This window comes from Rhineura floridana, chromosome 6 (genome assembly GCF_030035675.1).
Source record: "Rhineura floridana isolate rRhiFlo1 chromosome 6, rRhiFlo1.hap2, whole genome shotgun sequence".
Taxonomy (NCBI): domain Eukaryota; kingdom Metazoa; phylum Chordata; class Lepidosauria; order Squamata; family Rhineuridae; genus Rhineura; species Rhineura floridana.
In genome coordinates, this window is record NC_084485.1 from 125,050,862 (window position 1) to 125,195,040 (window position 144,179).

General features: G+C 41.0%; 1 protein-coding gene across 6 annotated transcripts; it reads right to left on the reverse strand.

Annotated features, from left to right (window-relative positions):
- Positions 1–12,100: 12,100 nt before the first annotated feature.
- On the reverse strand, positions 12,101–101,752 carry PTBP2 (polypyrimidine tract binding protein 2). Of its 6 annotated transcripts, none has more exons than XM_061633720.1 (14): positions 101,558–101,752; positions 98,212–98,242; positions 86,362–86,437; positions 63,789–63,961; positions 58,933–59,076; positions 52,263–52,427; positions 50,146–50,256; positions 29,253–29,448; positions 17,028–17,167; positions 15,562–15,595; positions 15,060–15,152; positions 14,043–14,259; positions 13,872–13,949; positions 12,101–13,746 (listed from the first exon to the last, which is right to left on the reverse strand). In XM_061633720.1, exons 1-14 carry the CDS (start codon positions 101,563–101,565, stop codon positions 13,617–13,619), a joined length of 1,596 nt encoding a protein of 531 aa, XP_061489704.1. In that variant the 5' UTR covers positions 101,566–101,752; the 3' UTR covers positions 12,101–13,616. The 6 variants fall into 6 exon arrangements, with proteins under 6 accessions (XP_061489704.1, XP_061489703.1, XP_061489702.1 ...); XM_061633719.1 differs by having other exon boundaries at positions 12,101–13,749; XM_061633718.1 differs by having other exon boundaries at positions 17,028–17,182.
- Between the last annotated feature and the right edge of the window lie 42,427 nt (positions 101,753–144,179).

Here is a 144,179-nt window from a genome sequence, read left to right on the forward strand (position 1 = left end):
TTGGGGTATCTTCATTGCTTGGGGGGATGTGAGATTCTGTTATGCCATTATGTTAATCTTATGGATAAATTTTTTTATTCTACTACCCCCCGTGTGTGTGTGTTTATTTTTAATATTGTTTTAGGCTTCTTAGATGTGCAGCAGCCAAGGCCAGCACCTTGTAGGAGTTTTTTTTTTAAAGTAACTGAAATGTAATTGTAGTGATTACTTTCGAGAAAAAGTAATCAGTTACTTTCAGAGCAATTGTAATTGTAACGGTAATTACTACTTTTTTGGGCCAAGTAATTGTAACTGTAATTTATTACTTTTTAAAAGTAATCTTCCAAGCTCTGCATAGATCTAATTGGTTCCCCCCCGCACATTTCCAAGCTGAAACTGCCTTAAATAGATGTAAAACTGAGTTTTTCATATAGATATTCTCCTACAACTACATTAAAAATCCTCTTCATAGCTAATTGCCTGGTGAATCAGATATCACCACCACTACGCCAACCCTACGCCAACCACAATGTTTATTCCAACCTTTGCCGGTAATTCCTTTCAAGTTTTCCCACTCTGTTAGAATTACAACTAGCTGCTTTCAAAAGTAAGAAATCAAGATTTATATCCCATCCTATTTCTAATGCTCAGCACACTTAAAACGGGCATTTTTGAATTGATTCCTTTCAGATATTTACTGGGTGGCAACATATTTCACACAGTGAAAGATACAAGCAAATGGGTTCCTTATAGATGTCATGTTAGTTGTTTTTATAAATGGCTTCTGTTTCTCATCACTAATTGCCACCTCAATGCTCCACCTATGGAATAAAGCCTACAACATTTTGCCTGATCAATGAAAAAGTTATTCAGTTGTTATTTGCAAATCCATAGCAAATTCAAACATCAGTCAGGCCTGTGCAATGCTGTTATGAAAGTTGTGGGATTGGATTTAATTTTTATGCTTAAAATAGTCTTTTCTTTCTTTAACATGCCTGATGAACTTGACATTTTCTGATGTCAGCAGCAACTACCTTCTGCATCTTAAGTGCTGCTTCTTACCCTGTAAATGTTTGTTAAAACTGGTGGGGAGGGGGATATTCTCATATTGTGCACCTCCATGGAAAAAAAGGTTGACTTGGGCTAACTATCCATTGGGCAATACCTGCAGGTGGTGTCGGCAGTGGGTAGATGGGGTAGGGACTCATATGATGGACACACATTCCCTGAATACTGAAAAGTAGATGCTAGGAAGAAAGCTATACTAAAACCCTCCTCTCTGGCATCTAGTTTTCTGGATGGAGTATGGAGAACCATTCTATTTGGACAGTTTCTCCAAAGGGCAATGCCAAAGTTCTATTTTACATTAAATAAAACCCATAGAAGAACCAGGAGCATGAGCTACATGCCCTTCTGCTTTGTAGTTTTTTGGAGTGGTCTCACATGTGATGATACCACAAATGGACTTTAAAATAGTAGATGTGTCCGGATCTGGGCTTACCATGTTTTAATACTGGGACCAGTTGTCTATCAGGATTCAGAGAAGCTTAAAACCAGTCAACTGTCCATCATAGGGCTATCTTGAAACATGCAACTGTTCAAGAAAGCAATAGTTCACAGCTCAGGGCTTAACCACATACTTTATGTATAAGGCCTCATATTGAAAACCTCAGCATCTCCAACTAAATGATCAAATGAAACAGAGCTGGGAAACATGAGATCACTGAGAGCTGAAGCCAGTCAGGACTGACAGTATTAGATTATTTGGGCAATGGATTGGATTCAGTATGAGGGTTCCTGGTAGCCACTCATTCAGAAAAACAATACATGGTATGCTTTCTTTCAGATTTTTAACACTATAGAACACAACTGGGGGAAATCACTTTTGAATATATGTCCTGCATACAAAAAACCCTAGCGCTTAGAAGAGAAAGCTAGGCTAGAACCTCTCTCTTTTGACATTTCAACTTTCTATCAACAAGGAATTTTCAGAGCATGCATACACAAAACCCCACCTGTGTATTCTAAAATGGTACAGTCTAGAATGGGAAACCTGTGGCCCTCTTAGGTGTTGTTGGACTCCCATCATCCTTGACTATTGCCCATGCTGGCTGGGGCTGAAGGGAGTTGACGTCCAACACCATCTGAAGGGCTACCAGTTCTCCATCCCTGGTTAAGAAACGCCTGCATCTCATACTTTTTCTTTAAAAACATTGGAATCAGACCTTCAGGCAGGATATTATTTATAGGCAAGTTTGAGCCACATTTTCTACGTTCATATGAGTAGAGTTCAAGCTGTGCTAGACAAGGCCACACTCCCCCCGACGGTGGTTTGTAGCTTGGAGGTTCGCAGCTTGGAGGTTCACCTGGATCCTCTTCTGTCAGCAGCCAGATTGCTGATATGTCTGACCATGTATCACCAGCATTTCCACAACTGCTCTGGCTGTCTACACATTTTCTGGGCCCAACGCATGGTGTTGGTTTTAACCCATATGTTTTTATGTTGTTGTACATCACCCTGATGCTTTGGGAGATGCTTTTTGGAGGGCAATACTTTTATAAATACATACACTTACAAATAATACCTGACTGACCATCTCTCCCAACAAGAATATTCCCAGCCCTTATAAGCGTCATCTGAGGCTCCTTTCCATGTGCACCCTGTGAGAGAGGCTCTGAGGATGGCAAGTGAGAGGGGCCTGTTTGATTGTGCCCCTCCCCACCGGTGGAATGCTCTCTTGAGTGATGCCCAGTTGGCACCAAAACTGACATCTTTTTGGTGACAGATTAAGACATTTCTCTTCAACCAGCCATTTGAAGAGTTCTAAAGCTTGATTGTAAGTTGCCTAAAGACTGCTCTGAGTTAAGATAACTAAGAAATGAAAGTAGGAAAACAAGAGTAGCTCACTTGAATCCTTGCTGAAGTGTATAGCTCTGCCTGTTACCAAGTTCTAGCTTACCCATTTCATGCCTTCTCTTGAAGAAATTCTAGCATCATACTAGTCTCCATTCAGATTGTTTCCCCTCCTATACTTATGCAGACACCCTCTAGCTTCCTTTTCATGCTGCTTGAATCGTGTTTATAGGTACAGAGACGCTAATTGTATTTTGTTCTGGCCCCTGTGCCCTCTCCACAGGTTAATAAGTTCATTGTGCATACCTGCTTGCTGCTTTTGAAAGCTGTGAGCTGTGTGTTTTCCTTCAGGAGTGTTAATTAGCTGCCATGGATGGTGCGTTATTCCCCCCCTTTTTTTTCAGGCTCCATAGTTGCTTTCAGGTGCTATAGTTTATTATTTATGAAATTTATATTTATTTATGATTTATATCCCGCCCTACCTCCCAGCAGGAGCCTAGGGCGGCAAACAAAAGCACTAAAAACACTTTAAAATATCATATAAACAGACCTTAAAATACATTAAAACAATTTTAAAAACATTTTTTTAAAAGTTTTGAAGACATCTTAAAAAAAGGTTAAACATTGGTTTTTTTAAAAAAAAGGTTTAAAAAAAATTAAAAAGCAATTCCAACACAGAAGCAGACAGGGATAAGGTCTCAACTTAAAAGGCTTGTTGAAAGAGGAAGGTCTTCAATAGGCGCCAAAAAGATAACAGAGATGGCTCCTGTCTAATATTTAAGGCTAGGGAGTTCCACTTATAGCCCACCCGTCCTCTCAGTAGGAGCCCAGGGCAGCAAACAAAAACATGATAAAACATCATAAAAACAAATATTAAATATATTAAAACAAAACATCTTTTAAAACATCTTTTTTAAAAAAACTTTTAAAATATCTTTAAAAAGTTCTAACACAGATGCAGACTGGGATAAGGTCTCTACTTAAAAGGCTTGTTGAAAGAGGAAGGTCTTCAGTAGGCGCTAGAAAAGTAACAGAGATGGCGCCTAATATTTAAGGGGAGGGAATTCCAAAGGGTAGGTGCCACTACACTAAAGGTCCGCTTCCTATGTTGTACAGAACGGACCTCCTGATAAGATGGTATCTGCAGGAGGCCCTTGTGATGTCCCTATATATATATAATACTGTAAACATGGTAAGTGCAGGTTTATTAGAGTATATGTGGTAAGTAGACTGAGTGAGAGGGGGAGTACATGGGTTGGAATGTTGAAGAATGTTGTATAATGATTGGCTGAACGTTTGAGTGTCTGAAGGTATAAATGAGAGGATGACAGTTGAGAGGGGGTTCCTTTGTTGGTTGGAGGATTGGTTGGTTTTGGAGTGGGTTGTTGGGTGGATTGGATTAAGCAGGTAGTGAGGCAGGATATTGATGACTAAGAAACAAAGAGTAACACATTTTATGAAACCACACGTTTGTTGACTAAACCTTTAAGTAATCTTGTTATTCCTTGTGTATATAAATAAACATTTCTTGGTTTACCAAAACGCCTGATCTTTGGCTGGGCTTTCACAGACCAGAAGGGTGGGCAGGGCATATACCAAGGTTGGGAAACAGTGTCAATGGTGGCAGCGGTGAAGAGATAGTGTAACATCATCAGGTATCCAGAGTAACCCAGGGCTGTAATCTTTATAGGCACAAAGGTACAGGGGGGTTGAGGCCTGTAAGTGCACCCAGACACAACGTAGCAATAAGCCAGGAAGAGACAAAGGCACTGTCTCAAAGCAATATTGTTTACAGGGAGTGTCTGGTGCTGCCGCCTAGCAGTGGGATCTTGAGAGATCTTTGCTAGAGCTGGTGAGAGAACCATTAAGAGACCAGGACCCTGAGGTGGGACCGTGACAAGGCGGTGACCATGGGAGAGGTCCTGACAGCCCTCACCTGCAGAGCATCATGATCGACTGTGTATAAAGGGTAAGATGATCTTTCAGGTATCCTGGTCCCGAGCTGCATAGGGTTTTGTACACTAAAACTAGAACTTTGAATTTGGCTCGGTAGCTAATGGCCAGCTGGTGCAACTTGGTTGTGTATATAAGGGGTAAGACAATCTTTCAGGTATTCTGGTCCCAAGCTGTATAGGGCTTCATATATCAAAACCAGAACCTTGAACTTAGCCCAGAATCAGTTTATGATGGAATTTTTAAAAAGTACTGGGATGCACTGCAGCTTGAGTTTGCCAGGCCACAACAACCTGCAGAGCTAGCAGCATCCACAGCAGACAGTGTGGGGCCAGGCTTTGCCCCATCCTCACTCCTTGCCCTTGTACCCAATGGCAAAACATATGGTTGGTTGTTGCAGCAGCAGCTTAGGATGAATGGACCTAGGGAAAGTGGTTGTATTGTGTTTCAGTGCTATTGAGGAGAGCAACTTTTCTCCGGGTTGCAACCTGTGCTGCTTGAGAGAGCTTACTAGCCCCTTCAAACACATGCTTTTATGTGGCCCCTGCTGGGGATGGAAAGATCTGGCAATTTCAGTTCTGTTTCTAATCTTAAATTCAGTTTTGCAGTAATATGCAATATAATTTTTTAAAGCCTCTTGAAAATTCTTCAGCTAAACATATTTGTATGCTGTTTTAAATAATGTACCCATTTTTTGCAAGCAACTTCTAATATAATGCATCTTTGTAAGTTATTTTTACTAATATTTGCATTTATGAACAAGTTAAAAAGCACAGATCCCAATACTAATCCTTGGGGGTCTCCACTTCCCACATACCTCCATTGGGAGAATAGTCCCATTTATTTCTTGTCTCTGCTTTGTTTACATAACCTGCTCTCGATCCACAAGAGGACTTCTCCTCATATTCCATGACCGCTCAGGCGTCTTCGGCAATGTGTTTTGTCAAAAGCTTTTTGAAAGTCCAATTATGCTATTTCTTATAATGTTGGGGTGGAATTCTAGAAGGCTCCAGCTGCTCAAAGCATCCAGGTCCAATTCTCACTGGACCTATTGCTGGCGGTGAGCATCTAGTACAAGCCTTCCATCTTCACCTTTTCCTTAACAGGCCAATGCAGCATCAGGTAGTTTGTGATGCTTAACTTACTACGCACAACATAACTGAGATACTGCACACATAGATTGGGGTAGCTCCATATGTTGTTGGACTACAACTCCTATCAGTCCCAGCCAGCATGGCCAATGGTCAGAGATGACAGATGCAGTCCAACAACTTCCAGAGGGCCACGGGTTAGCCACCGTCATAGATAATCTGGGCCTAGTTTTTGAAAATTGAACAGTAAACCTGATTTGGAGGATACCACTTCACTTAGCAGATGGTGACTCACATCATGGACTAATCCTCACAAGGAAATACTCACACATAGAAACCTAATCTCTATAAGCACATATTATTAGGCTGCAATCCAATACATTCTACTCAGAAGTAAGCTCCATTGGGTTCAATGGAACTTACTCCCAGGTAAGTGTGTATTAGATTGCAGCCTTAGGCTCCACCTCAACTTTCTTTTTTATGTACAGGGGTTTTAATTTATTGTGTGAAGCATTTGAGTATGTGAACTCCATTTGTAGTCTGAAGCAGTACCACTCAGAAACCGAGAAACAGATTTATGACCGCATGGTTCTGAGCATTCTGAGATGCTACTGCATGCCGGTTGCTAATAAGAGGGTTACAACACATTATATTGAGGAAAAAGAGACTGAGGGACAGTTCACATTTTGGGTGGCTACTTATGCATCACCAAAAAAGAAGACAATAGATAACCTGGATTTGCACAAAAATTGCATATGCTAATTTATATTTATTGATGCAAATTTATAATTACTCCATCATGGGAAAGACTGACTAGGTAACCTGGGTGCCCGCTCAGTCTGCTTTCCAGGTGCTACCTATTGATGAACAACTTCAGGTCTCCTGCCCTTCCCTTTTTTAAAGTTAGTATTTATAAACCGGGCTGTTCTTCAAATAAAGGACTGTAAAATTGTCATAAGTCTACCCTACTCACACTGGATGCTGCAGGAGGGATGCATCTACTCCTGACCCAGTTAGGAAGCTGTAACATTTCAGAAGCAGGCTTTGAGAAGGGTGTCCACATATCACTAATGGTGCTAGATCACTCTTGAGCTTATGCAGCAAAATACACTTTTGGCTCACTGCCTAGATGCAAGAGTGTGGTCTATGAGAATACAGAAGTTAGCAACTTCTATTTTAAAGGCATCCAATACACACGGCCAATATATTCTGAGGGCTGTTCTTGTGTGGGGATATTCAAAATAAAAATTAAAAATAATTAAATTGTTTTTGTGGCAAGAGTATTTGCTGAACAGGATCAGCTAATTCTTGAATAGTAGAATTTGCTATCTTTGAAGAAGGTTGCCAGGTTTGTTTTGCTTTTCATTTCTTTCTCTCTCCCAAAAGGGTTTTGCACTTTTAACAGCCATGTAACAGGCATAAATAATCTTATGCCTTTTTTTGCATGGTGTCCAGCTGGTGACACCTGCTAGAGTTTTATCAGGTCAGCTTACCTTCTCTTGCAAAAACCAACACAGCTAAAATACACTTGCTGCTTTGAGAATATCCAAATTTGTAGCCCCAAGATGAAAGAACTTGCTATCCTGGGGGTAAAAGCACTTAAAAATAACACATTTTTAATGAAAAGTGGAAGTGCAAAAGAATGAACTGCCCTGTTAATTGAGTGTGTCATTTAAAACACACACAAAAAAACACCTTTGTATAATGCACCAGTCCTTTTGGTTTCTTTCAGCGCCAATTACTCAATTCTTCACTTTTTGAGTTATGGAAACTAATCACTCTGCTGGAGGAGGGAGACCTCTAAATGCTCAACCTGCTAACATAAAACATCCAATAGAGATTTCTTCTTTTTTTACTTAAAAAAATAGTTTACTCAGTTGTTTCTAGCATATTCATCATGAATTCAGATCCTAGTGGCGTGTTATTCATAAGGTATTCCTTCATAGTACCATATCTTGGGGCACTAGCATATTGTGTGGTCACCTCAATTCTCATTTACAGTGTGAACAAGTCTGTGTGTGCATTGGAAAACTTTTTGCAATGCTGTGAATCATGTATTTCTTGACCGTGGAGAACCAGCTCAGGTGTTTTATTCCAATAAGAGAAGGACGCTTTTTTCCAGCCACTAGGGCTGCACACACTTACGAGGAAGTAAATTCCAGTGAATTCGACAGACTTACTTCACAGTAGATATGAATGCATAGGATAGAATTGGATTGGTTACTAGCACAATCTGAAACTCTATCAAACCGCATAATGAAATGGGTATGGCGTACTCATAAGGGTGTTATGGATATAGAGCACATGTGCTTATGGAAGGGATCATAGCTCAGTGGTAAAAACACAGGTCACCCCTCCCTTAGGGATTTTGTTTTGTATTTTTGCAAGGCTTAGGGCTGGAGCTCCCCCCTCTCCTGCCGATACATTCCTCTCTTGCAAGGGTGGTGCCATTTTTACTACAGAAGGAATGGATCTCATGTCTGAACACTGGAAAAAGAAGGAATGATAATCTGTCTTCAGATCCAAGTGCAACAGTTTATTTTAAATCCCCAAAGAAGACAGTATGTTCTCAGCATTGTTTTCGCTCTTAAAAACTACGCACCAAGGTGTAAAGTATGCATCTTTATATCACAAAATGTGCGTAGTACAACTTAGCAGAATTATGCAGGCAGTAGTTGGATTTTCTTGGCAACACAAACAAAAACAGATGCAAAATATCCAGGTCAAAAGCAGACAGCTGTTAAGTCTTGTTGTTAAAATATACAAGTATCTTGGGTATTTATTCTTTGTTCCCCACTTAATGATAAAAACATATACTTTAAACCAGACATTTCCCTGAGGCTGAATATCTGCTACTACTAAGACTCATGCCTGAACTTCTATCTAATTTACGGTGAATGGAATAAAGTTGCTTACCTTATTATTTTCTCACTATATGAAAGCTGCAAGATTTTGTTGAAGTAATAAGGTGACACTAGACTGTTTCACCCAAGGCACAAGAAATAAATTGAATATAGGCCAGATACTAAGATACTTCATCCTGGGTGATTATTCCCTTTGTCTACTGCTTCCAATAATTGCAAAACTTCCAACTGGCTGTAAAATTTTGGAGGATCTAGATGATGCTCTGGTACTTCACTGAAAAGCTATATAGACAAACAAACAGTTGCTTACCTTTGCAATTCTCCTGCCAGAGGGAGATTCTTCAACAATCCTCCCATCGGATTGCACATCAAGCAATGGGACATTTAGAATCTTGGTTGTGCAAATTATGAGCATTGAAAGTTTCAACTTTTCCCCTTAAACCAGGGATGAGGAACCTTTTTCAGACTGTGGCCCCCATTCGCTTCTGGGCAACCTTCTGGGGACCACATGCCATGTGGGGTGGGGCCTGAGGCAAAAGTGAGCACAGTAACAAATGTGAAATTTATCTTTATATAGTAGGCAAGTTTCTTTATGCTCACACACCCCTCTCTATCCTCCATTCAGGCATGCAAGAAGCATTATCAGAATTCAAGGACACATTCCAGCTAGCCAAAAGCACTCAGGGAAGGTGCATAGCACAGCTGGAGAGAGGTGTGGTTCAGGAATATGTGAGGCCTGGGGAGAATCCTGAGGGTCAGACAGAGAGACCTGGAGGCTACATTTGGCCCTTAAACCTAAGGTTCCCTATCCCTGGCTTAAACCTTATCTTTAAAAGAGTGTACCAGAGGGATACCACAAAAAATGGCAAGTCTGTCTTGAGTGTTCCCCTATCTCTACATCAAACTCCCCATGATCTGATGTCATTATAATATACATTTCCATACACTCATCAGCCAGTAATGCAGAGCACTGATACAGAACTGCACATCTTAATGACATCTGACAAGGGAAAAGTTGAACTAGATCTTATGGACAGATGGGACTCAACACGGGTATCTTTTCAGCAGTAGCCCAGTGTTCTTTGAAATGTTTATTTTGGCCCAGAGAGACTTAGATAGGGATCCAAAGGTGTGCATCCAATATCCTTTCCTACGCACTGTAACTTTCCACTTAGGATGCTGACTAGATAAGGTGGCTAATTTGCAATATTGAGATCTCTTGAACAATAACCTGACGGAGGCATTGTGTTTTTGTCAATCCAGTGCAACAGTCACTCAGTGACTGAGTTGCTTGGTGTATACATGAGGAATTCAGTGTGAGCAGAGTTGGGCTTTCCCACTGATGTCAAAATCAAGAGAATGACCTAAACTCTGAACATTGCCCAATGCTTAATTCACTGTGGAATAACTTGTTGTGCGGACTTGTGTGCATGAATCTCAATCCAGGTTTGCAATTCTAAACAGAAAAAGATCCAATAACGAATTCTAGTAGATGCCAGAGATAGGACTAATAATGTTCAAGTGCTTATTAGAAATTTGATAGATGTTCAGAAATGTTGCTGTTGCACAGAAAAACACTCTCCGAATAATGTGCAACTCAAAAATGAAAAATTTGATGCAATTACTAATCAGGAAAAATGATTCTAATAAATCATTCAACGTTACATTTGCTCTTCATCAACTAAAGCCATGGTATCTGAAGTTATTTACATTTTTAAAAGGCTCACCTGGCTTTGTAAATGATATTCACATCATTTGCATATCACCTGACAAAGACAACATACCAATTGCTTATTAATTTTGTGAACTTTTAACAGTCCCATAATGAACAAAATGAAGGGATGAGTCACTCAATGTTAACAACTAAAATGTTAAAGAAAACAGTGTCAACTTGTAACTCCTATTTTAAAGCAGGGATAAGCAAGTTATAGCCATTGACATATTTTTGTCTGGGCTTACTAAAATTCTGAAAATCCTAATTTCCTAAAACACAAAAATATACTATCCTAGCAAACCTCATTCTTAAATATCAAAGAAGCTAAAAATAAAATTTGAACTGAAGAGTTGTAGGGAAAAAGTTCTAACGTAAGACATTTTATATCTGAAGGATGAGGAATAAAAAAAAATAGACATGTTGAAAGTAGCCCATATCCTCTGCTTTTCAATGTTCAAGTTCATCCTTCTAGATTTGGCAAGGTATGTTTCAGGTTTCACAGTTTAGAGTAGTACTTGTGTGACAAAAATATTGCAGAATAAATGTGAAGGGTTCACCTATGCAGACAGTTCATGAAACATGACTCATTAAGAAAGTACATGGATTTAAGACATTACTGTCCAAGTTATGTGGACTCTTAAACAGATTATCAGTATATTGTGATCAATGTATGGGTAATGGCTGCAATTCAGTATAGTATTCTGCATTAGATACCACTGAAATCAATAAGCCTCAATCACAAATAACTGTGTGTTAAGATTGAAACACCAGCAAGGTTAGTCTAATGAACAAACATCATGTTCAAAGTAATTTGGCAATACAATATGTTCAGCTGAAATGAAACACAGGAAATGTGTAGTAGCAATTATAGTTTAAACCTATAGGAAATAAAACTTTGATATTTTTCCTAAATTTATGTTCTCTGAAAAATGTTAGACTAATGTTTTCAGCATCTTTTACTGCATTAAAGAGTTGACGACATCTGTCCCCCACGTTTTCTCCCTTCCCTCTCCTCCACCTCCCGCCACCGCCCCTGTATTTTGAACACAGCCATTACTCAATTTCTGTTTGAGTAAGTTGGCAATTTCATTTTGAATCCATGAAGGTATCTCATGATTAGTGGAAAATTTTTAGCAGACACAGAAGATGGAAGATGAAACTGCAGCAAAAGCATGGCAAACCTGAAAGGTCAATTAGTGCATAAATCTATTTAAAAAACAGAAAAGATAGAACTTACAAGCTACAGTAGAAGTTATGTCTTTAAAGCTGTAGATTATATAACAGGGTGGGAAATGTTTAATATCGATTTCTATCTGTGCTTCAACAAAGCAGTTACAATCTTAATGTATGAAGTACGACACTTTAAGAGCTGCTATATTTTCCACAGCATTTGTTTTTCTTATTTTATAAAAGCAGAGAATTATAAAATCAGATTATTATGCTTTTCCCACCCTGACAGAGAATAAACATGAATTCAAAAGCACAGTGGAAGTGGAAAACAAAGAAGAAAAGAGAGAAAAGGCAGCAGAGAAAGACAGAAGAGGTGAATACAGAGCTACAGAAGTGTTTATTGAGCATGCTACAGAGGCAAGCAGCGTACACATAAGAAGAAATTAAACAACCATCAAACCTCCCAACTTTGTTAGAAAATTAATTTTTAATTGTGCCGCTTTCAAACTATACTGAAATATTACATTTCTAAAGATGTAAAAACTCAACTAATAGAAAATATACATGACCTTTTTCTACATAGATAACAGAATCTATGACTCTTGGAACTAAGTACATCAATTGCAAAAAGTATTGGTCATTTGAATAGAATCAAGACAACAGTCCAGACTGACAGAGGAACTGTTTTCAAATTAATTTCCTGTAGATTCTGAGTCATGTTTATAGTAAAGTCAGATCCATTTCTAGATACAAAATATTTTGAAGAGATTTATTAAAACTGAATATTACAATGCAAGGTAAATTAAGACTAAAGGCACATAAACTTTGGTCCCACCTGGTTGTCAGTTTTGTTTTGTTTTTTAATAAAGAAAACTGCCACAAAATTAATAATCTTTCTGCAAAAGTTTGCAATACACTTTCTTCATCCTTGAAATACATGCACCAACTCCTGAACTAGCTAGACCGGTCTGCACATGCTCAGAAATCCACAACCATATTTCAAATTGTAATTACTAACTAAAAATGGCAATATATATTTAAATGCACATAAGTCATGTCAACTTCAAAAAACATCTACAAAAAATATTCAGCCACAAACAAGACATTACTTAGTGCCAACATTTATATGATACGCCCCCAGAGTGTGTGTACAAAAAGGTTAAGACTTAACAATGTTTTCCCCACAAGGCTCAAAGCCATAGGGACAAACAAACAAACCCAAAACAAAATAATCACCTGTCCTTGAAAGCAAATTAATTTTCTGCATCTTGTTAACTCTGACTAAAGCCTATATTCTTGACCAAACCTAAATCTGGAATACACAAGGCCATTTTTACTTAGTTGAAAGGGAGGGAGGGAGGTAGGGAGGGAGGGAGGGAGCAGGAGCACAAGTCAAATGTGCTGCACCTTTCTTAAAGTAATGCAACATATTCCATTAAAAAAAAAATTCATGAAAGCTAATAAATTCCAAGCAGGAGAAACAAAGCTTAACCCTTTTTACACACTCTTGCCTAATACACATTTGGCATAATCCTGCAAAAGTTAGGTGCAGCGAAGTCCCTCTGAAATCGATGTTTTAAAATCAATAGATTTCAATGGGATGTAGGCAAACCTAATGTTCACTGGATTGCACCCATTAATTCCCATGTAACAATGTGCCCCAGACAACCAAATTTTTTAACTAGTAAATGCAACTCTAGCAACTCTAGGTTTTCCTTTTTTAAGGCACGTATGTTAACTAAGTTGAAAAACTATGGGATTTCCCCAGAACCCCCTTTAAACAAAATCATTTCATAAACATATGCAAAACCAGCAGATAATATCACTGCTTCTTCCTTGTAAATCCTTTTTGTTTTCATTTATACATAAACAATCAAGGAATGGTAACAGCATGAAAAACAGATGTCCATCTCTGGTCCCCGCTTTTCCGAACAGTCATAGATGACAACACTAAACAATGTGATACAACCTTATTATTTTGATCTCTCACTTCAAATGGTTGATTTGGAAAAAGAAACTCTCAGATGATGATTTTCTCCAAGATTGTAATTATGCAGATCAATCAAAGCCTGGATAGCTTCTTCTACAGTTGACATCTGAAGAAGAGCCATCTTGTGATCTCTTCTGGAACAAAGTGATAAAATTAGATATCAAAACAGCACTAGAAAGTTATATTGTAAATCCTGTTCTTACCAAAGATGGCTGTTCTCTAATTTTAAATGAAGTTTCAAAGAAAATGTGCTTACTGAAAAAATTTAAATGCTTTCACAGTGCCCCCAGTATTAGCAAACAGCATGCGTAGGTCATCTTCAGATACTGATGGTCTAAACAAAAAAAGGAGAAAAGAGTGATACAAAAGGACAGAAGCTAACATTTGGATCTTATGTGAATGCTTCAGATTTGCTTCCAATACTTACGGGATATTAGATAAATGTAGAGTTGCAGATGGAGGAAAAATATTCTGAAAGTTTTTTGAGCCAGGCTTCTTGAAACGATGAAGCGGTGAATTGCCAAAGTCTTTTGTCAGTCCTTGGTCATCAAGACCTTCTCGAGGTAGTTGAACTGTCTGGTGTTTGGAAAGAGTAACACGAATAATCTTTCCATACATTTTCTGTCCATTCAGATGGCTCATGGCTGGAAAACAAAACAAATGATTCATTTCAGTGTTCTATTAAATTCAGTATTTAAAAACCCTGTTCGATGGCAATTTCTTCTGATAAATTAACACATTTAGCTAATAATGCTAGCTGGAAATCTTTCCAGTCTAAATTTTACTGACAATTAATCTAAAAGCTCTGTTCATATTGCAAATGTGTCCAGCAAGAAACAAATGACTTATTGAATACACAGGAAAGATGTTGCCAAACTGTAGTTAAATCATTATTATGGTCACTGTGATAACATAATACAAATTATGTTTTCAATAGGACTTTATTTTATTCAGACAAATGTTATGGGCCAGTATCCAAAAGGCCATACACATGGTATTCCACATGCATCAGGTTTTTCAGGACTCCCTGAGCCCCCTTCCAAATAGCTATTCCTTAAGATGCAATATTTGTTGCAACCGGGGAGAGCTGCAAGAAGGAGGGGAGAAAGCTTCAACACTCCTCTTGTGCAAGCAGGAAAGCATTTTATGTGAACACAGTGCTCTCTGGATCCCAGCCCTAGTATTCACAAAATGAACTGATGTTAAAAAGGAACTCTCTGCCCAACAAGCCACTCAAAAGCAAGGGGAACTTCAGGATCAGGTTTCTAAAATGGTACTAGGAGTTGTGATCTGAAAAAACAACAACACACCATGAATCCTACACACACTCAGATTTTAAAAAGATTAGAAGCAAACACTGAAATGTGAACATGGCTTGTCCAAATGAGTTTAAGCACACTGAAAACTAACATTTAACATGGAGAAATAAACCCACAAATCTCACCGAGCTGCGATTGGTTTCCATCAGCCATCTGTATAAGTGCACTGTCTTTCTTATTGTACAATATCTTCACACGCTGCACATCCCCATAAACACCTTTTTAGAAGCAGAGAAGTAAATCCAAAAGAAATAACATTTTAAGGATAGCTAAACAGCACACTTGATATATCAATGAAACATTCGGACATGTCTCTCACTTCTCCCAACATTCATACAAATGAATAAAGAAGAACAAGATTTTGAATAGGTGAATTTTGAAAAAAGGAAGACATTTTTTATAAACCCTCAAAGCTATGTGAATGATAATAAATTAAAGATCATGCAAAATAAAAAAGCATGCATTAAAAGAAAAATTTGCATCTATGGAGAGCTTTAAAAACAGCAAAATAAAAATAGCAAAAGATTTACTACTCAACTTTAAGCCAAAGTGCTAGCTACAAATAAGAATTAAGGTGAAACAAATAATTAAATCAATAATAAAAGTATAGTGCTAACGATAACATACCGAAGAGGGTAAACAGACTTTGGGGCGTAACCATCTTTAGAAGGAGAGAAGAGCAAGCAGCATAAGACAAGAAGAGAGAAGAGTCGAGGAAGAGCGGAGATGAACAGATCATCCATAACGAAGGGTGGTTCCCGCAGAATGGTGAGGTGGTCATGGATCATGGTTCAAGGCGGTTAATTGGGGCAAGTTGGTCCGAGGAACATTTTGTTCAAGCACAGAAGCATGAACATAGGGGAATGGAGACAGGGGATGTAGACAAGGAATGCAAAGGAAAAGACAGGGAAGGGTGTGGGAATTTGGGAAGAGATAGGGAGAGGGTAGGTGAGAACAAAGGGAGAAGGATGAAATAGGGAAGGGAAACAGCAATGCAGAAGAAAAATAAGGAAGTGGGGAACAAAAAAAAAATAAAATATAGGTCAGTACATAGGAAATGCAGGAATTTGGTCAGAAAATGGTTGGTATATGTATTGTACAAGAAAACTGAGTAAAATGTAGTCACCCAAGACAAAATATGGGTAAAGTACATCCATACCAAACAGTAAATTACATTTCATCTGAATGTGAAAAGAAAAGAAAAACCCATGCAACAGAAACTAAACAAAAAACTCTAAACTTTAACTGCATAAGCATGGCTGGTTATGAAATGCAGGCAAAGGTTTTTCAAAATGGCACTCTGATCCAAGAATTGTAACATGCAAGACTATAAATGACAAAAATGATAAAAGCAAAATGGCTCATATTACAACAGAGGCCAGTAAAAATGGAACACATATTCAGAGTGGACAAACTGATACAAACTATCCCACATTTCATACCAGCTTTCACAGCAAGTCAAAGTAAAGGTACAGGACAATAAAATGCAAAACTAAACCTCTTAGATTTCAGAGTTAAGGAAGTATTGAAGTAAAGTTTGTTTTTTAAGGAGAAAAAGTGAATTAAAAGCTGCAAAGAAAAACAAAATTACTAAGAGACTGAAGAGCGTTGCATCAAGATCTTTGGGAGAACCTTCAAAGAAAAATGTGTTAAAGTTGTTCACAGATTAATTCTACAAAAATGCAAGGACATGTAAGCATGAAATAAACAAGCAAATAATTAGCTCAGACAAAAACAGAACAGCAGATTTCCTAAAAACTAATCTACAAAATGGAGCACATAGGTACCAGTAAAAATAAACTAAAAAACATCCAGAACATGCAATATCTACCATGTTTTTCTTAGGGAAAAAAGGTAGCTGAATAGCAAAGGATATTTTAAAAGATGTTGGCTACCTAGGGAAACAGAAGTATTTAACTATAATAGAAATGATTTATTAGAATAGAGTTGTAAAACAATCTTGAGTAGCATAAAAAAACACGGATCTTAAAAAGGAAGAAGCAGCAAGCTCAAAATAAAGAACCACTTAAGGAGTTCACAAAATGAAGCATGGTAAAGGAAAACAAGAAGGATGAACAAGTAGGTTCACTGACCTCTTCATTTAAATTGCTAACCAGGAGGACAGTGTTGCCACCAGCCGAAACTCCAGGCATACCCACACGGCCAGCAGCAGCTGCCGCTGCAGCAGCAGCAGCATTTGGAATACCCAATGGACTCAGCGCTCCAGGAACAGCTGCAACAGGAAGCCCTAATTTTAAAATAAAGCATATTTTACGAAACACACACAAGTCGTTCCAATATAACCTAATTTAGAAGTGCTGTGTTGATTTTGCTCCTTTGTTCATGTTTATCCATTTGTTTGCTAAGCTTCCAAATGGACAATTTTGCCAACAACAAGATTTACTAACCTTGTTTCTTGATGATAAACTAATGTTCAAAAAATCTGAGAGCTAAAAGATTTGCCTTGCTACTAGTTCACTAGTATGTTACACAGAACCTTGTATTTCCTCTATATTAGTCTTTATTTTAATATTTCAGTTAACACAAATACTATTCTATAAAAAATATTTCCCGTACAGTGTTCACACAATGCAAGCTTTAGATTTCTTACGGATAAATTCTAAACGGTAAAATATTTAACAAGAGCCACACTAACAAATGGGCTATAAAGAAATGTAACAAGCATGTTTATCTGTAGGAACACTAAGACAAGGAAAATGCCTCTGACTGCAAATGTCTTCAGATAGTGAGAGAAGGCCCATAGCCACACCAAGCACCAAATCTTGTGTCTAAATTCTGTGAAGACAATTACTCCTCCTATCACTGAAAATTATGACTTCTTAAATCAAATACCTTCTAAAAGAAAATACCATACATAAGGGGGCAACAACACCATGACACTCCTTTCCCAGAATCCTTCATTCACAAATTACCTGTGCTGGATGTAGAAACCACCTGTACTCTTAGAATATCTGACTGACCAATACAGAGACTAAATAAATTACATTGCAGAGATTAACTGAAAAATGTGCATGCACTCTCTGCTGAATCCTTTGGGGACTAATGGAAGAACAGCTTGCAGTAGCACTGTAGCCATGGAAGAGCCACCAGGTGCACAATGCCATCTGGAGCACTGGTTTGCTCCACCAAAGAATGTTCAAACACAAACAAAACAAACTTTTACAAAATAGCATCTACATAAAGAATCTGAGCTTGTATCAGAACAGAAAATTTCTAGCTAAAAAAACAACAAAAACAAACACTTGCAGCTGTATCCCTCCACTCTGTCCCCTCCCAAGAAAGTGGCAATGCAACATACTTTACCCAATGACTCTCCCAACTCTCCCTTGCCCAGATGTCTCCTGACTCAAGGAGGATTTTGGAAGATCACCACCTCCTTTACAGTGGTTAGGTAATATCCTACAAATATCTTCCTTTAGTTACTGTGACTTGTGCGGGTGTTTAAAGGGGGTAATTTAAAGGATGGCTTTTTTTTTGAAGACCACTCTGTTTAAATTACTCTTAATCCTCCTTTAAGCGCTCTGTCAATCTGCAGTGAGTGAGTGACTACAAAGTGGATTTTTTTCAAACTCACTCAAAGGTGATAATGATCTTAGCCTTTATCACTATCACCCTTTTCATGTTTTTTTAAAAATCCCTTTTTAACCACTATGATTGTATGACAGGGTGCTAAAAAGGTCTAACATGTTCTTGAAAAAATATCTTCCTTTTAAAAGTTACTCCTTTTCAACACTCTGCCATACTCACAGTTAAAAGGGGGATTTTAAGAAGCACAGATATATACAAACATTACACAAGATATGGGTACAGCCTCAAACACCTCCTGCTTTAACACAAAGTATTTAATTAAAGAAAGTATATGTGGATACAATCTTCTGAAGTAACATTTCTAGGGTTATTAATTCATAGATTTTAAAGTTTAAAACATAAGAGCCCTGCTAGATCAGACCAAAGGCCCATCTAGGCCAGCATCTTGTGCCCACAGTGGCCAATCAAACACCTATGGGAAGCCCGTAAGCAGGACTTGAGTGCAACAGCACTCTCCTCCCTTGTATCCAGGAACTGGTATACAGAGGCATACCACTGTCAATAGTGGAGCAAGCACACAGCTGTTGTAACTGGTATCACAACATCTCCCCAGCGAGGTCTGCCTGATGTCAACACTGACATCTTTTTGACACCATGTTAAGACTTTCCTCTTCTCCCAGGCATTTGATGGAATATGATCCAGCTGTGTCAGGCCTTTATGGTCATTAATAAAATAGTGTCACTATGGCTTGCAAATAAAAGCATTGTTGCTATTGTTTTCTGTGGATGCTGTTGTTTTTTAAGGCCATTTGCTTTTAAAAAAAAAGATCATTAAGTTGACTAGAAGGTGCCCTAAATAAATAATATTGCCACTACAGATGTTTATGCTTGCAATGTGGAAATCACTCCTTTTTTTTTTTAGCCCTAACTGAAAATGAAGGATGGCTATAGTCCTACCTTGCAGTGATAGGCATTCAGCAATTTGCACATCTCCTACCAGCACCTACTCCTTACCTAGCTAGCTATTGCTCACTTGGGCATGCTTCCTTTCCCTTGATTCTGCAGACAAAAAGATACTGCAATCTGAATATTTTTATGCTATAAAAAAGGTAATTCCTATTGCAGAATTCTCATCCTCACCTGCCCAACTTCTGGATATTGCCACCCTCATTTTATTTATTTATAAAAATATTTCTATACCACCAACTCATATAAAACATCAAGGCGGCGTAAAGCAATACATACAATAAAACAAATAAAAACCATCAAAACAATACAAAATAATCATGAAAATGAATCAACAAAATGTAAATAGCTGCATAGGCCTTTCGGCATAAAAATCTCTTCAAGGGATGCCTGAAAGTCAATAGCAAGAATGTCTGTCGAATCTCTGCTGCAACAGTAAGAGACCAGCAACAATAAATGCCCTACTTCTAATTGAGGCTGGTTGGGCATCTGTAACATGGGGGACAATTAGCAGTGCTTCTCCAGACGATCTCAGTGACTGAGCTGGCATATAAGGGCTCCAACAGTAATTAAGGTATCCTGGACCCCAGTTGTTCATCAAACCAATACTCCCTGTATTATAGAGGTGTGGACACCAGTCCTCATCAACCTTGCAGAAATAAGCAGACCCATCCAGCATGGGAGAGACAACATGTCCCCCTAACCTCTAAAGAAAGGAACAGGGAGTCCAATGTGCCATTTTCCTTTGTGGGAAAATATTGTGACTAGAGGTGCAAGAAATAAGTGCCTCCTGTGCTGAGCAGGTCTGTCTGTGTTGTTGAACAGGATCACACAATTCATAGGAGGATCCATGCCTAAGGCTATGTACAGCAGAGGTACAGCTACACAACCAGCACTACCAGATACAGGTCAAAATGGAGATCCGCACTACATATTTACATCAGTCCTCCAATGATGCAGAGTGCCAAAGGCCACTGAGGAGGTACAGCCTTTTAGAGGGGGTAAGGATACCCTTCAGCCCTATGAAATATACAGAGGCTCAAACAAAGAGAAGTCCTTAGTTAATTGTTTCCAATATGGGTTGAGCAAGATTCTGCTGCCCTACTCTCTGGCCTCATAGGGAGTTGTTGCCTGGCAACTGCCAGCAAGGGAAGACTGCTTCCATCACAGACCGAAAGAGATCCAGCTGATCAATCCCACTCCCTTGCCTCAGAAGATTTGGGTAGGAAGTGCTGCTTAGTATATGACACCAAGAAAGAACAAGGCACAGAAATGTTGCCTGAATAGTTATGGTTCCATGTAGACACGTCATTTCTGCTCCTGCACTATATTTGAATGCAATTTTATTTTGAAAAACTTTTGTAAGTTGCTGTGAAAACCTCTCAGGGCTATAAAGTGCAATGTAAGTATTTTAAATAAATGCGTATCATGGGGAACACAATCTTGAAGGTCATGGACTTCAAATACATAGAGATCAAATGGTGTGAGGAAAGATGGTCCATGTGAATTTTTCATGATATTGATCAAACAAGAGCTGTTCCCTTAAAGAACTGTTTCTGTGGAGGGTGGCAAGACCATTGATGAGTGTTATAGTGCTGGATATACTGGATAGTAGCTTGCATCTTCATGGTAAGGTGAAAAGATAATTGATGTAAACCTTAGTGGAGCAAGCTAATACTTACTGTTGGGAAGCTGTGAACCCTTGGTCTTAGATTTAAATAGTGGAAGAGTGTAGTGAAGCCAGAAAATTGGTGCTCACTTTCTATAAACATCCTGAGCAAAGGGACGAGTATTTCTCAAAAGCAGGCTTCTACCTTCTTGTTAGCAGGGCAAATGTGTTGAACAACCAGCCCTCCATGGCATTCCCTGTAGGAAGGGGTGTGGGCTTCCACTGACTGTTAAGTGGGGAGCGAGATCTACACAAAGTCCCTGGTTTATCCCCCTTATAAACACACACTTAACACCTAGTCTTCCACAGTTCAGTGCTCTATGAGGACCATCTACTAAAGGGCTCTGGTATGTATCATCCTCTCTCTGGTGACACCAAAATTCCCAGTTGAGCTCCCGCTCTTGATGAGGAGTTAGGTGTTGTGTGTTGTGAGATTCAGCCTCTCTGCTCCTGTAAAGAGGGGAGGTAAGGCAAGTGATGGTAACTTTTTTATTTTGCTCCTGGCACACCCCATTATGGCATCTCTGTGAGCAGGCTGTATGCATTCGACACAAGTTGTCCCTCCATCTTCAGTCTTCTTTACAGTGGAAGATGCATGACAGATCCCTGTATCTGAACTAACTTTTATGGGGAAGGGAGTCTGGAAAACCGAGGCAAATAAGAGGTGCCAAGAGATGAACTTCTAGATGTTATTGAGAAATTAAAAATTGACAAATTACCAGGTCTGGATGGCATCTACCAAATGTGAAATTGATGACCTTCCTGTCCCTAAGATTAGCCTCCACACCCGTGGACTGGAGAGTGGCCAATGTAACATTATTTTTGAAAAAATTATCCAAGGGAGATCCAGGAAATTACAGGTGAGTTAGGTTAACTAGTGTTGTCACACTGGTTTGTGACAACTACCACCCGCCTGCAAATACCCCCCTTTCTAGGGAAGATGATTGAGAGGGTTGTGGCACACAAAAACAAAACAAAAAATCTGGAGCTGGAAAGGGTTCACGAAAAGGGCAACCAAAATCAAGAGGCTGAAGCAATTCCACCAGGAGGAAAAGTTATAACATTTGGGGCTCTTCAGTTTACAAAAAAAAGGTGAGTAAGGGGGGGATATGATAGAAGTGTATACGATTATGTTATGTTGTTGAAAAGGTGGATAAGGAGATGTTTTTCTTCTTTTCTCATAACACTAGAAACCAGGGCCATGTAATGAACCTGAATGAATGTTGGAAGATTCAGGACAGACAAAAGTACTTCTTCACACAGTGGATAATTAAACCATTGAATTCACTATTATAAAATGGAGTCATGCTCATCAACTGGCTTTAAGAGGATTAAATGGAGGATTAGGCTATCAATGGCTACTAGCTATGATGGCTATGCACCAACTTCTCTGTCAGAGGCAGTATATGCCTCTGAACACCAGTTGCTGGAGATCACAAGAGGGAGAGAGTATTGTTGCACACAGGTCCTGCTTGCAGGCTTCCCATAAGCATCTGGTAGGCCATTATGAGCACATGATGCTGGACTAGATGGGACTCTATAAACCCAATCTCCAGAGTTATCCTCATCAGGATGTCCCCCTCCTCCAAGATGATCTCAGGAAACAGAAAGGTAAGTGAACTGAGACCATTCACAACTGAACCATAGGGAAAAGAAAAGCTATAGAGAGGCCATGCAGAATCAAGAGAAATCTCAACCACCACCATAAGCAATCTGTGTTAAATGGAGAGAACGTGATCAAAGTGACTAGCAAAGTGCATTAACCAAACTCAATTGTCGTTGTCACTTGCTTAAAGATTGTTTACTTTACTGGCCGTATCTGTCATACAATCCCTATGCGCCCAACTCCATCCTTGCCAGCAAATAAAAGCAAAGGGCAATTACTAAATGACTTTTAGTATTTTCTTTAGGATGTAAATTTGATAATGCATCTTCCCTCTCTATTTTTCTATTACTGAACTATGTGGAAAATTGTGAGATCAATTATGGTGGTGGTCATGAGGGATAAGGCCTTACCAGCACAGTGGAACTCCATTCAAACTAAGCTACGTATGGCCCCATCACTATTGGCCTTTAAGATGACTTGCCCATTTCCTTCTCAAAAGGTGCTGGTGGTTTGATTTGGTATTGAAATAGTTTTAACTATTTCATTTCTGTTATACTGGGCTGAATGTTACTGTTATTGATACTGCTGGTTTTAAGGCTTACTTATGCCTTATGGTGCTTTAGGGTCATTTTGTATGTTTGTATTTTATATGCTGGAAGCCACCTTGTGTGGGCTTGACTCTAAAAGGCAGCCTAAAAATCTGTGTGCACGTTTTTCAAGATACTGCAAGGGCTGCAATCCAATACATGTCTATTCAGAAATAAGCTCCATCGGGTTCAATGGGACTTACACCCAAGTAAGTGTGCATTGGATTGCAGCCTAGGGCACTAATTTTTTCTTATAACTAGAGGTTATCTATTCACTAATAGGCAAAGAACCTTGCAGTTTAAAAATGTACCTATAGCCCACAGATATTTCTATCAAACTTTAAAAAGAAAAAAGTATCTGGGTTTCTTCTCTCTCTCTTTAGACTTTGAAATCTCGATTCTTTCTGACTGTTTTCTTTATCGCCATGAAAATTGAGAGGGTTGTTAAGCAAGTGTTTCTGAGTTCAGGACTGTAAGTTTTGTAAGGTTTTGTTCTGAAATGAGCTTATGGGAAGCATCAGAATGGCATGGGGGTATTTTCAATTTAACACTGTGGAATGTGAAAAATCCATGCTGACTATAGTATTCAGCCACTCTTGTGGCTGTATAATATAAGAATTCACACAGCAGATTGACAGGTATCAGCTTATTCGTGTAAAAACAGATGGGAATTTTTGTGATCAAGGTATCTAAATGCATACAGAAATGACTTAGATTTACTTTTAGCCTTGCATTTGCAAACGTTTAACCCCTCACCCCCGGTTAAATTGTGTCACCATCATCATGTTATTGGTCAAGATACAGGAACAGAGACAGTAAGCTTCCAGAGAGTTTCTTCTCATGCAATTTTCTTCCATATAGTATAAAATGTATGTCATTAAAAGGAATCAAGCACTTCTCCTGACAATAGATCTGAAAGCATGCTTCTCTGTTTGTTAACGACTTTCTCTTCTACAAAAAAAATAAGTGCTCATTAAAAAGGACGGCCAATTTACAATCTGAACAACTGACTGCTTTAAATGAAAGAGAGATCATAACGTAAGTGTATCTGGGCCAATATTATCTGTTACAATTTGATGTTAACCCAGAAAGACATAGAAATAGCACCAGGCTGTATGTACCTCAGATGCATTAAAGAAGCTGAAACTTCTGTATGGATCTATATGGATAGTGAGGCACTTGTTCTGAATCTTATTTTACATTAGGCGATGGCAGACATGGACAGTACAGCCCCAAAGTAATTTCTTTTTTTTAAAAAAAACCCTCTGGAATTATACATGTCTAAACTTCACACAGTCAGGAACATCACTGTACTGGTCTCATGTGCACCTACATATTCCTCAAAAGAACATTCTTGCTCCTCTATCTGATGGAGTCTGGCAGATAAATGAAATAAATATAATTAACGTGCATGCATAATCACCTATAGCCATACTCACAGTTCAGTGTATTTTCCCTTGAAGCAATATTCATCAGCATAAAGCAAAAAGTAAATTTAATTGTCTCTTGACAATACAATTTGTTGCCCCAATGAAAGCAAAAGCCATTATTTCAGCAACAAGATTGACCCCCCCATGGCTTACCATGGACAGGTAAGCAAAAGGAAAATTAGAAATAATTCTCAGCTCTGAAGCAGGAACATATATAAAAAAGCAAACAGAAAAAAAGTTTTCAAGAATTACTTTTTCAAAAATGTCTTGAAATACCACATTGTGTTTCACTGTACTCCCTATATAGTTAACTGCAAATCTTACAGTACATGTAGTTGACAGGAGAGGGGCTATACCTCAATGGTAGAGCAAATGGTGTTACACAAAGAAGGTGCAAAGTTCAGTCCACCAAAAGAAGTCTGATGGAGTGAATTGCCATCAGTTCTCTACTGGAATGCAACTCTACTTCTTTAGTCAGTTTCAGGTGAATGAGGCTTTGGGGTGAGTAATGGATTGGATGAGGACCAAACTGAAGCTTAGTCCAGATTGAAGTATTGTTGGTAGGTGGTTCATCTCAGTAGGGAGGTGATATTCAAACTGTTCTAGATGTAGCTGCATTCCCCCTGAAGAACCAGATTCTCAGTATGGGGGCAATATCATTGCAGCTCCACACAAGTGCTGAGGCTGATACACCTACAATCATCCCTCTTGGATAGCACCTGAACATGCCCTTGGATCCTCTAGAATGGATTATTGCAATATGTTGTATGTGGGGCTGCCTTTGAAGACTACTGAAAACTTTAGTTAGAATGAACCGTTGGTTCTCACCTGAAAGGTGATTTTACAGGATTTAGTAAAACTCATGCAGGGAGTAGGACTAAGACATCTGCCTTGGACCAGGACAGGAAATGAACTGGGGCCCGCAAGCCAGCAATGCCTTACTACTTCCTCAAGCTGTAAGCTTCAGTGCATTTCCTGTCCTTGAACTCCAGATGGCAGACTATTACCCACATGATGGACTGGCATCCAGGGAAAATACAGTAAAACACAGCGGTTAGGTTACTAACTAAGATCCTCCGTGGCGCAGAGTGGTAAGCGGCGGTAATGCAGCCGAAAGCTCTGCTCACGGCCGGAGTTTGATTCCAACGGGAGGAGGAAGTCAAATCTCTGGTAAAAGGGGTCGAGGTCCACTCAGCCTTCCATCCATCTGTGGTCGGTAAAATGAGTACCCGGCATATGCTGGGGGGTAAAGAAAGGCCGGGGAACTGGCAATCCCACTCCATATATATGGTCTGCCTAGTAAAACGTTTCAAGATGTCACCCTAAGAGTCGGAAACGACTCATACTACAAGTGCGGGGACACCTTTACTTTTAGGTTACTAACTGGAACTGGCTTTACTGACTGGAATCACATCTCACCAGTTCTTAAACTGCTACTGATTCTGGGCCACAATTCAAAGTGTTGGTTGCTACCCACAACGCCTTATAAAATTTGGTGCCTGAATGACCTCTTTTTATCATGTAAGCCAGACCTTCTTGATTATGATGAAAGGTTACATCTGAAATTCCTTCCCTAGAGCAGCTTGCCTGGTGTCCACTTTGAAGTCTTTTAGTGTTAGGTCATGACATTTGCCCAGGAATTTCATCATGCTGAATGGCTGATTTTGGATGAATGGTGCTGTTCCCATTTTTCATGTAATTTTACTGTTGAATTTTATGGCTCTATTTTATTCTTTTAACTATATGCTGCCCTGGACTCTTATGGTGAAAGGCAGCTCATAAAATTTCCCAAATCCCTGGCATATCTAGTAAGAAGGATCTTAGATAGTAACACTCAGAAATATATCTGGCTGAGATCTTGGAGACAAAACAAGGTAACTTGTAAGTTTATATGAGCAAACAAAATGCTTCCCACAGATCAGGGGAGGGGAACATCCAGCCCATTGGACCTAAGTATGTCTGCCAGGCCACCTCATTTGGCCAGTGGGACCCTTTCAGCCAAGCCATGCCCACCTGGCCCACTCCTGATGTCAGACCTGGCTTAGCTAAAGGGGCTCTGCAGATACCTCTGATCAGCTGATTGGTCACACCTGCAAAGCCCCACACAAAGGGCTTTACAAGACCTGACAACTGTGTCAGGTATTGTGCACCACTTTGAATGAGCTTTGTGGGCTGCGTATTTGCCTAAACAGTTGGATTTCTAACTGTGTGGGTCAACTGGCATAATTGTGACTTGAAGTGATTGACAGATGGGTGGTCCCATCCACCTATCAAACTTGGCATGCAAGGAGCTGGAAGAAATAACAATCTGGCCCACTGGGTAGATCCAGTTCCCTACTCCTGCAATAGGTGAAGGTGGCTGATTCAAGGTTTGATACAATCCTCAAGTCCTGGAGATTTAAAATGTGTTTAAAAAATTGTACTTCCAAAGGGAAAAAATTCTCCCCATGTTAGGATTTGTTAGCACTGAGGTGACATCAGTACCCAATGAGTATGCCCACCATTCCACCAATGGAAAATCATCTGTCTGAATAAATTTGAGATTTCAAGGATCTGCTGACCTAGTGTTTAGTGGGAAAGAATGAGCATCCTGCTAAGAGTCAGAGTGGTGGGTTAGGAACAGGGCCGTATGAGTGAATGAGAAATGTTCCTGCGTGTATGGAAAAGGAAACAGGTACAGAGTTAGGTAGGGGAAAGCCATCTTCCATGGGTCTTTGTTTATATGATCTAAGGCAACAAAAGTCCAAGAGGCTATTTTGACCCCGTATGTGAAACCATAGGCACCACACTATAGTAAAACTGTTATATTTTAAAATTGTATTTATTAATTACATTTCTATCCCACTGCTTCAGTACATATTTGTTCTCAGGGCTATACACACCATATGTTCAGGGAGAGAGTACTAAATATACCATCTGTGGTGTGGGTCAAACCATTCTGAGGGCATACAGAGAAATTTTTGTGGCTTGATCATCGTTACACAATTTCTTCTTGTCTAAACAAAATATATTTTTAATTGGTGTTATTTATATATGTGCAAACAGACAAAAAAAGACAGGAAAAAGCACACATTCTTAAAATTTTAAAATAAAAAGGAATTTATAAATACTGCCACCAGCCACTTAAATTGTGGTTCTTGGGTTTATACAATAAATATAGTCTTTAGATTGAATAATCTTATTTACAAAGCTTGTAACTATATCATATCTGTGTAAAATAATATGTCTGAAGTGCACCATGACCATTTTGTTTGTACTGGCTTTTAATCGGTGAGTTTTTCCAAAATAGAAAAAGAATCCCAGAAACTGTTCCTGCACTTTATTTTTTGATGGAGAATTTTCTGCTTCATAAGTTCATTAGTAACAATGAACTGATGCCAGTTTCAAACGCAGTATTAGGTAACTTTGGCAGCTACAAAGTTTTTAGCTTTGTTTAATGGAAGTAAAACAAACATGTTAAATTAAATCACTCTCTAGGGCATCAGAACATTTTCCAAATCAAACTGATTTTTTCTGATGCAAATTACCTTAAGTTGCATAGGAAAATATTCCAACTGATTTTTTTCCAGAAAAGCCACCCCACTGCTTTCAATAGGTATGGTTAAACTGATAAGCAGAGCTTTAAGTCAATATTTTAATTATTTTACTTTAGTTTATATTAGACTAATTGTATCATTGCTGATAAAAAACATTTGCTTACTTTGAATGGGAAGGGCAATTGAGGCTAAGATTGCATTTGTACATCAATATATTTCTAGAAGAAACAAATACGTTGAACTATGAACTGATGCCAGTGAACAAAGAAGACTTCAATGTAGGCAGCGTTGATTCTGATGTACTCTTTGCAAACAAACCACAGTGTAAAATAGATTGCACAAATGTTTCAAACCAAAATGGATGAAAAAGCAGCTTCAACAGGATATTATAAAAACAAATCACCTGGGTATGGCACAAACATTTGATGACTACCTTGCCTCAGTTTTCATAAAAGAAGAACTGTTGGGATAGAAGAGGTAATGCATCTGAGATTGAGGCAAAGCCGGATGCTCTTGCTCTTAACTGTGCGGGGCCAGATAATCCCCATCCAAGAACATTAAAAGAGAGATTACATGAAATAGCACATGCATTAGCATTCATTTTATAGATTCTAGAGAGGCACCCAATGAATATAAAACATCTATATTAAAGAGATGGAATAAAAGTAGCCCAAATAACAGCAAACCTATTAGCTTCAACAGCAGGTACTCAAACAGAAAAAGGATGATAGCAATTAAAGTAAAATGAGTGAGGAATAAGTTAACATAGGCAGAGTGGTTAAAAAAGAAAAGAAAGATTTACTGAAAGTAATAGTCAAACGTATGTTTTAGGTTTTGGGGCCTACTTTATTCAGTATTCTCATTTATGATTTTGTGGATAAAAACAACGTCAATACCATCCGCAGATGACACTATCTTAGGAAACATTGTAAAAATGAGAAAAGCTGACAGAAAAAAAGTGGAACAAAATCATACCTAGAAGGGAGGTCTCCTTTGCAAAGGCAGCAGCAATAGCTGGGTCCAAAGCTGGTTGGCCATCACCAGAGGGAAGGTCAGGGCGAGTATAATCCCTACTTTTATCATTATTATACTTTACATTCAAGTTGACCAATTTGGAAAAATCAATCCGTAAGGTACAACAGGCGTTATAAATATTCTGACCATCTAATGCCTGGAAAAATAGGAAAATATTGATGAACATTATACAACAGAAATTACAGTTGAAGATTTAGTATACACCCATCGTAGTCTAAAATTAATCTGAAAATGTTTAAAAGTAGTACTCTACCTGAACCTTGACACTGGCTCTCATAAGACAGAGGCTAAAGCTTCTGCCTATATTGCTACATTCTTCCAGAATACTTTAAGCAGACCCTCATTCCAGTTGCATTATAAGACATGGTGCTACTAGGGTTTGGCCTCAATGCACTTTCCTCTTCATGTAATTCTCTCAACTTTTTTCAGATGTTGAAAGAAGGCCTTCCTCAATAACTTTGCTATCTAAGACATATTCTTAATAAGATAGCTAGATTTTTTTCACTGACATACATTTATGCTTTGTAAAGTTGAGCACTAACTAAGAATCATGGAATCTAGTGTGTCAAATTCACCTCTACACCCTATATGGAACTGGATACTTTCAAATATTATATTCAATAGTAATTGAACAATATCAGCTAGATAGTGCTGGTATTAAGCTTATGACATTTTTGACCAGTATATTATTATTATTTAAATTTATATCCCGCCCTTCCTCCCAACAGGAGCCCAGGGCGGCAAACAAAAACACTAAAAACACTCTAAAACATCATAAAAACAGAGTTTAAAATATATTAAAACAAAACATTATTAAAAACATATTAAAACAAAACATCATTAAAAGCATCTTTACAGATTATACAGCACAACTGGACAATCCAATTTTGGGCCATCACACATCAAAATCCATTTTATATAGATACGACATCTTTCTCCTCTAAATTGTTAATTTCATTTATAAAGCTCTTCAACTTATATTGATTCAATTTAACCTGAGTGACTTTCAAGCGAGTCTTCTGTGACTATAAGCTTCTTTCTGTCTCTTTTTTACACACATACACAAACACAAGACTCTTTAACGAAAATTTTCTACAAGATAAATTGGAAGGTGTATATTTAGGGACAGTTTGCCAGAGAACTCAGCTCTGTAACCATGATAAAGTATTGAGATGAAAGGCAGTAAGGCATCTGGTGACTTAAGCACCTGGGCACATTTGGCAGCAGGAAGGGAGTTTAGGACACTAAAGTCTCTCTTTCATACATGCTATAAGTTTGAAAACAAACATCACAACTCTTAAAAAAATTAAAAATAAAATAAAACTTTTTTAAAAAGAAAAGCCTTAAAGACAAAAGTTACATAGCTAGAGAAACAAAAAAAATGGGATGCTATCCAGTATTTTGCACATCCACCTACTGGGCAGGAGTTGTGTAAAAAGCTTCTAACCTTTAAAGGAAAGTTAGTTCCCTTGAGGCCAAGATGGATGACTGAAGAAGCAGAGAGGTATGTAGGAAAGAATGTCAGGCATAAGGCAGGGGACCCTGCTACCATTTGATAGCTTGTCTGCTGCCACAGAGAATGAGGTTCTAGGTGCAGAAGGATATCCTACTGAGGAACAGGGAAATAGATATTCACTAATAAGCAAAAAAAACCCTTGCGGTTTAAGAATGTACCTATAGCCCACAGATATTTCTATCAAACTTTAAAAAGCAGGGAAATCGGGCAGCTATAGTGAATGCACCAGGGGAGCAGGAGACCTGACCTCCTCTCTGAGATATTGTACTGCCCTACAAATTGGTCAAAATACAAACACAATTTGGGTTGGTTTTTCACAGTCCAATCCACTTCCTGTGTAGCTTGGAAGAATTTGGCAACATGTGCCTCTGAGCATATGGTGAGAGGTGGCAACACCTGCCATCTTCAAAGAGGAATCATATTTCTGTATGTTTGTTTCTGTTCTTCTTACTTTGCTTCTTTCCTGTGTTATTACTGTTTCTACAGAGAATCTAACCTAAAAAATTATATTTCTCTCATTATTCATCCTAGAAATCTGTGTCAAATTTATTTTTATTAATTTCAAAGCCTTTTTATTGGTCAATGTCATATGATGGTGAAGACAGCCTTTTGTGTTTCAAACTGGAGGTTATGTTCTGTTTCTATTTTGGATGCATTAACAGTTGAAACTGAAAGTGCAGTTTGATCTAAAATCAGACTGATTACAATATGTTGCTACTTAAAGCAATGAATCTAGCTATTGGAAAAAAACAAATTTGGCTTGCCCAAGATGCAGGTGTTCAGCCTGCTATGCTTAAACCACTCCACTTAAGGAAAGGTGGGCATGGTCAATTAAAAACATAGAGCACACCTAGAACTTTTCTAGAATATATTTCACCTCACACTGTTTTATCTTTTGCAAACTGAGACACTCCTCATGTCCGTTGAAAAATATTCTGCAGAATAGTCAGTGGCATTATTCCACAAATGTTTTTGGAGCTTTTTTTTTTTAGTGTTGCAAAGTGTTGCTGTACTTCACATATTCACAGAAACAGAAGCAAAAGAAAATTATTTACTTTAGGAAAATTCACTAAAATTGCAAAGTAGATCAAATATATTTAAAGTGACTATCTGAACTATATCAACTGTCTTAATATTGTTGCTTCCTCCCTGCTACAACAAGATCAGCATCGCACGTCTTGTTTCTATTTCAGCTGATTGCAGGTGTTGCCACCACTCACCATATGCTCAGAAGCACGTTACCAAATTCTACACAGGAAGTGGATTAGACTGTGAAAGACCAACCCATATTGTGTCTGCATTTTTATAAATTTGTAGGAAGTACAGTATCTTAGAGATATTTTAATGCTTTTTAATCCAAGAGGTAAGAAATGGGATCCTATGCAAGTTTGCTGAGAATGGATCAATCATTTGCATGCTTATTGAGTACAGTGGGATTTACTTCTCTGCAATCATGCTTAGGACAGGTGAAACTGACCATGAGAGATGGGGGGGAGGAAGAGGAGGAAGGGCAGAGGGGAGCAGGGAGGAAGAGGGCAGGTTTGATCATTTGCATGATTATTGTGCTCAGTGGTATTTACTCCCATGCAATCATGCTTAGGATAGGTAAAACTGACCATGGTGGGGGGAGAAGAGGGAAGGAGGGCTGGAGTGGGTAGGGGAGAAGGAAGAGGGAAGGGAGAGAAGGGAAGGAAGGGAAAGGCAGGTCTGATCATTTGCATGCTTATTGAGTTCAATGGGATTTACTCCTGTGCAATCATGGTTAGGATAGGTAAAACTGACCATGGGGGAGTAGGGGGAGGGAGGGGAGAGAAGGAAGGAGGAAGGAATGGAGAGGGGAGCGGAAGAAGGGAGAGGGGGAAGGAGGGGTGAAGGAAGGGGCAAAACAGAGGTGATAGAATGGAGAAGAAAGGCAGGTCTGATAATTTGCATGCTTATTGAGTTCAATGGGATTTAATCCTGTGCAGTCATGGTTAGGATAGGTAAAACTGACCATAGGGGAGGGAGAGGGGAGAGGAAAGGAGGGAGGGGAGACGAGAGGGCAGGTTTGATCACTGGCATTCTGATTGAGTTCACTAGGATTTACACCCTGAAATGATAGTTAAGATAGGTAAAACTGAGCATGGGGGAGGATGAGCAGGGGGGAAGGAGGGGAAGAGGCAAAGGAAGGGGAAGGGGAGGGGCAAGAGGAAGGTGATAGAAGGGAGAAGGAGGGTAGGTTTGATCATTTGCATGCTTTTTTGAGTTCAATGGGATTTACTCCTGTGCAATCATGCTTAGGGGGGGCATGGAGGGGAAGAGGAGGACAGGAAGGAGAGAGGGAAGGAGGAAGGGAGGGGAAGAGATTGGGTGGGTGGGCACTGGGGAGAGGGGAAGCCCCTTTCTTTTCCAAAAGGAAAACATTGTGAACAGTATTGTTTTTCAGTGTTTCCCCCACCTTTTTATTCTACAGGAGACACATCTAGCCTCCAACCGAAATTTAAACCAAAGTTGTCCCAGGCCATATCCACACCGGGCCTTTATTTCACTTTGGAGAGTCATGGCTTCTCTCAAAGAATCCCGGGAAGTGTAGTTAGTGAAGGGTGCTGCTAGCAGATGCCCTGTTCCCCTCACAGATCTTCAATCAGACTGGCTGACTGTTAAACCAGTCTGGCCACTGGAGCTGTCAGGGGAATGGGAGTCTCCTCTCAGCACGCTTCACAAACTACACTTCCCAGGATTCTTTGGGGAAAGCCATGACGGTGTTAAGTGAAATAAAGGTCTGGGGTGGGTGTAGCCCCCTGATTAGCCCAGCCAAGCCAAGCCCAGCAGCTGTGAGTCTGGCTTTTAGAACACTGACAGTTGGGTCTTACTGAGCATGCCCCATCTTATCATTGACTTTGTTAAATTTCTTAAATTAATTAAAAATTGGCTACCCATTTTTTTCAACTTTTAGACTGCAGACAATGAAGGTCAGAGTATGGGGCAAGGTCAGTAACAGGATTACAGGTACTCAATGTGGCTGATTTTTAATTAATTTCAACAAATTATGAAAACACAGAAAAAAGTCCAACAGGGGGCTGGTTTTCCCCCTCTCTTTTTCCACTTTGAACTCTTGATTCTCTCTGACCGTTTTGTGTATCACCATGGATATTTAGAGGATTGTTAAGCAACTGTTTCTGAGTTCAGGACTATATGTTTTGTACAGTTTTGTTTTGAAATGAGTTTATGGGAAGCATCAGAATAGCATGGTATTTTCACTTTAACATTGCGGAATGCAAAAAATCCATGATAACTATAGCATACAGGCACTCTTGTGGCTGTATAATCTAGAAGCCACTAGCTTCAAATAGGATTCATCCAAGAGTTCATAACTGATTCCTACATGAAAGGTTTGCTCTTCTAACAAAAATATGTTACTTGTTTCTAAAGTTAGCCTCTGTGAAGGAGAATTTGAAACCAACATTAACACTGATTTTAAAAATAGAAAGACAGCCTAGAAGCTGCAGACCAGTAAGCCTAATTAGTCCATATAAATGAGAAAATTATTAAAACTAGAATTAGGAAACATGAAGAAAATCAGGCCTTGCTGAGCAAGGAGTAAGTGGGCAATTTTCACAATGGAATAGACAAGCACAATACTGGGACTAGGAATTGGGAGGGAACAGTAACATAGCTACGTTTGTAGCATGTATCATATTATTGATAACAGTGAAAGTCTAATTGCTTATGTCCGATGGTGAGTGAGTGTGTGAGTTTGTATATATAAGTTATATTATGTGTCTGGGGAAGAGCCTTTGGCAACAAACAGGAGGACTTGAGGGGCCCCCAATTAATGTAGTGACGGGCAGAGGGAGGTATGGCGCTGTGAGAAGGATGTGCCAGGTAAGGGGAACGCGGCCCAGTCAAGTAGTGCCTGTGCCTTGTTCCGGTCCTTCTCACATCTGCAGGGTTGTTGGTTGTCCTCTCAGCCAACTCTCGGATCTCCAGTTGCTGCTTTTAAATGCCAGATCGATACACAATAAAATCTCCCTCGTCCATGATTTGATTGTGGATGAGGCAGCCGATCTGGCATGCATTACCGAGACCTGGGTGGGTGAGCAGGGAGGGGCTAGTCTTTCCCAGCTCTGCCCACCGGGTTATTCGGTTCAGCATCATGGTAGATCTGAGGGTCGGGGAGGTGGGGTTGCTGTGGTCTATCAGAGTTCCATCTCTCTCATCAAGCACCATGTCCATGTAGCAACCGGTCTGGAGTGTCTGTACCTTGTGGTGGGTCAAAGGGACAGACTGGGAATATTGCCGGTGTACTGCCCACCTTGCTGCCCAATGACTTCCCTAACTGAGCTGACGAAAGTGGTCTCGGAGGCATTGCTGAGATCCCCCAGACTATTGGTACTGGGGGATGTCAACATCCATGCCTAGGCTACTTTATCTGGGGCGGCTCAGGACTTCATGGCCTCCATGACAACTATGGGGCTGTCCCAATATGTTAGTGGCCCAACACATGTGTCGGGACATACTCTAGATCTTATTTTTGCTACTGGACATGGGGATGGTGATCTGGATGTGGGGAGTTTTACATCTCTCCCTTTGTCATGGACAAATCACCGCTTGTTGAAGTTTAGACTTACAGCAGCTTTTCCCCTCTACAAGGGTGGGGGACCTATTAAATTGGTCCGCCCCCGGAGACTAATGAATCCTGAAGGTTTTCAAAGGGCTCTGGGGGAGTTTCTGGCTGATAAGACTGGTGCTCCTGTCGAAGCCCTGGTTGAACTGTGGAATACGGAGATGACCCGGGCTGTTGACACAATTGCTCCTGCGCGCCCTCTCCTGTGTAGAGCTCATACAGCTCCATGGTACACTCCGGAGCTGAGAGCGATGAAACAGGATAGGAGGCGGCTTGAGCGGAGGTGGAGGCGAACTCCTGACGGATGTAATTATGCATTGGTGAGTGCCTCTACTAACCTGTATTTAGGAGCGGTGAGGGTGGCGAAAAAACAATCCTTTGCTGCCACTATTAAGTCATCTCTTTGCCGCCCAGCGGAGCTTTTTAGAGCAGTCCGAGGGCTACTTCATTCTGGCCCTGAGGACATGATAGTGTAATCGGTAGCCCGCTGTAATGAATTTGCTGGGCACTTCCAGAACAAGATCTTATGGATCCGCCGGGACTTGGACTCCCAGTTTACAGCAGTTGATCCTAATGAGGTGTCCGGAGCACAGTCTTGTCATGTTTTATTGGATGAGTTTCAGTTGGCTCAGCTCGAGGACGTGGACAAGGTACTTGGACAGGTGCGTGCAACCACTTCTGTACTAGATCCTTGCCCCTCCTGGCTAATAAAAACTAGCAGGGATGGAACAGCTGGCTGGGCCAGGGAAGTGATAAACGCCTCTTTACGAGAGGGAGTGGTCCCTAGCTGTCTGAAAGAGGCAGTAGTGAGGCCACTTCTGAAAAAACCTTCCTTGGACCCAGAAGACCTTAATAGCTACAGACCAGTAGTGAATGTTCCATTCCTGGGCAAGATCTTGGAACGAGTGGTTGCTGGCCAGCTCCAGGCGCTATTGGATGAAACCAATTATCTAATCCATTTCAATCGGGTTTTAGGCCCGGTTTTAGCACCGAGACAGCCTTGGTCGCCCTGTACGATGACTTATGTCGGGAGAGGGACGGAGGGAGTGTAACTCTGTTGATTCTCCTTGATCTCTCAGCGGCTTTTGATACCATCGACCATGGTAACCTTCTGGAGAGGCTCGTGGAGTTGGGGGCAATGCTTGGCAGTGGTTCCGCTCCTACCTGGCGGGTCGTCTCCAGAAGGCAGTGCTTGGGGAACATTGCTCAACATCGTGGGCTCTCCAATGTGGAGTCCCGCAGGGGTCAGTTCTGTCCCCCACGCTTTTTAACATCTACATGAAGCCGCTGAGTGCGGTCATCAGGAGTTTTGGAGTGCGTTGCCACCAGTACGCTGATGACACGCAGCTCTATTTCTCCTTTTCATCTTCTTCAGGTGAGGCTGTCAATGTGCTGAACCGTTGCCTGGCTGCGATAATGGACTGGATGAGAGCTAATAAACTGAGGCTGAATCCAGACAAGACTGAGATGCTGTTGGTGGGTGATTTCTCTGATCAGATGGTGGATATGCACCCTGTTCTGGACGGGGTTACACTCCCCCTGAAGGAGCGGGTTCGTAGTCTGGGAGTACTCTTAGATCCTTCCCTGTCACTCGAGGCTCAAGTAGCCTCGGTGGCACGGAATGCGTTCTACCAACTTCGGTTGGTGGCCCAGCTACGTCCCTATCTGGACAGGGAGGACCTCACCTCAGTTGTCCATGCTCTGGTAACCTCTCAATTGGATTACTGCAATGCGCTCCACGTAGGGCTGCCTTTGAAGACGGTCCGGAAAGTACAGCTAGTGCAAAATGCGGCGGCCAGGCTGATAACGAGGACCAGGCGGTCCAAACATATAACACCTGTTCTGGCCCGCTTGCACTGGCTACCTATATGTTTCCGGGTCAGATTCAAAGTGTTGGTTTTAACCTATAAAGTCTTATACGGTGCGGGACCACAATACCTCCTGGATATCTCCCGATATGAACCTGCCCGTACACTACGTTCAACATCGAAGGCCCTCCTCCGAGTTCCGACTTATAGAGAGGCTCGGAGGATGGTTACCAGAACCAGGGCCTTCTCAGTGGTGGCCCCTGAATTGTGGAATAGACTTCCCGTTGAGGTGCGCTTGGCGCCGACATTGCTATCTTTTCGGCGCCAAGTTAAAGCCTTTCTCTTTGCTCAGGCATTTTAGTTTAATATGTTCAATTTGGTTTTAGATTTGTGAATTTTTATATATATGTTTTTGTACCAATTTATGTGATTTTATTGTATATACTTTCTGTTGCACACCGCCCAGAGAGCTATGCTAGTGGGGCGGTATAAAAATTTAACAAATAAAATAAATAAATAATTGACTGCAAACAACTTCAAAAGGATCTCTCCAATCTAAAGAAAATGGGAATAAATGGTAAATGAGATTCAGCGCATGTATATGTAAAGCACTGCACTGTAAGGCAATAAGTAAATAAAATCCTAAAGTACATATACACTTGCAGAGTTTCAACTGTTGCTAACTAACAAGGAAAAAATATTGTAGCTACGGTTGAAAGCTCTATGAAAACATGAAGTCAGTGGCATCATTTGCATGTTATGGTAAATATCAGTGATCATGAACATGCCAATTTCACCCATTTTGCTCCTCCCTGCTAGCACACAGGAAAATCAAAACTTGATCCCTGGTTTAGCATTATGTCTGAATCAGGGATCGTTGTTTGTTACATTCCAAACGAAGCACATCTGCAACAAAGGTTTGTTCTTGGCTTGTTGACTGTGGTTTGTTTGGAGCAAACCAAACCACAACCCTCAGTTCAGATACAGCACTAAGCCAGGGATTTTGATAAGGTAAAGCTAGAAGAGATACATAGAAGACCAGCCAAAATGATTAAGAGATTGGACCAATTCTCTACAAGGAAAGGCTAAAAAGTGTTTAATGCTTTGTAGTTTAGGGGGAGAAAAAGATGACTAGGGGTGACATGACAGAAATTTGTTCCCCATCTCTCAACAGCAGAACTTGGAGGCACCCAATGAAACTGAGTGGCAGTAGTTTCAAGACAAATAAAAACCCTAAATATTTACTCACACAAGTCATAATACTTTCTGGAATTCCCTGCCATAAGATGTGGTGACGACCTTAGATGGCTCTAGAAATGGGTTAGATAAATTCATGGAGAAAATCTATCGTTGGCCATCACCCTAGTTAAACAGAGCCTTAGGCTTATTGTGTGACTCCCAGAAGCATCTGTCTAGCAACTGCTGGCAAATGGCTGCTGGACTATATTGACCTTTGGTCTAATCCAGCAAGGCTGTTGTGTTTCAAACACAGAGTAATTTCCTGTAGTTTACTTGATTAATCCTAACTGAATTCAGCATGTTTACTTGGAACTGTTAATTGCATAGCTGCAATCCTGCACAAAGGCTGTTTATAAATGGACCACTGGCCTCACCTGAAGGGTGATATTCACAGGTAGACTGCCATCAAGCGGGTATCATAGCTCCACCTAGCGTCTGAAGGCAAGAATGTTCTGAAGTCAAGACTAGGGGCCTCAGGACCCTCCCACTCTCCAGTTCATTCGTGACGAGTCCAGAGAGAGAGATTCAAACATGTAGGAAAAAAGGTCAATGGACAAGGAAATAACGAAATTGCGATTCCATAATAATACAATACTAACATTTCAATATAACAGATTCAGAAGGTCTTGACTTCATACACAGAACCTAAACCTTATGAAGTAAACAGAAACATATAGAAACAGATGGAAAATCCCCAGATATACTCCAACAGGGAGGGTCATGATGGCAGTCTACCTGTGAAAATCACCCTTCAGGTGAGACCAATGGTCCATTTTCCACAGGTAGCCTGCCATCAAGCGGGATGTACCAAAGCAGCCCATAACAGGGAGGGACCACCCACATCCTAAATATCATTGGGAATCTGTTGCAACACCCACCTACCAAAGGAGGCATCAGCAGAGGCATAATGGTCAATTTTGTAATGCCTTATAAACGAATCTGGGATAGACCAAACAGCCGCTCTGCAAATGTCTGCAAGGGGAGCGTTGGTTGCAAAAGCAGCCGTAATGGCTGCTGACCTAGTAGAGTGTGCTGTTATTCTAGAAGGAATAGGAAGCTTAAGAGACTCATAAGCTAAGGTAATACATGCGTGCAACCAGCGAGACAAGGTAGAATTAGCTACTTTCTTCCCCATAGATCACGGATGAAAGGATACAAACAAGGACTCAGTCAGTCCTATGTCCAGGGTACGAGACAAGTAGGTCTTGAGGGCCCTCCGGACATCTAACGAATGCCAAGCCTTCTCCAGGGGATGGCTGGGATTCGGGCAAAAGGAAGGAAGAACGATGTCCTGGTTGCAATGAAAGGCCGAGTTGATCTTGGGACGGAAGGAGGGATCTGTCCGCACTACAACAGAGTCCTTATGAAAAACACAAAGATGTTGGGCGGAAGACAATGTGCCCAATTCCGAGACTCTTCTCGCAGAGGTGATCGCTATCAGGAACAAGACTTTGAACAACAACAGACGTAATGGCACAGTCCTAAGGGGTTCAAATGGAGGGCGTTGGAGAGCCTGCAGAGCCTTTGACAAACTCCATGAAGGAAAATGATGGGATACAGCCGGCGAACATAGGGCGGCCCCCCTCAGAAAACGTTTGATAAGAGGATGTGAGGCAATAGGAGTATCAGTGGATGAAACCGAGAGAATGGACAATAAAGTGGACGCATGTCGACGTAAGGTGTTGGGCTTAAGCCCCATCATTAGGCCTTTATGAAGGAATTGCAACACCTGTTGTATTGTGGCTTGAGAAGGGTGGAATTTCTGGTAATCACACCACTTGGAGAATGCCACCCAAGTATTCTGATATATACGAGTGGTAGATGGATGTCTAGAGGCCAGTATAATGTCAATAACCTCTTTAGATAGGCCTGCGCGCCTCAAATGTCCCCGTTCAAAATCCAAGCTGTTAGGTTGAGCCAATTGGGGTCCTGATGTCACATTGGACCCTGTGATAAGAGGTCTGGCCTGACTGGGAGCATCCAGGGGTCCGTCACTGACATGGCAAGTAGGTCCAAAAACCACGGTCGGCAGGGCCAATACGGGGCTATTAGAACCAGCTTGGCCCTCTCACGTCGAACCTTCCTCTGAGTTCTGGCCAGAAGTGGTATTGGAGGAAATGCGTACAGCAGGCCGTCCGGTCATGGTATCGATAGCGCATCCACTGCTTCCACTGTTGAGTCCAGGTACCGTGCGAAATACCTGGGTAGCTGGCAATTGAGACTGGAGGCAAACAGATCCACTGAGAGAATGTCAAATTGGCGCTGAAGAAGATGGAACGTCGTCGGAGGAAGCTTCCATTCTCCCAGAAAGACCTGTTGTCTGCTGAGTCAGTTGGCTGTCACATTCCAAATTCCTCTGAGATGTTCCACTTTTAAGGATTCCAGACGTGTTTCTGCCCACTTGAATATTTGATAGGCTAGGTTCTGTAGAGAATGAGACCTGGTTCCCCCTTGTCTGTTTAAATGTGATTTCGCACATGTTGTCCGTTCGAATGAGAACATGGTCCAAGGAGAATAGAGACTGAAAATGAAGAAGAGCTAAGAGGATAGCTCCGAGTTCCAGCCAATTAATGCTCTGATTCCGCTTGACATCGGACCAAACCCCTTGAACAATCTGGGAGTTGCAGTGGGCTCCCCAGCCAGTAAGACTGGCGTCTGTGGTTACAACAGTCCTGTGGGGTTCTCTGATTGGAGTGCCCTGTTGAGATTTTTGACTATCGTCCACCAGCGGAAGGAAAGATGCAGAGCATGATCCAATACGATTGTTCGGTGGTTGGATCTGGCAATGTCCTGCTGGAACGGTAATAAGGCCCACTGAAGTTGGCTAGTATGAGCTCGAGCCCATGGCACAATGTGGATGGTGGACACTAACATTCCCAGAGCCTTTGCTAGAAGCATCACATCTGGGCTTGACCGATGCATCAAAAGGTGTGCCATATCTATGATGGACGTGATGCAGTCTGAAGACAAAAAGACCATAGCCTGTAAGGTGTCTAGCATTGCTCCTAGATGTTGTAGTTGTTGGGTTGGCTGGAGATGACTCTTGTCGAGATTGACTAGCCAACCATGGGTCCGCAAAACATGGAGGGTGAGGTTCAGATGGAGATGAGCCAGCTCCATGGAACTTGCCCATATCAACAGATCGTCCAAGTAGGGGTAGATATGCACCCCTTGTAGGCGGAGGTAAGCCGCCAAGATGAGTAGCACCTTGGTGAAAACTCTTGGTGCGGACGAGAGACCGAATGGCATTGCTCGATATTGGAAATGCTGGGGGCCGAAGGCAAGCCGAAGGAACTTTCTGTGATCTATGCAAATAGGCACGTGGAGGTACACTTCCATTAGGTCGACAGAAGCCAGGAAATCTCCTTCGTGAAGGCTTTCTGTAATGGAGTGGAGGGATTCCATTTTGAATTTGTGATACTTTACGAAACGGTTGATGAACTTGAGGTCCAACACCGCCCTCCATGACAGATCTCGTTTGGGTACTGCAAACAAGAGGGAGTACACCCCTTTCGACCTCTCTGCTGTGGGGACTGGTTCTATTGCTGCTATGTCCAAGAGGTGATATATGGCTTTCTGCATGATGCAGTGTCTGGATGGAGCCTTGGAACAAGGGGAAGGACGAAATCTGTCTGGAGGAGTTGCCCAAAACTCTAGCGCATAGCCATGATGAAATAGATCCCTGATCCAAGCGACCTGTGTCAGACGGAGCCAGTGGTTTGCAAACAGAAGTAATCTGCCCCCGACTGGGATCGCATCAGTATTGTCTGCGCTGGCGACCCCCTCCACGATATGAAGATGTTGAGGTACTTCTATGTCCCTGGTACTGACCTCTGCCCAGGTAACGTTGTCTGTGCCAAACTCCCCTGGAGGAACGGAAGTTGGTGGCTCAAAAATCACGGCCTTGTCCCCCTGACCGCGCTCCTCAAAAGGGCTGGAACGTACGGTATGGGGTGAAACGTCTGAACTGCCTGCGATCATCATATCGGGCAGTGGCCAAGACAGGCTTCCGAGCATCCTTGGAGTCTACTAATACTGTTTAGGGCTTCCTCCCCGAAGAGTAATGATCCAGCAAAAGGTGCCCTTGACAAGTTGACCCTGGCTATAGAGTCCGCCTCCCAGTGACGGAGCCAGAGAGTTCGCTGAGCCACCACCTGAGCAGCCATGGCTCTTGCTCCCAGGTGAGTTGAATCCAAGGTGGCATTGGCTACAAACACTGCTGTCTTGCGTAGTTTCACCAGGGTCCATCTTAGAGAGACCGGATCGGGATTGGGGTCATCTAAGAGGTCATCTAGCCACATCATTGACGCCCTTGAGAAGATGGAAGCTGAAGCAGAAGCCTGCATGGCAAAGGCGGTAGCCTCATGGTTTTACGTAAGGCAAAATCCAGTCTCCGCTCAGAGGCATCCTTCAACTGGGAATCCCCTTCTCTCAGCAGGAGGGATCGAGAAACTAAACTAGAAATCGGCTTGTCTATACTGGAGACAGCCAGTCGATTTGTAAATTCCGGAGCCAAAGTGTAAAACTTGTCAGCAAGGGGCATAAAGCGGGGTGTCTGCAGCGGGTGAGACCATTCTTCCTTGGCCAGTTGTCGACAGGATCTGGCACAGGGAGGTAGTGTTCCATTGATTTGGGGGATTTCAAGACTCTGGCCCCTTTAACAGAGGGTGTGGCAGCTGCAGGTTGCGGAGGTTGGAGGTCTAAGGTGTTCAAAACTCTACGAGCAAGAGGATGAAAATCGGCTGCATCAAACAGGCGACAGGATGCATCCTCCTGCTCAGACTGATCACTCCACTCGTCTCCTTCTGCTTGCATAGAATACGATGGATCCTCCAAACCAGTAATCTCATCGCCCGACCTGCCCCTGGCAATGTTGAAGGGGTTTGGTGAACAGGGTGGCACTGCCTCATTGGCTCTGTAGTGTCCCCAAGTGCCAGACTGAGTGTGCTAATGAGGGGCAGTGACATGTGATTGTGACTGTGCTTGAGAAAAGAATGATAGCATGTCCTGTAACTGAGAGAGAAACTCAGAGGAGACTACTGCAGGCCCGGTGGTGGATGGTCTGAGTGGTCTGATTGCACTTGTTGAGACAAATTAACAGGGAGGTCATCATGCTGAAGAGATGAATGAGCCCTAGAAGGCAATATAGGTGGAGGGGGCAACTGACCTCTGGCTGGGCAGGAAACCTCTCAAATTCATCCTCAGACAACCCAGCCGGGGAATGAAAAAGGGCTGTTAAGTGTTCTTGGCCCACATTATCCGAAGCTGGAGCAGACACATAATGTGCTCGCTTGGAAGCGCTGTGGCTTGACAGATGTTTAGTTTTAGCAACAGCCTTGGTGTGTAATCTGGGTTGCTTATGCTTAACCGACTTGTGCAAGGTGGTTTTGCCTGATTGTTTAGTGCTGGTTGCCTGAGCTGCCACTGGCTGTTGATCCGCCATCAGAAATCTCTGAGAGGGGTTCAGTACACGCCCATGGATGGGGGAGAATGCACAGTTCAAACAGCCTTAGTGCACCTGGCTCTTCAGGCAGACTTTTGGGGTGGGTTAGGTTTCTTACTGTTATGGTTTTAAATTTTAATGTTTTAATGTATTGTTTTATCTTGTACGTCGCCCAGAGTGGCTGGACAACTAGCCAGATGGGCGACTAATAAATTAAATAAATAAATAAAATAGTGCACGCCCACGGATGGGGGAGAATGCACAGTTCCAAAACTCTTCAGTAACCAGCCACAGTATACATCCAAGCCACTGTAGTGGAAACCTTGTGCAGGATTCCCTGTACTCTCTAAGAGAGATCTCAAACAGAAAGAGTGGGAAAGAAAGGGCAAAAAAGGCGTCCGTTAAAAAGGGTGGGAAAATTTGCAAAAAACAAAATGGTGGTCAGGACGAAGCAGCAGCAATGGCGGTCGGAGAACACCAGAAACTCCAAAATGGGCCCACCAGAAAAACCGCTGCCGTGAGGAAGCAGAAAGGCCTCAGTGTGCTCCTTATAGCCTCAGGAGAGTCAAGGAGTACAGTCGCGGCTTCTTAAAATGGCTGCAGAGCAAGCCGGGGCGAGTGCGCAGCAGCCCAACGAAAAATTAAACACCGCCGCTGAGGCTAGATAAAAAAGGAGCCGCAGCTCCAGGCACCTGGCCGGGAAATTAAGACGGGCTGCCACCGAAAACAGGCAGCAAGGAAAAACGGAGTGTTGGCGCTGAGCAAGGAAACTGCAGCCACAGGCTCCTGACAGAAACGCTGCCGCCTGAGGAAGGGAGAGCCGCAGCCGCGGTCTCCCAGCTAAGAGAAGGATAGCGGCTGGCGCTGTCTCCCACAAAGGGATTCAGGGGGAAAGAACAAACCGTGAAAAAAAACCCAGTCCAAAAATCCCAGTTAAAAATAACGATGAAGGGAGGGAACAAACAATCACTCCCACACACTTCAAGTTAAAGACAGAGGAAAGGGAACAATAGGAAACGACTTCACTCAGACACACACACTCTGTCAGACAAAATACACACACAGAAAACTGAGCTATATTGCTATTCTAGATATCCAACTGCCTCAGATGAAGGCAAGAATGAACTGGAGAGTGGGAGGGGCCTGAGGCCCCTAGTCTTGACTTCAGAACATTCTTGCCTTCAGACGCTAAGTGGAGCTATGATACCCACTTGATGGCAGGCTACCTGTGGAAAATTGATCTATTAGACACCACATTACTGTATGGCAACTGCTTCAACACTTGCCACACAATAGCTCTAATCATGCAGGGAGCTGATCTGCATACAGAAATCTGGAGAATTGGGAGTGTGTACTAACAGGCAGGCTCTCCTTGCACTGAACTTTAAAGTGACTACCATGCAGTTAACCCAACAGACAGAATTTCTTGTATCTTCACGGTTCTCCATTTTAAAGATGTCTTCAGTCAGCCACCAACTAACAGTGTATATTAGCAAAATTCTTTTCAAGTAGGAACACAGGTCATAGGAAGCTGCCTTATACAGATTCAGATCCACTGGTCCATCTGGCTAAGTACTGACCTGCAACAGCTCTCCAGGATTTCAAGCAAGGAGTCTCTCTCAGTCTTAGTTGAAGATATTGGGGAATGAACCTGGGGCCTTCTGCATGCAAAGCAGACTGCCTACCACTGAGCTATGACCCTTCCCCCTAAATACACAGAGTATGGTGATAGATGTTAATAATCACCATATCAAAAACAGTTCCACCCTAGAGTACAAACAGACAGAAATGCATTAATTTTTCCAGTTATATTGTCATCTTTCCTATTTAAATGTAGGAAATGAATGTGGAAGATATTTTTCAACTTCAAAAATAGGGGGAAAAACTGGAGCCCACAAGTAGCTCTGAATGAGCATCCATGAAAACATCTCACAGCATGCATGTACATAATTAGCATCTCTTAGATGATGCAAACATTTGCCATCTGTTTTCAGACTTCAAGGACACCAGTCCAACCTATAGAACACAGCCTCTACTGACACTATGAATAGTTCTGGTAATAATGCTTCTCCCTGTCTGACACCTCCTTTCAAATTTCTCTCTCATCTCTTCCCTATTTTCAACAGTATCTTATCACTATTTGAACCAAGGAACATCAAGTGATGTCACAGTATATGGACAGAAGGTGTATTAAAAAGATAAAAAGCCACTGACCTCCAGGCGCATTAAAATAGAGAACACAGGAATGTGTCCATTTAAAAACAAAGCAACCCAACAATGTTGAAATAGTTGTCAAGTTTGACAATATTCCTGTGAAGACAGCTAATCAATGTTTCCTTTAGAATTAATTGGCAATAAGCAGGGCTGCAAAATATAGCTGATTAATCAAACTATTTGATCAGTTAAAAGCTTTCTGATTAAGGAAGTGTTTCTAATTAACTGAGCAGCAGATTAAAAGTAAAAGTACTAAAAAACCCTACAGGCAACGGGGAATATTAGAACAGGCATTCTCTGCTCTCTCTCTCATATAGAAGGAAAAATCTTCCAGGGCAGTATCACCTGCAGGTTCTGTAGTGCAGAATCAGATGACAGCAGACCCCTCATTTTGTTGTCATCTCTAACGGACCAACTCTAGAGTTTTCTAGGGCCTACACAGAGATCTGAAGTACCACCACCTCAACTTATCATTCCTTCCCAGCTGAGGTTTTCCCTATTCCTCAGCCATGAGATTTCTTCTCCCATGCTCCCAATAGTGGGCAGATGCACCTTTTAAAGAAAGTCATCTGATTTCTGTGATGAGCACTAGATTAGGACCTATGAAAATAGGGTGTTTTTCAGAATTACTGTTTTTATGCATAAGGAAGTACATCCAAATTTAATAGAACTGTCTAAAAATTCTTCAATTGTGAGACAATCCTAGCAATAAAAGCTTTTGCTACACTGTCCATTCTGACTGTAGCACTGCAGGATGACTAAACATGGATAAGTAAGAACTCACAGTAAAAAAATCGTGGAATCACTGCTTCTCCCCCAGTCTTCCTGCTGTCATGCCACACAAAACTAAGCCATGGTTTGGCTTAGCACTATATCCAAGCCTGGGTTCATGGTTTCTCTTCCCCAGACAAACCACAAGCTGTAATCCAAGAACAAACCTTGTTACAGCAGACAGTTTGTCTGGAGCAAGACAAACCACAAGCAAAGGTTCACACATAATTCTAAGCTGAATCATGGCTAAGATCCAAATAGTATGACAGCAGGAAGACCAGTAAGGGTGGGATTAGGGGAAGCACAAAGCAGCTGTAATTTTTATTGTAAGTATCCACATACTCGCATATTCTCATTTAGCCATGGTTTGGCTTAATGTTACATGCAAAACTGGTAAGAGTCTATATTTAACTGATGAAACTGGCTTTCAAACTTTTTTTACCATGTATGCAAGCACCAAATGGTCAAATCCTTAAGGTAAAAAGATGACCATTCAGGTAAAAGCCTCAGAAACAGAGATCTTAATTCAAGTTTGGTATTTAGATTGAATCAATAAGTTCAGTTTTATAATTAATTATTTCCTGAACAAAGCACACTGGTTTGCAACTAAAGAGGGGGGGGACCTACTACCTGCAAACGTGAAATCCCCATGTCCTTTGCAATATATAGTCCATATTGGTTTAGAAAAAGGGGAAACAATTCTGAAAGTAAGGATTTCTATTTCACTCTCTTAGCACTCACGCAGGTATACTCTTTAAATGATCATACTAGCTAGAAGCAAGGGCAGGTACCTACTGGGTAGAACAATGTTTTTCCATGACAAATAAATTGTACAAGCTGTTTTGTCACTCTAATATTCAGTGTACCTTCATCTTGCATACAGAATCCTTGCTCCATTTCTTGGTTCCTTCTAATTATAGTTTGCCATGAATAGGGTAAATTCTAATTAGCACTAACCTCCAAATCATGAATTGGAGGTTAGGACTAACCATAGTTTACCCAATTCAAAAATCATGAAAAACTATAGCTGGAGGAACATGAAATGGAGAAGGAAGTATAGAAGCCAAGCACATTTTTGATTCTGCAAGCCATGTTTTGGAAAATCAACAGAATTTAGTCAATGCGCTAGACCAGCCTTTCCCAACTAGTGGGCCACCAGATGTTGTTGGACCACAACTCCCATCAGCCTCAGACAGCATTGCCAATGGTCAGGAAAAATAGTAATTGTGGTCCAACAACATCTAGTGGCCCACTAGTTGGGAAACGCTGCACTAGACAGTCATGGATTCAGTTAAGGAACAAGAGTAAACTAGCATATATGTTTCTATTGAATCCAGATGTTATTTTATTCCTGGTTATTTTTGAAGGAGATCTGATATATCTATATCTATACATATCTCTATATATACATATGCTTATATATATATATATCACACACTCTTTTTTTAAAAAAAATCTGATTTTAAAACTTAACATTTCTCCCCTCTGATGGTATGGACAGAAGAGCTTGTTTGTTTTGATTAACTAGGAGTGTTACCTTGTTTTGCAAGATCAGGAATTTTAACGATAACTTAAGATACATCTGTAACAATAATTTGATAGGGAGATAGCCCAACATGAGCAAAATGTAGAATAAAGGGAATCATTAGATACCAGAATCCTCTTTTTCAACCTGAAAAGCAAGTCCGAAAATCATAGGCACTTCATAGCCAACAGTGATGTTGACGACAAGGCTATTTTCATCAGACTCTTTAAGAAATGCTCCCTCTTCTAGGTGCTTGATTTTCTTAAATTGCTCTTTAAACTTTCTTATTGAGCTTTCAATTCCTCTGAAGGCCACATTCCCATTTCCTATGAAGAGTACTATTTGTAAAGTAATTTTATGATTAACCTTTACAATAAGAAATGGCGATAAAATTCATTTAGCTTCTCTTCTGCAATACTAGTTTTTTAAACCAACCCTTTAGATTGCTGGGTATTTTATATTCCAGAGGCACATCATGAACCATTTTAAAACAATATTTTAACAGTGTATTTAGATATCTAAATTATTTCTTCCCAATTCTCCTTTGTAGCTTTCCTTATCAATTCAACTAATGTTTATACTGTTTAATGTTTAGAATGTTAAACATTAAAATAGTAAATGAAATGTTTCAAACTGTGGAATTTAAACTAGAATGCTGGGCACATGGTCTCCCTCAATGTTTTTCAGGTTTGGTGGAAACCGACTTTTCAGTTTTAATAATGGCTTTTTGTACAGCTTCAATTTTACTTTGAACATCAATCATTACCATATGTCTTGAGTTTAAAATCTTGTCTTACAATAGTTGTTTTTACACTGCTGCATACCTAGAAAGATCATATTCAACTACACTGTCAAGTAAACATATGCAGAGGCCATTGTTACCAAAGGAAATCATATAAAACATCTCCCATATTAAAGGCAGAGCCCTACAGATTGATGAATCACTTTGCTAATCAAATCTGCAATAATTCTATTGTGATCTGAAATTAGTACCAGTGTTAATAGACAAAGAACAAACAGTCTTCCAATTCTTTAATCCAGCTTTGGCAATACAGTAAGTACAATATTCCAGAATTATCTCTGCTGTAGTGAAATAATTTAAAATTAAGTGGATTCTATTCAACTTCCACTGCCACCTTCTCATCAGTATATTCAGAGTCTATATAATCTGGAGCCACATGATCCTCTCCTGAAATTTGTATTAAATCAAAAGTTTAGTACTCATTAGATTTTCTAAATGTAGAACATAAATAACATTCAGGTGCTCAACCTAAATCAATGTGCGTCCTCCAGACAATTTAGCATTAGTCAGAAATATGAGATATTACATTCTCTCCAACACAATTTTCTTAAAAAGAACCTCTTTCAATAGTTTCTTATTTCTCAAAGCCTTAGAAGAGATATCAGTTAACAGAAACATAGCCATTTGCATGAAGATCAGAATCAGAAACCTATATTCAATGAAGCGACTTTGGAAACTCTAAGTTATCCATTTTGGTTATTTGGTTATTTTTGGATGAAATGGTCGTCATACTACTAATTTAGGGGAAAAAATGTTTACCCACAGGCAGTAAGATGCTATGTTCATTTATAATCTCTAAAGTTACTTATTTTGTACAAGCATATCAAAATGTGGCAAAACAAGTACTGCCATCTATACATATAAGCCTATACTTACTAGTGCAATCTAAACAGAATTTTATATACTTACTAGTTTTGCTTGTTGGGCGTTTACTGGATCACCATACTGTAATAGTGCTTGAAATTGGTTATTTTTTGTGAATGTGATTATTTTCAAAACTGCACCAAATTTGGAGAATATCTGTTGAAAAGAATAAAAAGTACATGAGCATTCAACTCTACAAGTCAGAAAAAAAAAACACCCACACAAACCACTAAGATGTCCTCATCAACTAATCTGGTAAAAGTTTTAGAGGGGTAGCTGTGTTAGTCTGTTGCAGCAAAAGCAAAGAGAGTCTTGTGGCACTTTAAAGAAACAAATAACCTTCACAGACTAGAGCCCACTTCATCAAATGCAGGAAGCGCTATCCTTTGTTGGCAGGTATACACATGCACACATGGGTGTAGAGCAGAGGTGGGCAACCTTTTTTACATTCACTTGGGGTAATTTGTTGGGGCACATTATTACTCATTTGTTCATTCTATTTATGACACACTAATAAGATATATTATCGAGACATTGCATAAATAAAATGAGAATTACAAGTAATAATAAAACCACAACAAAGGGACAACTAGCATAAAAACTGAAATACAAAACTCCAATAAAATACAGCACTAGGATGACACCAGCTGCAGCCTACACCATGGGAGGGAAGCCAGCCAGCCAAACCAACACTTATTATTTATTTATTTATTATTTGTTTATATCCTGCCCTTCCTCCCAGCAGGAGCCCAGGGTGGCACTTCCTTCATGTTAATGTTGCTTCTGCCATCAAGTAAATGGTAGGGGCACAATATAAAAAAAATTCACAAATTAGATTTTAACACAAAGAAACTCTACTCAATGGAAATGATTTCTTATTATCAAGGCTACAAATTTTAACTCACCAAAATCAGCAACAAAAACAACACTGTCAGAAGAGTTTTATTACAGAAAAGATCATGTCAGAGCTCTTCAATGGGCAGCCATCTAGCACTAAAAGTCAGATTCTTTCCAGCTTGCTTATTCTAGCAAACAGGCAAATGCCAGACACTACAAGTGTAGCTACACTGAATACTGAATTTTCACTCTCAAACATTTTTGAGCCCCCCACCTTCCACGTTTTTCAAAAGAGACAAGTTTAACAGGACTTCTCTCTTCTTTATTATATGCTAGCAACTAATCGGGGATCACACAACAAACACATATTTATATGAGGCTCCCATTTCTTTCCCATCTAAAAGACTGATCAGGTCCACCTCTGCCTAAAAGTAGCAATGCTGGAGGATCAGATAGCTCCAGACCATTCATGTAATTACCATGTTAAATGTCCATACAGCCAACCAGTTTCTGGCAACATGTAGCTGTCACAAGGTAAGTCTGCAGCCCCGTTTCTAGTTATAACAGAATACTCATGCAAGTACACAACTGACTAAGAGTGGTATGGTGTCAATAAACAGTATCTGTACTGAGTGAGAAATGCACCCAACTCAGCACGTCATATTATGCCATGCTGTGCAGTGGCAGTTTCATTTCAACAGTATGACAAATTAAGGAATTCTCAGGAGTATGAAATGAATGGAAATTGGCAATTCTAAGGTCTACAAAAATGTTCACAAATCTTAGACCGTACGGTTGTGCTCAATTCTAACTGGAAGTCTCTATCTCCTCCCACATCTAGATGATAAAAAAATCATTCTAGATCCTGAAAAAGTATTCCCTGGCCATACTCTGCAGACTGAATCCAGTTAAGACACTGCATAGGCTGAATGTCTTCTCTCGTGCAATGGAACTTCCTTCCCACCCCAAGCCTCCTGGACCTTCTCAAATCGTCTCCAGGGGGTTGAGGAAACCCAAAGAGCAGATTTGGGGGAATGCAGGAGAGCACACAGGAAGAGGAGAGGCTGCAGAAGTTCTGATGTGCAAGCAGAAGTCGTTCTGCTCACACAATGACTTTGTTGGATACCATCCTGAATCTTATGAAGCATATGAAGGGAAAAGGGAAGCATAGGATATCAGGACATCACAACATGAAGCAAGTTCTATAAGACTTTGGAAGAAGGAGAACTAGTCACACAGTTGCCTTTTTTGGCAGGGGCTTCATGTTTACTGTCACATTTGCTCAGCTCTCTATTCAAAAATCCCCATAAAAGGAAAAGACTTACTTGGTGGAGAACATCAAGAGTTACAGGATAATACATGTTGTCAATAATTATTCTAAGGACAGGACTCTGAGCTGGAGTTACTGCGCTCTCACTAACTGTGGTTCCACTTATGGAAGTATTTGTTGTTTGTACTGCAGTCACTGCCTGTAGAACAGCTTGAGCTCGCTACAATAAAAGAAGGGGAAAAGCACTGAAAACTAACATACATAACTAGATTTGGAAACTAGTATATTCAGTAGTTGCCTCAAACCACATTTATTTAAAAAACTGTCCATATAACAGTATGAATATTACATGCACCAGATTTTGACACTCTTTATTTACATTTAACTGGATGTAGATATTGTATCAAACTGTAATGGTTTAGACTAAATTTCTGAATGTATATCAGGTGTATTTTTTTCTTTTAGATTAAATCAAGATGAAAGAAGAGAAATGTAGGTCTTATCTTTCCCTTCTCAGCATCAGAAGCAGCAGTACCCACATCAACTGAAGAGAAGCTAGAGATGGAATAAGCACTTCAGCTAGCTTCTCAGCAACAAAATATTGTACATTTTGTTGAAAGAAGGTACGGCAGTTGGCCACAAGCAAGCTGTAGAAGACTGGGACATATTCTAGATCTATAGGAATCTAAACCTAGCCTGTTTTTGCTGCTGGGCATGAGACCCATTATTTCCCACCTTCTCTCTTCAGTTCAACCAGCTCCAACGATTAGAAGGAAGCCCTCAGCAAGGTGTGCCCTGCTGTTTGCAGTTGAACAGGAAGGTGACTGCCCGAGAACATGCATGCATGAAGAAGTACTGCTTTTATATTCTGGGTAATCTATTTTCTCATATGAGAACACTTCTGGATAATGTGTCTCTCAGTTTTAACAAAAATGCTTTTCTCCCTCATTTGCAATTAGCATTTTAGATAACATGACAATTTTTCTATCAGCATATTTGCTTTGTATTATGAACTCTAACTTGAGCCAGTAAAATATAAAGGGAAGCTTAACCAACCTAACACAAACAAGGTTCAAAGATAAAACTAGGTTTTGTAAAAAACATATGATCCCACAATATATTAATAGCAGAGAGATGCACATCTACATAATTATAACTGTATGGTCAAACTAGTTTAAGTGGCGCTCTCTCTCTCTCTCGCTCTCTCACTCACTCATTCTCACCCACACCTAAGTTAGAATATAATAACAGTGATAATTCCTGTTTGCTTTCTTAAGCAATTCAATATATGTTACAAAATGTATGCCAGGTAAAAATCATAATTATCGCTACTATATATTCTACCTTTTTTATCCGAGGTATTGTACAAGTTGAAGATACCATAATATACTTGTAATGAATTATACAAGGAGAAAAAGACTCAGTGAACACCACTTGGAGGAAGAGGGAAAACTGTTAATTATTAAATGCTATTTTGACAATACTTCCAAACCCAGAAGTGTTGATTTCCTATTAAAATTATACAAATCCTAGCCCCAATTCAGCTCTAGCCATGCAAAACTAGTCCTATGCAATAATTAATAGCCCTGGATGGTCATGAGAATCTACTCTGTATCAAAACAAATGTGCCAGCCAGCCCAGTGATGTTTGGATGAGCATCACAATGCATGTAATGAATCACTCAGGTGTAATCCACTGTGATAGCTTGATACTTTTTATATATTATCTCTAGGTGTAAGAACCCACCTTTATCTCAAATAAAAGTAAAGATCCCAGATAGGATCCTCACCACTTGCAGCTTATATACTGAAGATATCTATTTTTTATTCCTTAAATCTCTAGTTTTAAATATTCACCTATGAGCACACAATAGCTGTGTTTAAGCTATGTGATGAATAGAGCAAGACTTAAATTTTAAAAAGTCAAATATATTATTTATAACAATATTATTATATAGGAGTTTTTGCAAGTTAGATTGTAAATGATATTTTGTTTTATATTTATTTTAAAATGTTACAGTTACTTTAAAGAAGTTTCTATTTCCTTGCACTAGTTTTTCTCTCCTATTCCAAACTAATAGTCCTATATTTTCCTTCCAATTAATACCCAGGACAGAGGACTTAATGTAAAGTTCTCCCTCTGGTCAGAGACTCACTACTTCCTGTGGACAACTTCTCAGCTTCAGCCTGTTGTGCTTGCAGCTCAGGAATCGTGACTTCTTCCTGCTAACACGAGGACCTTTCAGCTGTTAGCTCTGGTTCAGCTTCTTCAACTCCCAACACACTCTTAAAGTGCTGTGTCTGCACTTTTATTCTCTCCAATGAGAACCCTTTAACAGTTTTAACTAATCAAAAGTTATGTTCTGACAATTTGACATCTCCTTGATTTTTAAGCCAATGAGCTTGTAATGCCCACTATGACCTATCAAAGCCTGATCTTGTTGATTCCATTGTTACATAAAACAACTGACAAAAAGCTCAAAGGCACATAGTCAACTTTTTAGGATCTATATCAATCTAGCTATTTCTTGGCAGATTGCCAACTAAAGACAACCTAAACACTGTATCTCAGGCCTCAGTGAAAATCACACTGCCATTCCTTTGCCTTTATTCAGTTTGCTATTGACCAACTGAATAGATTTTACAAATACATTTATACCACACCTATGCAACTTTTACTATTTCTCCACATCCACCTTACACTGAAGACAGTGGCAGAACTCCCATTGACCTTAATGGCGTGAATTTATATTTTTTAACTGCAGTTTGTTTTTTTACAGTCGTCTGAAGCAAGAGTTGATAAACCTGCATCAAAGGGCTGTACCCAATGTAGCACTAAATTAAAGTCATTTAGAGGTATACTGGTGAAATGTTTTGAGCCAGAGTAACGTTGCTGAGCATGAGAATGCATAAGTATGTTGCTAGAAACTTTGCCCAATCTGTGGCATAACTAGTTTCTGCTAGCGCAGCTGTTGCACTGGATTCCTCTATTGCACCATCTTAAAACTCACATGACTGCTAGCGCAAGAGCCCTTGTGCTAGTGGACAGAAAATGTTGGATGCAAGTCCAGAATATCCAGAGAATTATGTATTCAGTAACCATGCTGGCTCCAAATGTTTACTCATTCAAACAGGGAGCTCACACACACATAAAATCAGAAATGTGTGTAAAGTACATTTTCAGGTTATGAATCTGAAGGGTTAATGGGCAAATTAACAAGTTAAGATCCAAACGAAACTTCTGCCTATGCATACAGCCCCTTCACAGCAGCAGTAGACAAGTCAGGAAATCTTTCATTAACTCTAGTTTCCCATTTTGGACAAACCAGGAAACTGTGGTTAACACCAGCAGAACCAGAATCTCACAGGCCAACTTAAAACCATGTATTTTTAATTTATTACTACACTATCCCACACTTCTCTCCATTTTATCCTCAAAACAACCTGGGAGGTAGGTTAGGCTGAGAGATAGTGACTGGTCCAAGGTCACCCAGTGGGCTTTATGTGCCTGAGTGGGCATTTGAACCCTGGTCTCCAGGGTCCAACACTCTATCCACTCTGTCTTCATAACCTGGTTTGTTCCACTGCTGTTTACCAGAATTTGTCTGGCCAGAATAGACAACTATAGTTAATGAAAGACTTCCTAGTTTGCTCAGTCACACGTGCAAAGGGGCTGCATGCACTGCCAAAAGCTTGTTCATATCTCAACTTATTATATAGTCACTATTTCTAAAATTGTTAATACTCTTGGTAGAACCATACTTTTTATTAGATAAAGCATAAATCCATTATGTCTGAATGGATAAAGCATCGTAAAGAAATATACAGTAGTATTCTTAATCCACATGCGTATTTACACAAACCAACATAATCTTAAATTAAAACTTGTTTAACCCTGGACAGGAATATCACTCATTTCATTTCTGAACCACTTCTCATAAAACATCCTGAAGCAATTTAACAATAAAAACATTAACAATAAAACATACATATTTAAAGTCTAGTGAGCAGAATCTAGAGAAAATGTCTTGTTGCCTTCCACTTAAATCAATAGAACATAACCTTTTTGTTTTATGTCTTAAAAATGTTGTTTTATGAATAATGTCTTACTAATACTTACACAAAACCTCTGTGGTAACAAAATGGATTTATGTTTAAGAAGTCAGTAGGAAAGTTCCCTCTGCCCCATTTTTGATAATATGAAGCCATATTGAAAAAGTTGTGCTTATTATCCAACATTTAATTGAAAGCAGGGTAGATGGAAATAACACCTATTAATATCCAAGTAAATGTGCTTCGGACTAAAAAAATCTCCTGGAACTTTCCCTTTAGCATTGTCTTTCCCTTTCTTGTTTTTTTTAAAAAAATTACATTTTACGTGCTTACCCTCTTTAAAGCTTACATGATAAAGTCAAGTTTAATACAGCAGCAGTAAAACTGGGCTGTTTGATTTAATGAGGGATCACCCTTTTGCGGCATGGTACAGGGAAGGTGGTGAGGGCCAGCAGCGTGTGTCATTTTGCACAGCAGCAGGGTCATTTTGTGGGTGGCATAGCCAATGCTGGTACAGGGTACAGAGTTTCGCCTGGTAGCCAACCAGAAAGTGATTGGCTTCCAGGGGAGGTGTGGCCCATGAATGGGCCAGAAGGAAGACTGGCCTTCTTCTGGGCCATTTGCTGGATACTTAAGGAAGCCTGCACCCTCATCTTCACAGTAGTCATCATGGGACTTCCTCACCCTATGTTCAGTATTTGGCTTTTGGTTATTGTTGTTTGTAATGCTTTGTGCTTTACTTGCTTGGCCACCTTCTTATAGACAATGGTCAGTCACTGTTGTTAGGGCTAGCAAGGAATATTGCCCAAAGGCTAATTGGCCAGGTCCTGTGGGATTACTGCTTTCTTTACAGCCAATTGGCTTATTAGTTTATTTCTCCTGTCACAACTTCATTTACTGGAATAAGCATTAAGTAGGATCCACACTCAGGGGACAAGGCAGGGGATCAGCTCCCTGTTTTGCCTCCAGCTGGGGATCTCCTGAAGGGATCAGAGTATGTCTCTTCACCCAGGGCCCTCGCTCAGGAAACCTAAGAGATGGACATGCTCCCCAGTTGGCCTGAAGGTTCACCAGGATCAGTCCCTGCCAGGATGGGCCTAACCTATCATGCCAACTCCTATGGTTGCCCCAGAACTCAAGACTGGGGCACAGCTTATCCATCAGACAGCAGGCAGTCTGCTTGATGACTGCATTCTTGCCCTATGCCAAGCACAGCTTCTGTAACCAATAAAGCTGTGGCCTTATTTTTTCCAGATTGTCTCTGACATATTCTGTTCTCAACTTCAATCATTGCTTCCACATCTGCCTGGGTCTGTAATAATTCACTTTCACATCTACTAACAGGCAAACATTTCCTTAGTTCAAGACTATAGAGCTGTATCAAATACTACAACAGTCACTGCTGAATAACAAATAGGAATCCTTGGTGAGGAAGGCACAAATATATACTAAACTGTGCAGTTTCTTAAGTTCAACTGTTTTTAAAAATACCTGAAGTGCAAGGAAAGGAGAGCTGACAACACCATAACACTTTAGGATGACCAGTGGCATCTATATTAGTTCATAGTACCAGGCCATAAGGGCAATGTCCAATGAGTGCTGGGCAGGATGCAGTATTTCTAAAAATCTCTTTAGACTTCTATCTTGAGATAATTAAGCTCTTCAAATGGCAGCCTATTTTCTGGCTGTCACAGTTAAAATGTCATTCAACCAGATCTTATGGGAACAGAATTTAGCAACCATCAAGAAGTCAGGTTTTTCTTTTCCTATATAAATTTAATTTGTAATTCTGTAACAGCTCTGGAAAGCTTGCTGCTAACAGCTCTGTACACAAAATATACACTTTCCAAGTATTACCACCACAGGTCATTCCTCAGTAAAAAGATAACAATCATGTTTTTGACACATGTAGAACACTGTCCAAAAAAGATGACTGGAAAATTAAATTACAAATGAGACATCACTAGTCTCTAGGCGAGGCTTAACGAAGAGAGGGCCAGAACAGAAAAGAGTCCTAAAACGTGTTGCTTGTTACAGCACTGTTAGTATGATCAAGGGAAAAAAACCACAGGAAATGAACATGAAGATATTACCATTTGACATAGCATGGGTCAGTGCTGCTTTAACATTCTTCATAGGAAATGAGAACATCAAATGCTTTAAAAGATCTTTAAAGTTAGCACCTGTAGGAACAGTAGTTTCCCTGTTCGAGTAAGAATACAGTCTTGATCTGAAAGAAAAGGTTTTAAATGTCTTCCAGATCAAATGATTATATTCTCAGTGATTTCCCAGAGTGAATATGAATATATTTTGCAGTGACTGCATTATGGGAAGAGTAGATCAAATAAGGTGAGGTTACCGGTGCTATGAAATGTAAATGGATTAAACATACTGGAAATAAGACTCTGCATTAACAAGAAAAAGGTACAAGTTCCTTTTACAGGTGACTCGAGCTTTTGAGCCAACTTAAATGTCTAAGTTGACTTGAAAAAAATGTTTAAAAAGTTTAACAGTTGAACACTATTAGGAATTTGCAGAATACAGCCTTTACCATGTAATAACACAACAAAACCCAAATCACCTATGTTAAACAAAACAACCCAGATGCACTGGTTCTTGCACACAAGGAATCAATGGACCATTAACAACTATAATCTTAAGAATATATGTTACCTGATTCAGTGTATTGTCAGTCTTTAATTCTTTATGGTTTGAGTACTGGATATAAATGGGTTGATTACGAAGGTGAGGTGTCACAGCAGAATAATAATTGACCATAGTGATTGCAGCTTCTTCTGTTGCCAATTCCAAAAAAGCCTATAAAATATTAAAAAGAGTTTTGTAGTATTTGCAATATATACCTACATTGTTTCGAAACTTGCAAACTCTATTGTAATGATGCATTAAAAACACTTACCAAAGTCATACAGAATTCAGACCTTAAAATGTGAAACTTTATACGTTATACATCTTTATAAGCAAGCACTGGGTCAGAATGTGAACCAACTGTCCACAAAATGTTAGAAATTCACCTGAGGGCAAAAATGGCCACAGCTCTGATGTCTATTTATAGAAATGAGCATGTACATTTTTCAACATGTCCACTTGAAACACATTTGGAGAGTTTTAGAATCTGACAGTTAAGGCTGTCAGTTTGCTCTTACTCATGGATTGTTGACAATCAAAATATAAGAAACAGCCAAAAGGGGGTAAAGAGCAATTTTCAGGAACAAAAGTACTCTTACATGGGTTCTCATCACCAGAAAACAAATGACAGGAGAAACAGGAAGAGGTGGTACTAGTATGGCACAAGCCTGTCTGGTTAATAGGTGCCATGAATGACAGCCGTCAGTTCTAGCCTGGCTAAAGGGAGAGACACAGAGACCTGAACAAGCAGCAGCAATCCAAACAAATGACAAGTCACGCCCATCAGCAGATCGTTGTGTCGATCTGAAGTTTGCCAAACCTGAATCTAAACAAATGGGTATACTGCTCTGCTATCCCCATTTCTGAAGAGAAATATGTAGGCCCTGACAATATGTCAAAAGACATGGCAGCCAATGAACCCTCTTCATTTCCCCACAGGTTTTAACTTGGGCAATAACAATTAAAAGTCCTTCATATAAAAACCACCCATCAGGTTTTTGTTTTGCTTTGTTGCCAGGCACTGGAGGGAAGTGGGTAAGATGGCATTTAGCGTTATTTTCAACAGATTGCGTGCAATGCTTTAAGAGAGTGGATCTGGATTTATATACCTCTACCACAGGATATTAAAGGCCTGTGATCTCCTGTTTTGGCTATTAGAACTGCTGACCAAAAAGCCAAAAGTTTCTAATGTGCTAGTCAGAAAAGGGTTATAGTTGGGGTGGCTAACTCCTGGCCTGGAAACCTGATCCAGCCCCCTAAAAAAGTTTTGTGAGCCTCCCCAGACCTTGCTGATTTTGGCTGCAGCAGCAAAAAGAAAGAAAAAATTAACGTAGACTCATTGCTGGGGTAGGCAGAGAGGTTTAAACCTGGTCATCAGCTCAGTCTATCTGTTTATCTGAAGGAGCGCTGCCAGCATCACCAATTATGCCGCCTGACGAGATCAGCCACACAAGACCTCCTCTCGGTCCCTCCAATCAAAACAGCCAGGTTGGTACGGACCAGAGAGAAGGCATTTTCGATTGTGGCCCCTACCCTCTGGAATTCCCTTCCTTTTGACCCTCGACATGCCCCCTCCCTGATGGGCTTCCGCCGGGCCTTGAAGACCTGGCTATTCAGGCAGGCCTACAAGATTTCTGGGGTGGATTAGTTTTTATGATGTTATTGATTGGAAAATTGGTTTTAGATTATTGATTATTGTTTTGATCTATATATTGTATCCTATTGTGTCACTGTATGTCGGCTAGAGTGGCCGTTAATTCGGCCAGATAGGCGACTCACAAATAAAATTTTATTATTTATTAGTCATTTGATGAGTAGAGAGGGAATGATAATCGCCTTCCTCAGCTAATGCCCACAAATCACATGCTTAAGTGTGAGGTGGCCACATCCACTGCTGATATGTGACCCTCCCCCCAAAAAGGAATGGTCAAAGGCCCTTGAGCCAAAAAGGCTAGCCTCCTGCGACTTATAGGATACCGACCCTAGAATTTGGGTCAGCACAAGAAAGTATTGTCCATAAAATCAAAGCTTGCTTTCGCTAAAGATACCCTTTGCTAAAAGAAAGATTATTTTAGCTATTATGGTGAAGAAATCAAAAGCTTTCCTTGGATCATTTACTAATATTGGGTACATTTGTGAAAAGAATATGAAATGGAATTATTCTCCTAAAACTAGTCTTTCAGTTGGTTAAAGAGTTAAGTGCTCTTTCACTGCATTCTCCAATAAATATGTAAAAACACTAGTCAGCAGAAAGCGTTCTTCAGGCCTCTTGCTCAAGAACATCCTCAAGAACCTTGCACCACAAGACACATCACATTTCCTAGTTGTCTTGCAAAAGTAATCAGACCCCTGAGCAATGCTCTCATATTACTGAATTACAAATGGTACATTTGTAGAATGGGCCAAAATCCCTCCAACACTGTGTACAAAGCTGGTACATACCTACCCCAAAAGACTTAAAGCTGTTATTGCAGTGAAAGGTGGCTCTACCAAACATCAATGTCTGGGGGTTGAATATTTATGCAAGAAACATGTTTCAGTTTTTTTATGTTTCTTACAAACATTTCCACCATAAAACCAATGTCACCTTACAATAACTGATTTTGAGTTTCAGTGTTTCAAAATAAAGTATCATTCAGAACAAAATCACAATGTACCATTTGTAATTCAGTAATATGAGAGTATTGGTCAGGAGTCTGATTACTTTTGCAAGGCACTAAGTCTGTATGAAAAAAAGCTAACACTTGTCTCATCTTCATTCTCCAAGAATGAAGCTCTTTGAACAAATCAATCACATTTAGCTCTTTGAACAAATCAATCACATTTATCAATTTCATCTGAAGTCTCTGTAGGTCTGTCTGTCTGTGTCACTCATAAGAAGTAATCCCTGCGACTGTAGCTCAAAGATCCAAACCTTATCTGGGCAGCGGTATGGCCTGACAGACCCACCACTGTATCCACAGCCCGGTTGGTCACTCTGGCTGGGGTGGAAGGTGGGCAGGCAAATTATTGCACCCAGCCTGGAGCTTACATAGTGACTGAGGCCAATTGAGACTGATGCTGTCAAGGGACAGCAGCGGGGCCAGCTTGAGATCCAGCAGATCTTATGTCAACTCAGCTCCTCACTGCCCCAGTGCAACCTATTTTGGGACTTTCTGCCTGCAGTACTTCCACCCACATGTGTGGTGGGTGGAACAGGAAAGCCCATGATGGTGGGGTGACATTCATGCCACTCTGCAGACAGAAGCTAGTAGAGCTAGGCTGCAGGACACCTCTGTCCAATCCAGCTCCCACCCGCCAGCCCAGCACAAAGGAGGTTTGTATTGCAGCCTAAGTGTGACTTTTTTCTGAGTAAGCATACTTAGTGTGGGGTATTATGTGCGATTCCATTTTAAGGTGACAAGAGAAACTCCTCAAAAGTCTTCATGTTCTTTTTACCAACATAGCAGAACTATAATCTTACTTTGTTACACTAGATTTGGCAAAGTACTATTGGATTTTAAGGTAAGAAAAAATTCAGTTTATTCAAATTTAATGTTTTCAGATACAAAATTAGTTTTCAGAAAGCAAAACATACGCTTTTCATAAAACACCTTGAAAGACACACGTTTAAAAACACAAAATAGAAATATCAGATGTAAACTGAGAGGACAGTGCATTAACCAGGATTACAAAGAAAAACAATCATCAAGCCAAATTTAAGAACCTGATATCATATGGTAAGGCAAAAGAACAGCTTGGCTCTGGCTGCTGAGAATTCTAGGGGTTACTCTCCCTCTTACTCTATAGGCACAGAAAATGGAGACAGGGCAAGGAAGAGCTGATCTCTGCTTGTCTCTCTCCTTAATAATTACTTTCCCTGAGAGTCAGGAGCAGCAGGAAAAATAAGCTACTAAGGAGAGAGTTATACAGAGATAAAACAGAAAAACCACTGACTTCTCCTTCTCGAAGTGTTGGCTCATGGTATCTCCTAATGTGTAACATCAGGCAGGCTCTTCACAGTGGGAGAGTTTCATAGGGCTCAACCAAATAAGGGCTTGATTTTGTTTGGGCCACAGCCCAGGCCATTGCTCTTGTCCCTGTCCACATTTTTGCTCATGAGGTGGTGACAGTAGAAGAGGACTTAAACCTAAGGCTTGTACATTATTGTAAGCATCTGCAGAAACATCTACTCATGCCACAAAACACAGGGAAGGTAGCTCCTAGTACCAGAAGGCCATTGTGCTGGTAGAACATCTCTCTAACAAAGGTAAGCTTGGGACAAGTGAGAATGGTAAGGGGGCATAATCATACAGAATCAAGACCTTCTTGATCAGACCTAAATGGTTCTGTGCTCAATGCAGGAAGGTTTTTTTGTTGGGGAGGGAAGGGAGACACCTTTGCGTTCACCATTTCAAAGTTTAGCACTATCACTAATTCCAATGGGAGAATTAGAATGTCCACAATTCTTTCCCACTAAAATCAACATGTGAACTACATGTGGTTAACTTTGACTAGATTGTGCGCAGAAACCTATTTCTGCTACACAACAGCAAGAGATAGGATTAAGTAAGTGCTGGAAAAACAAAAAGAGATGTTAAATCATTGTATACTGATGTTTCAGATCTGACTTTTTATCTCACCCCTACAGAAGGCTGTTATTTTTATATATTCTCTCTCTCTCTCTCTCTCTCTCTCACTCACTCACACTCTCTCTCTCACACACACACACACCCCTCTCTCTGAAATATTTTCCAAGGCCTTGCTAGTACAGTATAGGAATATATCTCTTTCCACGGCTCCAATGCTGGGATACGACCCCACCCAAGTTAGATGGGATATTTCGGCTGTTTGGTAGGTAGATGTTTTCTATACTAAGATAGTAAGACAAAATTAGAAAGTACCTGGTTCTTTCCTTTCAGCATGAGAATGTTGGTTACCTTACCAAAAGGTAAGCCTAAAGCAATAACTTCTGTTTCTGTCACTTCCCCTGGTAATTTCCTGATATGAAGAACACGAGAAGGAGCCCCATCCATTTTATCTTCACCTTTGAATTTCTTGTTGTCGTTACCATTGGCTGAAAGACATTTTTTATAATTCATTTCATATCTGAAAGCTACCCTATTTATTATAAACTCATCAAGAAAAATACAATTTGTGCATGCATACAGTTTCCAAATCAATATGTGAAAGGAGTAATTTATCTTTCAACCAAAATTTTAAAAAGGAGATAACTGAGGAAAAACTGTAGCTGCTACAGTGCTTCCTCAGAGTCCAGTAATATTTGGCGAGTCAACTTACCATTGATTTTTTCCTGTATCCATTACATAATTGGCTGATGCACAGAGAAGCAAGAATCATTGTATAGTAACTGATAACCATTTTGTTATCCCAAACTATGTGCTTGAAAACCCTAACGTGCCATGAGATATTTGGTAGCACACTTCTAAAAATAAGTAAAAGCACTGATAATCCCAAAGATAGTCATCCAACAAGAAAGGAATTTGGTCACTATATCTGTGCATAATTTACTGTTCTGGTCTTGCTTTCATTGAATCAACCTTCACTGCTTCATGGGGTAAGGAGACCTGCTCCATCTCTGTTGTGGTGCAATCTAGATCAACTGTTCCCAAACTTTTTTTCTCATGGACAACTTGAAAATTCCTGAGAGTCTTGGCTGACCACTTTTGCCTGCTGTAGCAACTGTAACATGCCATGCTAGGTGATATATGATTTTTAATTGTATTTTTACAGACACCACAGAACACCTGAATGACGCTCACGGAGATGTAAACTTCTGATCTACTGGAATAAGCTGAGTCTCTGCATAAGTCACTATTGTGGGTTGGCCTGTCTCCAGTCAGGAATTATGTCCAGATCAATGACAAAGAGGAGTTCTTCTGAGGGCAGGAAATTCTTATTAAACAAAATAAACCCCTTTGGCTGTAAGTCTTATATCTATGCTCAATTTCAAGTCAAGGGAAAGAATGAAGTGCTTTACCTCTCAGATGTTTACAAAAACCTGCATTAATTCAACCTAAGTAGTAAAAGAACATGGTCTACCACTGCAAGGACCCTGTTCTTTTCAAACAGACATTATATTGCCTTTGCCTTTTGTTTTCTGCTAGATAGCATAGTATGACAGAAGTTTAAGAATCCTTAAATGATACTAAAAAGTACTGTTCAAAATTCAGACTGCTATCTTAATCTGCCTCTCAACATGAGATGGTTGATTTATGTTGTGAAAAAGGGATATGATCACAATTAACAAACAGAAAAAAGCACATATTAATAGCTGCTAGAAGGTGAAACCAATTACTTGTGCGGGGGGAATGGCAACTGAGAAACAAGCATTTAGATTAGAAACAAAGACTGTACCAGTGAAACAGAGAATGCTTATCATAATGTAGAGAATAGTTAACAAAATGTCCACTTATTTCCTAAGATTTAATAGAAATAATGCATTAAAATCTAAGTGAAGAATGCAATAATACTGTCCTACAAAAGGTAGGAGCCTGGCTATTATCAGGTTTTAAATTTGAACACTCATTACAATTGATTACCTGAAGCACTTAAAAGGGGATTAGGCAATTTCATGGAAAATAAGGCTATCAGTAGCTACTAGTCATGGTGGCTATATGCTACCTCCTGGATCATGAACAGCTTAAATCCAACTATCAGGAGGTATGGTACAATAGCAGAAGAGGTCTACTGTCCTCATAACCTAGGAAACAAGGTGCTGGATTAGATAAACATTTGATTTGATCCAGCAGGACTCTTGTTTTCTTATACCCAACACACACCTAGGAAAGAAAGGATGCATTGCAAAATATTCTTTCTTTGAAGGAATGTACTTATGGTACTTATGTGTTCAGTGGAGTTACTCTAAGGTAAGTGTGCCTAGGCCTACAGCCTTAGTGATCAATACTTAGTGATTAAACTGCACTATTTGTCCGTCTACTTTTCCTATCCCAAGTTAATCCTACAAAAATGCATCTCTCATATACCCTGAAAAGCCTCCTCTCAGCAATACACCTGTAACAGATCTCACGAAATGACTGGGTAGAATAGTGCCTGCACATTTTGCCTCATATCTTGGTTTCTAGAAGGGCTACAGACTTACTCTTCTTTTAGGTGAACGCTGGGAATCTGAGCTATGTAATAGTGGTAACGGATACTGTGTGATGTGGCTAGACTCTAAAACCCACACAACTTTATCCAGCTCTCTTTCCCCATGTTATAAAGGGGCAGCCAAAGACACCACAGCTGCTGGCTAGACAACAAGCTCAAAATACAGGGCATACTTTAAAGAAACCAATCTATAACAAAAGTAAAACCAAAAACCCTACTGCAAATTATCTAAGGAAGAAGGAAGCATTGATCTGCTTTCTTTTCCATCTTGCTCATGAGTTTGCTAGAATGCTTTTGCTAACTTACCTTGCTATTTTTGGTAGAAGCAAGCACTCAGTCAACTTATTTTGTAAAAAGAAAAATCCAACCAGTTTTTTAAATTTCTGCTTTCTGAGCATACCTAATTACTATGCATTGTTTTAAAGAAAAAAGGGGAGGTCAAAAACTTTAAGCTGTATTTGTTTTAGCTCCAGAAATCCATAGTGGAGGGAGATGTCTCAGGCATGTAACCCAAAGGCGGGGAGACTCAATAACAACATATAAGGAGGTTAACTACATAGGGGTATTTAACTGGAAGTTCCTCAATTGTTCCTCTACAATTGTTTCTCATCAACAGTGAGTAAACAGGACTGAAAGGAAAATACCCTACTTATTGAAATCTAGCAAAGATTAGGAAGAACGGAGGCACAATACCTATCAATAAGCAAGCATGAACCAACTTGAAAAAGACAGACATGACCAGTCAGATCTCAACTTGACCGAGTTAAAACAATGAGGAACTGCAACTCAGGATCAGATCTGATTAGAGGAGAAAGATGCACAAAACCAAGTTGGCGCTCCTGAAGCTGCTACACGTCATACAAGAACAGAAGCACAACTTAAGAAGAGATACTGTGCCTTCAAAATGTTCTGGTCACTCCAAAAAAGACTTCACACCTGTTTATTCCAAGAGAAACCTTATTAGTAGTGGGCAAATAGGACATGAAAGTAAATCCTATTGAGATCTAGCAGTTTCAGATTCCAACCTGTCTGGAATTTCCATGACCAGGTAAAAATGAACATACATGGATCAGATGCAGACTTAGGGTTGTATTCAACTAAATCCGACTCAGAGTAAACCTGATGAAATTAGGTTAGTCATGGCCATTATCTTCAATGGGTTTACTCTGAGTAAGACTAGAACTGAATACCACCCTGAGCATCTACATTTCAGTACTTAAGCCATATTTTACACCTGACCACCACCATATTGGTCATCATTTTAGTCAAGAATGTGAGACCATCTAGGCAGGAGGCTATCATGAAGGCAGCAACCTTATAATTTAAATATTTGTTTTCAGACATGCTGTAGTCTTGAATATTTTTTGCTAAGAGCTTCTTAGTCCAGATTATATAAGGCGTTGCTGAGGCAGTTCTGGTGGCCATGCCTGTGGCTTCGCAAACTTTGGGCAATGCAGCCTTTATTCTCTTTTCCTGTTTTTTAAAGTAATCTGAATATGTCCTTCAGGAGTATGACCCCCACAAAAAGTACAGTTAAGGGAGAATCCATAGCTCTTGGAGCAAGTCATTGTTTTTAACAATATTAGGGGTACTCTTGTCTGATCTCAGGTGGTCCTACTGGCTCTTATAATTCTCTTCTGGAAGAATCATGAAAATTCAGTGGGTTGATCCTGTTACTTTTCCTATCACTCTTGACGTAAGACTGTGTGTCCTCTGAAATTCTGTGAGGCTACAGATCCAAGACTTGTACTGCCTCTGGCAACATAGCCACCTATCTGACTGGGGCTCACTACCTTCTAAATCTCTCCCTCCTCTGTCAGTTAGAAAATCAGCTGTCAAGTAGTCAGTATCAAGAGGAATAAAGATGGGAGACATGACAGTTCATGGCCCTGTTTGGAAGGAACAGGAGAACAGGAAGCTGCCTGATCGTTCTGTGGGCAGGTTAGAGGAGACCTTCCCTAATCAGAGACAAGAAAAGAATGGTACTGCATCCATACTCTGGAGTGGTTCTCAGAGCTACCAGTGGAATTACTGATCCCCTAGTGCTTGGAGTAGTTACATTAGCAGTATCAGTACTTAACCCTGGAACAAAAGTAAGAGGGCTGTCCAAGACCAAAGTAAGTTCAAGCAGCAATGGTGCAATCCTTTTTATTATACTTCTCACTTCTCCTAGGCATTGAAGTTGCCAAGTTTTGGACCAAATATAAAATCTAGAAAATCTTCTATGATGGGGTAGAGGGAAGACAGATCCAAACTCCCACAGAGCTTATGACAACAGTGAAATATGAGGACAACAGATTCTGCTCCACCTTCACCTTCCCACCAAAAATCCTATTTGTAGCGTCCTTCTACATTGGGGAGTCTGTGACATGGGTAGCTAGCAATGCCAGTGAGCAAGGGCCCTTCTTCCAATAGTGATCATTTTTGACAGCTTGGTGAAGGCAAAGTTTTTCAGTATTGTCAGCAGGCTATATTACAGCTCCCAGCTGTATACACAAACTGCCTAAATGATACACTCTACTGTGCTGCTCATCTTTTGGTGTGTGTGTGTGTGGGGAGGATTTGTGCTTCTTACTGCATTGCCAGATGAGCATCTCAGGTATTTTGTATTGTAAGGCATGTTAATCTGACTTTTTATTTATTTTACTCAATTTGTTATTTACTTATTTTGTGGTTAACCCACTTTGAGACTTTTTATATAAAGCAATTAACAAATACAATAAATCATAATAAATAATAGTTAGGAAGGAAAAGGAAAAGAAATCTACCCTAGGCCTCTGAAGGCTTAGTTCTGAGGAGCAGCAATCAGTCTTGCCAAGTCAGAAAATGCAGGACAATTTATTATTTTATTTAATCATAAAAAATATATACAGTAGGGCCCCACTCATACGGCGGGTTATGTTCCAGACCTCCGCTGAAAAGCAAAAACCGCTGAAAAGTCGAACTCATTGAATAGAATGGTGCGCGACCCCCGAAAGCCACCGTAAAAGCGGAACAAGCGCCGTATGATTGGGGCTTTAGTCTAATTGTGTCTAATTGAGAATGCTGCATTAGCAAAGCGCCATAAAGTGAAGCGCCATAAAGCGGGCCCCTACTGTACTGCTTAATATAGTAATAAATCTCTAAACAACTTGCTTTTTTAAAAAAGGCTGAGGAAGCACATCCCAGAAGAACTGTAAAAAGCCTCATGACAGTTCTGCCTCTGCAAGAGGATAAGTTACTCATTTCAGGATGTCCTCCCCTCTGAGGGAGAATACCTATTTTCAGTACTACAACAGAAAAGTTGCATCATGCATCAAGCACATACTAACTTAAACCTTTGAATTATCACATTTGTTATATTTATAGGAACGAAATATCAATGAAAAATGCATTGAACGTTTAACCTTTAATTACAAATCATGGCCTAATTCTATTCCAAAGAGAATGGGCATGTTGCAATTTTTTAAAAAACGTAAGTGGCAAGATAAAATTAGAGGGCTGCAAGTTAAGTAGCAGAATGCTGAAGTTATTCTGCCTGCCTGTCATCAGATGAAGGGCCCTTGCTCACTGGCATTGCTAGCTACCCATGTCACAGACTCCCCAATGTAGAAGGACGCTACAAATAGGATTTTTGGTGGGAAGGTGAAGGTGGAACAGAGTTCTGTGATGCCAATGCAAGATGTATAAAGTATATCATCATAAAGAGTCAAGGCTGTGAAAACTATATGCTCAGCTTCAATTCAGCTGCACATTGATGAAAGTAGATATGGGATTTCCCAGGAGGATCGCTCCGCCTGTGCTGCCTCTGGGACGGGCTCCCGTCTTGGTGGAAACTTTTTCAGTTTTAAAACCAGTCAGAAGGGCTTTTTGACTGGGGAAAATTTCTTCCGGATAAGGAAGAAACATAGAGATTTTCCACAGAGCTTTGTTGTGTTTGTTGGAGGCTGGAATTCTGTGAAAGAAGGTCTTCCAGCAGCTCGGACGGAGCTAGGATTTCCAACCAGCTCAACTGATTAAGTGAGCCGTTTTTTTTTCTTCGAAGAAAAACGGATTAACAGGCAAGCATTCTCCTGTCTTTTCTCATTATTTTGTTATCAATACAGCTAAAGAGATTTGTCAAAGAACCAGCAATTAAGAAACTCTGGGTGAGTCATAGCTTTCTCTTTTATTCACGGAGCTAAGGGGAAGAAAATAGAAATAATTTATCTTTATTTTTATTGCAAAAAGCTGGCATGGAATTCAGCATTATAAAGATTACAAACGGCTGAGGGGTTTCTAATTTAAAGAGAATTTTTTTTTTGATTTATAAGATTTTTGAGTAATATATGTCTGGGACTATTTTTTCCAGTTTACTCTTTTTTTTTTTACGAATCTGCTCATTCTTCCTGCTACTAATTATTTGGATGCTGTGAATTAAAGTTGTTTTGGCACTTTTGGACATACAAGAGATAAGGCAGTTCGTCTTGTCTAGAGGGTGACGTCAGCTGGCTTGAAAGATTAACTCCTTTGTAACTGGATAAAGAAATAAACTGTTCTTTGCTTGGGACATTGGAAATTGAAGGGATTGTTTTTTTTTTTGGTTTTAAGAATGACAATCAAGAAGGTGGTTGAGATCATGGATGTACAAGAAGGGACTTTCTCTTTAGATATGTTTCAGAAAATAATGAATGAGATTAAGCTAACAAAACAAGAACTCAGACATAACAGACAAGTGATGATAAGTGAATTTGGCGAAATGAGACAGGAGCTGAAAGAAATTCAGGATTCTATGAGAAAGGAGAACAAAGATAAATTTGGAAAATTAAAAAAGGATGAAAGAAAAATTAAAGGGAAGGTTCAAGCCCTGGAGATTGGATTAAATATGGTCTTGGCAAAAGATTTGGATTTCCTGGCTGTGATGGATCCTGGAGACAAATATTACTGTTTGGAATTCAGCGCTGTCCCTGAAGGAATTGGTGAAGAGATTGGAGATAAAGATATCATCGGGTCGAAAAAATTCATGGACTGGAAGGATTTGATGGAACTTGAAATGGAGAAAGTCTACAGAATTAATTCCTGTTTTGTGACAATGAAAAACCCTTCAAGAGATGTGCTAGTGCATTCTGTAAAAAAGAGGAACAGAGATGCGGTTCTGCAACAATACTTCAGTGATACGTTCGGAAATGATGGCAAGAAAATATTTGTGATGAAGGAAATCCCTATCGGACTCTTATTATATGACTATGACAGCAAGATTATTGGGTGCGTAAAGATGGAAGATGGAATCAACACAGATAAAGGAAGAAGAGCGATTTGAAATTACTGGATTTAATAGACTTGAAGAGTTGGATTAATTGACATGTCTATCTAGAAAAAAATTGATGGACATATATCTCAAGGATTGGAAACTTCTCTTTGACTTTTTGTAGAAGAATAAAATTATATGATGTTAATGAGATTTGATACCAACTAAGATAACTGCTGGAGGAAGGTGATTTTATAATTTATCAAGAGACAGGTTTGTTATATATTATAGACCTATAGCTGAACTACGACAAATTGGAAGTCAATAGTTTTTTTCTTTTTTTTCTTTTTATTGTATTAGTTTTAATTTGTGTTTTTCTTTTTGTATTGTCTTGATTTTGAAAACTTGAATAAAAATTAATTGGAAAAAAAAAGATGAAAGTAGATATGGATAGTTTGATTCTTCTACAACCCTAAGAACAGAAAAAGAGCCTGCCTGGATCAACCCATATTGTCCAGCATTCTAGTCTCACAATGGCATACCCGATGCCTATGGGAAGCCTGCATGAAGGAACTGAGGACAAGAGCACTCTCCCCTCTTGCAGTTTCCAGCAACTGGTATTCAGAAGCATACTGCCTCCAAAGAGACAGACGTAACCATCATGGCTAGTAGCCACTGGTAGCCTTATCCTTCATTAATCAGTCTAATTCTCTTTTAAACCCTACTTTCTTTTCATCCATAAGCCCATTAATAAGCAGCATAATACAATCTAGTTCAGCATAGCCTGTCTGAAAACTCTGGCATCATGTGTGGCTTCTGTATATTGCACAAGAGGAAGATAATATTTTTCAGAGGCTGGTCTTAGTATCCTATTTGCAACTCTAGTTACTTGATTTTCCTCTACCAATTCAAATACCAGGAAGATATAGAAAGCCAAACTTTGTGCTTCAGGGTTGTACTGATTTGTAAAAGAGGTAAAAATATATTTATCATAAAAGTTATAATCAAAATCCTGTGATTGAACAGTTTAGCTAAATGGACGCCAATTATTTACAAGCAGTTTCAAGAAACTGATTGAGGCTAGATATATGGGGTGATTCACAAAATTGTATTTATGATATGCTAGCTTACCATGTTAAATATAGCAACTTATCAGCCCAGTATCAGCATAGGTAAACATTTATTTCAAGTGAGCTCTACACTCATCAATGGAGTTTGTTTGTTGTTGTTATGTGCCTTCAAGTCTATTATGACTTATGGTGACCCTATGAATCAGCGACCTCCAACAGCATCTGTCCTGAACCACCCTGTTCAGATTTTGTAAGTTCAGGTCTGCATCAATGGAGTAGACTTTTATTAAGTGATAAGATCATTCAATAAACTCTTTCATATAATATATGAAGCAGCCATTTGGTAAGGGCTAGAATATGAATACATACAAGATACTTAAGTAATTCCATTACCAATCTTCACTACACACATCTAAAGAAAGGATTGTTCAGAATAAAATCTCTTAAAATTGGTTAAGAGCTGCCCAGCAATCTGATGATAGCCATTATTGTAAACCTGTCCCACTTCCAACTTTCTATTAATCATAATCAAAGAACCCACTGACAACATAAACTCACTTTACACACAGCATCTGAAGTAGGTATGAGTAAAAAAAAATACCAGGTTGGTAAATTTTGGGAAACTGGATGACAAAGGTAAAAAGTACCTTGACATTTAGTGTGGTAACTGAAGAGAATTCACTTATTAGAGAAGAATGAAAAGGTAGCAAAGCTGCAATTGAAAAATTTAACTCCTTTGAAATCTATACAATATTCTAACCTAATTGGTTAGAACAGACTTTTGCAATAACCAATCTTAAGCTATGTTTAGCTTGTTCTTAAGATGTTAGAAAGCAGCATTCTAACTGGAAACAGTATTATTCTATATCACGTTAACTCCTTGTACATTTTTATTTGACTTTATATAAACAATACACACAATCACACCTTTTATCTAATCAGCATCTGTGTCATCTACAAATTTGATATTCTTTCGACCCCTTTATCTAAAGTCATTGCTTGATGAAAAATGTTGAAAAGTAACGTGGACAAGGCAGAGAGCTATAGAACCACACTCAAAACCTCCCTTGTTTGATGAGAAGCCACTGATGAGCACTGAGTATGGTTTTCCAATCATCTATGATGGTATTATTACCTAGCCCATATTTAAGTAATTTGCTATCAAAGGGTAATTTGTCAAACACTTGGCTAAGCTCAAAATAGATTGTGTCTATAGGATTCCCACCACCCATTAAAGCTACTAACCTGATTTTAGAAATAGATAAGATTAGTCTGGCAAGATTTATTCTTGAAAATTGCTGGGTTCTACTAAGTACTTACAAATTGACTCCTTTCTATTCTTCCATAGTATCAAAGTCAGCAGAAGATATCTGCTGACGTACCCTTTATACTACTTATTGCTTCCACAAAACATGAATCTGTAAGATGTTTCAGGAAAGAATCATCCACATCATCACCTCAGTTTGATGGTCCATAGCAAATTCTAACCACAATTTTATTGTTTTATTTCTTCTCCCTTTATTTTTATCCAGATGCTCTCCACAAGGCTACCAAGCCCACTCTTGAATTCTGTGCAGATGTACACATTTCTCACATAACACTATTCTTCCTTTCTGTTCCATCTATTCCTTTTGAACAAGTTGTATCCTTCAATTACTACATTCAAATAATGGACGTTTTCCTACCAAGTCTCAGTTATACTTATCAAATTATAATTACCTTCTTGTACTAGGAGTTCAAATTCATATTGTTTATTTCCCCATATGCTGCGTATTACCAGTCTTGGTAAGATGCAGCCCATCTTCTTCCTGTAGCTCTTGTTAAGGAAGGTTAGACCACAGCCCCAGAAACTGAATCTCACCAACTCTAGTCATCTGAAACATTCTTCTCTCTTTGTAGCCCTACATTTTTTATAAGAAGAAATCATGAACACTACTTGAGACCCAAGGTCCTTCACCTTCCTGCCCAGACCTTCAGAGTTATATGCGATAGTTATTGTTGTGTCTGGTCGTGTTATTTGTTCACATAGCGAACAAGAAAGGATAATAATCAGGAGGTTCTGTAAGTCTGGCAACCTGTCAATCACATCCTGAATTTGCACACTGGGAAGACAGCAGGTCTGGGTCCAACACCCTTTTCTTCCTCTTCCTGAAAGCCAAGACTGAGTCACTTCTTTCCATGAAGGATTGAGAGTCTTTCCACCTAGCATATCCTACTGCAGCTGTCCAACAAGATCCTCAGAGCCATTCCTGATGGATAGATACTGAAAGTGATTTCTTGGTTCCACTGTTCAAAATGCCTTCTGATTCTTCTGCTCCTAATGGTCACCGAGTATGGTCACTGAGTATGGTTCTATGAAGTTTCTTCACCATTACAGTTGTCACCTTCTATTCTGACCCTCTTCCTACATTTGTCCTTGCTATAGTGCTCCCTATTTCCTGTCCAAGAATTTCTCATTTTCTCCAATAAGGTAAAGTATAGAAATGTGTTCCTACGGTCATCTTACCTTCTCTTCCATCAGAGCAACTGGCTTATACTTGCAGTGTGGTCTATGGTGCTTTCTGGCAACAAACACACACTGTAGGTCACCACCACCACAGCCCTCATTGCTAATCTTCTTAGCACTGGTTCACATTCTAATATCTGCCTGAGTGGATGAAATAGTCTTTGTTTCTTCCTTCTTTCATGTATTGCTTATTGACTGAAGTTTTCCTGAATTCCTGTGATGAGCTGCTTGTAAGAGAATTTTAGCCTGCTGGTGAAGAGAGAATAAGGTGGCCCCAATCAGCTTGTGGTGATCTCTGGTATCTTCAGCAGTGGGTGCTTGGAGAGCATGCAGAGGAAGTGCTACCTCATTAGACTTCAGACCTCTTATGGCAGAGATAAATCCAATGTTGTTCCTAGAAGCTGATCGGCTGCAGTAGGCCGTATCAGGAAGGCTTCTGTATCAGCATAGACCTTCTTAATACCATTTTCACCTTCACTTCTATAAACATAATTAGAAAATTGGCAGTGACTATATAAAAAAGCCTGCCTACTTATACTTACTCATTCAAGATGCTGTAAACCACCATGATGCTGAGGAAGTTTAAAGAAATGCAGGGAACTGTTTTCTCAATGTAAGCATTTGCATGTTCAACTCCCATCACTGGTAATAATGCCCAATATTGGAAGTATGAATATACTTCTTCATCCAAAAGGAACAGCAAATTACAAATATATCAGAAGCAGTCAATCACCACATACTATGTCTCAGTATATTCCAAGAAAAGAACATCAAAACCCATATGCTTGCTATGCTTCATATATGACCATTTCAGTCAGGGATAGCCAGATATTGCTAGACTACAGTTCCCATCATGTTATTGTAGACCAACAATATATGGGGCTCAACAGCTTCCTCACACACCATTCTATTATACTTATGAAATAGGTCCAACAGTTCATGGATTGGTGGAAAGCTTACATAGTAACTGATTACAGAAATGATTTCTGTGTAGGGAGATGTATCACATGGCCTTTGTAAATTACCTGAGCAAAACCTTTTTAACCAAGGACAATGAGTATAAGAAGAATTATTATTTGCATATCTTAGATGTATTTGTGCCTCCCGTGCATGTTAGTAAGTAAGCAAAAATATTTAACTTGTCCCTCAGATCAGCCTCATACCCAACATCTGAAAAATGGCCAATAAAACACCAGTTTTTAAAAAGAGATCCCAATGATCACAGACTGGTTATCTTAATGTCTGTTCTGGGAAAACTGGTGGAAAGCATTAGTAACGATAGAATTACCAAGTGTATATAGGAACAGGTCTTGCTGAATGAGAACTAGCATGGCTTCTGCAAACCTATCTTTTTTTCTTGAAAACGTTTAGCATTATTTTTGGAGCCTTCTTAAGAAGCTGAAAAAGTTAAATTCTACAAGAGTCTAGAATTGTATAAGCTAACCATACACTGAGAAAGGCAATCTAAAGCCTCCAAGGCACTTGTGAGACCTCAGATTCCAAATTCTGTAAATCCCAAATTTCATTTCATGAAATGGATTTCTTGCTCCATTTGGTTGGGGGGTGGGGGAGAGAGAAGACTCAGAAAGGATATTTTTCAACAGATTTCTTCTTCTGACCCAATCCCATATACAGTTGTTCCAGAAACACACACGATGCAGCATTAGGGTACCAAAACTTCTACAACCCTAATGTTTTGGCAGTGAGACCACTCTGGAATGCAATTACAGCCCCAGTGCAGCTGTATCACATAAGGGGATTCATACCATGTTGTCTAAGGCAGTCCCTTTACATATTAGTTCAAAAGCAGGTATGAACAGAGAATGCCTCCATAGGACATTTCTAGGGAAATCTTCATAAACTCCTCTAATCTCTTTGGAGTAAAGGAGGGATAGAAATGCAAGGGAGGGAAACTCTTAAAAACCTTAACATTGAGATCTCTGCTGTTTCTTAATTTTGACTAGTTGAAACGAACTATGTTCGTAAAACACTGAGCTCCTGTATCTGAGATTACTCATGAGAACTAGTACAGTAGGGCCCCGCTTACCAGCGTTCCGTTTTGCGGCATTCCGCTCATGCGGCAGCTTTCAATTCGGGGAAATTCCCAGTTTTAAAGCCGATTTTGCGCTTTTACGGCGATTTGTGACATTTTCGTGTCATTTTCGCGCGACACAGCCCATTATAGTAAATGGGTTCCGCTTTACAGCGATTTCCGCTTTATGGCGGGGGCCTGGTCCCTAACCTGCCGTATTGGCGGGGCCCTACTGTAACCAATTTCAAGAAGGGGCAGCTTTCATACGAAAGTACTGTATTTTTTTAAAGACATTTATAATCAGTCCTTAAATAGGTTCCTAGAGCAACTTACATAAAGTTAACAAATTTTAATATAGCTTTATATATATTTCCAATCATATATACCATACAATTTGGGGCCAGGTTACCTGACAGACTACCTTATCTCTTATATACCCAGTAGGTCACTACATTTTGCAGAAGAGGTTCTCCTTCAAGTTCCAAAGATTATCAGAACTTGTGTTTTAGTGCCACTGCCCCTGTTCTGTAGAAGAGCATTTCTACTGACGTATCACAGGTGCCCTTCCTGCACTTTCCAGAAACAGCTGATGACATTTTTCCCCAGCTGAATGAATAGGTCTCTGACATAGATGTCCATTTTGTATTGTTTGAAAACTCCTGTTATTTTTGTAACTGTTTTAATTATATTTTGTACATTGCCTTGGGACATACGTTACAGGCAATTAACAAACAACAACATAAAAATAGAATGCAACTGTAGATTGGGGCCTCAGGGCCCCAACACCTTTGGGAAGACCTTTCCCCATATGAGCCTGCTCAGATCTTGACCTCATCTTCAGAGGCCCCCTCTGGCAGGAATCCAGAGATTGGCTATGAGAGACAGGGCCTTTTTAGCAGTGGTCTCCAATTTATGGAATGATCTTCCCAGGGAGGTTTGCCTGGAGCCAACAATGACATATTTTCAGTGTAAGGCAACTGTTTTTCTTCTCCCAGGTATTTTAGTGTTAATTTTCTGCAGCAGCTGAAGACATTCCAGGCTCTTTGTTTGTTGGCAGATTCTGCTGAGGGGAGGTGGGATTTCTTTTGGCTTGACTACATTTGGTTTGACTACATTTTTGTCTATTTTACCATTTTTTATCATTGTACTCTGCACTAGATTTTTCATTTTTCAAGTTGCTTTGAGACTTTTGCAGAAAGCAATTCATAAATTGAATAAAGAACAATAATATGAGATACAACAAATACCGCTTGCGTTCAAATAAGGGGAATTAACCGATTCAGTTTTCAAAACATTAACCAATAGAAATGGTCAGTTTCATAATTTTTAAAGAGAAAGAAAAATGATTAAACAAACCTGGCTAAACCTTTACATTACTTGTCTATTTAGATCTGATATTCCTAACACAATGTCAACAGGCACAATGATGCCTATGAAAACCTCCCCAATGCCTATGATGCTTCTGCACTACCCTCCTTTCCTCCCGGTTCCCTTTGTCAGGAGTTTCCCCCCTCCCTCCCTCCCTCCCTCCCTCCCTCTATGAGTGTGGAAATGGATCATTCTCTGTTAGGAAACTACAGAAAGTTGAGAGAAGAAGTGGGAAGGGGAAAGATGGGGAGGGAAGATCAGTATGCATGTGCATGTGTGTGTTTTGCTTCCTTCCCCTCCTCCTCTCTGGGTGTCTTGTGTTTTTATTTGTTTCCCTCTTCTTTGGGAGAAAAGAAACAAGCAGATCCCCAGAGGAGAAGAAAGAGGGGGGTTGTTTCCTTCTCCTCTATTATGGTCTGTTTGTTTTCCCTCCTCTGGCTGAGCCTGCTTCTCAGGTCTCTTTCTTCTCTAGAAGTCTACTTATTTTCTATCCCCTCTTTCCAGGGGTCTGTTTCTTACCAGTCCTTCCTCTCATCTCCTCTTGGGAGTCCCTGTGTTGTCTTCCTCCTTAACCCGTTTGCCTCCCAGGGCCAAAAAAAAGATACACGCACGCAGTGTGAGCAAGCAAGGACAACAGCACATGCACAAAACCTGAACAAGCAGTGGGGCACTGCAAATAGTTTGACTTGGCACAGCTTCCACAGCAGACATTTTGTGACTGGCAAAGCACCCCATAGCAGCAATTTTATGGTGGTGACACAAGTATTTTTAAAAATTCCAAATGTGCCCATAGCCCAGAAAAGGTGGGGACACCTGATTCAGATAGCAACCTTCCCAGGATACAGATGAAGAGGAAAGTTTTGTTGAAGTAATAATGGAATGATTTTATGATGAGAACCACAAGAATATAGATTTAGTTAACTGACACGCTTCTGTAAAAATGGAAGGTTAACAGATTCCAATGTCTGATCTCTCAAACTCTAATCGTGAACTAACTAACACTGATATATCATCTTCTAAGTAGATAAAGGACATCAATGTGTATGAAAATAAATTCTCAATTGGTCTTAAAAAACTTAACTTATTATAAACTAAACCTGGTATAATACTTCAGATGGCTGAAACCATGCTAGCAGGTTTAGGCACTAGGATTTATTAATGCCTCCTCCAAAATACTAGAATGACATGAGCCACATGCCTCCACTGCCTTACTTGCCAGAGCCCCTTATTCAAACACACCAGAAGGACCCCCTCACCTTCTTGACTTTGGAAAAATGAAAGGTCTCACATATTGCATTGGGCTGCTTTTTGATACAAAAAGTACTTTTTGATATAAAGGCTGAGAAAATAAAAAATCCCAGGAACTTCACCACTCAAATATTTAAGGAATTTGTGCTGTTTAGGAATTTGTAGGGATTTTTCCTTCCCTTCCAGCCAGCATCCATTAACTTTTTAAATCTCATATCTACAGTTTATTTTTTATTACTAAGAACACAAATGGAAAACTACTGTACAAGTTTCCACCTGTGCAACTACCACACAAGTATATTTTTTTATTATTCAGCCACGAGAGTGGCTGTATACTAGAGCCAGCGTGGATTTTTCGCATTCCGCAATGTTAAAGTGAAAATACCCCCATGCCATTCTGATGCTTCCCTAAAGCTCAATTCAAAACAAAACCTTACAAAACTTAATAGTCCTGAACTCAGAAATGCTTGCTTAACAACCCTCTCAATTTTCATGGTGATACACAAAACAGTTAGAGAGAATTGAGCATTCAAAGCATAAAAAGAGAAAAAACCCAGACCCCTTTTGGACTTTTTTCTGTCAAGAGTTCTCATAATTTGTTGTATTTAATTAAAAACCAGCTGTGTTCACTGAGTACCTGTAATCCTATTACTGAACTTGCCCCATACTCTGACCTTCATCTTCTGCAGTTTAAAAGGTAAAAAGATGCCTGGCTGATTTTTAATTAATTTAAATTTTTTTACATTGAACTCAATGATAATGTCAGGCATGCTCAGTAAGAACCAACTGTCAGTGTTCTAAAAGCCAGACTCAGAGCTGCTGGGCTTGGCTGGGCTGGGCTAATCAGGGGGCTACACCCACCCCAGACCTTTATTTCACTTAACACCGTCATGGCTTTCCCCAAAGAATCCTGGGAAGTATAGTTTGTGAAGCGTGCTGAGAGGAGACTCCCATTCCCCTGACAGAGCTCCGGTGGCCAGACTGGTTTAACAGTCAGCCACTCTGATTGAAGATCTGTGAGGGGAACAGGGCATCTACTAGCAGCACCCTTCACTAAATACACTTCCCAGGATTCTTTGGGAGAAGCCATGACTCTCCAAAGTGAAATAAAGGCCTGGTGTGGATGTGGCCAGGGACAGCTTTGGTTTAAATTTGGGTGTGAGGCTACATGTGTCTGCTGTAGAATAAAAAGGTGGGGGAAATGCTGAAAAGCAATGATACTATTCACAATGTTTTCCTTTTGGAATGGAATGGAAAGGGGCTTCCCCTCTACCTAGTGCCCACCCACCCAATCTCCTCCCCTCCCCCCCCTCCTCCCCTCCCCCAGGTCAGTTTCATCTATCCTAAACATGATTGCACAGAAATCCCATTGAACTCAAAAAGTATGCAAATGGTCAAAAACACCCTCCCTTCTTCTCTCTCCTATCCCCTCCCTCTTGCACCTTCCCTCCCCCTTCCTTTGTCTCTCCCTCCCTCTCCCCACCCCCTTCCAATCCCCCTCCCCTTGGTGAGTTTTACCTATCTTAAGCATGATTGCATGGGAGAAAATCCCATTGAACTCAATAAGCACGCAAATGATCAAACCTGCCCTCCCTTCTTCCTTCCTCCCATCACCTCCCTTTTACCCCTTCTTTCCCCCTTCCTTTGCCCCTCTCCTTCCAATCCCCTCCATCCCCCTCTCCCTCCTTCCGCTCCCCTCCTTCTCTGAGGGCTATAGGTACGTTCTTAAACCGCAAGGTTTTTTGCCTATTAGTGAATTATCTTAATTTCAAGAAGTTATAACCTTCATTATAAAAGATTCATTCTTAATAACAGGAATAATCCCACACACCTAGAAGCTTGTCAACATAAATACTAATCCTGGAGCTTTTCCAGTCTTCTCAATAAAGTCAATGACTTCCAAAGTGGTTCATGGACAATATTCACTCCCCTTCTTTAAGCAGAATGTGGCAGTCAAGTTTTGATGAAGGCCAAGTGGCCAGATCATGTGACAACTCTATTTTTTCAACTTCATTGGCTACCAGTTTGTTTTCAAGTGCAATTCAGTGTACTGCTTGTTTGTTTCTTATTATTTTTTATTTATTTCCCACCCTTCCTCCCAGCAGGAGCCCAGGGTGGCACTTAAGTGTCATGGGCTCTGTGCAGAATCTTTGGCAGGGAGGATGGAGATTGGGTTCCAGATGTTGTGGAGAGAGCAGGGGGAAACACAGGAGCTGGGAGCTTGCAGCCTAGTGAGTCTAAAGACGCCCATTTCCCCCCCCACCCCTTTGTTTATGATGAAGAGACAAAACCTCACTGGCACCTAGCCTTGAGTTAGTTTGTGATAAGGAAAACTCAGTCTCAGAGGGAGAGCTGACAATTTTTCCAAGGGCAAGGAGAAAAGACAAAAGATGCTTAGAGATAGAGAAATTCTCCTTTGGTCCTAGGAGCCTCCAACTTGCTGCAAAAGCTGGAAAGTGCTAGAGTTTACCACTGCAAGGACTGTATCTGCCCTCTCTCTTTTATAAGGAGTGTGCGTGTTTGTGTGCAAGAATTCTCGTTGTGACAACTCTCTGTAGTTGCTTCCATGCCTAGTTCTGTATTCTGATGCATGCCTAGAATGTCTGATGCTGCATTCCTGCACTGACTTCTGGAATAAAGCTTTTGCAAAACCAAGTCTTTGAATCTTGAGTCTGCTTCTTTCGTTAGAGCCAGGACATTTAAAGCCTTAAACATCTTGGGACCAAGTTGTTTGATGGACCATCTCCTCCAATGTTAGTGTGCCCACCTTAAGAACTGCTTGTTTGTAACAAGGCCTTCTGAGGCATGGTTGGTGGCAACACTTGAGGGGTCTTTTCTGTGGCAGTGCCCCATATGCGAACTCAATGCCCTCAGAATTTAATTATCGTATTCTATGCTGATGTCCCACTGGTACTTGAAGACTTTTCTCTTTCAGCTATTTACTGGCTTTTAAAGTCTTTTCTTAATGCTGTTTGTTATTGTTGGGTAAGGCGTTTTATGATATGGATTATTATTTTCTGACTGTTGGATTCTGTTATTCATTTTGAGGACTTCCATAATGAGGGGGAAAGCAAGATAAATTTAATATAACTAATGTGACACAGCACTCCATTTCTAGACTCAGAGTGTATATTGTATGTTTTAATTGCAGTTCCAAGTTTCTTTGCAGCCACAAAAATTGGAGGGAAGACATCCCCAATTTTATGTACAAGAAACTTGCTAGAATCACATTGCAAATCCAAGAAAATAATAAACTGGCATACGTGTAGATCAGCTCTCATATATATCTGTATTTTGATCCTTGAGCTGAAGAATTTGATTAGGATACAAAGGCGGCTGGTGGGAGGGCTTTTCAGGCTTCCCAATGCAGCCCCTTAGCTAGGCTGGGGGTCTCCTTCAGAGCAGCATCTGACGCTGTGTAAGGAGTTACCATCAAAATGGGGGGGGGAAGAGATATCAGCGTAACCTTTGTGCCACTCTTTTTGGTGTGAACACAGGACTCTCAGTTCTAATTTGTGTCGCATCAAATTCTTACACTAACATTTTAATGGCAAAACTTCTGAAGGATGCAAAACTCTTATCCAGCTTCAACTTTTGTACCTTTTATTATTATTATTTTTGTTCTGCTGCTGTGATATTATGCTGCTGCTACATTATTTAAATGAACTTTTCTTCACATCCACACACAAAATAGGGAACATGTGCCAAGTGTGATGTCACTGTGTCATACAGCCAAATCTGATTGGCTACATCACTGAGAGTACATCAAGTCGATCTTCTGACCTCAGTTTGGATGTGCATGAAAAGGGGCAAGGAACTTCCCAGCTGGTGAGGAAATGCTGCTTTCTTAGCAACAAGGTTGCTTTCTTTCTTGATAGGCTGAACGAAATAATGCTTCCCTCCCACCACAAACATTTCTACATGCTTTCAAAGATCCCCTAAACACACAAAAAGTCACCAAAGAACAGCTTTTACAAAGGGGTCTATGAAAATATTAACAATATTCCTTCCCTTTCCCCTCCATTTCAACTTGAAACTAATTTCAATACTTAAGGTAAAGGTAATTATAAATATATTGCCACATCATTAATTTTGATCCCTACTTGAAATCTTGTAAAACAGAAATGTGTTTACAGTGCTCCACAATTAACATTTACATAACTCAAGTTTATAATTAGCAACTTACCTGGCAATTAAAAATTGCCTCCAGGCTACTGCACAAGCCTCCACCACTGCAGGGATACAGCTACATGGATCACTCTCCTAACTCTATTTTAATATATTTATAGATGATTTTAAAACAGCCAGAGCTCACAGAATAGCTTACAAAAAAAACCCAAAATCAATTAAACAAAACAAAAAATACATTGGGCAGTTAAAAGTCCAGCATAAAATGAACACATTATGATTAATAAACATGAATGATCTACTGGCTAGCTGAGATAACAGAAGAGAAAGAATTCAGCACACTATATCTATAGCAGCACTGTGACATTGTAGATCTGCACCATAACAGCTTGAGTATGGGATTTTCCCTTTCCCTCATAGGTTTGGGAGATGTAGAGGATAGGGAGCATACGCAAAGCTCAAGCAAGTGAACCAAAGCTCAAACAAACTAAGAGATGGACCACTACCCTGTTCAGAACTATTTACAAAGCTGACACAACTATTCAAAGATAATTATTCAGAATAAATGTATTTCTACTATACATGTAATATATTCTTAAGCATTGTACAAAGATTAGAATAGAAAATCTCACAATCTAAGAAATATAACACTAAAGTAGGGGTGGGAAACCTGTGGTCCTCCAGATGTTGCTAGACTACTACTTTCATTATCCCTGATGATTGGCCATGCTCCCTGGGCCTGATATGAGTTGCAGTCCCATCCCTGCACAAAAGGAAAAAAGGAATGAAGAGGGAAAGGGGAAATATACAAATTGAGATGCCAGTTACTAATTGTTATATATTATGACCGTAGAATGGAATCCCTGGGGGGGAAGGAGACAAATGATACCTGATGCCAGCCAGATTGCTGGAAAGGACCGGGGTTTCTCACCTCTCCCCTTGCTGCAGCCAGGTGAAATAGTTATAGACACAAGTTATATTTAGCCATCTATTCTAAAATCAATAATGAGTTTGGACAGCCACCCAAACCAATAGCATAATTGGTCAGTTGCCAGTTTTGGATGGGGCCGTACTCCCTCTGAAAAAGCAGGTTCGTAGTCTCCTGGATCCTGGATCCATTTTTGTTGCTAGAGGCCCAGGTGACCTCAGTGGCTAGGAGTGCCTTTTACCAGCTTTGACTGGTAAGACAGCTGTGGCCATTTCTGGACTGGGATAGCCTGACCACTATTGTCCATGCACTGGTAACCTCCAGGCTGGATTAGTGTAATGTGCTCTATATGGGGCTGCCCTTGAGGTTGAACCAGAAGCTGCAGCTGGTGTAAAATGCAGTGACACAACTGTTCACTGGGGCAGGGTATCGCCAACATGTTACCCCACTGCTAAAATAATTGCACTAGTTGCCCATTAGCTGCCAGGCCAAGTTCAAGGTACTGGGTTTTGGTGTACAAAGCCCTATACAGCTTGGGACCACAATACCTGAAAGACCATCTTACCCCTTATATACCCATCTGAACACTGCACTCTGCAGGTAAGGACCTCCTGCAGATACTATCTTACCAGGAAGTCTGTTCCACACAAAATAAGAAGGGGACCTTTAGTGTTGTGACACCTACCCTTTGGAATTCCCTCCCCTTAAATATTAAACAGGTGCCATCTCTGTTACCTTTTTGGTGCTACTGAAGACCTTTCTCTTTTAACAAGCCCTTTAAGTAGAGATCTTATCCCAGTCTGCATCTGTTTTGGAATTGCTTTTTAAGGTGTTTTTAAAGATTTTTTAAAAGATGTTTTATTTTTTACATGTTTTTAAGATGGGTTTTTTTTAGATGTTTTAAAATGTTTTTCATGTTTTATCCTTTGTTTACCTCCATGGGCTCCTTCTGAGAGCAAGAGCAGGACAGTAATTTAAATAAATAAATAAAATAGTATACATCCATTCTTTTAGCAGAGTAAACTTTATTACACTTCATTATTTGAAATGGTGTTTAGCTTTGGGAGGGAGAGGTAATCTCCAAAGAGAAATATGAGAACTGGTGCAAGGGACATGTGTTGCTCTGACTTCCTACAGCAACAGAAGCCTGGCTGAAAAAATATGAATGCGTGAGAGGGTTGAAATAAATGGGATAGAGGATATATAAAAAGATCCTGGCTAAATAACATATTGCAGATAGACAGAGAGCACAAGTGCCCACATGTGTATTTCCTTCTCTGATAGGTCTCTCTCCAAAAGACATAAAAAATAAAAAGGGATTAAGAATAAACTGTGAGAATCCCCATTTTAGAGTTAAACAGTACACACAGGTTTGGATCCAGACCTGGTGTTCCACTAAATAAAAGCTCCTTCCATTCACAGAAAGGACCAAGATCCAGTAGAGGCTCCCTGCTGGTAGAAGAGGTCAGGAGATCATTTCTTTTGGTTCTCCCTTCCCCCTGCAGTCCTTTGTGCTACCTCCCACGCAGTTCCAGGGGTTCACCAACCCACTAAAGCAGATTTTCAGGGGAGGAGGCATAAGGGGCCACAGGCGACACTGATGAAAATTGTGTCCCCTGCTATTCTGCCCACAGGAGAGTCCAGTTTGTGATGTTCTGCTCTGGGCAACTCTGAATCCAACCCATTTATTCAATTTTTTAATTCCTTTACATTTAATATTTAAAGATGTCAAACTGTAGTGCATAGATACCAAGAAGGCACACATATAATCTTTCCAAGTGTCCGTTTTTCTTCTGCAAAATAGATAGATTAGATAGATATTACAATTATAAATGTCTCCTTTTAAAAAGCATCACTTACCAGTAACAACTATGCTGCTCATGTTAGAGTTCGGGCTATTGAGTACACTGCCTGAAAGAAGTTCGTCAGAGCCTCTCTGAAAAGAAAGAAACAGTAAGCACTTTGATATTAAACATGTCAGTTTGACAGCACATTTTAAAAATGAAAATCTAGGAAACCTGTTCAGAGGCTTGACTCACATATCACATTAACTCACAGTTTAAAATGCATTATAGTTTAATGTGAATGAGTAGCACACTCATGTACACAGTTCATAGGTTCCCACAGCACTCCCCCCGTCCTCCTCTATCATGAACATAACAAATCAGTCTGGCTTACCATGTCATCCAAATAAAGGCCCATGGTATGTTCTCCAGCCCCCAAACCAACAGCTTACTACTTGTGATTTGAGGGAAAACAAAACACGGGTCCGGGTTCAGACAACATGGCAACCCAGACTCTGGCTTGTTTTATCTGTGGTACGAAACAAGCCAGAGCAGCACCCCAGGACAACTTGAGCAGCATGTATCAGCACGCAGCTTGCTCACATTAAGCCATTTCAATTATGGTTTACATGTGATGTGCAAACCAGGCCAGAGGCTTATCAGATTTTCTCTACCACTCTTTTCAGGTAGCCATTCAAAAGAAATTGAACTTATTTACATGCAATTTTTCATCCAAACAAGTCAATTTCTTCACTGAAAACTGCATAACTTGTAAACGTAGCAAGAGTTATTCAACAACCTATAGAAAGATTAAAATATTGTAATTAAGAGTATATCAACTGCAGTTATTTATTTATTACATTTATACCCCACCTTCCTTTTCATGATAGAAACCCAAGGCGGCTTACATATGGTTCCCAGGCAGTCTCCCATCCAGGCACTGACCAGACTACGATATTTGAAAAGGAACTTGAAGGGTAGCCCAAAAGGGTTTTTCTGTTCTTCCTAGATATTTCTAATCTAGATTTTTAACTCTCTCCCTTTTTGGTCTCTTCTTGTTTCAAACTGCACTTTTCAGGCATATTGGACAGACAACAGATATTCCAAAGATACCTTGCATAAGGGGTCAAGTTACCCTTAAACTTCTAAGAGAATGTAGGCCTATTTAGTAAAAAAAAATGAAAAATAAGATCAATTTCTTGCAACACATAAGAAATGTGACATAGAACACCCCTTTCGTTGCTTCATCATGTTCCAATCAGGGTAGACAGATTTTTTAAATTGAGATTTTATTTATCTGATTTTTCCTTTAAATTTCAATTAAGTGATGTTCTAAAAAAATCAGGAAGAAAATGAATTTCATACGACTATGTAAATTCTATAATCTCAAGAATGTATATAAAACCTCTCAAATATATTGGCTGCTTTATGTCATAACACTAAACTATGATTTAGTGCTACATAAACAAGGGTTGGGATCATGTACTTCCCACTTTTCCTCTCCTCCCCTGGTACAGCTGCAAATGGTGACTAGAAACATTTACTTCCATTTTGAACTAAACAGGATTTGCCATTATGTCCAAACCAGAGCAAACTGTAGTCAGCTTTAACTATAGTTTGTATGAACAAGTTAACTTCAAACCATGGTGTATAATCCTGTCTTGTACCAATAAACCATAGTTAAATAAGACTTAAGCAGATTCATTCATGCAGCTCTAAATCATTATTTAGCATTTTGTCCAAACAAGGACATACAACCAAAGTCTGTTCTCTTTGTAAAAAGAAAATTATTTTACTTCTAAAGGCAAGCAATGTAAATATGATACAAAGTCACAGGTCATACTCTCATTGCAGGAAATTAGGAATTCTATCAACCAAATAGCCCGGATATTTTTTCAATTTCATATTGAAGTATTTTTGCCCGATAATTACTGGACTTGCTCATAGAAAGTTCCGGTTCTTTATCCCAGAATCCACCACATCCTCTAGGTCAGGATTGGAGAATCTCTGACCTACAGGCCTAATTAGACATGCCAGGCCTCTCCATTTGGCCCATGAGGCCATTTTGGTCCAGCCATGTCCACCTGCCCCACACCTGACTTCATGTATGATATCAGGTATGGAGCAGGTACATGGCTGGGTGTTCTCAGAAATGGCAATCAGCTGGTGGATGGCACCTGCAAAACCCTATGCACATGGTTTTAAAAGCACTGACAATGAACTGATTGTCAAGGCTTGCAAAGACCCAAGCACGACCTATGCAAGACGCAAATATCTGCTGATTGCTGGAGCTTGAGTAATTTCATGCCTAGTGCTATGCAAGCCTCAATGATCAGCTCACTGCTGTCACTTGCATAGCTCCTTGTACAGTGTTTCCAAACCCCTGACAATCAGCTGATTGCTCACATGGGAAATGGGTCACTTAACATCACTGCTATGTGGCAATACCACCCACCTGTCAACCTTGAACCATGGAGTGGGGGAGATAAGGATTCAGTCCACTGGCTGGATCCACTTGCACACCCCTGCTCTGGGTTATAGTTCTTGCCTTCAAATAAGTAATCGTGCATAGTATTCTTGCACATATACAGAACGAAGAACAGAAATCTGTTGCTTCACAATAGCCCGTCTCTAAGCAGATACAGCTCTGTAGTGAAAATGGCTAGTTAGTATAAAGACTTCATTTAGTTGTAAATAAAGCAACTAAAGCTTTAATTGTTATGACAACAAATTAGTACACACAATTTACAAAATGGGCAACTTAATTTAAATCAATTACTTAAATTAACCTTTTTTTCACCTTGGCAATTTAAGTCACGTTGATTTAAATCAGTCCATCCTAAATGGAATACCCAGGAAACAGTTCAACAGAATTTATTATCAAGGCTACAATCCTAAACTCACCTACCTGGGAGCAAATACACTGAACAATGGAACTTATTTCTCAATAAACTTGTATAGGATTGCTTTGTAAGTGTGGTTAGGATTATGTCTTAGCCTATATGAATATATTTTTAATTTCTTCTGTGTATTTTTTACATTATATTTCACTGTCCAATGAAACTAGCTTTTTCCTGAATGAAACTGTTTTATTTCAGAGCAAGAATGTGAGAGTGTCTTAGAAGAGCGCAAGGGGTCTGGACATTAGCACTGCAGTAGCAGATAAGTCATTTCTGTAGCACAGGGGTGGGGAAGCTTTTTGGCTCCACAGGAAGGATCCTCATCAGGATCTGCCTCACAGGCCAAATTTGACTGTTCACAGGTCTATCACATGACATCACATGAATGAAAGATGGGTGGGACAACCCACCAATCAAAATCCCTTGTGCTTCCCACAAGTGTCCAAGATCGGTGCCTTAAAGGGAAAGAAGGGAGACGTGCAAAAGCCCTTCCAAGTCTCCCTCCTTCTCTTTAAGTCCTCAATATCGGAAAATAAAAAGGGAAGTGTGACTTGGAAAAGGTTTTAAGACAACCTGCACACTCTCAACTGAACAAATGGGAGAACACTCTCATTTGGGCAAACGGGAGTCTTATAGCCTTTGCAAAAGCCTCTTCGAAGTAGCTCTCACACAAGAGCTGCTTCAAAGGGCGCTTTTGCACAGAACTTTAATCCCCATTCAGCTGATGATCAGAGATTAAATCCTGTTGCCTTGGCTGAGTGATCTTGTTCCCTGCTGGAAACAGGATTGCACAGCCAACGCAGGATTAAACCCCATTCCCCACCCACCAGCAGATGTCATTAGAGATGTTAGCTGACAGACAGGTGGGCATGGTTTGGGGAAAATGGCATGTATGCTGTAACAGGCTACATTCTGTGAAGGCTCTCTCTCCACTGAAAAGGTAAACTTATCAGTTGCTTAGAAAGTGTGTAAAGATTAGAGACAGCTCAGGATTACTACTTTCCCTTTTCGGTCCAGAGGTTCAGACTGCTGAAAGCTGAACTTGGCATTCCTGCCAGTGCCAGATACCATGAAAAAAGCCATCCAAGCCTTCTCTTCTTGGTGTACCAAGTAATACATGTTACAGACCAATTCTGCTAGGAGGGATTCTTCTTTGGCACGCTGTAGTCTGATTATGTGGGTTACTCTTGCTTTGCAACATCCTACGTATAGTTGTTGCTGGTTACATATTCAATATGCCTCCTCAGAATGTACCTGTTTGGCTGGTAATGATAATCTTGCTGTCATATTACACGTAAGTATGCTTTACTAGCAAAAGCATATGCTGAAAAATATTTCCAGGCATGCATTAAGTTGAGGGGGGACCTTTTTTTTGTCAAGGGCCATATTCCCTCAGGAATAAGCTGTCAGGGACCACATGATGGAGGTGGGAAGGGCAACAGCCCAAAGTGGACAGGCATCCCTTTTATAAATGTATTTTGCTGCCACCCCCTTTTTTCTCCTCATCAGTAGCATGAAATTAGGCAAAGGGGCACAGGTTTTCCATCCCTGCATTAAGGAAAAAACTAAATTTGGATTATTCACAGACCTGAGATAAACCGTTGCATGATAAGAGACAGGAATTTAATTTCTACTACTCTCTTACTGGATGGCAAAAGTGAGGATTGCTCCACTTAAGAACTAGAAAACTTAGGTGGTTGACAGAAACAAGCCCATCGCATCATCAGAAACAGATGATTTGTGCTGCTTCTATTTCCAATGATGCACAGGATGAGAAATCTTTCTAAAAATTCTACAGGAGAGTATCATTTAGCTACACCAGTACAGGAAGCAGTTACTTAACTGGGAAACTGATTACATTCCTGAATAAGATCTAGTAGCTGTTGATAGCCATATCCATCATCAATTTGTCTGAATCGCTTTTAAGGCCATCCAAGTTGGGGGTCATTACTACATCCTGCAGTAGCAAATCCTTAACTATGTGCTGTGAAAGAAGTATTTCCATTTTTCTGCTTGAATCTTCCAACATTCCGTTTCACTGGAGGAAGAGAGAACATGGAATCCCAACTAAACTCTGGTGTAAGCCCCAAATGCCAGCAGTTATCTTAGGTGGGCAATAGGATTGGGCCGCCTTATACTACTTTGGCTTAATCCTCTGTGGTCAGCTGTGTGTCACAAGGCTACACATAGAAACACAGAGTTAGAAAGTGACTCAAGTATCATCTAGTCCAGCCTGCTAGCAAAGAGATGCAGAAATGGGAAAAGATGCACCTATAATATAGATACATTTACTTCATTCTATACTCTTGTCCATGTTCTCAACTGCCATGACCTTGCTCTGTCCTTTAACTCCTAGCACAAGCACTATAACAAGAAAACAGTCGGTTATCTAACTGAGGACAAACAGTTTTTTGTTTATGTTTCAACAGAAATTCAACTTTTTTAATGTTATCCCCTTCTTTATGCACAATAATGTAATCTTATCAGAAAGACTGGTAGGCACTTAACTAGTGAGTATATTAGGCACAGTCAATGGTATGATTCTATAAATATTAATTTAATCTTATCCTTGCATAAACAAAGATGTAGTACCTTGGCATAGCATTCTTTTCATTCTTATCTCCTAGGGCTACAGAAAAGAGCTGTTCTAGATTTGCTGCAATAACTGGGGAAAAAATGCCATCTGTCCACATAGCTGAAACAGGGTCATAAAGTATCTCCAGTTCTTTCGGCCTATCATAGTAGGTCAAGCGATGATTCACTCAACATTTAATCTCTTAAATTACTAGGAAAGCATAACACACGCATTGAGATTTTTGAGCAAGAACAAATAAAGCTTTGCATTCCCAAGTATTTAAAATCATATTGCTTCATTAAACCATTAATTTTGAAATAAGAATAGTAACATATTAGCTAGGGCACCTCTTCAAGATTAAGGAACAGAGTTGAAATTTAGGAATTATACAGATCTTTGGTGCAACAGTGCTTGGAATACTGTCTACAGTTCTGGTCACTTCACCTCAAAAAGGATATTGTAAAGCAAGAAAAGGTGCAGAAAAGGGTGAGCAACATGATCAAAAAGAACAATGTCTTGTGGGACCTTAAAGTCTAACAAGTTTATTATGGCTTAAAGTCCCACAAGGTTTTTGTTCATGTTCTTTTTACAGCAACAGACTAACACAGCTACTCCTGTGCAAAATGCTCAAGGGTCTGAAGCAACTCCCCTAATTGAAAAGGTTACAACATATGGGGCTTTTTAGTTTAGAAGGCAAGTAAGCAAGGGGCATGATTGAGGAATATAAAATTATGCATGATGGGGAGAAAGTGGACTTAAAGAAGTTTTTCCCCATCTCACATAATACTAGAACCCAAGGTCATCCACTGAAATTGAACATTGGAAGATTCCGGACAGACAAAAGACAGTAACTTTTTACACCATAGTTAAACTATGGAATTCAGTACAAGATGTAATGAAGGTCATCGATTTGGATAGCTATAACAGAGGATTAGACAAATTCATGGAAGAAGGGAAAATGTGTAGGGAGAGTGCTGTTGTGTTTACATCCTGCTTGTGGACTTCCCATAGGCATCTGTTTGGCCCAGATTATTATTATTATTATTATTATTATTATATTATATTTATTAGTCGCCCATCTGGCTGGTTGACCAGCCACTCTGGGCGACGTACAAGATAAAATACATTGAACATTAAAAATTAAAATTTAAGAACCCAACAGTAAAACTTAACCCATTCCAAAGGCCTGCCGGAAAAGCCAAGTCTTCAAAGTCCGGCAGAAGCTCATCATAGAAGGGGCATGGCGGAGATCATTTGGGAGAGAGTTCCATAGGGTGGGGGCCACTATTGAAAAGGCCCTCCCTCTGGTCCTCACCAGCCTAGCTGTTTTAACCGGTGGGATCGAGAGAAGGTCTTCTGAGGCTGATCTTGTTGAGCGGCATCCCTGCCGATGCTGGAGGCGCTCCTTCAGATAGACTGGTCCAAAACCGTATAGGGATTTAAAGGTTAAAACCAACACCTTGAATTGGGCTCGGTAAGCAACCGGTATCCAGTGCAACTCCATTAACACTGGAGTGATATGGTCCTGCTGGCGGCTGCCTTTGATCAGACGAGCCGCTGCATTCTGTACCAGTTGCAACTTCCGGACCGTTTTCAAGGGTAACCCCACATAGAGCGCATTACAGTAGTCTAGGCGAGAGGTGACCAGGGCATGTACTACTGGTGGGAGCAGATGGTTGAGAAGGTAGGGGAGCAGCCTCTGTATCAGATGGAGTTGATACAGCGCCGCCGGGCTCACAGCCGAAACCTGAGCCTCCATGGACAGCTGGGAATCAAGGATGACCCCCAGGCTGCGGACCTGGTCTTTTAGGGGCAAACAGATGGGCTCTTGGTCTTGCATTCTTATGAACAGCATGGCAGTAGTCACATTTCTTTGAATATTAAAGTAATTTTTGTATATTCTGCATCTGGAGCCATAAAATAAGGATTTCTTAAAGAAAAGTGACATTTTTCTTAATATGAACTATAATACACATAAACAGTGATCATTTAGATATAAAAATCATTTATGATGGTTATATCTCATTACAGAATACTGTATGTAGAACAATTCTCGTCCATTATGTCTACCCTCTTAATACTTTCTGTAGACCGCACACAACATTTCATTTTCCAAACATGAAAGCTACTATTATAGCTTTCCAGGAATTTTCTTGTAATTGTTTTGTTTTCTTGCACTTTGAACTGACTGAAAACAATGTTTTATCATACACTTCTATAGTAATCTTCTTTGGACTAGAGTTCTTCCCATTAACCTTCATACGCAAAACTTTATATTTTTTAATCAAGTGGGTTGTGTATTCCAGACATTTCCACACAAATTTGTGTAGGTGGTTTCAAACAAAAATTGAATCAGTCTACAAGTCAAATACTGATTTATAAAACTAATACCCAAGTTTCACCAACAGAAATAGTTGCAATGTAAGTATAGTATATGATGAAGCATTGAATGTTTGTACAAATATACCTGCCCCACTAAGAGGCATAAACCTGTACGATTCAAACAGCAATTGCTATACCGGTAACCAGAAAAGCCAATATACGTTTTGTAAAGCAGAACTATAAATCAGCAATTTCTTATGCTGACGCTTTTGCAGGCTAAAAACAACCACCACCACCACCATAGACAAGAAGTTGGCACATTTAGTCTAAAGCAAGGCCAGATGGAAATCTATCCCTTAAACCACCAATTCATGTAACCCAGTAGCTTCAAATGTGTTCCAAGAAGAAATAGCAGGAGGATTGTACATCCCAGAATCCTATGAAACTTTATAGATATTCTGGGAAATGTTCTAGATATTCATCCAATTCTTTAGGGCCTATACAATTCTGCCTATAACTCTAGTTACAATTGTCTATACTGGATAAGCTAGGTAACTTGCCTCAAAGAAGTAAATTATACATCTCAGACAGATGTGTTGCATGAAGAATCCATATAGCCACATAGATTTTTAGCCTTCCCTACCCAATTTTCACTTTATGATAGCCCAATGGAGTTACATTTAATTAAGTGGTTTCTTGATGTCAATCAGCCAGATAGCTACAAGGGGTGCCAGGAAATATTTTGCTTCCCACTACCATTGTATTCTTATAAGTTATTAGTTATTATGGATTACTGTATTTTAAGTCATTTCCAGTTAAGTGTGACAGTTAATGACATGCTTAATCTGCTGAAGAAGGAAGGCAGCAAGCCAGCAAGCCATCCAGTCCTTCGACCACAACTGTGCTGATATCACCAATGATGCTTTTGACAAATTAAACTGTCTCCTCACAACTGCCAGTTCAACTCTGAAAAAGGCAAAATGCCAGCTGGAAGAATGACAGTTTATACACTTCTTAGAGGTAGTCATGTTTAAAAATAGAAGATGGGTGCTCTCAGAATTCTATTCCATTCTCAAAGTATACATGCTGAACAATGAGAGATTCTATTCCAGATACTGGTCTCCTCAATATGTTCACATGTTCCCAAACAAAAGGCATCTTTGTTTTACAAGAACAGCACTACATCATAACAAGGTTTATCTAAATCAGGTATAGGGCAGTAGCAGGATCTACTAGTAGATGAACAATTTACAGTGAATCCACAAGGGTATCTGGCTATCAAATATTTAAAAACAAAAAAGCATGGGGGAAAGCCAGGAGTGGATTTGCTTGTGATAGGATTACAATCAAAATACTGAAAACAAATTCTTAGACTGAGCATTGGCACAGAGGCACATTGTCCCTTGATTGTCTCCTCTACCACAACCACTGTTTTTCCCCAACCACCAATATAGAGAACTAATATTTAATTATTGCATTCTGGCCTTTACATTACATTAACTTAAACTCATTTTGTTACAGTTTCCGTGTTTAAGAGCAGTTGTGTTTTTAATCAAGATTACCCAAAATAAAACCAGGATCTTAAAGATCCAAAATGCAAGGTTATTCATACTGGTTCTCCAAACATAATCCGTTCTCAGATTAGACAATTTTGAAAATTCGTACTGCAGGTCCAGTGCAAGTATAATGTTTTTGATCTCTGCGACAATGCTGTGAGATTGCATGTTCCCCTCTCCCACATGGACTCCCCCTCTCCCTTCCATGTTTTGCTTTTACTATGATGTAACATTACAATTACATTGGTACTACATGGTTCACACTAACCAGAATCCTTCATAACCAGGGCTGGCAAAGCCTGATTATGAGAATCACTCAGCTTAACACCAATGCAGACATAAGAGCAATTGACACCATTTAATGCTGCATGCACAAGCAGGCACACAATGCCAATTACCATGGTTTGACCCAGGGTTGCACAAATCATAGTTTGAGTTTGGATTAAATGGTAAACTGTGGTTTGTGGAGAATCCAGAACCCGGTATTAAGTTAAGAAATCATGACACATTAAGATAGCAGTGTGAGCTGGTGGCCTGTGTCTGCTCGCGCATATATCTGAATTGTACACTAAATGTTATACCATGGTTAATGGAAACCATGAAAGGAAGGAGGAAGTTGTGCAGAAGACAGAAGCACACATACCAACAACATAATTCCAATCTAACAGAGGTCTAAAGATTAAGTATGTTATGTTCACACTGGGTCTGTGATAAGAACTCTAGGGAATGTTCACAATATAGCCAGGATTTAGTTCCATTCAGTTCCATTTTAAGAACCCTGTGTTAAAGATATTACAAATTCTCCAGTTCTAGTTCCACTTAAATAACACAGTCCCTACAGCAGGAACTACAATGAGAAAAATATTAAAGGATTTCAAGTCACAATGAAGCAAAAACAGAAATATTTTTCTTCCGCACATACAAAGTTGGTTGGATAAAAAAGACTTTACTATTTGCTACCTATAATAAAGTCTTTTGTAGGGCTAATGTGCATTTTCCATTTACTAAAACTTGTTGAGAAAATAACAACTTGACAACAGGCCTGACAAGAGGGTGGTACAGGTGAGCAAAAAAAAAAAAAAAAAAAACCCACTGTAAAGGCAGGGCATCAATAGTATACACATACACTATGGAACACCCTTCCTGACGAGGTACGCCTGGCGCCTACTTTACTATCTTTTCGGCGCCAGGTGAAAACCTTCCTCTTTGCCCAGGCATTTTAATATTTTTTAATATTTTTAACATTCTAGTATTTCAGTATTTGTATTTAATGTTGTATTTGTTAGTTATATGTTTTATTTGTTTGTTTAACTGTTGATTTGAGAATTAGATGGTTTTTTAATATTGAAATGTAAATATATATTTTTATTTGTTGTACACCGCCCTGAGAGCTTTGCTATGGGCGGTATAAAAATTGAATTAAATAAATAAATAAATATGGGGCTAGGGTGCGTGTGATTATGAAAGCATGGGTTTATTTTATTATTTGACATATTCCGCCCTTCCTCTCAGTAGGAGCCCAGGGCGGCATTGGATTATGCCAATCCTGCAAAGCATGGGAGGGCCTATGAAATTTGTCAGATCATCCTCTCAAAAGGAGAGGGAGATCTGATCTCCTATGCTTCCAGTATGAGGCTGTGAAAAGGCATAACTGATGGTGCTCTGACATTAGAGCACCAACACTGGAGAGACCAAAAAGAAAGCATGCTGGAAGAGGCTGTGGATCCACAACTGTCCCATTCCCTGACACACTCCTGGAATGGTGGACAAGTTACACCACTAAAAGGAAAAGGAAAAAGCACAAGCATGGCTGGACATAGAGGAAGTTCATCCACCTTTGGGTATTCACCCACCCACCCTTTCAGATTGCTCTGCACACCGTGAATTATCCAAGCATGGGCATTTGAACCATGGTTGCTGTAAATCTTAAATCTCTTTTGACACCCACATCTGAAATACCATGCCTGGCCTTGCACTGAATGTAGTATTGACAGCCTGAGATCAACTGATCAAATACCTTCAGAAATATAGCCAGTTTACAAATCATGAAACTTGTGTTCTTTTCACACTTTAGGGTTGGAACTGGGGGGAAAAAGAGCTCTTCTGCCTTTAACAGCTGTGCGGCAGGCAGAAATTCAACAGATATAGAAAAATATATGACAGATATATATGAGATTAGCTTTATCTATTGACATTCTGTCTGTCATGCATCTCATTACTTGTGTGTGGCCCCTGGACTGATTTTTTTCCTGTGGGTCAATGGTCCTTTATAGAAAAAAAAACATTTCCCAACCCTGTCTTATACTTACCAAAGCAAAGAGATCCATACAGGATAAGAGATCACCTGACATGGTCAAAGTCTTCCCCACAATAGGGAAACATATTGTATTTCTATGAAAAGTACAACATATTGAAATTATTTACAAATCTGGGCTCTTTTTGTGGGTGAGCCAGAGGGCCCAATGCTGTCGACACCGGTGACTCACAGTCACCAGGACAAATATTCACCAAGTTTGCAAATTAACATTTCATACCAACTTTGTTTGTCATTACTTATTAAATTCATAGCCTACCTTCACACCAACTGCAACATCAGTGACAATGCTGAAAAAAGAAAAGTAAGTTTTTAAGACAGGAAATTCACTTTTATTTCTCTTTTCCAATAAGGAGAACATTCTCCTGGAAACTAAACACTCAATATATTCTAAATATCTTAGAAAAATACTAAAGAATATACTGAATTTTAAGGACAACAGCTTTAAAAAATTGTTTATTACAAATGGCACAGGGCTAAGGTGGCACAATGATCCTCTTGTTCTTGAGGCATCATGGATGCCACTGAATACAAGCCTCAATGTTCCCAAGGTATTTTACATCCCCGTTACACTAAAGTGCTTATTTGGAAGAATTTAGACTTACTCATGATATACTAAAGTAGCAGGTGGACAAGAACTCCCTTGGTACCTTACATACAACCAAAATTTGACGGGTGATAATGGTAGGCAAAGAGGACAAAGGATAATTGTTGTCTCTGTGCTCTTTAGCACCATAATTGTAAAACCACTGATTAGAAAGCAAATCACAGGTAGGTCTAACACTTAATTACTGTTGAGTTCTTTTTGTACCAAATTAAACACAACAGACCAGGAAAGTATTGGAGACATGATACAGGTTTATAGAATTAGGCTTGGTGTGAAGAAAGCTTTTTCTCCATGTCTCATACCATTAGAACCTGTGGTCATCCAATGAAGCTGAATGGTGGGAAAAGTCAAGACAGACAAAAGGAAGTACTTCCTTACAAAGTACATAGTTCACGCTATGCTACCATGAGATGTGGTGATAACTTTAGGAGGGGGTTAGAAAAATTAGTGGAGGATAAGGCTGCAAGTAGCTACATAATGGCTATATACTTCCTTCAGGAGTCAAGACAGCATGCCTCTGAATAATAGTTACTGGGGAACAATAAGAGAGGACTATTGCCCTCCATCTAGTTGGCCACTGTGAAAAAAGAATGCTGGCCTAAATGGGCCTTTGTCCTGATCCAACTGGACTCTTTATATGTTCTTAATGTCAACAAATAATTGCATAGGCTGTTCCCTATCAAGAATTTAAGATGAGATTCAGCAAATGCTTGTGTACTCAGGGTGGATTTGTATGATGCTGGGGGCATCATTTTGAAGAACACCTTATAGTGTGGTTCCTACAGAACCAGTTTTTCTATAGGAATCTGAAACTCAAACTACGTGCTTGGAACAAATTTCCATATAAGTGTAGAGGTTATAAAACCCATCTTATATTAAATTACCTTGAAAAGCCATTTAATAGGAAAGGCTCCAATCTTACACAGTAGGCCCCCGCTTTGTGGTGCTCCGCTTTAGAGCGTTCCACCGATACAGCGGTTGTCAATTGCAGAAAGACCCCGCTCCTACGGCGCTCATTCCACTTTTACGGTGTTTTTCGGGTGTCGGGTGCCATTTTAGACAATGTTAGTCAATGCGTACCACTTTACGGCGGATTTCGCTTTACGGCAGCGGTCCGGAACGGAACCTGCTGTATGAGTGGGGCCCTACTGTACCAACAGACCTGGGAGTAAGTGAAATCAAGGCCTTATTTTTGAGTAGTAGATATACATAGGATTGATTGTAAGCCATCACCACTAAAGTGTAATCATCACCATGTAATCCTGATAAAAATGGTCATATGAATTCATTCATCACCACATTAGTGTAACATGATTAACCCTCCGCGGCGCAGAGTGGTAAGCGGCGGTAACGCAGCCGAAGCTCTGCTCACGGCCAGAGTTCGATTCCGACGGAAGGAGGAAGTCGAATCTCCAGTAAAAGGGGTCGAGGTCCACTTAGCCTTCCATCCATCCGTGGTCGGTAAAATGAGTACCTGGCATATGCTGGGGGGTAAAGAAAGGCCGGGGAAGGAACTGGCAATATCACCCCATATATACAGTCTGCCTAGTAAACGTCACAAGACGTCACCCTAATAGTCGGAAACGACTAGCACTACAAGTGCGGGGACACCTTTACCTTTTAAAAATATAATTAAGTCCATGATAAACAAAGCATTTTATCCAAAGCATTTGGATTTTATCAAGCCAGGACAATAAACTTCATGTAGTTTAGAACTAGATCATGCCACTCTAGCATCTCTGTACATATAAGGAATAGTTGCTCACACTGATTTCCAAAGAATACTACAACTTGTATGTGTAGTAATTTTTTTTCTTCCCTCTCCTCAACCAGCTTGGTTTCAAGTTACACACAAGGCTATGCCATGAAGTTGACTAACTTTGTCAAGTTTTAGTAGGGTTCGTCATGCTACTGTTATGATCACCAACCATCCTGCAATAGCTTATCAAAGTCAGCTCAACTCTTTGTCATGTACACAAGAGGTGGGGAGCCTCATTTCAAAGGCAAATTCGAGTCTGATGAAGGAGAGGGATAGGAGTAAAATTCAGCACTCTTTATGCTGTCACCCAGGGCCAACAAGAGCGGGGCTTCCCAGCTTCCAATAAAAAGAGGGCCCTGTCTGTGATACGTTGCACCCTCCCCTCCCAAGCTCCCTGCCGCCAATGAAGGCCCTTGTGTTGTTTCCATATGGCTGACGCCTGCAAACCCTACCTTCCTTCGGCTTTGACTGCCTATCTCCAACACATACAATGCCATCTTTCTATCTTGGAGAGGAGCAGGCCATTAAACAGCTAATGGAAACAAAAGAGCGAGACTTCTGCCTCCTCCTGCTTTCTTACCCCTCGTCTGGGTACCTCCAAACGAGACAAGGGGTCCTGCTCATCGCTCTGCCTCTAACCTTACACAAAAAGGGCCGGGGAAGAAGACTGGGGAAGAGGAAGTAAAGAAATGCCTTCATCCCAGGAAGGGGTAAATAAACGTAGAAAGGGATGTCACGAATGATCCACTCTCTTGGGAACATAGGGAAAGGCCCTTTCCCCAGCGGCCGCCCCTCTTCCCCTTGCACAACCCAGCACCTCAGCCCATAACAGCAGGCTACCTCATTTCAGCACCTCAAAACTCGTTTAGGGCCCAGTCACTGGGACAGAGACCCCACACACGTAGGCACACCTTATCCAGGACAGGGACGGTGACAGCTGCCTTCCAATCCATCTTCCCGCCCCTCTCCCCGAAAAGACACACGCCCCTCTTCCTTGTCCTTCTCCGGGCACCCCCGAGTTCCCTCACACCTAAAACCACCAGGAGGGAAAGAAGAGGCCAGGGAAGAGAGCCAGTGGGCAAGGGATGCGCCGTCTGCCCCCCCGTCATATACCAAACGGAGAGAAGGAAGGCGGGAGAGGTGGCGGGCGCGGTGGCAACTCTCTCCTCCCTCTCTTCTTCCCGCCGCCAGTAGTGGCGGCGGCGGCTGCGTCCGTTCCTCATTCACTCCCTCACTCACCCGTCCATCGCCGAACAGGACAAAGCGCTGGCGACCAGGGCAGGGAGCCGCGCAGGTAGAGAGCAGAGAGAGGGAGCAAGAAAATGGCGGCCGGGCCCCTACGGAAACCGCCGAAGGTTGCCGAGCGTTAGTAGACTCTGCTCCCCATCAGACCGGCGGACTTCTTTGTTCTCAGTGAGCATGCGCGAAGTATCCTGAGCATGCTCAGTCTAAAAGCTGAGGGTTGTTTTTGCCCTCAGAAGGCTTATAGGGAGATGATAACGGCAAGAAAAATAGGACGCACGCACACAAAAAAGAGCGGGATAGTAATTTTTTTCTCTATACTACGCTTTCAAACAGCGGGGATTCTGTTTTAAGCTGTTCCCTTGAGGCAGACTTTCTGAAGGACGTTATTTAGGATCTCCCCTTCGGACAGGGAAGGACGTATTGGTGGCAGAGTCGCTCTATACGTGAAAGAAGGCATTGAATCCAGCAAGCTCGAAACCCCCAAAGAGGCAGACTCCTCCACAGAATCGTTGTGGGTGGTGATACCGTGCCCCAGGAGGGACTTAATACTGGGAACGATCTATCGTCCCCCTGATCAAAATGCTCAGGGAGACCTTGAGATGAGATATGAAATTGAGGAAGCATCCAAACTAGGAAATGTGGTAGTAATGGGTGACTTCAACTACCCGGACATAGACTGGCTGCATATGTGTTCCAGTCATGACAAAGAAGCAAAGTTTCTAGATATTCTAAATGACTATTCCCTAGACCAGTTGGTCATGGAACCGACCAGAGGAACGGCAACCCTAGACTTAATCCTCAGTGGGGACCGGGACCTGGTGCGAGATGTAAGTGTTGTTGAACCGATTGGGAGCAGTGACCACAGTGCTATTAAATTAAACATACATGTAACTGGCCAATTGCCAAGAAAATCCAACACGGTCACATTTGACTTCAAAAGAGGAAACTTCACAAAAATGAGGGGATTGGTAAAAAGAAAGCTGAAAAACAAAGTCCAGAGGGTCACATCACTCGAAAATGCTTGGAAGTTGTTTAAAAACACTATATTAGAAGCTCAACTGGAGTGCATACCGCAGATCAGAAAAGGTACCGCCAGGGCCAAGAAGATGCCAGCATGGTTAACGAGCAAAGTCAAGGAAGCTCTTAGAGGCAAAAAGTCTTCCTTCAGAAAATGGAAGTCTTGTCCGAATGAAGAAAATAAAAAAGAACACAAACTCTGGCAAAAGAAATGCAAGAAGACAATAAGGGATGCTAAAAAAGAATTTGAGGAGCACATTGCTAAGAACATAAAAACCAACAACAAAAAATTCTATAAATACATTCAAAGCAGGAAACCATCTAGGGAGACGATTGGACCCTTGGATGATAAGGGAGTCAAAGGTGTACTAAAGAACGATAAGGAGATTGCAGAGAAGATAAATGAATTCTTTGCATCTGTCTTCACAGTGGAAGATATAGGGCAGATCCCTGAACCTGAACTAACATTTGCAGGAAGGGATTCTGAGGAACTAAGACAAATAGTGGTAACGAGAGAGGAAGTTCTAAGCTTAATGGACAATATAAAAACTGACAAATCACCGGGCCCGGATGGCATCCACCCGAGAGTTCTCAAAGAACTCAAAGGTGAAATTGCTGATCTGCTAACTAAAATATGTAACTTGTCCCTCGGGTCCTCCTCCGTGCCTGAGGACTGGAAAGTGGCAAATGTAACGCCAATCTTCAAAAAGGGATCCAGAGGGGATCCCGGAAATTACAGGCCAGTTAGCTTAACTTCTGTCCCTGGAAAACTGGTAGAAAGTATTATTAAAGCTAGATTAACTAAGCACATAGAAGAACAAGCCTTGCTGAAGCAGAGCCAGCATGGCTTCTGCAAGGGAAAGTCCTGTCTCAGTAACCTATTAGAATTCTTTGAGAGTGTCAACAAGCATATAGATAGAGGTGATCCAGTGGACATAGTGTACTTAGACTTTCAAAAAGCGTTTGACAAGGTACCTCACCAAAGGCTTCTGAGGAAGCTTAGCAGTCATGGAATAAGAGGAGAGGTCCTCTTGTGGATAAGGAATTGGTTAAGAAGCAGAAAGCAGAGAGTAGGAATAAACGGACAGTTCTCCCAATGGAGGGCTGTAGAAAGTGGAGTCCCTCAAGGATCGGTATTGGGACCTGTACTTTTCAACTTGTTCATTAATGACCTAGAATTAGGAGTGAGCAGTGAAGTGGCCAAGTTTGCTGACGACACTAAATTGTTCAGGGTTGTTAAAACAAAAAGGGATTGCGAAGAGCTCCAAAAAGACCTCTCCAAACTGAGTGAATGGGCGGAAAAATGGCAAATGCAATTCAATATAAACAAGTGTAAAATTATGCATATTGGAGCAAAAAATCTTTTCACATATACGCTCATGGGGTCTGAACTGGCGGTGACCGACCAGGAGAGAGACCTCGGGGTTGTAGTGGACAGCACGATGAAAATGTCGACCCAGTGTGCGGCAGCTGTGAAAAAGGCAAATTCCATGCTAGCAATAATTAGGAAAGGTATTGAAAATAAAACAGCCGATATCATAATGCCGTTGTATAAATCTATGGTGCGGCCGCATTTGGAATACTGTGTACAGTTCTGGTCGCCTCATCTCAAAAAGGATATTATAGAGTTGGAAAAGGTTCAGAAGAGGGCAACCAGAATGATCAAGGGGATGGAGCGACTCCCTTACGAGGATAGGTTGCAGCATTTGGGGCTTTTTAGTTTAGAGAAAAGGCGGGTCAGAGGAGACATGATAGGTGTATAAAATTATGCATGGCATTGAGAAAGTGGATAGAGAAAAGTTCTTCTCCCTCTCTCATAATACTAGAACTCGTGGACATTCAAAGAAGCTGAATGTTGGAAGATTCAGGACAGACAAAAGGAAGTACTTCTTTACTCAGCGCATAGTTAAACTATGGAATTTGCTCCCACAAGATGCAGTAATGGCCACCAGCTTAGATGGCTTTAAAAGAAGATTAGACAAATTCATGGAGGACAGGGCTATCAATGGCTACTAGCCATGATGGCTGTGCTGTGCCACCCTAGTCAGAGGCTGCATGCTTCTGAAAACCAGTTGCCGGAAGCCTCAGGAGGGGAGAGTGTTCTTGCACTCGGGTCCTGCTTGCGGGCTTCCCCCAGGCACCTGGTTGGCCACTGTGAGAACAGGATGCTGGACTAGATGGGCCACTGGCCTGATCCAGCAGGCTCTTCTTATGTTCTTATGTTCTTATGATTTTCATTTATTTGCATAGGGAGAGACTCCTCAGTGTAGCTGACTCTTATTTAAAGGAGCCTTCCCATACACTGTGCATTTTTTTGTCTTTTACCTACTTTGATCCTCCCCCCCCCATTTTCAGTTGAATTCGTCTCTCTGTGGATATAAATACTTGGCATCAATGGGGTTTACTTCCAGAAAGACATGTTAGAACTGGGTAGCAATATTGTCATCAGAAGGTGTAGCTTAAGATTATACATACATAGTATTTTTATTAATATAAATTTTTATTTTTGCAAATGTAACAGAGGAAAACAAAAGAAAGAAATATCACAGTTTCTGGACATCTCTAAATGACCAGACTACAGCTTGTCAGGGTAGCCAACATGGTGCCCTCCGGTTGTTGCCCACAAATCCCATCAATCCTGACCATTGGCCACGCTAGCTAGAACAAATGGGAGCTGGGGTCCCATCAGCCCCACCCAGCATGGTCAGTGATGAAGGGATTGGAGACTAACAACAACTGGAGGGCGGCGCATAGTTACAATAGCTTGTGACTGGAGGGGACAGTGATCAGGCATTCATCACAGCCAATGTGTGTATTACATGGCATAAACAATATGGAATGAGCTAAGTGGCATGAACGTTTATTCTTAAGAACAAAAGAGAAGCCCTACTGGATCAGACCAAAAGCCATCTGAACTAATATTATGTTCTCACAGTGGCCAACCAGATGTGTATGAGAAATCCCAAAGCAGGACCTGAGCACAATGGCACTCTCCCTGCTTGTGATTCCCAGCAACTGGGAGAAGACAGCCATTGTGATTAGTAACCATTTATAGCCTTATCCTCCATTAATCTGTCTAAAGTTGGTGGCTGTTGCTACTTCGTGTAAAAGCAAATTCCAGAAGTTAGCTATGCTCTTTATGAAGAAGTACTTCCTTCTGTCTATCCTGACCCTTCCAACGTTCAGCCTCATTGGATGTCCTGAGTTCCAGCATTATGAGAGAGAAAACACCTTTTCTCTATCCAGTTTCTCTGCACTATGCATAATTTTATACACCTCTTTCACGTCTCCTATTACTCACCTTTTCTCTAAAATAAAAAGCCCCAAATATTGTAACCTTTCCTCATGAGGGAGTTGCTGCATCTTCTTCATTTTGGTTGCCCTTTTCTGAACCTTTTCCAACTCTCTAATATCCTTTTTGAGATGAGGCCACCAGAACTGTGCACAGTATTCCAAGTGTGGTCACACCTTATATTTGTATAATGGTATTATATATTGGGAGCAGGAATGGCACATGCACCCCCACATCGCCTAGTGTTGGGAATTGCCTGTTCAGGTGTAACACTTAAGTAGGGCTACTTATGCCCTGGGCCTTTTGAAATATTGGGGGAAGAGCTACTTTCAAGTGTCAGCTGAATTCGAGGCAATTAAAAACTAGTATTCAGCTGAGGGAGAGGGGATGAGTATAACTCTAGACGTTCTAGATCAGAGGTTCTTAACCTGGGGTTAAGGGATGGGCTTCAGGGGATCTGCAAACCAAGTGCAAATAAAAAAAAAATTCCAATGCAATAACATTAATTGTATTTATTTATTTATCGGGCTCCACAGCTTTTATCAGATTCTGAAAGGGGCTTGTGACCCAAAAAAGGTTCAGAACCACTGTTCTAGAGGCGGCTTTCAATAGATTCAAAATAGAATAAAATAGGCAAAAGTTTCTAAGGAGAGCTAAAGATATATACAAAATTCCCATCCTGGGCTTCAGATGTCCCAACTGATACCCTGTCGTTGCGTCTCTGGACTACAGCAGGTCTCAGACAAAATAACCCTGTCCCAGAAATGAATGCTAAAGCAGCTAGATGTTAGCTGAGTGACTGAGAAGGGAAAAACTGACAAACAGGTGGGCAAGGTGATATAGAATGTCTGGATAGGTCATCCTAGTTGACACTAAGAAGCTATTTCCCAGTGTATAGAAGCATCTGGCCTCCATGCCAGATCCTTACCTCCCACACAGGCCAATTTTGACAGGTGGGTTGGGTTGCCCTCTAGTCAATTGCCTGTCAGCATTGGGACATCAGGTGATGACTTCAAGGGGTCTCATTCTCGATCAGGGTCCCAATCAGCTGATAGGCACTGAGAGTGAGGCCCTTTCAAGTCCATTTGCAGGCACAGCATGGATTCAAACTGTATCTGCAAATTGACATTTTCACTTTGTAGGTGTGTGTGTTTGTAGACATGGTTTGAATCCAAACTGCACCAGCAATTAGACTTCAAAGGGGCCCACTCTCAGCACTAAATAAGTGATGGTCACTGGGAGCGAGCTTCTTTGAAGGCAAATCAGCTTAGCCCAAATCAGCTGATTGGTGCTGACAGTGCACCTTCAAAGGTGCTTTCTCTCAGCCTCCATCAGCTTGCAACTGTCCTGCTGTGACCCTGTTGATCATCTTATCCATAAATGGGGTGTTTGCAACAGGGCAGTAGTTGTCACAAACCAATGGGTCCATGGTTGTCGGAAGGCAGAGCTGGGGTCCCAATCCCGGGGAGCTGGATCCCGGAGAGTTGGGAGAAGAGTATTCGGATGGATGGCAGAGGGAAGGGGGAGGAACTTCCCCCCTTTGGAGCGAAGACGAAACAGAGGAACTGCCAGTGATAAGGTCGCTTAGCAACGGGGAGCCTGAGCCCTCCCTGGACATTCTCACGCCTCCCCCTCTTTCAGGCTCAGAGCAAGAGGGGAAAGAGGGAGGGCTGCTCACAGCCGAAAAGCGGGGAGGCAGTTTACCATCAGTCCCTCCCCTATCCCCCATCCTGGAATCGGAAACTTCAGAAGAGGAGGGGGTGATGCTTCCCCCCTCACCGCGCACACGCAGACAGCTGAAAAGACAGGAGAGAAGGGGGGGAAGGCGGGCAGTACCTGAGGGGCAGTTAAGGAGGAGCGAAAGATTGCGCGCCCGTTTGGCCCCTTCTTAAAGAACAGGCGGGAAGAAGTCCCTTGCTCTGTCAACTTTCTCCCAATGCCGCAGGACCTGTATCCCTGTATTGCTTCATGAGAAAACGCAGTCTTTGTTTGGACATTACCCTAATAAAACACGAATTAACTACAGCCGTTGGTCTGGTTCCTGAGTCACTTCCTGGGCCTGACAATGGTGTTATGAAGTCAGTATATAAACTTTAGAAAATTAATTAATTAATTAATTAAATGTCCCCAGAGACAAGACAGGGCTGCCCATAGACATCGATTGAGCAATTAAATAATTTAAGGTAATTGGGATTGAGCACAAGTGTGTCTAACCCACCCCCAAATGGAGGGGGGAAGGAAACCCAAACATCCTGATGATGTTTGAGCCTGCTTGGTGGACACAAAATGCTGACTGCCTGGGGGGGAGGGAGAGTGGAGAAGAAAATGGGGGGGAATGGAATGCAATGACTGGAATCCAGAACAAAAGCACTTCATACTGCTACATTTTGTTGCAGGGCCCCAAATGTTTTCTTTATCTTAAGTATCCATAACCAAGTACAAACTGTAAAGTGAGATGATCTTTAGAGAAGAATGCTTCAGAAGACATCATCATCCCATAATGCAGGGGTACCTAATGTAGTGCTCTCCAGATATTGTTGGATTACAACACACATCAGCCCCAGCCAGCATGGACAACAGAGATAATAGGAGTTATAGTCCAACAACGTCTGGATGGCACCACTCTGCCATCATGCAGCTGGTTACGCAGTGATAAAGTTGGGTTGTATTTTTTTTTTTTGTCACGGATGTGTATGATCACATCATGTCCTCCTGATCACAGTGAAAGTATTATGTGCAGTATAATTACAACTTGTCAAGTATAGCCCAGTCTACGCTAAAGATGAAAGGGTGTGTTAATTTCGGTTCTCTCAGTTTCTCATTTTTCCAATCTTAAATTCAGCTCTGCACTTTTCTATAGCAATTTGTTTTTTTAAAAAATTCTCAAGGAAATCCTTCAGCATTTTAGTACGGATCTCTCCTAACACACACATTTTTGCATGCAGTTTTGACTAATGCACACATTTTGTAAGCATTTTTGTAATGCATTGTATGTTATTTTCACTAATATATTCATTTTTATGCAACTTTCCCCCAATAGATGCATTTTTGTAAACACTGTTAGTTGTAGAGCTGCATCATAAAATTCAGTGAGACTCTCAGAGGATGGCTGGCTTTGGTTCTCATATTGTTTTATAAATTGCAAATTTGATAGATTGCAAACTGAATCAAATTTCTCTTCCATCCCTAGTCTACACCACCCCACCCAAAAATAAATGAGAACTTTGGAAACTGGAACTGGAATTTGTCTTAAAAACAAATACTCTAGTTTACCTGGATTGTAGATCATAATCCATTTATACATTAAAAACTATTCTAAACAAAAACAGAAACTCTATAATGTGTCATAAAACATTGTCTGAAATGATAGAAGACTGTATACAACGTAGCCTATACCTCAACTAACATCAAGTGATTACTGCTTTGGAAGCCTAGGGCCAAAAACAGCATATAAATAAACCTTTAAAAAAAAGGGATGATAATAATTCAGTGTCATAAAATAATGCAAGGATAGTACAAAAAATTCATAAGACTTAGTACCTTACCTTATTCGTTTAAACTAATGCAAAGAGTGAATATGGTCTTACATCTTTCATTCCAAACAGAAACAAATACAAAGTATTTTCCCTTCAATGATTATAGTAAGTTAAATTATATATCACAACTGTGTCACAAATCTTTTTAAAAAAATTAGGGGTCAGGTGGGGTCTACAATGTGGCAATTGTCCTGTAAATACATTATTAAACTATTTTGAAGTATGGATTTAATTATGTTTTAACTTTTTAGTCGTTGTTGTATGTCCTTATTGTTGATCATGTTGATCATGTGGTTTTAAATTGTATATGAAATGTTTTTTATCTTGATGTACACCGCCCAGAGAGCTTCGGCTATGGGGCGGTATAAAAATTTAATTAAATAAATAAAATAAATAAGGTATATAAGAAATATATTAAAGTTTTAGAAAAATGTAATTAAGTTGATGAAAAATGTGTGACTGTATAATCTGCAGGGTTCAGAGGTTTTGAACATTTTCTGTTTGTTTTGTAAAGTATATATTAATAATGTGATCCTATGCCCACATTTGTGAGTAAGCGTCATTGAGCATATAGCAAATATACACACATGAGATCAGGCTGCCACAACTTGGAACTTCATCCCATTTACTCCGGAATAGCCCTACCGACCACCGCAAAAAAGACAGTTGGGCTACAATTGGGAGGAAGGGAGTGGAGCTGCAACTGCACTCTCTGGGATGGGGATGAAGCAGGGTGAGGGGAGCTCTGTGTTGGCAGTGGCCCTGCAGGTGTTTTTCATAAAACACTAATTAATTTTATTTCCGATGGGTTTTTTTGTTTGTTTTTGCTTTTTGTGCACAACCCTAACCCGAGCCCCTAAAACTGAGGATGAGACATTATTCTCAATGCCTGATTTCTAAAATGAAAGGTGTCAGGACCCAAAGTCCAATGGCAATGCTTTTTAACTAGAAGTGGAAGAGGCTGAAGTTTTTACTGGCTACTGATAATAATCTGGTGTTTTGAGGTCACCTGGTCACAGTCTTCCCCACTATGGGTTGTCATATATGTGTATAAATGTGCAAGGCATCCAGAGGCTACAATTCTGACAGACTGGACTATGAACATGGCCTATACCGGTTATCCTGCTGGGTATCCCACAGCTGCCCCTACCTACAACCAGAGCTTGGAAAAGTTACTTTTTTGAACTGCAACTCCCATCAGCTCCAGCCAGCATGGCCACTGGATTGGGCTGATGGGAGTTGTAGTTCAAAAAAGTAACTTTTCCAAGGTCTGCCTACAACCCAAATATGTATCCGACCATCAGCCCTGGTTATGCCCCATCCCGAGCACAAGATACTGGCCGACAGGACATCAATGGAGAAGGCCAGCTTGCTGGTGGAGAGGAAGAGCATAGTCCTGATTTGGCTGTAACTACTGTAGGCTCCGGTTCTGAGTGTTCAGCAAAGAACTCAGCAAATTCATGTGCGGCAGGAAAGATCCAGCATTCAAGATGGTTCCCAGGCTTATAAAATGTGGGTCCTAAATGTCATCTTTGGGATCCCCTGGGACCCCACTTTCTTGTGAGACTTTAGGGAGATTTGTGTGTGTTTGGGCCCTTGGGTGAGAGCCAGGGTGGATGGGTGGAGTCCTGTGTGGGAGCCAGGAGGTTGAGAGATGTTGAGTGGGGAAGGGTAAAGGAATTTGTGTCGGTATTTATTTATTAATAAATTGTATTATGTATATATTATGGTGTTATTGTGCATTTTATAGTACTTGTAGTTGTTTTACTTTTCTGTACACCGCTTAGAGATCTTTTTATATATTAAGTGGTATAGAAATAGTCTAAATAAATAAATAATACAATCCTTACCCAGGAGTAAGTACAGTGGGACTTTAGCATAAATATGATTAGAATTGGGCTTTTAGAAAGTTAGTGGTTTGTGGATCATAGCCCTAATTCTTAAGTGGATATATTTGCATTTTAAATGTATCACATAATTTGTTCAGGTTCAGGGAAACACATTAAAGACAGAGTCATTAGCAAAGTAGAGTTAAATGTGCTGGTTTAAACATGTTCAAATTAGATGAGGTCTAATGGGATCTTTCATGTTAACAACTACAAAATGGATGTCACCTACTAGAAATATTTGATTTTCTGAGAGACCCTCCTCCTTCCTGTCTCTCATCCAAGAGGAAACAACCCTTCAGCCCAGTATAGATAACCACATGCCATAAAAATGATGTAAAAATACTACGTCTTCAAACTTTGTCGCTTCTCTAGTACAACTTTCTGTTTATGTCATTCTGGATGTGTAATGGAAAGAGAAGACCGTACAATTAAAAAATGTGGATAAAAAGTAAAATCAGTCTGACCTGTTTGCTCAATACCTGACGCAGGGATGGAATATTGATGGGTTGCTGAAAGTTCCATGTGAAACCTACCAAAGTTCTTTGCCTCTAGTTATCTCCTCATAAGCTCCCAGAACTTACAGAGATGTGTATCTCAAGAGCGTGTGTGCATAACAGACGAATTTGACTACTGGAAAGAGCTGCACATGTTTAGACTGCTGCAAGATACTGACCTTACCAGGGAATAAATTCACATCACATCTACGATTGAAAATGGAAGGGGCCAAAGATAAGTCTTTGACTACCAACAACATGGTAAAAAAAAAAAAAACTGGGCAACATGAAGGCACTCTTCTATTTCTTAATCAGGAACAGGGGATTGACCCTCTTTCCCATATATTTTCCTTGCTTTCCTCCCTAACATGTTGTACTGTAAATTTGAGTTTGTAAGTCTTGGGGCAGGGATCCTTTTTTCTTTTATTTTTTATGCAGCACTTACAAATTTTGATGTACCATCCTATACATGTCTACTTAAAAGTCCCAGTCCTATACCCACTTACCTGAAGTGAGCTCTGTTAAAGGCAGTGCGACTTACTTCTGAGTAGACATTGGATTGCACTGTTAGGCACTTGAAAAATAAATATTCCTGTACCACATACCACAGATTAGCCTCTTACAGGCAACAATCTTAAGAAACCTCAGTAAGGAGTAAAAGTGCAATCCTGTGCAGGATTCCCTGTATTCAGTGGGGCTCACTTCCTGGTAAGTATGCAACGGATGACAGCTCCAGTCTCATTGAACTCGGCAGGACTTATTTCTGAGTAAGATTGCTTACTGTAAAAAAGCTGATAATAGTAAGAGGTTATTCTGAGCCCAGGGGAGAGGTTTGTGTTAAGAATGCCTTTTAATCTAGAAAGCATTGCTCGTAACTGTTGCTAATGTGGCATAAAAAATGGGAAAGAACTTTCTCTAACATTGTACATGGCAGAAAGTGTTGGTTTTCCATTCAAATTACAAATGCAGAGAACACAAAAAAACCCCAAAAACAACTTAAGCATCACTTACGAAAACAGCCAGAATGTTTGAGTGAGCAGTCTTTCACATCCACAGCAACACAATCTCCAGTGAACCTGCAGATCCCACAAACATCCATCCCAAATGGAAATAAGAGAACACAGTTTATCTGAATTATTAATAAATACTGTAGTGCACACTCCAATCTCCAAGCAATGAGAAACTTCCAGTGCTTACCTAGGGTTCAGTTTCCTTAAAATGAAGGTGACTGGAGACTGTGGTGTCTAGGATATATAGTTTTATTCACACATATATACAACATGAGCACAAGATCGAAAGGACTTAGAGCATTAAGACTCCCAACAGATCTTACTTCCCCATTAGGCTACCATGGAGGTGTCCCAAAGCCATGGTTTTGGGTTCAAACAGAGAGAGCAGTCAGGCTTCTCTGACTCTTCCCAATTCCTCATCAGACTAAAACTAAAACACATGGGCTATCTCCTGGCCTAGCCAGTTGAGGGAGGGAGGACCTAACCTGCTAAAGGAGCTTCACTGGCCATTTGCTTATAGCAACACATCTGCTCTTGACCAAGACATGTAAACAGGGTACCTGACAGACTTGGCCAGAACCCATCGCCCTAACAAAGGAACTGGTTTGATCAGTTCAGCAGATTCCTTTCCTACAGACTCTATCTCTACAGACACAGAATTACAGGCTTGGAGGATATCTAGAGATATCATCCATACCACCTCCCCAATCCTATAACAATACAGACACAATTTGCTGCAAGTTACTTGGACCACATAGACACTCATCTGTGTCTTACCTGCAATGCTTAAATAAGTTTACTACATCAGACTCTCTTTTACAAGTTTAATGTTTTTTAAAACAATGCTTTGTTTCTTTGAACTTCTGTAGTGTTTAATTAAATTAAAAATATATGCTGAATATTTTTATTTTGTTTATTTATTATTTTATTTATATCCCGTCCTTCCTCCTAGCCCGAGAAAGGAATGCCGGCAATAAGTACAAATGTAGCTGTGAATTTTGGTTATTAATTATAGCATCTTTAACAATAACATTGTCAAGTTGACTTAAGCAATTATTATTATTTTTATTATCTTTATTTTTACCCTGCCCTTTTTCCAAAGCTGGAACTCAGGGCAGCTTACAAATAAAAATGAATACATATAATAAAAATATACAAAAACCTACATTTAAAATTGAATTAAACTATATACGATTAAAACATTAAAACGTACACTTAAAATGGTTCAAAAACAGTTTAAAGATAGTGCAATTAAGGCAGTAAAACAATACCGCACACCTCTTAAACGCTATCCTTAAACATCTTCTATTCCAAAGGCCTGTCGGAATAAAAAGGTCTTTACCTAATGATGAAAGGACAGTAGGGAGGGGGCCATTCTTGCCTCCCTCGGAAGGGAGTTCCAAAGCCTGGGGGCAGCCACCGAAAAGGTCCTATCCCGCGTCCCCACCAATCGTGCTTGTGAAGGTGTTGGGACTGAGAGAAGGGCATCTTCTGAGGATCTCAGGGCCTGGGCAGGCTCATATAGGGAGTTGTGGTCTGACAGATAGCCTGGACCTAGGCCGTATGCAATTGCAACCAGGGGCAAGGGGGATGCTTCCAATTTCCTTTCTGTGAGGGCCAAGACCTTGGGTGCATGCTATAGAACAAGGGAAGTTAACATGATACCCTCTGGTGTTTCAGGACTACAACTCCCATCATCCCTGCCCATTGGCTATGCTGGCTGGGGCTGATGGGAGTTGGAGTCAACAACATCTGGAGGGTGCCACATTGGATCCCCCTGCTGTAGACAGACCTATCTTGATGAGCAATTGTATCTTGTCAAAAGCACCTATAGAGGGAGTTTTTCCTTAATGCCAACCTTTACACAGTTTAGCCAAAACTTTCAGATTCACTCTTCATGATCCTTGCTGGGTATATATATTTTCATGTCAAACCCAACCCTTTACCTGAACATGTTACCTTGCTTGGTTCATGAGCCCAGTTAGTGCTTTGTCTAGTGAGTTACGAAATTTCCCTGTATTTTTCCCCCATTGGGGGAACAGAGTTCATATAAGGCAATCACAGGGATGGGAACCTGGTCCGGTGGTCCTACAGATGTTCAACAACTTCAACTCCCATCAGTCCCAGTCAGCACGGCCAATGGACAGAGATGATAGGACTTGTAGTCCATCAACATCTGAAGGGCCACAGGTTTCCCATCTCTGTATTAGGGGGTGTCTGCATTGTTCCCCTAAGGTTATCAATTGACCAGGAGAAATAAACCAGCATGACTGGGTGTTTGTTTATATTTTCTAGCCAGGTACCAGGGAAACAAGAAGACAAGACCAGTTGTTTGGTTTTTTCAAACCTTTGGTGATCTAGTTTGTCTTTAATTACATATATTTTTTTAAAAAATTACATACACATGCAGGCAAATTATGTGTATAATGACTAGGAAAGAGTCTGTTGTTAGAAGGATTCTGTGCATACTGAGCCCTATATAGTCTGAATAGCCTGAGGCTGCAGCACACTGCTGGAATTTTATTTATTTATTTATTATTTATTTATTTATTTATTACATTTATACCCCGCCTTTCTTTTCATGATAGAAACCCAGGACGGCTTACATATGGTTCCCAGGCAATCTCCCATCCAGGCACTGACCAGACCTGATCCTGCTTAGCTGCAGCAGGGAGCTGACCTTATGTGCCTTCAGACCATAGCCTGAGACCATAGCCTGGGAATTTTCAGAAAATTCCATCCCTAGTTCTTTCCCATCGAGTCACTGCTTGTGCTTGAAGCTAGTCTCAGATTCAGTGTTCTTCATCTATAAACTGTGACAAATTTGTTGTCTAGAATATCTTCCATATGCTTAGTTCCTTAACCATACGCTGATATGCATAAAGTGACCTGAATATGTGGCTTGGCTCACTTTCTTGAACTATCTACTCTACATTTCTCAGCTCCTTTCAGATTTTGCCACAATTGTAGGCTAAACTGTGTTGTGTTTGTGAAGTCTTGATATAATTGCCATCCCAGTCTGGGTTCAGGCCTGGTTATGGGACTGAATCTGCCTTGCTTGCCCTGATGGATGACCTTTATCAGCAGGATAAGGGGAGTGTGACCCTGTCATTCTTACTTGATCTCTCAGCGGCTTTTGTTACCATTGATCATGGTATCCTTCTGGGCTGACTTGGTAACATGGGTATTGGAGGCACTGTTTTACAGTGGTTCCAATCCTATCTCCAAGGTCGCTCTCAGAGAATAGTATCGGGTGACTATCTTTCTGCCCACTGGCAGTTGTGCTGTGGGGTGCCTCAGGGTACCATCTTGTCCCCCACACTGTTTAACATCTATATGAAGCCCTTGGGAGCGGTCATCAGGAGATTTGGGGCGAGGTGTTAGCAGTATGCTGACGATACCCAGCTCTATTTCTCCGTAACATCTGAATCGGGAGAGGCCGTGCAAGCCCTGGAATAGCGGAATGCAAAACATCCACGCTGGCCATAGTATACAGCCACACTCATGGCTGTATAATGCACATCACATAGCTAACTCTGACCAGCTATAACAGAGTAAACACATGTGGAATAAAATTTTCTGAATGTTCATGTTCATCCATTTCTCTTTTAAACCTTACAGCTCAGTTCTCATTCATCTTTTCAGCCCATCTACAATTTTATTCGTTTTGCCCCTATAGACAATTTGCACAATTGACAAGGTAGACAGTTTGCTCCATTAACCAGTAGTTTTTTGTGGACCTATAAACAAACCATTGCCAGTAGTCAGCTTTGGTTTTGACTTGCTTTTTTGAACTCAATAGTCCCACTGTTTAAAGTAGCTGTTATAGGCAAAAAGCCTCAGTCAGGGGTCGTGTTCTTTAAATGTTCACATCAGAAGCTCTCCTACTAGTGCAAGTGATCTAAAATGTCAAAACCAAGTCCTATACATTATTCTCTGGCATTTTTTTTCTTAGCAGGTTATGGTTTATTCCCCTTGAACAAAAAATGAATTGTTCCCTGGGAAGATACTCCTGGTCTCTTCTATCTACAGGTCAAAACGCACAGGATTTAACTCTTCATAATCCACTTTCTCAGGCTCCTAAGGCTGTGAAGAAATTCAGGCCTTGGACATCAAGGCTATTTCCTTCCCATTGGTTTTGAATATTCAACTAATTAGAATTGTGAAGCAGTCCAATGCTATGCCGTGTGAAAAGGACCTCAAGGACATTGTTTTCTGCCTTTCCTTCCCAGTACAGATGTTTAAATTCAAATCCTCATTTCTCACTCCCCTAGATTGGTTTTTCTTTGTCTCACACATAAAAAGCTCCCAGTGACAGCCTAGATGTTTGTGTTACTTTTGTTCACGATCAACATTCTCAGAGGTGTTCCTAGAGAAGCAGATGGCTGGACAGAATGCCACTGAACACAAAAATGTGCCAGCGGTGGGATGCTTCATGACTATTCTGAAGACAAATAGAGGAATCCATATTATCTGGAGATCTCAAAACCCATGTACAATACCTGGCTTACTCTGCAGTGCCCCTGGAAAAATGGCAAAAGCTTTTAGGAAAAACAACTATTTTGGAGAAATCCCAGTTTTTAGCCTTTTTCAGAGTACAATCTGAAATGGATAGCAGCCATCAGAATGCCCCAAAATGTTATCAGTAAGACCCAATTTATACATAGCTGTTCTCCATATCTAGCTTGTATGTTATATCACTAGCATAAAATACTTCCATGTCATATGGGATGACTGGAGGATCATGTAGGCTGAATGCAAGGCTCACCCCCCAATTGAGATTACAAGAAGTCCCATGCATACTATGCAATTGCATAAGTGCACTTAAGAGTACAATTCTGGTACTCAAGATTGGGGGTGAGCCTTCCAGTCAACCTACATGACATGGAAAGTTTTGCCTTTGGGAGGAAGAGTGGGAAAATAACAACAACAACAACAATGTTCCTATTAACTTCAGTAGAGATGATAGCACACATAAAAATACCGTGTCCAGCATAGAGGTGTTTCCTCCATTTTAGTGACTGAAGAAGACGTTGTAGACAAGGAAGCTCTGTATATGTATTTGTAATAGGAGGATGCATATAATCTTTCCCTGAACAAAATGTTGACTACAACACTGCAATACAATACAATACAATATCTTTATTACAGTCAAAGACCAGCCAGAGTATACAAAATGTAAAAAATACAGAAGGGAGGAAGAAACAGTTTTTCCTTAATAACTTTAGAGTATAAGGTTTGTAATTATATTTTATATTAAAGAGAGTAGCACTTATAGAAACTAAATAACTAAAAATTTAGTTTTCAGTGATTTCTCTACGATTAAAACTATTGTAGAGAATTTGATGATATTAAAAGTTTTCTGGTGCGAATTGCTGCTGCACAAAAGCTAGCTACCTTTAGTGTGACCTGTTGAGACTTGTCTGCTAGAAGGTAGTCAGTTATCATTTTTTCATCTTTAGTAGGGATTTGGTTCAGGATTGGAACTAGGAGCCTAGTACGCAATTCATGATAAAAGGAACAGTAAAGTAATACATGGGTGACCGTTTCTACTACATCGGCACCACATGGGCATACTCTATCAGAGTAGGTAATTTTCTTATACCTACCCTGTAAGAGGGCTGATGGCAATACGTTAAATTTTGCTAAAGTAAAAACCCTCCTGTATCTAGGGACAGTTAAATTAAATAGATAGCGGGGGATGGAGAATGGAATTAAATTGTAGCCAGAATTAGGGGCAGGTGTCATCCTCATTAGGTGATTTTGGAGTTCTATATCGTGTATTCTTTGTTGGATCTGTGATTTTGCTTTTATAAAGCCCCATGACAATATTATAGATATAGAGAACCCTAGAGAGGCTATTTTATCTGTTACAGATGTTAGCCATCTTGAACAAAAAACATCAGTTAAGATGAGTGGGGTGAGGCCCACTGGCATAAACAAAATTTTCAGCCATAGATTAATCTTAGCTATCCAAATGCGGGCTTCCAAGGTTATGAGGCCAGCTTCCTGTCGTACGATGGAATTTGAAACACAGGTAGGGGTACCAAAAATTGCCCTTAGAAATTTTGATTGTACTTTTTCAAATGGTTCCAAGTTAGTAAAGAATCCAATTTGAGCTCCGTATAGAAGTTGAGGGATTACTTTAGTTTCAAAAATTTGTATTGCTGAGGGGACATGTTGACCACCCTTATTATAGTAGAAAGAGAGAAGTGCCTTGGTGGTTTTATGGGCATTTGAAACAGCATAGTTTATTTGATGTTGCCAGGAACTTGAAGTGTGGAATACCATTCCCAGATATTTGAAAAATGGGACCTGTTCTATGGGGTAACCATCCATCTGCCAAAGATGCTTTAGCCTTCTTCTAGAGAAGACAACAACTTTTGATTTAGTATAATTAATTTCCAATAGCTCTTTTTTAGAGTAATTGGCTAGCAAATACTTTATACCTGGCTAACCTGTGACCCTTCAAGCTGACTATGCTGGCTGGGGCTGATGGGAGTTGTGCAGCATATGGAGGGCTGCAGATTAGCCTCCCCTGCTTTATACTATATAATCAATGTATTTAATGAGACAATGCCACCAACTCTGAGAGTCGACCTCATTTGCATGTAGCACTAATCCAAACTATGTACGAATGTGCAAATGTTCTGGCTCCTGGGGAGGAGATCACAATTGCTTTGCTCATCCCTGGTGCTGTTAACTTGGCACAGCACAGCAAGGTTTGGCTTGACATATCATCTGAAATGAGATCGTGGTTAAACCCTCTCCTGCTCAGTCTGGATTTGTAGCCAAGGTATGTTCTTGGCTACAGATCATGGGTTAAGGTGAAGAGAACTTGGATGACATGCTAAGTTGAACCTTGGCTGAACTGGCACATTACATGAAATGAAAAGGACTGGGAGAAGTAAATCAGATGTGATCCGCCTCTGGAAGCCAGTACGGTTGTGTATTCGTGCTGAGCCATAGTTTGTCTTAACATTGCGTGCAATTTATGTGGCCAGCTCTCAGCACTTGGAATAAAGTGAGTTTCTTCAAAAAATCTTTTTGGAAAAGAATTCATGTGAGCTGAGGACATTCCAAATCAAGTGAAAGTGTGCTTTCTCTATCACTAGAGTCAGCATGGTGTCATGGAAAGAACACCTCGGTTCAGATTCCTTAACCTTGGGTGCATTTGCATGTAACAATAAGCCAGACTTTGGAGCTAATCATGGATTACTGTGAACAAGCACCTCATGCTTCCCTGGCACATCTGGGATAAAGAAACCCAGAAGCCTCGGCTTCCTGCTACATCTGAACCTGGGAAAGTGACATGCGATTCTTCTAACCATAAGCCTGAAAGCCTGGCTTTATTGTTACTTGTGAACACAGCCTCTATTTTGGCCCATCCTGCCTCCCAGAATTGTTGCAGAGATAAAATGGGATAACTGATTGCCTCTTTGTTGTAAAAGAACAAAAATGTGATGGATAACATTGTCCAGTCTGTTCTTAGTCCTTAACTGTAGTTACTGGAGATGGCATTTCATATGAGCAAAGCATGTGCTGTACTAATTACGAGCTATGACCAAATTCAGATCAAGAGGGTTATGTTTTAAGTGTTATACTTATATCCTTCTCAATATAAGTTCCAGTTAAGCCCACAGCACTCCTGGTTAACCACAGCGCAATTATCACAGTGCTGGTTTAGTGGATTCTTTCCCATATTCTGTAAATCTTCAAAGACAATCAATGTCAGGGAAGGAATGGTCACCTCTCAGCAATGTGAACATATTCAAAGGGGAAATCCTTTAAGATGTAAAAAAAAGAGACAGAGAAGGACACAAGAAACTCAACTTCAAAGAGGATACCCATGCAATATGACTGTGTCTGAAGAGAGAAATAATCAAAGGCAATGAAATGTTTGCTCTGCAGTGTGAAAATCCTCAAAAGGGGATTCCCTCTGGAATGAGGATCTTTGAAGGTGAAATCCTTTCAGTGATGTACAAACTTTCAAAGCAGGAAAAAAAATCTCAAAAGTTTGGAAGAACTATTATTATTCTGCATTCTTCATGGAGGAAATTACCGCGTTGTCAAACCCCCAGAAAAGGTGGCCTTTCCCTCCATTTCCCCATGTAGGAAAGGATGAAGATTTAAAGAGGTTTGTAATCAACAGAGCCAAATGATTGCCTAGTACATAAGCAACATGGTTAGGCTGGAAAACATTGGTTGCCATCCCAAATGCATTTGTGCTAGCTGAGCTCCACTAGATTGAACAATATATTCTAGCTAGTAAAATGAATTCCACAACTAGCAGTGGACTTGGGCAGAGGAATGAATGTATTGCTCTAACATTTTGAGGCCTTTTAATAAAATATTTCAGAGGTCGCAGCTTAATTATTTACCAGGCACACTGTCCTTATATGCTGAAAGTACTCACATACATTATTTTAGTAATTATCACAAATCCTCTAAAGAGATTGGGGTGGAGACACTAAGATGGCCATTGTTATTCTGTTGTTCCATTACTGTTCTGTTAAATTGTACCCAAGCCCAGGCTGAACTTTATGTCTCTGAATAACAGATGCTGGGGACAAATAAGGTAGAGCTGTTGACTTAATGACCTGCTTGGGGATTTCCCAGAAGCATCTGGTTGTTCACTGTTGGGAACAAGATGCCAGTCTAGGTCAGGATTGGGGTTAGGGTTAGGGTCCTCATTGTTGGACTCAAACTCCCATCAGCATAGCCTATGCTCAGGAATGATGGGTGGTGTACTCCAGGAACATCTGGAGGATCACAGGTCCCTCACCTGGTCACCCCTAATCTAGATGGACATTTGGTCTGATCCAGCAGACTATTTGCTCTTAATTGGGGTCATGTGGCCTCCCAGGGAATGATCAACAAATGGGGGGGGCACTCAGAACTTGAGAGGAAGGCAAATGAGGGCCTTTCTAGCTGTCAGCTCTGCACTGAGTCAGCAGTGGGGGGTGGAAATTCCTGGGTCGTTAGCAGGGAAGGGAAGTCCTTAGCCGGCAGACTGGTTGTAAATCTGCCAGGCCAACGAGGAGGGAACCTGATAAGGGCCAGGCCTGTCTGAAGCTTACTTGCCAAGTCACAAGTCCAGAAGCGAGGTCAGTAGAGGTCCGGGATCAATTGCCAAGGGGTCAGTCCAAGAGATGCTGCAGGGAAACTGGGAATACACAAAGCCACGCCTGACGTTGCAGTCAGCAACAAGCTGCAGCCAAGGTGTGCCTTATAAAGAGCAGGGTTGACAGCAGGTGTGAGCCCTCAGCGTATGGGCCTTAAGGGGACAGGCCTGCCTCTTTTCTGCCTGACCTTCTGCTGTCTACGTTCTGCAGGTGAGGGGGGAGTATCCTGTTCACTGTCTGCGTCTGGCTGCAGGGCCTCCGCTGTATCTGGGGTGCTCTGCAGCTGAGGGGGAGAAGGAGCTGGATTCTCAGGGGTCTCTTCCATGTCTCCTTCTGGGTCTGCTGCTCCTGGGTCTGCTGCTGTTACTCCCGAGTCGTCCTCATCGGAGGAGTCCTCTGATGGGGCCATGACACTAGCACCATCAGTATACATCTGCCACGATCACTATACAGTTTTTGGCAAATAGTGAAGATTCACCTCTTTATCCTGGGCTTTCACACCTGATATGTATATTTTTAGGACTATTTATGTGATGTGAATTTAGGTTATTTTTAACTGTTTTTAATGATGTATTTTAAAACTGTTGTGACTCACTCCGGGACCTTTGGGTGAAGGGCGGGCAATACATTTAAATAATACTAATACTAATTTTGAGATTATAGACAGTCCCTTCTCCCTTCTTGCAATGGCTTCAGAGAGCCAGCAGAGGAAAGTTTGCTGTATTCTCTCACTGCACCATGAGGATACAATCCCAGATTTCTCCCCAAAGACCTTTAAAAAAAGGTCACAAAACAAACAGGAATCGGAGGAATGTAATAACCTAGGGGAAAAAACAGCACAAAGGGCATTGTATCAGCAACAAAGACAGTGGAGAAATAGATTTCAGACTTCCGGGAAGGGTGACTTCGCCTGTGCCTGCTTTTGAGTCGAGCTCTCGTCTCAGAAGAAGCTTTTTCAGTTTTAAAATCAGTCAGAACGTTCTTTTTGACTGGTAAATATTTTCTCCCGGGCAGGGAGAAACGTAGAGATTAACCACAAAAGCCTGTGTTAGTTGGGAGGACTGGATTTCATTAATTTATGAGAGAAAGTTCAGCCAGCAATGCCGGACGGATTTTCAAACAAGCTCTAACTGATTAAGCGACACGTTTATCTTTTCTTCAAAGAAAAACGGATTCTAACAGGCAAGCACTCTTCTTTCTTTTTTTTTCATCTGGTTTAAATTGTTGCAGCAAATAGAGATTTGTCAATGAATCAGCTATAAAGAATTTATGGATGAGTTATAACTCTTCTCTTTCATTCACGAAATTAAGGAGGAAAGAAATTGAAAAAGCTTATCATTGTTTTGATTGCAAAAAGCTGACCTGGAATTGTGAATTTTAAAGATACAAACGGATGAGGGATTTCTGTTCCAAGGAGATAAATAAATAAATTTGATTTATGAACTTTGGAGTATTATATGTCTGGGACTATTTTTTTTTTGGTCTATTTCATTTTGACGAATCTGCTTGTTCACGACACCACTAACTGTTCTGAAGCTGTGAACTAAATTTGTTTTGCATTCCTGAACATACAAGAGATAAGGCAGGCTGTGTTGTCTACACTGTGATGTCATCAGGCCTGAAATATTAACCCAATTGTTGCTGAAATAAGAAGTGGTGTTTTTTTTTCTTCGTGGTTTTAAGAATGGCAATCAAGAAAGTGGCTGAGAATCTGGAAGTAATTATGTTTCAGAAAATAATGGATGAGATTGAGATAACGAAACAAACCCTGAGACAGGGTAGAATGGAGATGAAAATTGAATTTGGCAAAATGAACCAGGAGCTTAAAGAAATAAGGGATCTTGTGAGAGAGGAGATTGATATCAGAGATGAGAAAAGAAAAATTAAAGAGAAGATGCAAGCCCTGGAGATTGGAACAAATGTGGAATTGGAAAAAGACCTGGATTTTATGGATATTAGAGATAAAGTTTACTGTTTGGAATCCAACGTTGTCTCTGAAGAAATTAATGAAGATATTAGAGATATTAATGTCTTGGATAAATTTTTGGACTGGAATGGTGTGATGGAGTTTGACATAGAAAAAAATCTATGGAATTAACTATAGACATGTGACAATGGACAAACTCTCAAGAGATGTGCCAGTGCATTATGTAAAAAAAAAGAACAGAGATATGACTTTACAACAATATTTCAGCAACATATTCAGAATTGATGGCAAGGAAATATTTGTGAGAAAGGAAATTCCCATTAGACTCTTATTATATGACTATGGCTATGACAGCAAGATTATTATGGGATACTGACAAAGGAAGAATGGCTACTGAAATTACTGGATTTAACAGGATTATTGAAGATGGAAGATGGAATTAACATTGATAATGGAAGAATGGCTATTGAAATTATTGGATTTAACAGATTTGATGAGATGGATTAAATATTTGTGAAAAAGGAAATTCCCATTAGACTCTTATTATATGACTATGGCTATGACAGCAAGATTATTATGGGATACTGATAATGGAAGAATGGCTACTGAAATTATTGGACTTAACAGGATTATTGAAGATGGAAGATGGAATTAACATTGATAATGGAAGAATGGCTATTGAAATTATTGGACCTAATAAATTTGATGAGATGGATTAATCGATATGTTTATTTGGAGAAAAATTGATAGATATATTTCTCAAGGAAGTGAAACCTCTCTTTGACTTTTTGTGGAAAGAATAAAGTAATGCTTATGAGATTTGATGATTAACTAAGATAACTACTGGAGGAAAGTGATTCTGTAATATAATTTAAGAGACAGGATTGTTATATATTGTAGACTTATAACTGATCTGCGACAAATTGGAAGTCAATATTTTATTTTATTGTTTAATTATTTTTGTTTTGTTTTGTTATGTTTTTGAAAATTTGAATAAAAATTAATGATAAAAAAAAGAGAAATAGATTTTCAAAAGAGCAGGCCTTCAGTACCATTGCCGATCTGCTTGTTATGTTAGTGTTTATTTCTAGGTCGCCTTTCGGCCAAAAACTCTCCCAAGGCGGCTCACACACAAATTGAAAAACATAAATACAAATCAAAACAACACAATCTACAAGAATTCAAACCAACAAAATTATAACATTTCTAAAAAGCAACAACAATGAAAAACAAAAAGCAGTCATCATCTTGGTAAAGGACAATCCTCAGAAAAATGTCACTAAGAGCAGGGGGCAAAGCAGCAATACATCTCAGTCTGCAGCTCCTCCTGATAAGGGCCAGGCAGATGGGTGGGGCAAGGCAGGTGGAAAAGCTTGCCCCTTGATGGTCCCAGCACAGTCTCACCCCTGCAGCAATCCTGCATGCTTGACAAGAAATGGGATCACTTGAGTATCACAAAGACCTGAGGCTCGAGCTGCCTACTAATATCAAACCTAACATTAAGGGGTTGGCTGATGGCCATCAGGGTCTCATTAAATCTATGCCTGAGATCTGAGTGTCGTATGCATGTATCTCTCATGTATAGATATATCTGAACAAAGCTGCCTTGTATGGAGTGTTGTTTTTATGACCTTTTTTAATTTATTTGTGGCTTGGAAGATGTTTAGTGATAATATTGTGTACATGGTAAGCAGCAGTGGATTAGGGTTAAGAACCACTGCAGCAGTCCTCTCTTATGTCTGTTAGCTGTTTGCATGAGCATTGTACACATCAGCTCCCATTAACTGTCCTGTGGGAAGGATTTTAGCGAAGACGACAGATCCTGCTCCAGGAGGACTACTGCCCCCCCACATCCCAGTCCACAGAGCCATCTACCACCAACCGCCCTTTGGGAAGGATTCAGATTACTTTTTATATGATATTGTTGGCTGTGGCTTTCTAAACATGTACTTTGATATTTCTTGTAAGCCTCCTTGGAAAGATTTGTATCTTGAAAAGGTGGGATCTAAATAATTGCAACAAAGAAACATTGAACAAAGGCAAAGGCTTCCCTTTACAGCAGATATGGAGATCCTGTCATCCTCCAGATCAGAGCTTGGAAAAGTTACTTTTTTGAACTACAACTCCCATCAGCCCAATCCAGTGGCCATGCTGGCTGGGGCTGATGGGAGTTGTAGTTCAAAAAAGTAACTTTTCCAAGCTCTGCTCCAGATGTTGTTGGATTACAACCTGACATCTCCTAACTTTTGGGCATGCTAGCTGGAGCTGATGGGAGTCCAAGAACATCAGGAAGGCCATAGGTTTCCATCGCTGCCCAAGAAGACATTCATCTAGCTGGTTTATATCATTATCACTGGACTGGTATGTACGCCCCATCCTGGCTTTGCAGGTTGATTATGAATATTGACTTGGTGTCCGATGCCCTCTCCAGTCTAATAATCTTCCATTATTTCCTCATCCATCCCAAACAGTTTCGCCTTCAAAGAGTAGTGATGCAACGTTGTGTCTATATAACTTCATTGACCTTATGTTGCTCATCTCAGCATTAATTCAGAAATGCCCCCTTCACTTTGTTCTTTGACTAAAGTTGTCCCCCTGCCCCCTTGCCTCAGAATCGTGCTCAGAATGTCCAAAGAGGTTTCGGGACAGACAGTTAATTCATTCCTCTCCATAAAGCCCTTTTAAGTAGACAGATGGAGCAATAGTAAGTACACCAATGAATTGGTAATAAACAGAATATATCTGGAGACCTTTTGGGGTTTTTTTTTTGCTATGGCAGATCTGTTCTTGTAAAGGATTGCTTGCTTGATGAACAGTTGAAATAAGTTCATTCATCTCCTTAAAGGAGCCTAAATACCTGTAAAATGGCCTGCTGGGACAAAATGTTCTAGGAGAGCACACTTAAAGATATTAGTCTGTGTCTTAGGCTGCAGACATGCTAGTTGCTTCAAAAGCAGCCAGACGGCTTTCTCTGGCTTTGTTTTAAAACAAGTCTGCCTATTGCTAGACACGTCTCCCTTCCCCACTGCTGATTAGGACTACCCACAGCAAAGCATTGGACCAATCACTGTCTCTGCCTGAGCCTACAGCAACATGTTTTCATTGGACATACCTGGAGTGGCAATGGGGTTGATGGCCAATCAGTTTTGAAGTTTGTGTGAAGTTGACTTCAAGGATATGTGCTGGAGCTGCAATTTCCAAGATTTTGGAGTAAAAGCGAGAGGTTTGCTTGGTGCTGTGTGTCCCCACATTCAGAAAATGGAAGTGGAGGCGCACTGAAGCCAGTAAAGCCACAAGTGTGTCTCTACCGTCTGTTAGTAGTGTAGTTGCAAATTTAGAAGTGCAGGGTCCCTTCATGATAGTCACGATCATGGCCCCCTCAGAGGACTCATCTGAGGAGGAAGAGGAATGGGAGACCGCAGACCCAGGAGAGGAGACAAGCAGGGAGACAGCCCAGGACCCTTCGCCAGAACAGGGGCGAGCCCCTGAGGGAACCCGCCTGTCAGAGACAGGAAGCGACCAGGAGGCTGCCCCTTCCCCAGCAGAGAGAAGATACCAACAGGTGTTTCAGCAACAAAGGCAATCAGTGCAATTAAGGAGCAGGAGAGCTCACAAGAACACAGGCTGATTGTAAGCACCTGGGCCTTGTAAGCCTGATTGTAAGCCTGACCAAACGCAGAGTATAAAAGGACTGGAAGGGAAAAGCAACTCCTTGCTAGAGTTAATGTCAAGCCTTGCTGCAGACATTACTTCAGCTCTCCTGTCTACCTGTACCATTGGACCCTGCCCTGCCTGATCAGAATCTCTTTGTTTATGAACATTGGACTGCCTTAAGGACTCGACTCTCCACATTCCCCTTCGGCGCTTCCCAAATGGTAACACACTGCCTGGCATATTTATGGTCTGACCTGCAGCTGGTATCTGTTAATTAGCACCTTGCCTCTGTGCATCCCTGTGTTTGACAGTCACAGCTACACCCCTTCATGGCCACACCCTTTCTACGATTATACAATCTGATATTATAGAATAACCTGGCCAGGTTTGAATACTGCTTTCTGCTTCTCTGTCCTTGTTAATGCCTTCTCTCAAAACAACAACAGGCATCCTTTGGAGCCAATCAGCATGAAAGGGGAGTGTGTTAACTACTGAGAAGAGTGGCTTCTCAATGGCTGACTCACCTCCTTTCACTATGATCAGCTCTAATCAGCAGGAAGGGACAAGGAAGCATGCTAGAAGACTCTTCTCAGTGGCTAACACATTCCTCTTTCATGCTGATTGGCTCATAGGATGCTGGAGACATAGGGACCCTACTGGGACTGCTCCCCCCAAAAGTAAAGAGTCTAAGCCCCCCCCCGAAACCCTGGACGACTACACCCCTGCCCTCTGTTAGTAACACATTAAAGCTAAGAAAGCCACTGTGTTTCTAGGATTCACAGGATTACTTTTAGAACTTGGAGTTGCTTCACAATAAACACCAATAATGAGAACAATTTGTTACATTACTAAACACTTTGTTGTATATAATCCTTGGACTGGATTACCTGAGCCCCTGCCCAGAAAACCTTGAATCCTGTTTTTACTGGGTGACATAGTGCCAAAAAGCAGGGCCCTACTGTACATTATCCAATCATACCACAAAATGCCACACATATATTTATATTATATGAACTATTCAGAAATGGAAGAGTTTGGGTGAAGGAACCAGTGGCTCAAAGGGGGAAATATGAGGCCTCTGTTTACACATACAGCATTGAAGGAGGTGGAAACTAAGTGGTAAAAGCCTGAGGTGGTAGAATGAGCTGTACTACTTCGGGCTGCAGGAGAGCATCGTTTTACTTAAGTGCTTATTTTAAGTGCTTCTCTATGAAAACAAGCAAACAAAAAAGCAGACCTCCACCAAAGTAGCACAGGAGGGTAATTCTCCTTGATTTGGGGGTTTGTTTGTTTTAACTTGCAGGGAGCTTTTATGTGAGGGAACAGTCAGAATGTGATGCATGCTCCTGTAGTCTGTAGCGGTACAGTCAATCAACACGTCAGGATTCTACCACCTCACTTTGCAGCATGGCCAAACCAGCCCTGAGGTATAAACATGCAGGTGCAAAACTGTTATTGAAGTGTGCCATATTGAGCTGGGTGGTGGTAGTGGGGGAACAGGTCACATTGTTAACCAAACCATTAACAACCAATGAGACCAACTTATAAAAGAGGTTGCTCTGACTAGTCAGCCTTATGCTTTGGAAAGTAAAGGATGAGAAGATATCAATTAGGAGAAAGTTAAGCCTCACTTTTTGGATTTGTTCCTTTATTGTGGTATATATACCAGACTCTGGATCAATTTCACATATGGAATTCAGCAGGATGCACAATGTACCGATCCTTCAAACCCACATTCAGGGGCCATTATAATGTGTTAATGAATTACAAAACTACAAACACTGCAACAATTTCAGGAGTGCCTACACACACACACACACACACACTCCTTGCTCTCTTTTCATTATGTTTGTTGATTCTACCATAATTCTTCATCTAATGACACCTTTATAACAAGGATTGGGTTTTGTCAGAGTTAACAAGATAATGGCATTAATGTATTGGAAACAGTTTACTGGGATGGCAAACTAATGCAAGTGTTTAGGCAGAGATTATGTCACAGCGATAAGGAGAGTGTGCGGGATGATTCACAATGTGCTTTCTTAAAAGATGGTCTGACTAACAATCATGAAACGATATAATGCTCCTATAAGTCATGAACTCATTTCAGCAAAGATTATACACTTGAAATTTGATCTTAAGCACACTCACTGGGAGCATAATGCCACTGAAATCAATGGGACTTAGTTCCAAGCCTGTGCATTGAGGACTGGGGTGTTAGCTTTGCAACTCACCTTGTAAGTATGGCTGCCAGCTGATTAAAGATTTTTAATCAATTATCCCTCTTGCTTTTAACCAATTAATTAACTGATTAATTTACAGATGTAAATTATTACTTCCCAGAGCCACTGGGTTGATGAACATTTTGTATTAATTATCCATGCCAAGCCTTATGCTTAATTACTTAATCTAGAATTATAGGACTGGAAGCAATGAGAAGGTCATCAGTTCCGATCCCTTGACTCTAGGTAGGTCAGGATCTTTCACACATCAGTCCCTTACAGAAAGATACTCATAATAGAGAACACGGGCTATCACAAGCAGAGAGCAGAAGGGAATGAGTGATGCCACACCAAAGCTTTCTAGCAAGCAGGTGCAGATCAAGCAACTGAGAGTCAGTTTATACCAGCCTTGCCCAAGGTGGTGTCCTCCGGATGCTTTGGAGTACAACTCCCATCAGCCCAATGATCAGGAATGATGGCAATTGTAGTCTAAAAAATCTGAAGGACACTATTATTTATTTATTTATTTATTTATTGCACTTGTATACCGCCCATACCCGAAGCTCTCTGGGTGGTTTACAGCAATCAAAAACATTAAAACAAAGATACAATTTAAAACACATATTTTAAAACAATTTAAAACACAATTTTAAAATTTAAAACAATATAAAAACAATTTGAAACACATACTAAAATGCCTGGGAGAAGAGGAAAGTCTTGACTGGGCACCAAAAAGATAACAGTGTTGGCGCCAGGCGCGCCTCATCATAAACATCATTCCATAATTTGGGGGCCCTCTCCCTTGTTGCCACCCTCCGAGCTCCCTTGGAGTAGGCACCCGGAGGAGGGCCTTGGATGTTGAATGTAGTGTACCGGTGGGTTTGTATCGGGAGAGGCGTTCCATCAGGTATTGTGGTCCCAAGCCATGTAAGGCTTTATAGGTCAAAACCAGCACCTTGAATTGAGTTCGGAAACATACAGGCAGCCAATGTAAGCGGGCCAGAATCGGTTTTATATGTTCAAACCGTCTGGTCCCTGTTACCAATCTGGCCGCTGCATTTTGCACAAGCTGCAGTTTCCGAACCGTCTTCAAAGGCAGCCCCACGTAGAGTGCATTGCAGTAATCTAATTTGGAGGTTACCAGAGCATGGACAACTGAAGCCAGGTTATCCCTGTCCAGACAGGGACGTAGTTGAGACACCAACCGAAGTTCGTAGAAGGCACTCCGTGCCACCGAGGCTACCTGAGCCTCAAGTGACAGAGATGGTTCTAGGAGAACCCCCAAGCTACGAACCTGCTCCTTCATGGGGAGTGCAACCCCATCCAGGACAGGTTGGACATCCACCATCTGGTCAGAAGAACCACCCACTAGCAACATCTCAGTCTGTTTGGATTGAGCCTCAGTTTATTAGCCCTCATCCATTCCATTGTCCCAGCCAGGCACCGGTTCAGCACATTGACAGCTTCACCTGAAGAAGATGAAAAGGAGAAATAGAGCTGCGTGTCATCAGAATACTGATGGCAACGCACTCCAAAGCTCCAGATGACTGCACCCAACAGTTTCATGTAGATGTTGAACAGCATGGGGGACAGAACTGACCCCTGTGGAACCCCATACTGGAGAGACCAGGGTGCCGAGCAATGTTCCCCAAGCATCGTCTGGAGGCGACCCACCAAGTAGGAACAGAACCACCGCCATGCAGTCACTCCCACTCCCAACTCAGCTAGTCTCCCCAGAAGGATACCATGGTCGATGATACTGAAAGCCGCTGAGAGATCAAGGAGAATCAACAGAGTCACACTCCCCATCTCTCTCCCGACAAAGGTCATCATACAGGGCGACCAAGGCAGTTTCCGTGCCAAAACCAGGCCTGAAACCCAACTGAAATGGATCCAGATAATCGGTCTCATCCAAGAGTGTCTGGAGCTGGCCTGCAACCACTCGTTCCAGGACCTTGCCCAGGAATAGGTAAGGCTTGGATAGGTAAGGCTTGTTTATACAGTTAGCAGAGGCATAGGAAAATAGGAAGCTGACTTACACTGAGTCAGACCTTTGGTCCATCCAGCTCAGTATTGTCTAGAATCATAGAATCATAGATTTGGAAGGGGCCTATAAAGCAATCTAGTCCAACCCCCTGTTCAGTGCAGGAATCCAACTTAAAGCACACCCAGATGGCTGTCCACCTGCCTCTTGAATGCCTCCAGTGTTGGAGAGCCGACCACCTCCCTATGTAACTGGTTCTATTGTCATACCCCTCTAACAGTTAAGAGATTTTTCCTGATGTTCAGTCAAAATCTGGCTTCTTGCAAGTTGAGCTCATTATTCCGTGTCCTGCACTTTGAGACAATCAGGAAGAGTTCCTGGCCTTCCTCTGTGTGACAACCTTTTAAGTACTTGAAGAGTGCTATCATATCTCTCCTCAGTCTTCTCTTCTCAAGATTAAACATACCCAGTTCTTTCAGTCTCTCCTCATAAAGCTTTGTTTCCAGTCCCCTGATTGTCCTCATTACCCTCCTCTGAACCCATTCCAGTTTGTCTGCATCCTTCTTAAAATGAGGTGTCCAGAACTGGACGCAGTACTCAAGATGAGGCCTAACCAGTGCCCAATAGAGGAGAACCAATACTTCACGTCATTTGGAAACTGTACTTCTGTTAATGCAGCCTAAAGTAACATTTGCCTTTGTTGCAGCCCCATCACACTGTTGGCTCATATTCAGTTTGTGATCAACAACAATCCCAAAATTCTTATCGCATGTAGTATTGCTGAGCCAAGTATCCCCTATCTTACAACTTTGCATTTGGTTTCTTTTTCCTAGGGATAGCACTTTGTAGTTATCCCTGTTAAATCTAATTATGTTGTTTTCAGCCCAATGCTCCAGCCTATCAAGATCACTTTGAATATTGTTTCTGTCTTCCAGGGTATTAGCCATCCCTCCCAATTTTGTAACATTGCATTCCATGAACCTCCTCATCCAAGTCATTAATAAAAATGTCAAAGAGCACTGGACCCAGGACCAAGCCCTGTGGTACACCGCTCATTACCTTCCTCCAGTTTGAGAAAGAACCATTGATAAGCACTCTTTGAGTATGATTCTGTAGCCAGCTGTAGATCCACCTGATAGTTCCATTCAGACCACATTTAGCTAGCTTGCTAATGAGAATATCATGGGGCACTTTGTCAAAAGCTTTGCTGAAGTCCAGATACATGATATCCACAGCATTCCCACAGTCTACCAGGGAAGTTACCCAATCAAAAAATGAGATTAGTCTGGCAGGATGTGTTCTTGACAAATCCATGTTGGCTTCCAGTAATCACTGCATGGGTTTCAAGATGCTTACAGACTGACCACTTTATAATCTCCTCCAAAATTTTCCCAGGGATTGATGTCAGACTGACTGGTTTGTAGTTCCCAGGTTCCTCCTTTTTGCCCTTTTTGAAGATAGGGACAACAATAGTAGCAACTCTCCAGGGTTTTAGGCAGGAGTCTTTCCCAGTCCTACCTGGTGTTGTCAGGGACTGAACTTGGGACCTTCTGCATGCAAACCAGATGTTCTTGAATGATCTACGGCCCTTCCCCAATGAGCAGGTGGTATCTGCTTTACTTGACTATATCATCTGCCTTTGCCTCCTATGTTCACTGCTCTGTACCTTGATGTCTGCCTGACTAGGTTGTCTACTTGCCTATGGCCCTTCCAGCTGATTGCTTCTAGGAAAGACCCTTGAAAGCCCTGACAAGGAATTACTGAGGGAAAGATCATCCTGGTAGTTCTTGCTTTAACAGCAGTTTCATACCCCTAGCTTATAGTTGCTTTTGAGAGACCTAGTTTCCATCCAATGAGTAGCAGTAACTTTTTCCTGCCTCAAGCAGTTCTTTAGGATGGTGTACATCAAATCACAGCTTTTCTTCATTCTTCTTAATGGGTAGCAAAGAGTTCAGAATATTTTAGGTTCAGAGACTGATGTAGTCTTGCTTTGACCTTTCTCAGCATGTGAAATCCCCTCCAGTGCTTTGCACAGGAGTGCGGCAGCAGACACATCAGAAATTGCCATCGATCTCATGAAGACTGGTAGCATGTCTAATTTACCCCATAGGATACAAATAATGAGGCACAAAATGAAGTCTCAGGCCACCTGCCATAATGGTGAATGTATCACAATCAGCAACTAAACAAAATACTTTTTAAACTATGAGATCCTTGTCTGTTTGCATTGGCGATATAGCAGATGGCCTGCAACTTAGGGAGAACCAAATGAGACATCAGATTTCCCCACTATATTGTCAATTTCATCTTTCCCACTGTCTCTGTCTCTTGTGCACACATTCCAGTTTCCGGGCACCTTGGAGCAGAAGTGGCTAACCCGGGACTCTCCAGACGTTGTTGGACCACAACTCCCATCATCCCTGACCACTAATCATGCTGCCTGGGGGTGGTGGGGATTGTAGTCCAAAAACATCTGGAGAACCACAGGTTTGATGCCCTAACCTTAGACCAGTATCCCCTAACCTGGAGCCTATCAGTCCTAGATGGCATGGCCAATGGTTAGGGATGGTGGGAACTGTAGACCAAAAACATGGAGAGCACCAGGTTGGGAAATCTGTTTTAAACAGTAAATACTAACACAGAGGGCGCTTCTCTAACTGCAAGTCAGCAAAAATCTAACACAGGGATCCTTCATGTTCCAAGCTAGCCCGAGGGCCAGTCCAGAAAGAGAACACTTTGCAGCCCACTCAGAGGAAGAAAGCCTGATACTGGATATTCTCCTCGAGGCCATGGGTTCAAGCTCCTCAAGCGAAGAAGCAGAACTCACAGCTTCCCCCACCTGGGCATGACGAAGATCGCGGATTGCTAGCTGTCATGGCCCCATCAGAGGACTCATCAGACGAGGATGACTCGGGAGTAACAGCAGCAGACCCAGAAGCAGCAGACCCAGAAGGAGAAATGGAGGAAACTCCTGAGAACCCAGCTCCTTCTCCCCCTCAGCTGCAGAGCACCCCAGACACAGCTGAAGCCCTTCAGCCAGACGCAGCCAGTGAACAGGATACTCCCCCCTCACCTGCAGAATGTAGACAACAGAAGGTCAGGCAGAAGAGGGGCAGGCCTGTCCACTTAAGGCCAAAACGCTGATGGCTCACACCTGCTGACAAACCTGCTCCTTAAAAGTCAAACCTTGGCTTCAGCTTGTTGCTGACTACAACGTCAGGCGTGACCACTGTGTGTCTTCCTATCCCCTGAACCTTGACTTGGACTGATCTCTCGGCAAACTAGACCCGGACCTTCACTGACGTCTCTTCTGGATTTCTGGCTTGGCACGTCAGCTTTGAACGGCCTCTGCCCTTATCTTGCTTCCTCTTTGCTAGCCTGGCAGATTTATAGCCAAGTTGCCGGCTGAGGACTTACGGCCTAGCAATTACCAAGGAATCTCCAGCCCTGCCTGCACCCCCACCGACACTGCTGTCTCAGTGAAGAGCTGCCACTAGCTGGACGGCTTCTCGGTAGCTCTGCAGTCTATTTTCCTATAGTATCACTTAAGCCGTTATCACAAGTTGCAACAATCTGGTCTCTCTCCTCCTCCTATTACCTCCAAAACAAAGCATCTTGGAAAATGTTTTTCTTAGCCGTCCTCGGCTGACTGCTGGATTGTTTTTATTTTGAACATCGTCTTATCTTTCTCCTCTCTCTGCCTTGTCTCCATTTGGATGCAGAACCTCACCAAGTAAGCAAACAATTTAAGTTTTAGCTAGTCAAGACAGCCTTCCCTACTACTAGCAACATTGAATGAATGCCCTGAGCTAGATAAACAAGCATTTCTTACCTTTTTCTCTTACTCCCCCCAACAACTGAACGCTAGAAATATAAATTACAACCCTTCCTGCTCATTTAAAGTGAATGCTCTGAAGCATGGTCCTTACCAGAAACACCTATAGAAACCTAGGTATTGTACCTACCCTCGAATCTACCCCTCATATGAAAAGATCAAAACAAGCAAAGATAACTTTCTTCTTTCCTCCTGAAGAGCGAATTGAAGATATAGAGGGCTTAGAGGATTGCAAGGGAGATAAGGAGAGGCCTGACAAGGGTGATTTGGGGACAAGAGACACCAATACTCACCAGTTGGCTGCACCCATGGACTGGTCTTTGGATACAATTGGGGCTCTCCAAACAAACATTCATGATCCCTCCGCTCCTAATCTCGCTCTGGAGGTAGCTTTGGCAGAGAATCTGGCCACGCAAGAGATAACTAACTCTATGGAGTCTAAGTACTCAAATGAGCCCGACAACAGGAACCCAAAACAATCATCACAACCAATCTGCAATGATTCAGAAGCTAACACAATTCCAAGTAGTCCTCCTGACCCGACCCCTCCAATGGATCTATCAAACAAAGCTGGCTACTTTTCAGCCGAGTGCTGACTTTACATGCTGGCAAGGGACTTAGACCACATTAAAACCTTCTTGTCTGAAACCAACAAGCTCCTAACCATAATGGTGGAAGCTCACAGAAAGCTCGATCTACACTATGAAAGCAAGCCTGCAGGAACTCGGCTCAATACTAGTCCTGTGCAAATACCACGGCCTAATTACCCTAAACAGAGCGGCTCCAAGGCACTTAAGAAACCGCCCAGGATTGGGCGGAGAAATACTGTTAAGAAGAGTAAAAACACAAACAAAAACAACAATAAAAAAAATATATCAAACACCCCAAATTTCATCGTTACAATAAGAAGAACTTTGTTAAACTCTTTGAACTTCTTGACTTTTCTGCCAGCCTAAAGAGCGATCTCCAGTCCAATGCTGTAACACAGCCCAAATGCTCCAAGAATGACAACATCAACCCTGTCTGTGAAACAGTAACCTCTCTGCCATTGCCTCCTTTAATCGATAGTCCATCTCAGTTCCCAACCTCTGACCAACAAGATCCTTGGTCATTTGCACTGCTTGAAACCAAAACCTCCCAGAGGCCGACCCCACGGGTGAATTGGTGTCTAGCTCTTAACCACCAAAAGATAGTCTTATCCAACTATCCTAAACTGCCTGGTTCCCTTACGCAAAGTGAGCACAAATTTCATCTCCTGAAGATTTTGGAAGACACTATCCCAGGTCTCTTTACTGTCAATGATATAACCTTCATTGAATATCTCTACTATAACTATGTCACTGCTCGAACAGTGGTGACCTTCTCTTCCCCTGGTAAAGCTAACCTGTTACTTGAAAATAAAGATGTGCTTCATTCATTTGACATAATAACATCAAGATTTTTCGAGAACTTAGCCCAGCCCCAGGCTCTAATTACCTATCCCCTTTTCCCCAATAAAGGCTATCTGGCAATGTCAACTCAGGAGACAGAAAAAAATCTAATCGAACTAGATACCGTGACAGATCTGTTTCCACCCAAGATACTGGGAATACAACCACATGTGATATGCAAGGAACCGGAGGCCCCTGCTTACAGTCTAGAGAGCGATGGCAAGATGGTCTCATTCAATGAAGAGGAAGAGAGACTTCTTGAGGCCTTTGGTGCTCTACCTCCAGCAGCCCAAACTGACATTGTTTTAAGACTACAGCGATTGACATCTTTCTTAATCAACAGACTGACGAAACCGACCGGCGACACCTCCACCGCGGAAGAACCTCAAAGGCCAGGGAACCTTGACGGGCCACTGGATGCTACCAGTAATGTCCTCAATGTACCAACGCAGGGCCCCCTGTAAGCAAGGAATCCACCTTTTTACCTCAGACGGTGGTGGAAATTAATTTAACAGCACCTAAGATAGATCAAAAGGGCCTTACGAAGAACTCAGTCCCTACTTCATCTAACCCAAAGGCTATACTGCGTTCTTCCCCCTCCTGGATAGACATGAGGCAATTGGATAACAACGAGGAAGGATCCCCTCAAAAGGCATTGGCCTATATGGGTCCCCCTTTTAATTGTCTGCGGACGATAGTTTCAAATGTCAGCAGGCTGGACCCAATATTAGAGGAAATAGATCCCTTGGCGCCTGAATCGGTTCCTGTAACCTGGGCACCATATCTTCAGTGTCCACCAGCCCCTCAATTAAATACTGGGAGGTACTCACCATCAGCCTGACTCAAAACGAATCATCCTTTATCTAGTCTGCAATTTCTTTCCTAGAATATCTCAGGCTGGAAGAGCAAAGCTGCGGACCCATCCTTTCTGGATTATGAAAAGAGATATGACATCATTCTATTACAAGAGACTTGGGCTAAAGAGGATTTTGAATTGAATGGATTCTGTTTATTCGTGGATGGCAACGCCAAGCAATAAAGGGGGTCGCCCTAAAGGAGGCCTGAGCATGCTGGTTGCTACATCTCTTCGATCGTCTACCTCCAGACCAGACTCTCTTCCTGGACTGGCCATGTCATTAGTCATCAAGTTCAACTGGGCCTGGCTGTTACTTATAAATGTTTACCTTCCCCTGCATCGCCAAAAAAAGCTGGTGATTGAGGTCAGTTAAAAACTTGAGGACTACATTGTCAACCTGACAACCCTTTACCCACAAGCTGTGGTGCTGATTGCAGGCGACTTTAATGCCAGAATAGACCCAAACGACGAGGTCTTGTACGCTCATTTCCACAAAACTCCCCCCGCCTCAGATGCGGCCCTCAACTTACTGGTCCGACGATCTAAAGACTTAGGCCACAACTATGCCGGCTTTCGCCTTTTACAAATGTTATACAGACTAAACCTTGTATTGGTAAATGGATCCGTTGATGGTGACAGAAACGGGGAATTCACCTACCTCTCTGGGTCCGGAGCATCTTCCATTGATTTCTTTATAGTCTCTCTCGATTTGATTAGCGCTGTCTCCTCCTGCCTAGTGGACAATCGCATGGAAAGCGACCACCTTCCCTTGATTTTGTCCCTGTGTTGCGGGAATCATGTCACCCACGGCATCCAGGAACCATCTTTGCAAGTAGAATATAAAGTAAGAACAACACATCTCAGATGGACGACCAAACTAGAGCAGAATTTAAAAGGGATATTACATTCATCCAGATGCCTTCTCCTCCGTGGGATTTTGTTGGCAGTGGTATCTGGCGATTTTCTGCTCTCTGCCTATCAAGAACTGATTTTAGACCTACAAAACTCTCTAATTCCTAAGCCCTCCTCAAGATCTTCCACCCGCCCACGCATCTCTAAATCGTGGTTTGACCAGGAATGCATTGACCTGAAAAAACTCCTTATGAAACACTATAGAGCATACAGAGATAAGGAACTCCCGTTATTACCTACTGAATGTCTGGAACTGAAGAAAAGCTATAAACTGCTAATCAAAGAGAAAAAAAGATTAGCGCAGATGCAATGCTGGCAGTCCCTAATTAAAGTCCCAAGGGACAAGGACTCGGCCACCTTCTGGAGGCTGGTGGCCAAAGGCTGGCCCAAATCTTCTACTAATTTGGACTACCGTATCCCGGTGAATTCTTGGGAGATGCATTTTCATAACATCTATGTAAGGGATCATTGCCGGGTTCAATCTGTTGTGAATTGTATTAAGGAATTCCCTGAATGGTCCCCAGTCTCTGCCAAGGAAGTTACGAACCTAATTGCAAAACTGAAACAGGGCAAAACCCCTGGGCCTGATAACATCCCCCCTGAAATACTTAAATCTAATACAGAGTGGTGGGCACCGATCCTGGCAGCTCTTTTTACGAGCATTGATCATACCGCTTGTATCCCAGAGGACTGGGGTCTTGCCATCATTATCCCAATTCACAAAAAAGGCAGCCGAGCTGATCCAGCCAACTATAGACCCATTAGTTTGCTGAATGTAGTCAGCAAGCTTTATGTCAGCCATCTACTTGATAAACTTCAGAATTGGCTGGAGCAGGAAAGCATCTTGGCAGAGGAACAAGCTGGATTTAGAACAGAGCACTCCACCATCGACCATGGCCTTGTTCTTCAACACCTTGCCAAAAAATATTCATCCAAACTGGGGGGGGGGGGGCTTTAAGCGGTCTTCATTGACTTTAAGTCAGCTTTTGATCTTATACCTAGGAACAGGGTCTGGGGAAAATTCGAGCGCACAAACATCAATAGATGTTTGTTAACACTTTTATGTTGCTTATACCAAAACACCCGTATACATATAAGATGTAACAATGCTGGCAACCTCTCTAGGCCCATACCTACGTTTAAGGGAGTTAAACAGGGTTGCATTTTAGCCTCCACTTTGTTCAACTTTTATATTAACTCCCTGGTAAAGAGTCTGGCACGGGTCCCCTCTCATCATCCCACCCTGGCAAACAGGCCTTTATCCATTCTTCTTTATGTGGATGATGTAGTTCTGCTATTCCTCTCAAGTACTGGCCTTCACCGCCTACTGAGTGCGCTCGCTAACTTCTGCGATAAAGAACAGCTGACTATTAACCACGACAAATCGAAGATAGTGGTGTTTTCTAGGAAGCGGGTGCACCATCGTTGGCACCTGAATGGTCTTCCTATAGATCAAGTAGTATCGTACAGATACTTAGGCGTCATTTTCTCCTCCACTGGTTCTTGGCTCCTCCAAGCAAAAAGTGCCATTGCCAACGCTCATAGGACCACGAAGGCCTTACTTGCATTCTTTTACACCAAAGGTGGACAACACGTTCCATCTGCCATTCAGGTATTTGTTGCCAAAGTTATTGCCCAGCTGTTATATGGCTCCCAAATCTGCATTTATGGTAAATACTTATCCTTTGAATCCGTCCAAACTAAATTTCTGAGGTCTATACTAAGCACCCCAACCTGTTTCCCTAATACCTCTCTACGTCTAGAAGCAGGGCTCACTTCACTGGAGGCCCGTATATGGACACTTAGATTTCAGTTTTGGCTAAAAATGTTGTTTTTTCCTGTGGGTTTGGCCCCCCTCGTCCTGTCTGATGTCTATCAGTCAAAATGGAAGAAAACCCTAGGCCTAAAACTTGCAAACTTAGGCTTTTCACCTATAGCCATTCTATCGATAGGTCTTCCCAAAGCAAAGACGGCCATCCTCCAGCGAATCCTAGATGTTGATCTCTAAAACCATCTCTCACTAGCTGCTTCCAACCCCAGTCTTAGATTTAACACAGGGGTACCTGTGCCAGCCCCCTATCTGGCCTCTCTCCCTACCCCTAGACTCAGAAAAGCTTTCACACTGGCTAAGTTCAATGTCCTACCATCGGCACTTCTAGATGGTAGATACCAAAAGACTCCTTTTGCAGAACGTGTATGTCCCTGTGAAGCGGGTGTTGTTGAGTCTGTGGGCCATGTTTTATTGGAGTGTGCATTTGTGACCTTCGTCTTTCTTTTATCTCCCCGATTTTACAAAATATTCCGGGCAGGGATGCTACATTTTATATTAAATATTTATTATCTGATCAGATCCCTCATGTTACAATTAAGGTTGCAAGTTTCTGTGCTGCAGCCATTGCACGCTGCAGAGTACTATTAAATTAACAGTTTATACAGACCCGAGAATTGGCTTTTAATTAGCTTTTTTTTTTAACTTGAACATGTTTTTATTGTAATAATTGTTTTTGTTATGTTTTGTCTTTACATTTGTATGCTGGTCTCTGACTGTAATAAATCTGAATCTTGAATCTTCCCCCACCTGCCCAACCTTTTCTTCTCCCCTGTAATCTTTGAGCAGACAAGATAGTAGGTGTGCCAGGTTGTGGGCAGTGGGCACCTAGTGACACTGGAGTCTCAAGTTCAAGCTAAGTTTAAAATCCTGATAACACTCAGCAAAGGAACCAGTCTGGGCAGTCACCCACTGCGTTAGCTGACCACTTCCAGCTCTCTAGGTTTAGCTCCCTACAATTTGATATCTGTTGGCTAAATACACTGCAGACAAGGGCAGGGCAATCAAGTCCCTATTCAAGCCTTCTGTAGAGACCAATGAGCTGTCATGGTCAAATGAAACATGACATGGGAGTTCCATGTTGCAGTCTCCCGGTGTCCTTTCTGTTACAGAAGGCAGCTGCAGCCCTACTCTGATTTGGATTGGTACTACAGTGCCGAGGGTGGGTCTCTAATTCTTTGCTTACATCAGTGGTTCCCAACGTGGGGACTGTGATCCCCATGGGGGCCACGAAGTAATCCAGAGGGGGTCACGAACAATAACGAAATGAATTATTTATTAATTTTTAAAAAACGTCTTCACTCCCAGATGCTGTCTGCTCCCTACTGTGGCTGCAGATGACACCTCCCCCTTGCTCCAAATGAGAAGGGAGGACTTTTGCTGAAGCGGCAGAGCATCTTTCAGGTGCACCGAGGGCAGGCATCTGCCTATAAAACACATGGCAGATACTGAGGGCAGAGCTACCAGGAAAAAAGAGGGGATTACTAAAACTGACTCATGTCTCCTTTCACTGCCGCTGCTGCTGACGCCCTTGTTCAGAATGAGAGGAGAGGGCTTTTCATGAAGCAAAAAGAAGCAAGGCTGCCAGGAAAGGCTGCTTTCCACCTTCCTTCCTAGCACCCAGCAAGCCTGCCTTTCTTGGCTCCTGCTTCGCTGCCACCTCCTTTTAAAATTTATTCTTATTTGCAAGGCTGCCCAGACCTCACCTTCAGCCCAGACAGAACCAAGAAGCAGTGAGGAAACTTAGGACTTGCTCACCCCCCATTTCTGAGGCTAAGTGTGTATGCCAGTGTCCCTCTTTTCTTCCACCTACACTCTGCCCCCCCCAGTCTCTCTCTCCAAGACGCTGCAGCAGTTGAGGGCTTCCCCCCTCCCATGTGCCCAAATGCCTGCATGCCTGCAGATGCTTGCAGGAGGGGCAGGTGTTTTTATGTGTGTGCATGTGCTGATCTGTCTTCTGCTCCACTCTCATTCCGCAAGTGCACGCTAACCAAGTCATCAGTTCTGATGATCATCCCAAGGCCTAAAAGCACTAACACCTCTCCTCAATCTATCCACCCTGCTGTCTTCAGTGCACAATCTAGCATCCCCATCCCCATCACATTGCTGCTTCTTGATTATTATTTTATTTTTATTTTTTAAAAAAAACCTCAGCAAGTTGGCTGGCTGGTGTCCTGGTATTGCAGCAGAAATGCATTTATTTAATTATTGCATTTATATCTCATCTTTCCTCCAGGTTGCTCAAGGTGGTGCACATGGTCCCCCCCTTTCCAATTTATCCTTACCCCAACCCTGTGAGATAGGTCAGGCTGAGAGACTGTGTTTGGTCCAAGGTCACCCAGTAGGCTTCTTGGCTGGGTGGGGATTCGAACCTGGATCTTAGTCCAACACTAACCCACTGGTGTTGGGAGACAGGACTGTACATCTTCAGACTGTGTGTGTATGTGGGAGGGAGATACTAATTTGACTGGACCTTTGCATTAAAAAAAGAGAGCAATGTCTCCCTATCTAGAAAGGGATATTTGGAGACGTGATTTTGCCATGCACCTGTTTTTCAATTAACCGAGACTAAAATTACAATCAGCCGGGGGGGGGCAGTCACGAAATTTTTTTGAGCTTACAAAGGGGGTCCCATACTCATAAAGGTTGGGAACCACTGGCTTACATGTCACAGCCCTGATCCAAACAGCCCCTCCTGAAGCTGCTATTTGCTGCAGAGGGGGAAACCTTTTGAACTTAGGAGGGGCAATTTGGATCAGGGCCACAGTGTGAATGCAAACCAATCCAACCCTTCACATCTCATTTGACCCTCAGTCGAGTTGGTACAGGACAATTTCTGGATCTTGAAAGTGGCAACTAAATAAAGGAGTGACTCTTGGATGCACATATTATTTGTATATTTATTGTTCTTCTCCTTATATAATTTGTAGGCGCAAAATCGGGAGGGAATTAACAGATATTTCCATTCTACAGACCTGGAAGTGGAGGCCCTTCTACAAGATAGCAATGTGACAGTTCATCCCAGTGACTCCAAGAAGATGTGATTAGAACCCAAGTCCAGATCAAACATTCTAGATACTGCTGGGGGACGGGGGAAATCAGGTCCTGTTCTCACAGGACAGTACCACTTCAGAACAGATGTTGAGGGATCAGTTGTGTTTGAAAGGGCATCCATTTCAAATACTCCTTACACATAGCATACAATTACCTGTTTTGCTTTCCTGTTTTTGTCCCATGTGTGACTCCTGCCTCTCGTCTTTATCTATACTCCTACTTATCTATCAACTTGGGTTTTTTCTGCCCATGATTGCATATTGACTTCTGGCTTAGCTGTAGTTATTTAAAGTTATTCTGAATCCTCTCTTTGATAGGATCCTTAAGGATTGCATTTGGTCTGTGTTTACACTTCCCAGACTCATGTTATCAGTGTAGATCAGAAAACATTTATCCTTCAGTTTTTGCACTTATTTTTTCTGTGTTTTTTAAAAAATATCGAAATGCATATTTTAAGTGGAAATGCATATTTTTGTGTAAAATGTAGACCCAAAAGTGTGCATTTTCGTGAGGCTTTTTAAAAAATCACAGAATGATGCAGAAGCAGGGCA

Bases quoted from the DNA above. Each gene is read 5' to 3' on its own strand.
- PTBP2 (XM_061633717.1), bottom strand. The intron at 29,449-50,145 runs GTAAGTATATAA...CTATTTTTCCAG, and splicing joins ACGCCCAACAAGCAAAACTA to GCATTAGATGGTCAGAATAT. The intron at 13,750-13,871 runs GTAAGCACATTT...ACTTTGTTCCAG, and splicing joins AAAGCATTTAAATTTTTTCA to AAGAGATCACAAGATGGCTC.